This window comes from Melospiza melodia, chromosome Z (assembly GCF_035770615.1).
Source record: "Melospiza melodia melodia isolate bMelMel2 chromosome Z, bMelMel2.pri, whole genome shotgun sequence".
Lineage (NCBI taxonomy): Eukaryota > Metazoa > Chordata > Aves > Passeriformes > Passerellidae > Melospiza > Melospiza melodia.
This window is the reverse complement of record NC_086226.1, coordinates 58563348-58685243: the sequence shown is the minus strand read 5'-3', so window position 1 is coordinate 58685243 and position 121896 is coordinate 58563348. Positions and strand designations below refer to the sequence as shown.

The window sequence follows — 121896 nt, the reverse complement described above, 5'->3', positions numbered from 1 at the left end:
CTCCTGAACATTGTTTAGGGTCTGCTTCTGGTTAAAAATATAAGCATCTGCTCAAAAATTTGTAGGCACATTTGAGACCTTGATTTTATACTTCACTGATGTAATTTTAGGTGGAAGTTGCTCATTAATGATTAATAATCACTGATCTTGAATAGTAATATTTTCAACAGTATGATTTTCCAGAGAAATAATTTGCAAAACCAGATAATGCTCCCATTTCCTGGTGCAGCCCACCCTTAGCAATAATGTTGCCACGGAAACAGCAAAACTCTGATCCAGTGAAAGAACAGGAGTGAGGATGAAAGGGAGATGGGGGCAATTTATAGTTTTTTGGTTTTTTTTTTTTGGTTTTTTTTTAATAAATTAACTAGAATTCGTTAGAATAGTTTTGGTTTCAGGTTGTGTTATTTTTGGGAAAGGGGGTGTTCCTTGATTTTGGGTTGGTTGGTTGGTTGGTTGGTTGGTTGGTTGGTTGGTTGGTTGGTTGGTTGGTTTTTCTGTGATGGGAAGATGGCACCCTTTACCTACATGCCTTCAGGTTTTTTTGCATAGGACAGTAAGCTGAGATTGAACTCAGTATGGAAAAAAAACCTAAGCAATGTGAGCCCAGTCCATGCTTTGATTCCTGAAAAATGTTTTGAAGTAGAAGTATATAGTCCTGCCACTGAACAGGAAGTACAGTGCCTTTCAATAATTCTTGCCCCCCTTGAAAACACAGTAGGATGTAACTGGGCTCTGTGTGCAGGTAGATCAGAGAAACAGAGGAATACAGAATATGATATGTTAAGTATATACAAACAGAACATATAGAATTATTTGGCAATTTAGTTTTTAAAATTAAAAATTCTTATTTTTAATTAAAATTTAAAATTAAAATTCTTAATTCTTAAGAAGGTTAGATCATAATGCCTTTTAGCTTATCCTGATGTTATCTTGCTTTTCTTTTAACTACACCATCTAAGCTGGCTGCACATAAAGAAGGCTGAATTAGGCTGATTAATAAATAGATGGGTAAGAGATTTCTGATATAAGTCTATCTCGTGTTGTGCAAAGAATGCTGATATTTTCTTAATTATCCAATGAAGAAATGTCCCCACAGGATATTAGAAATCATTGTATTATAGAAATGCTATATTTTTATTTGAGGAATTGACCATTTTTTGATATTGAAGATTCACCAGGAACAATTACTAAAGCAGATCATTAACACTTGTGTCCATCATATTACAATGTAAGGAATAGCATCCTGTTTGCTGATGGCTTAATGTTACATCATACCAATAGTAATTGTTTAGGACTTGTCATAAGGAGGAATGTTAACTATGATGCTCTATGGCTATGTTTTGTGAAGTATTAAAACTCTTAGCAACATCTATATTTATGCTTGTCTGACAGTCAGTATTTCTTATAATTTTGCTAACCTAAATTCCATTTGGAGGGTTTTTTTGGTCCAAAAGTTAAGGTCTTTCTCATTTGTCCTAAATTCAGTTTAGCCTGCAAACAATGTTACTGCTACCGGGCGACAACTCTGAAAATGCAAATATTTCAGCAGAATTTCAACAGTTTCTAGCACTTATTTGTTGTAGAGTACATACTTGACCACAGCGTGTTACTGGAATGAGGTATTTTTGCCGACTCTGATCATATGTTTAATATTTCTTTGAATATGATCACTGAAAGTCAAATCTTTGCATTCTGTAAAGTTTTTTACTATAGGTTGGGGAACATAGTTGTGGTATTTCCTGTGTTTCCTCTTTATGGTGGTCGCATCATCCTATTTGGTTTGGCTTGTGCATTGGCAATATCTCCTACGTTTGCAGCAATTTAAAGCCATTTAAACCTCAGCAAAATGTACGTTCTCTAATCATGCCCCCAGCAAAATTTCTTTTCTTACCCTTTGTTGTTGATAAAAATTAGTATCTTCTGACATACAGGCTGCAGAGGTAGCTTGGATATAAAAGTAACAAGGTGGCAGCTAAGAATAAGCCCCTAAGAGCCACTTGGCGGAAGAAAAGGACATGAAACAAGAACTGAATTAAAGCTGAAAAAAACAACAGGAAAAAAGATCAGAAAAGAAAGAAGGGTCTAAGAGCCAAAATTACCAGTACTTTGTAAGAAATGCTGCATTTTGTCAGAGGCAGTGTACACCCCCTCCCTGTGTATCTATTTCTAGGGTTGCATACTATTTTTCATTTTTTGACATTGAATTTCCACTTGCCATTTTATTACTGGGTCGACAAAGGAGTAATTGTTCCATGGCCATTTATTAATCATGTTGTAGTGTCTGGCTCACAGGCCTGCAAAAAGAAAAAGGAAAAAAAAAAGGTTCATTTTCAACCTGGTTGAAATTCAACATGCTGACTTAGCACAGGTTGCTGAATAGAAGTAAGAAAAAACCAGTGCTCTGAATGTCTTGCTGTCTTGCAAGATAATAGCGACAACAAGCTTGTTTAAGGCAGGCATGTTAAAGTCAGTGTGCAAACTCCAGACACAATGCTGGAAATACAGAAGACATTATAAATGCTCTGGCAATAGCTAGAATGAGCTAGATCCTAATTTATATTGCAGTTTATGCCTATTACACAGTCTCCTAATTTCACTCATTATTTCCTGGAGCTGGATTTGAACCTGCTGCCTGCAGGGCAAAATTATGTACTGTTTCTAGTCCCTGGAACTATAAAAGGCACGGTTTTGAAATGTTCAGGTCTCCTACCCTAGGACTGGATTTGGAAGGGAGATAGTTTCCTGATCAGACACTGAAATAGGCACTGGATTTCAAGCACTGGGTAACTCAGTGGCTTCTACTCCTCTGCAGTGTCTAATGTCAGATTTACAGTAGTGCTCTGCATCCAATGGATGCCTTGCAAGCATTTCTCTGTCCACTGAAAGTTTCAAAATTAGACCTTTTGCTGGTGGTCTAGGAAGCTTTCATCCTCTAGCTTTCCCTTTGCCTACCATTCCCTGGAGTGATGATCATACTGTCTTTAAATATCTACTGTGCTAACAGGGTAAATAAGGGAGAAATAAGTATATGCAATTTTTTTTCAAGAAGAGCTTTGGGTTTGTTTTTGTGGTTATTTTTATGGGAGGGTTTGTTGATTGGGCGGGTTTTTTGTTTGGATTTTGTTTGTTTTTTGTTGTGGGGGTTTTTGTTTGTTTGTTTTGTTTTGTTTTTGTCAGAGGTCTCTGAAGACAAACCTGTAAAATCTGTGAATCTGCGGGTGAACAGAGAGCAATCGAATATCAAACGAAATGTGCACATTCATGTTCCTATGCTGGATGTAAATGAATTGGCTGAATGAACACAGTCGGGGAGAAACAGAGATCTGGCTCCGGTGTTTTCCTCACCTGCTACTCCTGTGGACACCCCAGGCATTTCTCTGGCAACACCCTGCCTTCCGCAGGGGCTTCACGACCCACTCCCATCTGCTGACACGCCGGCTTCATTTTCTGGCGTTGCAGCAAAAAAGGTGCCGCCTGTGCTGGAAATGGGATCTTCCACTATTTAGCAAGGCTTTGCTGAATGAGTCATCAAAGCCGGCTGGTATTGGCTGGGCTGGTGAGCACCCAAGGGATTGCCTGGCAGCGGCTGCGAGGCCTCGCTTCATTCACAGAAATGTGGGGATGCTAGCCAGCCCTTTCATTCACTCGCGCAGCATCTCATTCACATTTTGCAGTCCTGCTGGCCGCTTCTAATGAAGAGAGCCGTTCGGGAGCAGTAGGGTTTTCTGGGCAGTAGAGACACGTAAAAATAGGCTATCGTGTGTATATTTGCTGTTGCTGTGCTAGGAGGATGACGAGAGGAGTGAATGCTGTGAGGATGCTGTAGCAGGTTTGCAGCGTGGTGATGAAAGGCTCTTCTGCAGATCAGTAGAAAACTGCTTTACATTGACTAGGACATTGCCATTATTCATCACTGCTGGGATAAGAGGTGCTGACTTAATTCAGTATGTCATGAATATACTAATTAAATACCTGTATTTAAGCCAGCTGTTCCACTGTGTTTGCAGTTTGTACACTGCAGCCTTTAGTCGTGGGAGAAGGAAGGAATTCCATAGACTTTTTTCCTTTAAGATGTGCTGCAGTTAGTAATTTATTTTAAAAATTTGCACTATGCAACTTCTCTGGTCTGAATTTGTTTGTAATGCAGTGTGTTGTCCTACATAAAAAAAATGTTTCGCAAAGCAGATTAATTTATAGGAAAAAGCCATATGACTTGTGATGGGCATTGTATATCACAATGCTGTACACATTTGGATTTCTAAAGAAATTGCAGGAGGAATGAAATACCTGTTTTCTGCATGTTTTGCTACTTCTCCAGATCAAGTGTTTGTGACTGACATTAATTCTTAATAAAGGCTTTTTTTTTTTTTTTCCTCACTGCAGGGTGTCAGTTTGCTGCTACCTGGACGTTTTAATATTCTTTCAGGGTTTTTTCAGTTTTTCAGAATTGAACCAAACATTCCAGTGAATTGAAGACCCTCTTCATGTCTTTCTCCGGACTGAAAATCAGTTGTGAAAGAAAAAACGTCTATTAAGCCTGTTTTTGGACATCAGAAAAATACTTTTCTTCACACATAGGTACTTACGTAATTCCTGCATTAAAATAGAGTGCTCTTGTGAAGTAACAGGGAAGAAGGATTTATTTATCTGTTAAAATTTGAATACAGCAGTTTCTGTGAGGGACAGCATTGACAAAAAGGCACTGTTAGGCTGCTTTTGTAGAAAAAATGTATATATTCTTTAGTTCTGTTCATCTGTTCTGAAACCTTTAAGGTGTCTGTGTTCTGCTGCAGAGGCAGGAGAGGGGGATTATATGTATGCAAATATTATCCAGATATTTGCTGTCTAATTGTGATTTCTTTATAGATTCACAAATATGTGAGGTGGAAGAACATTTTAACAGATGAATAAAGTGTGGTGTTTCATAAAGGCTATTAATTCAGTTTTAAAGGTAATTGCCTTTGGTACTAAAAGGGTGGTGGGAGGGGATAGGAATTAAAGGTTGGGAGGAAGTATCTGTTTGAGAAGATAGGAAAAGGGAATTTGAGAATTGATTGGTGCTACTGTGCTGTAAGTGGGTGGATGTGGTTTTTTTTTTTCTTCTCTCTCCTTTTTTTTTGGCTACAGGAAGTGATTTGCAGTGTTCACAGCCTTTTGTTGAAAAGGGTCCTTCTCATTTGTGTGAGTCATGCTTTTGCTGTGAGCGAGTTGGCAGCTCTAAGCAGGACTGAGATCTCAGTCACAGAAAACTGTTACTTCACCCACCCTTAACAAGGAACCAAAAGAAATTTCTTAAATATATACAGTTTTTCATTTTTCCTTGTACTCTTTTTCTTTTTTACCCTAAACTCTTGTTAACCCTCCGTGCCGTTATGAATTGCTTGCTATGTTAGTGCAGGCATCTCCTGCATTGGCATCAGATTTGCCAGAACATATGCAGGAAAGCAGATAGAAGGGCATGCTTCAACGTACCAAGTATAACCGCTTCAGGAATGATTCTGTGACATCTGTTGATGATCTTATTCACAATTTGCCCATGAACAGCAAGGTCTCAGCAGTTGCTACAACTTCAGCTTCACCTTCGTACCTGGTCTCACCAGAGGTTCTCCGCAAGGACCAAGAAGATGGACCCAGCACCCTGTGTACCCTCATCCATAAAGTGTCCCACTTGAAACTCTCTAGCACGGGCAGCCTTTTGGGTATCAAAAACCTCTCCTCTGCAGTAAAGGAGCTTGCTGTCTCCAAATTGCAGGGAAGCTCGAGTGCTTCTAGTTCAGCAGCAGGGGCTTCAGACAACACATGTAACCTTCTCTCTGCCACTTCGTGTTCTCAGCAGGACGTGAGCAAGATGAGTATGGGGAAAAAAGCACGGTCAGAGGAAATGCACCTGGGAAGTGAAGATTGGAATCAAACTAGCAGTTTTGTCAATAAATCCTCTCGAGGATGGCTGCACTCGAGTGAGAAGATCCTGGGACCCGGTGTGACGTACATTGTGAAGGTTGGTCTGTTTTCTTCCATTCTCTGTTTTTATCAATGAAAAATTCTCTGTTGGTTTTGCTGACAGGATAGTCAGGCTGAAAGGATCTCTATTTGTATTTTTTTTTTTTTTTGGTGCATAATACATTAAATGTAAATGCAGGAAGGAAGGGTTGGGAAGCTGTGTTAATTTGTTACATTAAAGCAAACCTGCAAATATTGTTCTACAGCTGTATAAAAATCTTGTTCTTAAGATAAAAGCTGATTTGATCTGGGTTTTTTAGCCTTCTTCTGAATTTAGGTTTTCACTGTTATCTAGCATACTGTATATATCTTGGATACGTAGGCTTTCAATATGTCTGGTGCAATATACAGGAGGAAAGACAGACTCCTTGATGTGAGGAGAGCTGTTAATCATGCATGAATTTTTCAGTTTTAAGCACCTCTAAGGGCAAGTGTTTTTTTAAAGTGAAATGATATTTGAAATCTTAGAGCAGTAAGGCAGGGAGCTTATTCTGTTTCACAATTTGTTGTGGGTAGAGCAGGAAAATGCAGCTTGTTTTACATAATGAGCATTCAGCCACTTTAAGTGTTATTGCTCTTTTCAGTTCATTGATACAGCATGTCAAGAGCAGAGGATCTTAAGTTTATAGGGTAAACTTAATGTTTCTATATGCTTTGAAAATATTTTGAAACCACCTGTTAAAGTAGAGCCACCAAGATAAGTGTATGTGCAGTGCTTTTTGTAGTTAGGCAAGAGTCTGGTAACACCTTTCAGCATAGTGTGCAGAAAGTATGACATTATGTCCAGAAAAAATGACATTATTGTCCAGAATTCATTCTTCAGTTGCCATATTTCATTTGCCAAGAGGCTTTTGTATCTTAAGTGTTAAACTGCTTTGCAGCAGGCTATTAATATTACAGGTCTATTTTTAGTGTCATCTTTTTTTAGGTGTAAGAGTCACAGGTGACTTTATTTCAGGATGCTTTAAAACTGAGTGACACCCTTGTTACTTAACTCTCACTGCTTTTTCTCAAGTCTTATTATCAAAAGCAGAGTGCATTTTTAGCTGTTGAGAGACTAGGAAGCAGTTTTCATTTCTTTGTGTTAGTGGTGATAATAGATTTAGCAGGTGGTGGTAGATTGAGTAAGTTGGCCAATTCAGAGCACTATTGAAATTGTGCTGTCTTTTTTACCACTCTGAAATTTACTGGGACTACAAAGGAGTCAGTGCTACCTTTCAAGCCACAAACTGCTGTTCTGTTACTCTTCAAGAAATGTCTCAGTAAAAAAAACCCCACTGATGCTAGACATAGTGGTCTTGAGACTCTGATGTCCTTCTGCACAGAAATACTCTGGTTAACAAAAGGTCATTTACCATTTTCACATTAGCTCAGGCAACTCAAACATTTTAGTTTTTATTTTGCATAGGATAGTACAAGCCCAATAATAACTGTGTGTATACACTACTGCTGTTAGTTTTACCTGAAGTGATCATTATGAAAAAGAACACACACAGCATTGAATTTCTTAATCCATTCAGCAGTTTACCTTCTATATGCTAGAGGAAGCTGATATTTTTGAATTGAAAAGAGAATTAAAGTTATACAGAAGTAGACTAACATTTACAGTTAGTAATTTACCCATACCTAACTGAGATAGTAGAATGAATATTAATTAGTGCAATTGATGTTGGGTACATGAAAGTGTATTTATACACACTGTGTATATCACAATTTTCAAAATCAATCAAACAACTTACTTTTAGGTGTTTGTTAGTAGTTTATTAGTCATCAAAATATATGAAATTTAATTTATTCTTTCTGTTAAAAAAATAGGATTATTAACTTTATGGTTTCTGGCATAAGAATCACAGAACAGTTCTCTAAATGTAAAAACAAAGATTGAAAATAGATACCAAAATAAGTGGTTAATGAATGAATGAATGAAAATAAACTGGTCCTGATTAGTTCCTAATTTGCCTGCTTATTAACTATCTCAGTTTTCCTTGGCAACTGCAGCATTCATATGGATAAGAATAGAAGTGCAGTTCCCAAATCCTTAGACATTGTTTGCTACCAAGGCTTTTATCCAATCAGACCATCAAATCAATACACAGATAATGTATACTGAGGGGAAACATTCCTTGGATACCTCATGGCTATACTGACTGTCTGGGGGACTCGTACCATGTTTAATTAGTACCATATGCCTTTCAGAAAATTCCATATGCCATTTGTTAAATGAGAAAAAAATTTGATTTGTTGTTAACCAGCAAAGCCTTTTTTTTTTTGGGCAAATGTGCACCGGGTTACAATTTTCTCATTAATCCACATTTAAAGGAGAAAATTTGTCATGGGACAGAATTAGTTGTAACTACTGGGCAGTTTGATAGCTCACATTGGAATCTTCTGAAGCAAGAGACGCAAAATTCTTATGCGCAATATATGAAAAATCTGAAATTTCACTGCTGTTCCCACATTTTTGGATATTACTCATTTTAAAAATTGGGAGTGTAACTCTAATGCTTAAAAAGGCTGCAGGTTTGTGGTAAACTGTAGCTATATTCTGATCTCCGTGGTCTGCTGCAATGGAATTGTTTTCAACCATAAAAGTGCTGGTGCTTTCTCAGTCTTTTTCTCCCTGTGAATTTCCTGTTGCATTTTTATATGTTGTAACATAAAATGTTTCACAAAAGCAACCTCAAAAAGCATTTTAGCGATGAATTAGACAATGACCATAACCATACTGGGGATATAAAGTAGTCAGGTACTGATATCATACTTAATACTACTGCTGGACTGTTTAACAAATAATGAATTAATGGAAAAAAAAAAAGAAGGCAATAGTTTGCTGTGCTGGAAGTCTTTAAAGAGCCCAGTGTTTTCCCTATAGTGGGACTGATTACTGCAGGGAGAGATTATATGTCTTCATGTTGTCAGAAAAACAAAGACATAGAATAAAAACAGTGTAAAAAAACCTGAGTAATGCAACAACAGTTAAATGTTTCAATGTATTCTGTTGTTTCAAATTATAAATATCTACTTATGAGTATCACTGGCTAATATTATAGACGATTTGGAGTTTGTTTTATTTAAATGTGAGCACAAAAGTCAAGAGGCAAATGCATTTTTGTCTTCAGGTAACTTGTGGCTGGATTTTGTAACAAGTGTCAATGAGTTTAAAATACTGTTGTTCAGCAGTTCAAAACCAAATAAACCCAAAATACTGTAAAATTTTATATATCTATATGAAGTGTATCTGAAAAAGCCAGTAAGACTTAAAGCCAACACAGTAGTATAGAACAGACCTGAGTAAATCTAGTGTTAAAAACCAGAGAGAAATATAGTATCTAAGAGAGAGGAAGGAGGAACTATTTAATCCAAAAGAATCACTGCAAGTCAGGCAAATAATATTTCAATAAAAAGGACATTAAATTATTATTATATTTCAATATAAAGGACATTATTCTTATTATAGCAAAGTATTCAAAGAATATAATCCTAACTGATATTATTTCTTACATATTCTAACACTTTTCATTCTTTGTGAGTAAATAACAACAGTTTATATCTGATGTAGAAAACAGACATCATTGTGAAGCTGTTCAAACACATCACCAAGTAAAGGCTACAGTTCTGCAAGCATTCCTGCATGACACTGTTTACAGGAGCATTCTCATTGAAATAATTGAGGCTACCTTTCTACACTGGAAGTTAAGTGTGCTCAGGGATGAACTGGATTGCTGAGTCTCTTCAGTGGCTAACCCATACTGCAAAGCACAGCCTTAAATAGAGCTAACAGAGTGGAAACTGCATCATATGTCGCCTTCCCCTAGAATACTTCAGGGCTCTTTGGAAAAATGTTTCTCTTTTTATTTTTTTTTCCTTTCTGTTGTAGCCAGAATTGATTTGCTCTCACTAAAAAAAACCCCAAAAAACATTACAGCAAAGCTTTTTCATTTCTCTTTCTGGTTAAAATTATCTTCTTTAGAGAAAAAAAAATTGCAAGTTTGTTTCCTTTAACTTAATTTCAACTTTTGTCAATCAAATTGAGGTGATGCTGTTGGTTAATCACTGATCATTTGGCATGGCCTGACTAAAAACCGCAAACCATAGTCCTAGAGCATCCTGTTTGTAATAAGATTTATATGTTTAAGAAATGTGTTGTGTGTTTCAACCATATGGTAATAATAGAACACTGACTTTTTACTTCAGAGTCTGCTAGCCTCAACCCGGGTACACAAACAGTGCTAACAAAGACTAATGAAACTGGCTTATCGCTGTGGGTTTTAAAGCTGCATGCATGCAGATTAGGGGAGAGAGAAGTAAATGACAAATACAGCATTGGTTTAAGTAATTAATCTCTCCTATTTTACCATATTCCTGAGAGATCAGTTAGTATCCTTTCCATTTTCCTTCACTGTTATTCGAACTATGAAAGAAGGATGTTGATGCCTGTTGCTCTGCTGAAAACCTTTCTTTTGATCCTCATGGGCCTGAACTACTGTGGGTCTGTTGTACAGCCCAATAATAGGTAAAGAGCATTTCTCACAGAAATTACATCAGATTCTATGAGCAGAAATCAGAGAGTCTTTAATTATAATATTATTCTAATTACACAAATCAAGTACTATTACTGTACATTTGCACCCCATTTTTCTTTCTGCAGAAGGCAAAGCACATATTGATTTCAGAGTTGAAGGATTCAGCTGTCAACATGAATGTCTGTTCTCCAGTACATTCAGACGGTTTGCATGGAGTATTTTTGTTTAAAACAAAAATTATATTCTTACTAGTTATTTATCCTGCTAGTTATGTATGTCCTACAGTTTTAAAATCCCTAGATGAATTTAGCTGGTCAGTGTAGGAGGTAAAATTGCATTCAGGCAGAATTCCTTCTCTGTTTTTCCTTGGAAATTGGACTGTTTTTTTCTTTATTTGTCTTCCAACAATGTTTATAGTAAGAATATCATGTGCCCAATGTAAATATCTGCCATTACAAACACAAAGAGAAAACACAGATGAATCAAGATCTTCAGTGAAAACTCATGCCCTTCTGTGCTGCTGGAGACAAGGCATTCCTTTGTCCCAGTGACAGGGTGTTTTTCTCCCCTGGCCAAAGAGAAATCTTGTCTCCAGTAACCCAACTGGAGCTATACTTGTGCTGCAGCCTGGCTTCATTTTACAGCTGAAAGTTCAAGTGAATGCACAAAGTATCAATATTAAATTTTCTTGTTTACAGTGAGAAAAAGCTTGGATCTGCTTTGGTGTAGTGTCAGAGACAACCAGCCTTCCCAGCTACTTATGCTTTTTCAAGGTGATTTACTTCCCCATGTTTCATTTGTTATGAAACAAATTTCATAGAGGAAGAGGGGTTCAGTATTGCTTCTCTGCAATTCTGAATAGTCGTGTAATACTAATTTCATTTGAGCCTATATGTTTATGACAAAATGTAATGCAGCTCTACCTTTGTGAGCTGCAGGCAGGTCTGAGGCAGAGCCTGTCCATTTGAGTTGTGATGGGAATAATGATGGGACTCGGTGCAAGCACATTTCCAGTCATCCCTTGTTTTTCTGGAGGGATTAGGCGCAATTCAGCCAGGATAATCTGGAATGTTTATTTATTAAGTTAGATATTCTCCTTGGTTTTCAAATGAGTTTTCATAGGGCCAGCTGAGATTTCAGTCTCAAAAGGCTGAACCAGACAATCCAAGTCAGAGCTAAAAGTTCAAAGACTAAAAAATCTATGTCTGAAATTAGACAGAAATGGTAGTCAAAGCGATTAAAAAAAAATAGACAGGATATAGGGTGACACAAAGAAAAATGTGAGCAAGAGAGAAAAAGATGTCTAGAATTTTTTCCCCCCTACAGCACCATCACAGTGGATTTACTGCTACAGGTATTTTTTTAAATTTAGGGGTTTTTTTACCTCAGAATAGATCCTGAAATTAGAGACATAAGTTGAACAAATACCTTAAATAACAAGGACATGACCAAAAGAGAGAGATTTTATCTTAAGATGTTGTCTAAGCCTGCTCAGCACCATTTCCATCCTTTGGATATAATTGTTGTACTAAGATACCTTTATTTACATTTTTGGCTCTTACTAATTTAGGAATTGTACAAGGAAGAGAATGTCTCATGGGACAGCAACATCTTTCCTGGCTGACATTTGACACTTCTTACTTGTGATAAAGTGATTAAGAAGCATAATAAGAAACAGGATTGTCTCTTTTTTATGGATGAGTTGCTTTCATGAACCCCAGGACATTTTAGAAACACCTGTCACTTCCCAAAGAGTTGGAATGTTTCAGAAACGCTGCCTTTGTCACTGAATGTAGGGGCCATGTTTTGTGACCACATGTTGAACGCAGATGCTGTTCTTCTGCTAACATTTTTGATAGATTAATTGTGTGGAAAAGCTAAGCAGCAAGTGCTAAGTAACTGGAAACATTTTATGAACTCTCTCTTACAATGTATTTACTTCTGCCAAGGAAAGAAAAGATAGAAAACATGGAAAGGCAGGGCTGCTTGGTATTGGGCACCTACTGGGATCTGCAGGTGCCAGTTCTGAGCTGAGCTGGCCGTGGGAGTTTCAGGAGTGGTGGTAAAAAGGGGTCTCAAGCCCCTGCTTGGGGCCATTGGGGACCTGGTGTTGCCCCTGGCCTCCCAGAGCTGCTCTGCTTCTTCACTGCTTTTATGCTGCAAGGAAACCTTCCAGAGATCTTCACTATTTAAATCCAGCCTTGAAAATTTCTCCCCTTATCCCTATTTTCTGCACAGTGGGAGTTATCTTTAGGGCACTTTTTCTGAGAAAACAGAAAACTATAGCTTCAGCATAGGAGAGTTAAATATTGATAAAGACTCAGAAAAAAGAACTGGTTTAATTGCTGAACTCTTTTGATGAAGAGCAGAGGTACATATGGCACTCACATAAAAAGGAACTCCCTCTCCCTCCGTGCATGTTTTGGATTTTCAATTTAAACAGTGACAGGTCCTTCCTACATCACACCTCCAAATGCACAGTTTAGAAAGGAGAACAGTATATGCATTTCAGATACTTAACATGGGTTTGTGTTTGGCATACTGGAAAAGCACCTGTTAGATCTTTTGTCGTCTGAATCTGTGCTTTAATGATACTCCTCATCAAGAAGTTCAACTTGCTAATGATCCTCTTACTCTCTAATGACTGAGGAAGAGCAAGTTCATTAATAGCTAAATATATTTATAGCGTCCATATTTACAGTTTCAAATGTCTAATTATGATTTCCAGCTATTGAAGCATATTGTTTTGGCTGCAGAAGTTTTTGTGTGTTTGTGTTAAAGGAATTCTGATGCAGAACATAAGCTGCTGGAACTAATCTGCATGGTGCTTTGAAGGGAAGTATATCTTAGTGGATATTCAAGGTAGTAGCAAAACAGTCTGGAAAGTGTTCACTGAATTAAAGTATGCAGCTGTGAAAATGAAGCAATTCATCTGTGCTGCTGCAGTGCATACTCTAAGTGGTTCACACTGCAATAATTGCATTCACTGTTATTATGTACTTTTAAAATTAAATGTAAAAAGCGTAGAACTAAACCTTGTGGGTTTTTTCCTCAAATGTAGCTTTTTCTAAGGGAAATTTTTGTCCCATACAAAAAATTGAGCCTTAATATAGAATGTGTTTACATTTAAAATAATAGAATAAATCACTGTCCAGTGTGAGCTTCTGATTCTAACATTGCTGAGGTTTTGCATGCAAAAGCATTTATCTGTAAGGTAAGAAAATAAGAAATATTGTTCATGCAAAGCAACTGATATAGGATTTTTCTGAAATCTTGTGAAGGCTCTGTTCATTTAGCATCTCTACTGCATAAATATTTTTGGGCATGATGTTAACAATCTTATTTCATCCACCTGCAAGTAAGAAATAAGAAAAAAGTATTTTATTTGAAGGTGTTTTGTTTTCAACCCCATTTGAGATGGAGATGAGAAAATTGTCAGAAGGGAAATTTGTTTCTCGCTTATATCTTTCCCCTCTCAAGCAAGAAATGAGACCTCAGAGTTGACTTAAGAAATTGCTTTTTGAGATAAGATATCTTCTTCTTTTCCTAGCTAAATCTTTTGCCTTTTTTAAGAGAATCTGAGTCCTTACTGTTGAGTTGATTGTGAGATGCTGCCAGAATGCTTTCACAGGGTAAGACAATTCATAGAAAGGGTTGGCTATCATTTACCACTTAAGAATTGTTAGTCTGAATATATAGACACATATAATCTATTTTTGCTACAGAAACAAGTTAATGTACAAGAGGAAATAGGAAGGTGTTGGCCAGAGTTGGAGGTATTCTTGGGAGAACTGCGTTCTCATCCATTGTTGTAGAAGCAGACCACCTGTTTTCAAGAGGAGTGCAATTGACAGTCATATCCATCATCACTTCTACTAGTATGAAAGCTCTCTTGGTTTACTTGCCTCATGGAGGATTTTATTATGATAAATTTACACTGAGTGGTTGAGGCTTATCTTTAGTTGAACCCCAAAGAAGATTTTCTTTTCCATTTGCACTTAATCAATCCTTACCTAGAGTTTTCCATCTGGATTGGAACATGCATTCTTTAAGGAGGAAAAAACCTTTGCGGGAAATATTGATTCACTGCAAAGCTCTGTACATGATTACTTACCGATATAAAAATTACCAACTGCAAAAGTATGAAAGCACGGAAGAGAGCCTTTCTGTTTTTCATGGCAGCATATGTTTATGACACATTTTTGGTGCCGGATTCTGATAGTGTCTAAATATAGGGCCTTTTCCTCATTCAGAACAAGGCTGCCAGATCTTCTTTCATGCAGGATTGCTGCTTCCACAACCAGGTTTGCTGTTCTACACATAGCAGGAAGGCACAGGGCAGAGGTACAGATGGGGGGCTTTGGCATATCCTGCTAGAGCACAGTCACCAGGTGCCCCCAGAGACCTGCTTTTATGTCTGGAGGTATGTCTTGCCCCAAGGGGAGGGAAGGACAGGAGGCTGTGGCATGGCTGGGAGAGCATATTAGCTAAGCACCCATGTTAGCTAAGATTTTAATATGGTGTTACATGATACTTAAGCAGATGATTTAAAGGCAAATGTATTTATATTCCAAACTATTCAGAGTTTTCAGAGAAACTGAAATCTCTAGCAGCTTACTTAAAACTCTGTGACTAGTGCTTATGAAAATTTACTTCTCTCTGAATATCTAGCCTTGGTTCTGCCCACAGCTTTTTCTAATATTATAACTTACTCTACATTAGAAATGTCACAGAACAAATTTTCCATTCCATTCTTCTACTGAAAGTGCCTAGGTAAACTAGCATAAATGTGAATGGTTTTGTGCATGCAGGACCTCCTTTTAACCACACTGCTCTGTGTTAAGCTGATGGTAACCAGCATTTTCAAAGGCTGCCTCTTCTGCTCATCAAATGCTTTGTATTTTCAACAACACCTGAAGTGAGAGGGTGTCCCGCAGACTTCTGTGATGCCAGAGCTTGGGGGAGATGTTTGCCGTGATAATGGCAGGACAATGGTTCTCCACCTACCAGGAAAGGGTTTCCCTGACATTTGACTACACCCTCTTAGCAATGGGCAGCTCTTAAGGTAAAAAAGAAAATGAAGAAAGAAACAAACTCCCACAAAATAAAGAAGTGAAGCCCTGCAAAACAAGAAACAAACAAAAAAGCCCACAAACACAGAGAAAAAAGGGTTTTGCACATTGGACTGCAGTTCCTGCTAATCGTTCAGTCCAGAAAGATTTTCCAGATTCCCAGATCTATGTCCCAGTTGGGAAGCTGAGCCACATCCGTGGGTTAATGATGAGTATGATATTATAAGGTGCCTTTACATATACATTTTTTCAATATGGATGCAGTGCCTCTATATTTAAAAGATTTCAAGCGCTAGCTCAAGTAAATCATATAAATAATACACAACTACACTATGGTTTCCCTATGAAGTAAAGAAGCAAATGTATGTTTTGATAAGCTATCTTCCCTTTTTGTGGCCATGCCTTGCTGATTAGCAAAATTAAGTAATTTTGTGGTGCATGTCTCAGTCAAACTAGTAAGGTATTGAGGGTAATAAATGTTCTTGTAAAGCACAATTAAAAAACTAGAAAGCATTGTTTATTTTTCCCTAACTTAGTTAATTTTTTTAAAGGGAGCACTTTTTGATTACAGCTTAGACTTGTATTTTTTTTCTAGTTTCTAATAAATTTTTTTAAAAGAATTTTTGTGGATTTTTTTTTCTCTACTTCAGTGATTTAGAAAGTGGGTATTGTAAATTCAGTTAAACTATGAATTTAATCTAATATGATAGCAAAGGGATTGGAGGATAGAGTTTCATATTAATTTGCTGAAGAGAAAAATTCATTTTGTAAAATACTTATCAATCTTGCAGTCTCTGGCTATAGCATGGGCTACTTTTTGCTTGGGCTGCTTTTGTGGTTTTTTTTTTTCTTTTATTTTTTTTTTCCCTCTTCTCCTTTTCATACATCAGTATTGTTACAAAAAATCCTGTCTGTATCCACAGTTACATGTGGACAAACATACTATCTAGAAATCAAGTCATGGGCTGTTACTATTTTTGTACTATAGCCTGTTTGTTAGTGGGCATCTGGATTTGAATCTTAATATGATTTAGGGTAGATAGCAAACCTGAAAGTAATTTTTCAGTTTTGTGGTACATTGAGGAACTCCCAGTGCACATTTCACAAGCTCCTTTAGCTGTTAGTTGTGATACCTGAAATTCAAGGGAGCTATCATTTTGATGCATAAATAAATGTCTACTGCACTAGTAGCAATGGAACCTGAAATAAAAGCTATTATTTTTAAATAAGAGAGTCCTCAACCATAGTTAACTAGCACTAGTCAATTCATACTAACTACTTGTTTACTTCCATGGCATAATGTAATTCTGGACTCACTCTTTGGTGAATGAGAATAAAATGTAAAACAATAAAACCCTCAAAACCAAGCAAACCAATTCCCCCATCCTTTAAGAAATGGAAAGAAAGAAAATGTAGGCGTATGACTTGAGATACACATGAGAACCAGATGTGGCAAGTAAAAAGGTACTCACTTTTTCCCTTTTGCACATGCCAAGTAAAAGCAGAGCCCAAGCCCGTGGGTGAGAAAATTGCAGCGAATTGCCCAGCTTATTTTATTTCTATTTTTGAAACTTGGATCTCCATACAACACCCAGAACCTCAGGAATCAGAATCTAATTTTTGAGCCCCCAGGCTATTATCTGCAGCTGTGCAATGTTAGCGCATACTTTGGATACGTCAATATTTGAAGGCACAGGCTAATTTTTGTCTCGTAATACAATTGTATGTCTGTTTGCTGATGTAACCCTGTTATCTCTTACGTGACTTGTACAAGGTAGGTACAAGCTGCAAAGTAGTGAACCACTCAGACCTGATGGTGGTCATCTGGTTACACAGATTAAAATCAGTAAATCTCAATTTAGCAAGAATACCTATGCAGTTTTGATGAGCTAATGATACTCAGGTAGTTTGGATTCAGAGGTTAGGAATTCTTATTTTATTTGAGAGTAGGTGATTCTTATTTTGAGAGTAGGAATTCTTATTTTATTTGAGAGGGTAGATATGCTATGCACAAGGCAGACACTCATCTGCTAGACATGTATGTAGGTTGGACTGCTTCTGTGCTGTATGCAGCTACTTCCTGATGGAATAATAAAATAAGTCTTGCTACATTTTTATATAAGTATTTCTTGCTGTTGTTACTGCCACCTTCTCAGTCCAACAATGGAGAATTTCTTGTATTTTGAAGAGCTTGTTAGGAAGCACCAAACAAGGTTGTTCATATTTCTGGAGCAAGGGGTTTCTCTGACAGTGACTACTCTCTTTTCTTTCTTTTCTTTCTTTTCTTTCTTTTTTTCTCTTATTTTCTTTTTTTTTTTTTCTTTTTTTTTCTCTTGGCTCCAAGTACACAGATGCACTCAGCCAGCATTCGTGTCTGTTTCTGAGAAGTGTTGAGAGATCTCAATATCTTCTTTTACACAGGCTTCAGTTAAAAATTTTAGTTGCCATACAGGAATTTTCTGAAGAAGACAGGTACTTTAGGGAGTACAGAACAAGTCTTTGCATATGGGACAAACCAGAAATCTGAGACATATAGCCTTCTCTTACACTAACCTGCCAAAATTGTAACTAATAAGGATATTGGAACCACATGCAATGAGAGCTACATGGTACCACCGGTATGTGGCACTCTGCTTTCTGCAAGGTACTGTTTAGCATGCAAAGTGCTAGTTATGAATCTAAAACCTCTGAATGGGAAGGTATTCATTCATATGAAATATTTTTTTCCTTGGGACATAGTACCTTTCAGTGTACACAAGCTGGAAACTCATTCAAATATTGGAAAGCCAACAGAAAGCAGAATGTTTTCTGAGAAAGCTTGGAACTGGTAGTCCCAAATCCTCCTACTTCAAGGTGGGCTACTTCTCGATATATTTGGTTCCTGAGCAATGAGAAGGAGGATGATAGCAGGAGATCATAAATTTCACAGTGCACAGTAGCTGATTGGTTAGAATATACATTAAGTGCTGGGTGAAGAGGAGCTTTTTTTAGAAGTAGACTGTTTTATAACTATATTTTAAATGTTTCATGGAATGCCTAAAGCAAAAGATAGTGTTTCTTTTTAATCAGGGTATTTATTTGTTGAAATAAATGAATAATTTATTTCCTTGCTATCTTGGTTGTATGTCTTCTTTCTGTGGATCCTTGTCAGGTTGTACTTCAAATGGATATTTTTAGACAGCAGTGTTGGTCTTGGGGAATAATTGAAGCATAGCAGTAGGTGAGTTATATGTCCCTGTAGTTGGCCTTTGGACCTTTTGAATGTCAGTTTTTATAGTAATTTCGTTACTTGAAAACATGCCATGGTGATTAAGTGTTCGCATCTTTTCTCCCAGCAAATCAGTTGCCATCTTTGCATTGATCAGTCAGGAATACTGCAAGCCTTACTATGTTGTGTTCAGCTGTCTTTGTGATATACATAAAACAAGTACAGGGTAATTTTTCCATCTGACCTTCCTTCAGTCTGATCTTGTCTCTATTTTTGTTAATGCAGATCAGGTAGTGTGAATCAAAGGGGTCTGAATGCACGTCTTCTAAGTATGTTTATGGGTTTTTGTCTACTTATTCGTCTGTTTATTTTGACAGTGGCTTGTGTGCACATGTTTTTGTGTATTTATTTGCACGCCTGCATGTACTTGTCAAAATACCTTCCAGAGTTTGCTTCCAAAATGCTGGACCTGGTTCTCAAACTCGTGCAATTACTTTGTTTAAAAGACTTGAGGCAAATATAGGTAAGTGAAGGAACAAGTGCAATCCAAGGGTGTTTTATTATTCAGAGGTCTAAACTAACAGGTTGATGAAATAATGAACTTTCTTTAACAAAACATCGCAGTGGTACCTTTGAATAGTCATACCATTTATAGCATATTTAATTACAAAAGCATCTCATATGAAATAAATAATGGGGCAAAATTAATCTATTAAAGCATCCTGGACTAAAACAAAATGTCACAGAAAGAAAACAGGAAAATATTGATCATTGCTGTTTATTGGCATAAGTTAAATTATTCCAGCTGATTATCTCAAGTGCTGCTAAAGAATTTAATCTTCAAGAAAATGAAATCACCCTCTGAGATAATTAAAAATAACTTAATGGCTTAACTTCCTTCATCAGAGCATGAAAATGTAGTTGTATATGTTTTAAGTACCCAGGCAGAAGTATATGTAAAAAAAGTCATTTATTTGTAGTAAGATACAAGGATTGTCTAATTTTGCACTGATGGATGACCATTTGAGAGTATGATCTTAAGCTTGAAAGCTCCATGTTCCAGGATCTCTTTAGATGAGACAATTTTTCAAAAAAACATAGATTTGGAGATTTCTAAAATATTCTAGGAAATGGATCTTGAGATAACCCTTCTCAGAAACTGTGTGCTATAATAATGCAAGTTGAAACAATTTAATGTATAAGAGCCAGTTGATGTTCTAGCTAATTTTATTCAATGTTGTGATGATTTCATAGCATTTGATAGAAGTAAATTAAGTAATAGTGGATATGTGAAAACAAACTAGGTATTCCTTCAGCCTGTAAACATTTTATGACATACATGTTTGTATGGAAAATCTTAACTGAAATTCTACATATTACAGTTACTGATCCTGTCATTCTCTATTTAAAAGATTATCTATTCTGAAAAATAAAATTCCCAAACAGGAAAAATTGTGGCCTCACTTGATTTTTGCACCAGATTCATCCCAAATAGATTGTATTATGCTGTGAAGATAGAAAAACTGATATAAGAGCTGATATAAAAACACAATGCTACAATAGCATCATGATCATCCTTATCAGGCTCATGATGTAAAGACTCCTCCACAATTCCCCAGACTTTCAAAAGTCCAGTGTATGGCTAAGTACTTAACCTTCATGCAAAGATACATGGGTTATGCCTGTCATGAGGCAGTTTCTGCAAAGGCATCATCCAAGTATCTGACAAGAGCTTTAGCTCCAGTAGACTTTAGCATATGCAAGTTATGCCCACTTTTGGAAGCAAATCTAGAAGATTCACCCAAGTTTTTTCTCACTCCTAGTGATAGATGCTGTTGAATTTTAACATCTTTCATAACAGTACTCCCTTTTTTCCACAGAGATGCAGGGCAGAAATCTTGGTCAAAAGTCTGATGTTGTCTTAATATTAGCTGACCTTCATGTCATTCCTTTCTTGAATGACCCTGTTAAAGCCATTTCCCAGCATGGGTTATTAGTATATTGTATTAGCATTTTCCATCTTTTTACTACTATAATAAATGAAAATACTAAATCACATCTATCCCTGAAGTGTTTATTAAGAAATTTGGTTGCTGGTGTTCTTTTCAGCTTTCCCTGTTATAAGTTGCCTTTTCTGTTCTAATGAGACTTAGTTCTCTCCCTTTTAAATAACTTTGTCCTATTAACCAATACCAGATAAACGTCCTTTACCACACTTCCTTTCTCAATAACATTATTTTTTACTTTGATTGTACCTAAAGCGGACTGATTAAGATAGAAGAAGACAAAAAAAAAGCACAACAACACATAATAAATTATGTGTATTACAGTGACCCGGTTAAACACAAAACTACATGTTGAATGAAATGTGACACTTAAATAAAACAAAATGTTTATGGAACAAATCTGTGACATAGAACAGCATAATCACAACAACCTACTTTAGGCATAGGATAAATCAAATGGAAAAATAAAAATTGCACATTGCCTTTTAATGGTGAGTTGCACTTTTTCCCAGAACTCAAGCATAATTATAATACATTTTCCAACTGTTTCTTTTTCCTTACAGTACTTGGGCTGTATAGAAGTCTTACGGTCAATGAGATCTCTTGACTTCAATACTAGAATGCAGGTTGCAAGGTAAGATTTCGTACAACTATGTTTTGTAAAGTAACTTCTGAATTGTGTCCCCAGAGTGAAAAGGTCAGAAAGATAGCAAAACTTATGGATACCATAAGTCCATTTTAAAATTTTGCTTTTACATGTAAATCCCTTATAAGGTATTAATACAGTTTCAGCAGGACTTAAAAGCTATTTTCTCTGTGGATTTTTGATATGCCAGGAGCTACTTTAGAAAATTTTTGCCTGTTCATTATTCCAAGTAAGGCAGTTATCTGGGTACCAATTTAATGGCATTTACGCCAGTGAGAATTAGAATATGCTTAAAAACTATGATCTCAAGATTAATCTAGGGAGCTGGTTTGGAGCCCATGTTTATGGGTTTTATAGTAATTTCTTATGAAAAGTTTTCAGATTATAAACTATCTGCACACAGAATATAAAGAAAAATATATCACCACAATAATACCAGAGACAAAAAAAAAAAAAAAAGAATTATTTCTTTTTCAGACTGCATGTAAGAAACAATAAGCTTGTATTAGGTTCTTATGACAGTTCCTCTAAATGTGTCATGGTATTTTTGTAAGAGCAGTATATAAGTACAAGACTATAGAAGTAAAAATGCCCATAATTTTTTTTTCCTATGAAGAATATTTTCTGAGAACTACAAGAATGGTGTTTTGCAGGCATTTTCATTTGAAAAGCTGAGTCATTGATTTCAGAGGAATGTAGCATTGATGACTTCTAGTAACTGGAGACCACTTTTTCAAATTCTGGAATTGAAATTATAAAAGAAATCCTTTTCAAAGAAACACATATAAAGTGATATGGCTGGATACAGTGCTTGTATTTCCACCCTTTGAGGCATCTTACAGGTGACAATAAATAAATCTGTTATATATCATACCATAAACAGCAAATATTTCTTTTATTAAATGAGAAAAATAACTTGTTTTTAGGCTTGGATGCTAATCATATGGTCTATATGCATTGACTTTGAGTTACACCTGCATACAGCAGCTTTGAATTGGGTCATGTAAGTCCTCACAAAAAGTTAACCATTAATTTGTCAAGATACTGCACTGATGAGAGGCATAGAAGCCAAAGGACAGGTAAATGACAGAATCCTGTTTTTCAAACAATGAAATTTTACTGCTGTACTTTTAAAAATGTATAATGTATGTTTCTGATGTATTTCAGCAGTGACCTTTGAAAATTATTTCATATCTAAGCAGACTTGTAGTTCTAATGCAGGTGGTACATTTATGTTTACCACTTGGAAATTGAGTGATACTGGCTTGTGAAACAGTTGTGATAATTATTTGGCTTGTTTTCTATATCTGTTATCTATATCTTAATTTTTCTGTAGTTTCCTTCACTGTATGCCTTAATTGTCATAGTGTTGTACTTTTCTTACTTTCTAGCTTAAAGGCACTACTCTGACATGAATACATAAGCATATTTGGTGATCTGAAGCAATACGGTCTGTGTAAACAAAATATCTTTGCCTTGTAGTTCCTCCAATAAAAAAGTTTATTGGCTTCGTCTGTGAAACAAACTTGGAATTTTATTTTTTCTGTTGAAGTTATAGCATATATCACTACATGAAATAATTTTGTTATTTCACCTTCCTCTAATTATATCTAGAATATTTTTTTTTTCAAGCAGGAAGCCATATCTTTCTGGCTCACTTTTTATTTTACATTTATGGTTTTCTATTTATCATTAAACAATGAAGTCCCATCATTTTTGTAATGTAGTTCCTGATCTAAAATTTTTAGGCTTTCGAGTTGGGACCTAGGATTTTAATCTGCATTTCTTTAATTCATCTGGCTCTAGAAATCTCCTCATCATGTCCTGTGTTTTCAGTGCTCACATGCTTTGCTATGTAGCATTTCACATAAAAACCTCTTTTTTATGAAGAAAATATTAAGGAATTGCCAGAATTAACACATGCTAGTTAATTTTCTGGTGTGTTTTAAGAAACATAACATAGGCTTCAAGGTATGTACTGAATTAATAAGCCTGATGTTCTGATATTACAGGCACCAGTTCCCTCTTAAGAAGGCACCTGGTACCAAATCGTCTGCGCAGCCCTTTGATTGCAAATAAAATAAAAGCACCTGAAAGTTACATTTATGTCTACTACATCATACATATACTTTTAGGTATGTCCATTGCAGATTTCTCTGCAGCTTGCCATCAGTCAAAAAAGCCTGTCCTGGTAGCCTGATGGCTCCTGATGTGGTGTGGCCAAGGCTTAGGTCTGTAGTGTTAGCTGTGACTGCATCAGCCAAGGAGCCAGGGTCCATAGCTGAAGTAAAAGCTTCTCTGTGTAAACCCCTCTGTGCTATTTCCTCTCTCCAGAGAAACAGATGTCACAGCAGCTGTGGTCCCTTTCTGACCCACAACTTTATAAATTGATCCTACTGCATGTATCACACCTGTTGGATCTGTTATTTTTTCGAGACCTTTCAAAACCAGTTATAGAAGAAAGTGATCTGTCTTGGACTGATATGACTTCTGGCATTATGCAGTATTAAAAAAAGTAGAAAAAATTAATCAAGTTACTTGATTCATTGTGAAAGCCTGGATGCATTTCTTCCTAATAAGTAGGCATCATGTTTGACACATAGAAAGCACTTCTCCCTTTCTAGCACTGCATCACATGCCTGTCCCTGCCTCCTTTGTTAACCTTAGTTTTTCTCCATGTTGCAGAGCTTAAACACAGGAAGTCAGTTATTAGGAATCCTAAATTTGCCTGTTTTCTGCCTTCAAGTTATTGCATTTGTCACTTTATGTCTCTGTCAGCTTTGAGAATGAGTAAAACCCCAAAAGTTAAATAAGCAGCATCAGTTCTTAGAAGAAAAATATTGTGGGGCCCAGTAATGGGAGGGTAAGACATGTAGTCTCCTGCTCTGCTTGAAAACTCCTGGTGTTATTTGAGACAAACTGTTAGTCCCAGTCACAGACAACCCTGTGATTAAATGAATTAGTGCTTGAAAATGGCACTTAAATTGTTGAGTGAGCACTTAGAAATTACTTAAAAATTGGACTGAGATTTCCACTTATCTGGTGAATTAGAGGTAAGAAATTCATGTGAAAAGGTTGTGTAGATAATTGGAATGGCTTTGAAATCACAGCTGTTATAATGCATTAGGAAAGTATATACATCAGTGTGCATGCATGGACGTATCTGACAAATGAAGAACTTTGGCTTCAATTTCACGAACTGCATCAAAGCCCCAGAGTAAATACTTTGGTCAGCAGCCTTTCCTTCCTTATTACAGTCCTGTAAAATATTGACTTGTGCCATCTAATGCTGTCTTACCTATCCTATCCTGTAACTAGTATTAGTTTTGCCTTTTCATTTTTTGTACAATATAATGTTAAAACTTGCAGCAATACATTTATCTTCATGTGAGAGCATTGAGCAAACACATCACTTGGCATACTATTCATCAGATCTTAATAACTTTGGTGGCACCTTACTGCCCTAATTTTGAGTTGAAGGAAAAATGAGCAGTTATGTAAAATTTCTAACAACTTTTTGCCTTTATCATTACATATATTCTCAAGTCTCAAGATTCATTCTTTACAGGGGAAATAGAAGAACAAGAGTAGTATTAATCAGTTGTATTGTATTTATTATTTCCTTTAATGAATGTAATGTCATGTGAATCTTTGAGCAAATATGAGGGTGCGCCAGACAACGGTCAGTCATTACACATAATGATAAATGAAAGCCAGCTGAATTCACGTGTTGCATCTTTGATTACCCAGTGATAATTCTTGTAACACATGTGAAGTCAAGATGACTTTCTTGGGCAGCAAGACAAAAGCATTTAATTTTCAACGTAGTGGCGGAACAGCAGACAAGACTACTGAGCTAACCACGGGTGGCAAGTGGTTAAAGTTCATCTGAAACCTACCATCATCGTCATAGAAAGGGGCCACTCTTAAGCTTCTGTGGCCAGGCTCTTTATGCCTTCAGGCTTTTTGTAAAAAAAAATCTTACCAATCAGGTAAAATTCTTTTGCAATATGTGCAGTGTTTGCAGTTCATGTAATATGTTTGTTTGTTTATTGTTAAAGCTATTAAAGTAGAATAATGTGTCCTCACTTTTGTGTTGTGTGCATGAGTGACTTGTGCACTGGTTTGAATTAGATGTTGCATGCACTGTTTGTTGTACATTTGAGTCTGAACTACAAGGATGCATGTTCACTGGCATTTAATTAAACAAAATCCATTTATGGCATGCAGCATCATGAAGTCACACCTCCCCATGCTGAGTAAAATATTACATTGCATGTTGTTTTAATAGCAGTAGGTCAGAGGACGGAAATACCTCGCATCAGCAGTGGACCCAAATCCAAACTCTGATCTCAGTAACTACATTAACTCTGTTGGGATGAACAGCTTGAAAAATATTCCTCTCCAAATTTGAGGCTTGAACTTTATTCGTAAAATTATTAAACCAAATCCATTTATGCCAATATCCCTGGAGAAGAGATGGTAGAAATCCAAATGTTAGAGTTGTGTTTGAGTCCAATGCTAAACAATATGAAACAGTTTAGTTGATGTAGTGTTTCACCTGGATCTGTGTTGTTTGCAGAAATTGTCAGCAAGCATCACTGAAAGAAAGGGTAGAAGACATTGAAAAGCAAGAATGTGTCTCCTGTGATTCTTGAAGGCTGATAGGTAATCTGTTATCTGCAGTGAATTCTGCATTCAGTGTCTTCCTTAACATGCTGTCATGCTTAAAGGTGAGTGTGTTTTATCTCTGCCTTCTTCCACAAGAGCTCTGTCTGTGGGGTGGTGTTAGGAGACGGCAGGACACACAGACCATTTGCAGTTACAGGAAGAGGTGGGCAGAGCTACTTGGGAGTCAAAGCTGTGGGAAGCATGAGGTGCTGGCTGCTGCTTGGTTCACCAGGAAGCAGGAGTCTCAAAAGTGGATGGAGACATCCTTATAATTCATACAGCATACCTCTGAGTGGGACAATGACAGCTATAGTGCCTGATAGATCGAGAATAATTTACAATTGCTAGTTAAGTTGTTATTAGCACAGACATGTGGTAGAATATGTTTTTGTATGCCTAAGACTGGAATCTTTCCTTTTCAATGTGGTAGTATTTGGAAATTATTACCTAATATTTGGAATAATTTTACTAATACATGGGAATGCAAAGCCAGAATGAGAGCAATTAACTGAGCTCTCCCAGTCCATGTGCCTTTTTAAGAAAACAAAGAGGCTCTTGGAGAATGGGGAAGGTAGAAAGTTGGAATCCAAATACTCAGGGAAGCAGTTACAGATATCACTGTATCCTGAATTTTCAGAAAGATGGTGATTCCACATGGGTCTGCAGAAGCATGACCTGAAGCAGAGTGGTCTTAACACATTTTAAATGCAAATTACAGTACAAAGTTGACAACTGACAGAAATCTGGAAACCAAAACACTCTCAAGTTCTGCTAACAGCACCTGGCCGCTTGATTACACAAATAATTGGTGGCATGAGGAATTTGTCTGTTGTTCACATGATATGTCCAGTCACACCAGACAGTTCATCAACACTGAACAGTCCTTTTTGGCAAACACAGCCCAGATATTTATAAAGTGTCATCTGTCTTACACAGAGCTTTTGTAAGATACCTCTCCAAAGTCCTGCTTTGGACATGAAGTCAGGCATTAGAGAAAAATATTGTTAGACTAAATTTTTTCACTCTACTTCTGTGAAGTTTCCTGTGTCTGCCTTTGAAATACCTGCTAATATCTACTCTTTGAGAGAAAATACTTTAGTAAGTGAACTGAGGCTCAGCCCAGTTTGGAGATTACTATGATCCTGATTAAGCAACAGAAAACAATTTTAATTTCTCTCTCTATTTTTCTGACCAGGACTATGATAAGTAGCTAGAGACCAGGCTGAGTGGAAAAAAGCCTGAAGGCCATAAAAGATGCTAAGGGACTGAGTACCTTTACGTACCTTAAAGTACCTTTTTTTTACATGCTTTTGGTGTCATTGACTATATTCTTGACAGTTAGAGGGCTGTCTATAAGGAAGGTTTTGTAGCTGTACATTCAAAACCAAGGTTTCATGTACCCTTACTTTATGTTGATCAAAGCTCTGTAGGCATGCAGAGTTAAGAGATATAGTTAAGGTGTGCCAGTAGGATAACCAAGTTTCACTCTACATTTCTTAAATAAGACCATTGTTCAGAACTGTTGTGTTAGAAGAAATCATCAAGATCAGGTAGATTTCTATGTTCCTGATGAATGAGACTGGGTTTTCTGAAACTTACTTGCATGTTATGGAAGAAGGTATAAATTTTAAAGAAGTTGTGTCAAATATTCCTTAAAAAGTTAGGTCATCTGTAAATACTGAGAACAGAGCACTGAGCGTACCAATAGATAAAGAGTTTATTTGCCAGTGAAATCAAAAGAGTCCTTCAAACTGCATTGGTTTCTCTTAGGAGATTAATGGAAGTCTTACACTGAAGATGCAGGAGTATAATAGTAACTATCATTAGATAGATTGATACTACGTATCTAATGACATGTGGTATTCAAAGCCAACCACCTGAGTGTATAAATTTATTCAGTAAAGCAACAATTAAGTTGGCCAGCTTCCTTTCATTTTCTGCTTTTAGATTTTCTACATGTGAGAAAACTCCATGTGAAGAAACAGAATGGGTAGCTGACAAAAAGAAAAAGAAGAGTCGTCTCCATGCTCTACAAGTGGCACCAGCTTGCACAATACATCTGCTTGATGTTACCTTATTCCACAAAAGTTTTCTTCCAGGTTTTCCATGAAGACAGGCTTCACTTTGGTCAGGATGGTAACAAATGGCATCGTTTGGTCTCTGCTCCAGTTTCTGTGGGGATTTCCCCTCAGGGGTGCTGCTGCATGGTACTCTGGATGCGTGGCAGTAGGGGCATCTTCGCCACAGTTAGCCTCCCCTTTCTTTCCATACTGTTGATTCATTCTCCTTAGCTACTTCTTCAGCCTTGCATCCTCCAGACATGGTCAATCTGCTGTCAAACACTGGTTTAGTCTTTGGAGGTTGTCAATGTCCCCTATGCTACTTCAGACGGCGCATGCTCATTTTGCCTGTTTTGCAAACGAACAAAAAGTATTTCAATTATTAAACAGACTTCTAAAAATGTATTTTTGGTCTCTGTTTCTTTTTTTATTATTATTATTTTTCAGAAGCAAGTTATTTTAAAATTTACTACAGACTTTGTTTCTCCTCAGCAAATACTGGTACAGTATTTGGTAATGATTAAAATTGACAGGAACTTAGTACTGTTAAGAAATAACTGTGAACCTTCTGAACAGTTCTTCCATTTAAAAAGTCAGTCTTTTGCTGTCTGATTTTCAACCTGTGAAGTTCTAAACTTTTGAGGTGGGGAGAAGTAAACTTGGGAATTACAGGACACTAGAATATCTTTAAAATAGAGTATTAGTAGGTTTTAAATATTTTGAAACAAAACATTTCATACTAAAATTTAGTCACATTTTCTCATCTCATTATTTGAGATGGTTTTACTTTTTTCAAATATGCTGAGAAAATCTGTGTTTTTTCTATGTGTATGTAATTTCCTTGAAATTTGAGTTCCAGAATTCTGGGGTTTAATCAATTAAATAACATTAATTAAGAACAGGAACGGCACAAACAAAAAATGAAGAGTATTTTCATGTGATGATGTTTCATAGAGGAACACATTTAAACTTCCTGAGTGGACCACTTTGTATAACAGAATAAAATATCACTAAAGCTATGAACGACACCAGGTCATTAGCCTTATTAATGGAACTAAATGGCAATGTAAAATGTCCTCTTTCTCAGATGTCAAGCCACTTTAAAGCAGTATAGGTCAATCTCAGAAAATTAATATCAGTGATTTTTTAATGAATGCACTTGAATGCTGAAATTATATTCAAAATACGCAACATGTTTTGTGCCAAGAAAATGACTCCACCATATGACCATCTGCAAAGCAGAAAATACTCTTGGGCAGATTTGGAACTCAGCATGTGGTCCTTACTGCAGACAGCACAATAACTAATTTTACAAGAGATCAGCATAACTCTACACTGATTTTTATCTGAGCCTAGCTAATGAAGCAGGATGTGGCTTAGAAAGGTGTGATATCTGTCTATGTCAAATAATTTTCCTATTAGAAAGGAAACAAATGTAATCACATCCAGCTTTCCCAAACTGTGCAATATCTAGCCAGATTTATATGCAGATTTATACAGGACTTTTGGTTTTGCCTTCCTTAGGCAAGGGTTTCCATGCACAAGTCAGGTGATGGCATGCTCAGCCTGGTGGCAATACCTGTTCCTGGGCTTGATTTGTCTATCAGGTGTTTGTGCTGCCGAGGCATTTCCAAATTTGATTTGCTAAAAAAAATGGTTACATCTACCCCGTCCTTCCTAGCAGTGCAAGCTGAAAAGAAGTCTTCAGGCCATCCTTTCAACACCACTAGGCAATCTGGCTACCTGGTTGGAGAACTGTCACAGAATCATAGAATGGTTTGGGTTGGAGGGGACTGTAAAGACCATTCAGTTCCAATCCCCTTGCGTAGGCAGGGATACCTGTCACTGGATCGGGTTGCTCGCAGCCCCATGCAACCTGGTCCTAAACACTTCCAGGGCTGGGGCACCCACAGGTTCTCTGGAAAACCTGCTCCAGTGCATCACATCCTTCACAGTGGAGAATTTCCTCCTAATATCTTGTCTCAACCTACCTTTTCAGTTTGAAGCCATTCCCATCGTCTTGTCACTAAATGCTCTTGTAGAAAGTCTCTCTTCACCTTTCTTGTAGGCTCCCTTCAGCTGCTGGAAGACAGCTGTTAGTTCACCCTAAAGCCTTCACTTCTCAAGGCTGAGGAATCCCAATTCTCTCAGCCTCTTATCATAGAAAAGGTGCTGGATTCCTGTAAGTGTCTTGGTGGCCCTTGGATAAAATGCATATTTAGTGCAGTGACAGATGTTTAGTCGTCCTTATTCTTCTTATTTTCTTCAAATACTGCTTTTAGACTCCTTTACTCCCACACAGGAAAAGTACTGTGCCTTCTGTTGCAGGCATGCAAAGAGTTGCTGCCAGGACACTCTGACCTTGATTACACAGAATTGCTCTATGAATATGTTTTCTGAAGTTCCCAGCATTTTCACTAAAAGCATTGTTAACTTGAAGCCTGCAATTGCTTGAATAGATTTAGTATTCACAGAGGTTCAAAACCCAAAGACTCCCAGTCTTCCCATAGCCTTTGGGAACACTGAGTTCTGTAAAACCAAGATATTTTACCAAAAGGAAGACAGATAGCAGGAAACTGAATTGTGCTTTTTTTATGGAATGAGAGGACGTGTAGCCCGGTTGGGTTTTTTTTTTCTTTATGGGGGGGTTTTGGTTGGGTTGGGGTTTTTTTTGGTTGGTTGGTTGGTTTTCTTTGTTTATTAGAGGTTTTTTTAAAGTCTTCTCTGCTCTGCCAAGATAGGGCATGCAAGGAGTAGTCAAGGCTGCCTTGTGCAGCCTCGCCCTGGGTTTCAGCTTTTTCACCTAGTTATTTCCATTCCTATCTCAAGTGGCAGTCTTGATGAACAAGGTCCTTGAATCAGATGAATCTATTGAGTAACACAACTAATGTCTGGTTACCAGGAGCTGGCAGGAGAGGTACTGCTACAATACCCAACCCTGTCCTAGAAGAAAAACAAGGTTGCACACATTTTTTTGTTGGGTGCAGTGGCCTGAAAATCCCCTTGTCTTTCTCTAAGTTCTGTGCTGCCACTACAAAGAGAAGATGATGTGGGCAAATAGGAAGAGAAAGGAAATTATAGACTAATTTAATAACTAATCCCTCAAGCACATATCTCAGAAATCCAAGTCCTTTCTGTGAGAAGCAAAACCTACAAGGTATCTCAATGTACCAGCTGAACCACTGGAATAGACAAAGAGGTGACAAGTGTTTGTGATGTCTCTGTGAGAGCAGCTTGCAGTCAAAATGCCTGGGAAACTAAGACACACCTGGTGAAGCAAGAGGCACAGGTCTGAAAGGCTGAAGTGGGCTGGAGACTGCCACTGGCCTGAACTTCCCATTCTATTACCTCCAAAGGATTTGCTTCAGCAGAAGAGAGAGATGGGAAACCACAAGTTTTAGCTCAGTAGCCAGTGAGGATGACTCTGCAAAAGATGATGTCTGCTTGTTTTTCATGAGTAAAAAAAAAGCATTTTTAGTGAATTTTTCTTTTGAGAGGTGTATATTTACTTTTCCCTGGTTACATTTTCAGGAGTTATCCTTGTCTCAGTATTATGGTGATCACTGTCTGATGCTTGCTGTGCTTTGTTTCCAAGATGCATCAGACATGTTCTTTTAAACCAACTGCTTTTTACTTGCCCTGTAAGAAAATCTAGTCATTACTTTAACTAAAACACTTGTTTGGAGTAAAAAAATGTGATGAAGGTGGGAGCTAAATACAGGTGCTGAAACATGAAATGGTGTATTGTAGCTATAATGGTCTGAGTACATATGCAAGGCAAGGTTTGTAGTGGGAGGCAATTTTATTAGATAAACAGATGTAGGTGGAGGAAAAAAAGGCATAGAACAAGTTACTGAATAAACCACCTCTCCTCTAGACCTGAAGAAAAGATAGTGTGCTTGAAAGATTTTTTAACCATCTTTCACTATAAATCTCACACTTCAGAATGGCAGGACTGTAAACCTGCTTTAAGGTGTGTTCCATTCCCCCAACCACCCATCTCCCCAAACCAATAAAATGTGATTCTTCCAGGTGATTCCAACTTTGAACTGGGTCCAAGCTAAAAGCGCACAAGGCATGACTATAGATCAGTTACTGATTGCCCCCTGATATAATCTGTCGTGTTTGCTAAGCCATTACAAGTTGAATGCTGATGTATGTGTATGGCATTGTTCTCCTGACTCACTTGTTGATCCTGTGCAGAGTTGGTATAGACAGCACATGGCATAAAGTTAATATCAATTATGCCTTTATCTAGAGGATGTTTCAAAGGTTTTGATTATTTTGGCTGTTCTTTATCTTGTAGTTCATTGTTTCCCATTCTTTTGTTTTCTGGTTTGGTTGGTTGGTTTGCTTTTGAGTTTTGGGGGTTTTTGCTTAAAATATTTGTTATTTGCATGGTTTTGGCTCTAAATATAATCTGCTGTTAGTCTCAATACATATAAGAAATATTAAACAAGGTTGGGAATCACCTTTGCTCGCTTCTGTGAAACCATTCTGTTTTGCAGTGGGACGAGCCTATTAAAGTCTTGTACCTAGCGATCAGAGGGAAGGACTGTGTGTGTACAGGAGCAAATTCTAAACACTGACCAGATTAACCATTCAGATTGTAAATTGCTGAATACTGGAAGGAACTGTAAGATTTTTTTGGAGCGTATGGTTTCAAGAGCTTTTGTGATGTAGAGTAACTCTTCTATGAAAGGGTAAAGATTCAAATCCATGTTGGACATGCATTTCTTTCAGTCAGCCTGAGTGTGATGGGAAGAATGAAGCAATGTTAAAAAACTGAAATAAAATATTGTTTCAGTCAATTATATTCCCTGTAATATAAATGTAAGGCCACTAGTAAACTACTCAGACTGTATTAAAATAGTATAAATTAAAATGTACATCCCATGTACTGTATAGAATGTCCATATTACCAAGGGTACTGATACTGTCTAAATCCTGGTGGTTTTGCTCTGACTGGAAAAGTGCATAATATAGTAGTAAGAAAAATAATGCTTTCTAACTCTCACACTAAAAGACACTTTTTTTTTGAAGAAGGTGTTAACAAATGTACAAAAGTGAGACCGGAAGGATGGTATTATGAGCAATATTCTAATTTACAGTGAGAAAAGGTCTTTTTAGTAGTGTGAGGAAACATTCTCTTTTTTAGAGGAAAGCTAACTGACCTGCTAACTATCTTCACTTGTGCACAGAAATACAGTTGAAACTGTTCTCTCCAGTGCATTTCAAGCATAATGAAGAAACCCACACATTCTTTTGCCATAAAGCTTTTTTCTGTCTCTTCAGGGAAGCAATCAGTCGTGTTTGTGAAGCCATGCCTGGTGCCAAAAGAGCCTTCAAGAAACGAAAGGTATTTTTTTTTCTTGTAGTGCAGTTGACTGTATTTTCTCTGTACAGCACAGTGGAGACCAGGCACAGCAGGCAGGTGACTTTAAGGCAGCTTTGAGAATTGCAGTTGATTAATCATTTAGAGTATTGGCTGTTTTTACTCACTGTATGTTGTCACTTGCCCTTTTGGTCAGGATCTGCTTTTGTACGCATCTGGAAATATAAGTACATCTAGGATGAAGATTGTGCCTTTATGTTTCTTCCATAGAAACCTCCTCCTTTTACTTTCTTTCTTATGTAGATTGCAGGTGGAAGAGTTAAAACCAACAAATGGGATGCCTTTCAATAAAATGCATGAGTAAATTATGGAAATAGGTGCTGGAAGATACAGCAGAAGTCCAAAACATACATAGTTTTGAAAGTGACTAGATTTGTTCTTGAAAGATAGATATACTGATGACATTTAGAGTTTGGTTATCACTGATTTCTGTAAATGGAAAGAGCATATGAGGTGATCCTTTGTTCCCTCTGCTTTTTCCATAAACACCTGTGGCTGATGCTCAGTGCCAGTGCTGATGGTGAGTCCAGCGTGTACCTGACATCATTACTACCTTGCTCTTATTTTTATTTGTGTGCTGGGAGTTAGAATCTTCATACAGGAAGAGAAGGAAGCTTTGGCTCAGCTCCTGCACTGATGGCTCTCAACAGTCTCTTCTGGAGACCTGTGAGCAAAGCCGGGATGTGGTGCTATCTCCAAGGGAAGAAGCATAGAAAGGAGTTAATTATAGCCCTTGTGTGTGTTCTTGGGCAGAGGAGGAGAATGTGCAGGTGAAGGAAAAGGTCTGCCTGCTTCCCCAGCTGCTCCACCATCTAGGCAGAATCTCAGCAGAAAGGAATATCATGAAATGCCACTTGTTTGCAATAGAGAATCATACCCTGGTAAAATCAGTCATATGTGACATGTGTCACAGTGTGATTGGAAATTGTGTCAGAAATTAGGCTATAGTTTCACCTCCACCAAATTTATCTCATTGGCATTTCATGGTTCTCTGGCATTTCATTTTAAATTTGAAAGTAAAGACAAAAGTATCTTTCTTCTTGGAAAGCATAATGACACAAAATGCAGGTGAAAAAATAAGTTAAACAGAGTTCCAAGCAACTAGTGAGACACCTTGCTGTATTACAGATGTAAAAGTAATGTTGCTTAGAAGTTGTTGAAAAGAGCAACAGAATTTCAGATAAATATCAAAGACATGTGTCTTTTGCGGGTCTGCACATTCATCATGTTTCTCCCACTAGTGGCATATCAATTTGGTTAAGGTGACATGTACTTCCTGAAGCCACATTTTCACACTTTACCTGCACCAACACAGGGTTGGTAATCCTTAGGCATGACTCAGGAATCATGAAGGATTAAGGAAAGAGGAGATACAGAGATACTCAAAAGAGTTTGTTCAAAAGAGAATTTAATGAAGTACTAGCTCTGTAACATGACAGGGTTGAAATAGTGCAGCACATGTTACATAGGAGCAGTATATACATAGTGTATTTTTAATCAGTTAAACAGAAGGGAAAGAAGATTAAATTAAATATATGTAAAGTTTCAGGACTGCAGAAGCTCAAATGTATCCAGACTGCTAGGAACAAAACCATCTAAACTTGCAGGCAGCTTAGGACAAGTGCAAAAATAGTGGCAGAAGAGCACTGTCTCCAGTCATTTTGTGTTTATATACTAATGACCAGCACAAATATTCACCAGTGCCAGTAAAGCAAGTTAAAGGGCTTGGTCTGTGACTGCTGGGCAGCCTTGTTTTTTACAGGCTGTGGTTACTTGAATGTGGCTGCTCTCATGCAGCTATGTGGTTCCCCATAGCTCTCAAAGGTGAGAAGTTTATGAATTTTGCTTTGACAGCATAATTTCTATTGCTGCAAAACCTCCTAAGAGCTGGTGAAATGCCTATAAAAGTTATCAATACTATTACATCCCCTGTGTTACATTCGTATACTTATTCTCTGATAATGTTTAGATGCATATTTTACCCCAGCATAAAGAGGTTTTATTTGTCTATATCTGGCTTTAACCTACTCTTAAGTCTACAAGCAAAGTCATAGAGTGGTTAGGGGTTAGAAGGGACCTTTAGAGGTAATCCAGTCCATAATTCTCTGTATCCCATTTTGTGAGCCTTCCATCAATATCACTGGAGTCCCACTTTCCATGTGGCAAGGGGGTAGAACGTCCAGTAGATGTAGAGCAAACAGTAAATTTCAAGAGTTGAAGCTATTTTTATAGAACAAGCACATTTTTGTTTTAAGATACTGACTGAAGGCATTCATCTTCATCTGCTTACTTGGTCCCTTGGTGATGATGACACTGGTGCTGTCTCACAAAACCCCTATTTTTCCTTTTTGGTGAAGAGTATATGAAGAACTGTTTGGCTACTATCATTATTATTATTACTTATTATTATTATTATTAGTAGTAGTAGTGGTAGTAGAAGTAGTAGTAGTATAAATGAGAAATAATTTCCAGAGGAAGACAGCTGTTGCAAATTAATGATCTTTGAAAAGTCATAAACTTTTTAGAAGCTTTTAAGATCACCACTAACCCTGCATACAATGAAGGTCATTCAAAAAAAAAAAAATCAGAGAACAAAAATCTGCTTTTTCCCCCCCTCCTCACAGCCACCAAGCAAAGTCCTTTCTAGCATCTTGGGAAAGAGCAATCTTCAGTTTGCAGGAATGAGCATAATGTTGAATATCTCCACCAGCAGCTTAAATCTAATGAATCCAGATACAAAGCAGGTGAGTATAACTTCTGTATTAACTTGTGAGGCTTTTGATGAACAGCCTGCTGCACAATTATTTGCTGTCTGCCAAGTCCTTGGTTGCTCAAAATTATTCCTCAATAATGTCATAAAATGAATGAACTCAAAATATAATCATAGTGGAAGTCAGTTTATTTCACTATTCAACACAGCTTTGATAAATTATTTTCTTCTTGCCATGTTTCAGGCAGATTGGTTTTGCTCTTAAAAGACCTGTGATGTGAAATACCTTTATATGGTTGTGGGAGTTCTTATTGAATAAAATTACAAACTTTCAGAGTCATAAAAGGGGTGTGCTTGGAGCAACAACTAAAATACTGAATGTGTGTCCCCAATTTTGTTGTTTTCTTCCCATTTAGAGTCTTAAAGGGCAAACTGTTCCTGAGGTGCTGCCAAAAATACAGCCTCAGGGATTTTGCAGTGCAGTGAAAGGCCAGTCTTTTAGAGAGACAAGGCAGCCTTTTTAAAGTAGCTCATTTCTTCTTCTTCACTGTGCTGAAGGTACAGACAGACTTTGGGGAATCACTGCAGTGGTTTGTGAATCATGTATGAGATGAGAAAAATCCTTGCTCAGGGTATATATAAAAAGGAAGCAGACAGACATGCGTAGCCACTGCTGTGCTATTTGCTGTGAGCCACATATTGCATTAGGGCATGCAACTTTCTGCCCAGATACAGAGAGTAAAGAAGTAAAATTCCTACTGATGCCTTCGGGGCCTCAGGGTTAGAAAGTAAAAAAGAATATATATACCATTTATTAAAAAGCTTGCTGTTCATTACTATGTTTTCATTCGTATATCTTCATTCTTATCCTTATTTAGAAAGCATCACAATCCTCTGCAGTGAGCACTGAGACTGGGGGAGCAGGGCCGTGACTGGCTGCAGTAGTCTGTAGCCTTACTATGGAATATGAACAGCAGTGCTATTCATAAGGACAATTACTCCCCATCGGAAGCATAAGAATGTGATGTTAATTAGCTCTACCAAGGAAGTGCCAAACCCTGAAAGTCAGCTTGTCATCAGCCAATGCTAGGGCAGAAATGTAGTTAAACTCATTTATTTCAAAGAGTCATCCCCTACATGTTTTGCCTTTTCTCTGAATTGACAAAACTGTTCATCTTCCTCTTATATCATTCTTTTTGAGGAATAGTAGACTCTTCTGGATGCTGCAGGCCTGGGAAATGTCTGGTTTCTCAGAGATCCCTGGTCTGGCTGTGGCCTCCTCTTTTTCTTGTTTCTGCTAAGGATTTGATTTGCAGCTAAGCATGGCCCAGCAGCTTTACCCTTTGAAGCCCCACACAGGAGGATGGCTGCAACTTCTGTAATAGTGTCTTTTTCCCGTCAGATCTGAGAGGAAAGAAAAGACAAGCCAGGGTTGTTGGCCCTTGTGGTAGAAGGAAAGCAACTGCATGTACCCCTGCACAACAGTTCACAAAATGAACGTATTGAACAGGGATGAGCGGAACATGATTTTGTTTTGCTTATTTCTTTAAAATGAAGGTTGGCGTAGATTAAAAGGTTTCTGAGCTGTATGCCAACATTAGTGAATTGCTTTATTTTAAGCAATGCAAGGCATTGATAGTTTGCTGTATCTCTTTTCAGTATTTTGATATTGGTAGAGATGAGATGGGGAATACCCCAACTTCAAACTAAATTAGCTGTGCAATTAAAAAAAACGCCTGACTTGAACTAATGGTTTCAAGCACTTTTCAGCTTCCTTAAAATTTGGAAAAAATTAGTTTAGCGACAGTCAAATAATTTTTCTTTTACATGCTAAAATAGAAGATTAGGTTATTTGCACACGTCAAGATAGTGATAATATGAAATTGTGTAATGGAACTTCATACTTTAGTTCTATTGTTGGGATAATCTACATTCTCTATGCATTCTATGTACTACATATTCAATTTTTACTTCTTTCAGAGAAGGAAATCCTCACTGCTGAGTAGCAGAGCACTAATTTACAAGTGTACTCTTAAAAACTAACCACATCTTTGGAGGATGTTGTGGGACAAGCAGTGCTATTGAAAATGAAGTGCTCTTTACATGAAAGAAACACTACAAATAGTAGTCACCTCTCTCTGACTTGGTGAAGCAGCAAGATTCAGAGAAAGTTCTGTCAGATTTTTTTCTTTCCAAGGAAGGCAGTTGATAGTTCATGTCTTTAAGAAGCAGGTTCAGGAAAACAGCACAGAGGATAGTTTTCTAGCCTATTTTATTTTTTCCAGAATGGTTTGTTGTATGTGGCTCCCTCTCCAAAGTGAAGAACCAAGATCTTAATTCTTATTGTCAGATGCTCTGAGGCACTTAACAGTGGCCTGTCCCATCCCAGATGAATCCCTTGGCATGGCTTGTGTGACTCAAATATCAAGTGAAAATTTCTTTCAAATGACCTTTTCTTTCTTGGTTGTTACATTATTTCATTATTAAAAGATTTTGTACGTTGATTCTCAGAATAGCAGAGATGTTCTGCTTTTATTAGAGGTTCAGGACAAATTGTCTTTTCCCAGAGAAATATCATATTAGTTCAAATTGTACATAAGCAATTTGAATTTCAAATGCCCTGGAGTGTGCCTGTGAATTTGTCCACAATACTATGCTGCATCTAGATTCAAAATTCTGTTTGCATATTGTAAACATGTTGATGTTTGAAACATAAAATGACAGATTAGGTATTGGATGCAATGTTAGGAATCTTAGCTGGTGTAGAGGCTGGCATGGTTTCATTGATTTCACCAGAGTGGCATCAGCAGAAAAATGGTTTGATGAATCGGACCTTTTGTTTCATTCATCATTATCTGTAATAAAGAAAGTGAGTTTTAGCAGATTAAAATTTCTCCAAAGACACTTTCTGACAGGTCTGTATGATTTACTAGAGTTCTGAGTACATTTAGCAATCTTGCAGTATCCTGATATGTTTTAAAGAACACCGGAACAGAAACATTTATCCTTAAGTTTGTTTATATTATCATGCTGCTCTTTGAAGTCCCTGTAGGTAATTTTGATCTTGATTTTGGATTTTCACCAGCATACAAGCAAAAAACTGAAATCAGAATAGCAGACTGTAAGAAACCCATCTGACTCACACTTATTCTTTCTGATCCATACAGATCATAGCAAATCACCATATGCAATCCATCTCCTTTGCGTCTGGAGGTGATCCGGTAAGCATTTCTGTAAAGCCTTCTCCCACACAGAAACTGCTTTACGAGGGCCGTGTGATAAAATTTAAAGCACATCTTGCTAAAAGAAAAATACAACCCCAACTCAGCTCCTGTTTCTTCTTTCATAAATTTTTCTTGATTGTTGCCATCAAGCTCTGTTTGAGGGGAATGGTGACAAGCGTTCATGGATCCTCCCCTTTGGATGACTGTAACAAAAACTATCAAGGGGCTGTAAGCATTCGTATAGTAACTGATAAGCAGGGCTTTGTTTTTCAGAGTAATGTAGAATAGTTATATGGGCATTGTATGGATTTTTATCCTGTTATTTATCTTGTACTTTTTACAGTAGTAGAATATGTTGCAGCTATATTTATAGTATTTATAGTATTTGTAGTAATGTGTGCTTCCCTTTCTTTTTTTTTTTTTTTTTTTCTTCTCAAATGCAAGTGTGAATTGAGAAGACTGTGCTAAATTCTGCCTGCAGGTATATTTGCTACAGTCATGCAGGTTGAAGGCAGACTTTCAGGAAAAGCACAGATTTTTCTCTTCTGTTTTGCAAAGCTTTTAGATACACCTACAAATTTTATTAATTTAGATCAAAGGGCAGATTCCTGCTTATTGTGCTTTTCCTTATTTTTATAACTCGTTCATCCAAAGGTATATTAATAAACGGGCTTCAAAAGTATTTGTCATTCAGGAAGCAATGGGGGAAATATAAATTAGTGACAGACCTCTTACCTAAAAGGTTTGAAAGCTTTTAAACTTAGATTAATTGAATGGGTACTTTTTTCTCCATCATGTGATTATCTGTCATATATCAGTCATGTACTACAAGTAAGGCAATTTCTAGCCTGCTTTGTGAGTTAATTCTCTCAGTTAACTCTGCTAAGGTGAAGGTACTTGGTGCTTTCTCTGTTCATTGTGTTTTTGTCAGAAAGCATAAAGACAAATTCTAGTCTTAGTGTAGTTTCACTGAGCTCAGTACAATTGCAGAAGGGAAAAGGACACAATATCACAATAATTTGGGGAACAAAAAATGGATCAACAGCAGCTTGGAAACACAACAGATTGCAATGGATGCTGTAAATGAACAATTCCTGAAGTGGGCAGAGGAGTGATTAGCACAGTTCCCTGCCTCCATAAGAAGATTCTTTGCTACCCATCTGCCATCCCAAATGCTAGGTCCTGGAAACACCATTTCACACTGCCCACTGATGAAATGATTTAACAGGAAAGAGGAGAGGAACAGCAGTAGAGTTCTGGATTTGGAGTAAACAAGCTCTTCCAAATGTTTTAAAGAGATAAAAATCTCACTGAGTCAGTGAGCTACCAGAGAAATAAAATTGCATGGTGCAAGGGAGCCTACAAGGTACAGTGAAATTATGAATTTGTGTTCCCAGCAAGACTACTGTATGAATTCATTCTGGTATTGGGATGAAGAAAATAGGTATGAGTATCTAATGTTTTTCTACAAGCTTATCTCTGGTCTAGTAAGGAACAACTTTAACTCAAAAGTTTGTGCAAAAAGCAGCTAGTTCCTTTGTCCTGGGTGAATGTCGAAGATGACAAAATGCAAGTCTGTGATTTAGCTGTCAGATTTATTTACTCCTCAGAGAGCTATCTAGACATAACTTTCATCAGCCCTTAATGATTTCTACTTGGTAGTGGACTGCACCCCCAAACTGCATCTCCCAACCATAGCTGGCCTCCAGACCATCAATGTATCTCCTTATATGGCTTTTAAACAGGTTGGAGAAAGGCCATGGTGACCTAGGAAACTAGATATGTGCCCATGTTTATTCAGGAAGTGATTCCCTTATTTTGAAGTTATTTTGGAGTTTGGTTTACTAGGAGGTGAGACTATCACTTCTCTACCCTGTCAACCTTTCTGCTCTGGATATCTGCCTCCCATTTGTCATAGCAGTTAGCTTTACCACCTTCCTCCCACTCCCTTACCATTAATTATATTATTCAAAATATAACCCCTGGATAAGTGTTCCACAGCCCTGGAGAATGGCTTGAATATATACTTCTGCATTATTTCCCTTTGCAATGAGTCAGTTTCTGGCTGTGTCAGAATATGGGAGCTTAAAAACCTCTGTACCAAATCCTTTTATGTGCCATTTCAGAACGATTTTATTTCACTTCCAAGGCTGTGCTCTCAATCCACTTTAGCTCTATTCAGCCCCTCCTATGATACTCTAAACAATTTTTATCCATAGTAAAGTCAGGTGGCTGTTTCCAGGCTGCCAGAGAAGACATCTGTTTTTTGGAGATATCTGCTGAAATTTTGGAGTGGAGGATGCCATAAAGTCTAATGAGGCAGGTCTCTCAGAGGTCCCTGAAGGCAGTAATTTTTCAGTTTCAGCAATACCTCCAAATTTTAACACTGCAATGTAATGTCTTCAGGCTGAAAATTATAGCTCATTCATACCTGTTTTCAGTTCTTGAATGTCAAGGATCACTTTCCTGCATCAGCCAAGTCCTGTATAGTTTTTTGGATGAGGGTCTTCTAACTTAGCCACACTGAAATGTGCCTACCTTAGGTCCTTAATGGTTTGTCATAGTCAGCTTGAATCTCAGAGCTTTAAATGAAATAAGGAGTAGGTGTTTTCAGACTGTCACACCCACGCTAGCTATGAGATAGATCTATGATTTACTCAGGCATAAATGTATCCATTAGCTATGCCTGGAGTAGTAAATTAATTGATCTGTGGCCCATTTTCTAGTCTTTCTGGCCCTGAAATAAATAACACAGTGCAATTTGCACCCACACATTCACTCTCTTCCCTCATAGTGGTCTCTTGGAATTGATGCCAAGCATGTGCTGGTCCCTCAGAGAGTTTCAGGGCATGCTGTGAGAAACTAGTACAGTGAAACATGGGCTCTGTATTATTTGCTACTATAGACATAGTCACCTTTGTTTTCCCCTTACTTGTTGATATGCATCCTTATTTCCACTGTGGTCACTGCCCAGACACTGTGCCACAGGATGTGTAAGAAATTACGAGACAAAATGGTAGAGCTGTGCTTTTTCAACAGACCAGCCTCCCTGCTGCTGTGTCTGAGTGCCTTCCAACGATGCATTAACTGACATGGTCACACATCTGTCACCAGAGCCCATGACTGTGCTGCATTCTTTCCCTTGCTCCCTCCTTAGGAAGGAAATTATGTGGATATTCAGTACAGTGATTTGTTTTGGGTGGCTGGTGGTGGTAGTGTGCTTGCACTAGAAAAAGCTGTGCTGAAGAAGTCTATCTTTTAACTGAAGATTGATATTTGTTATTGTTAGATCTTGTCATAATTGGCAATGATTTTGGATCAGTCACCTGCAAAGGCTTTGGGTATGCAGTCAGCTGTAATGTATCCTGTATATCCCTTGGGTTTAGCCTACCTGACTCGCCAGGCATTGTCAGGGAATACCAGATCTAACCAGAACTTCCTGATTGCATCAAGGCAACATGGCATTTTTCAGATATATCAGCAGGCCTAAGTGTTTCCCGGAAACCCAGGCCTTTCTGTTTAATCTGCATAAGAATAGACGTCTGCACCATTTGTGCACAGGAGCATAGGAGTGGCTGGAGAGGAAGAAAAAAATTCCCACAGGAAGATGTCTGTGTGCTCTTGCCAGAAAATCCACCAGGCAACAGGTGTGGCAGGGAGCAGCCCAAGGACTGGGGAGGGCGTGCAGGGATCCTGCCTGTCAGAGCCAAGCAGTGGCTGAGTACCTCTGTGCCATTTGGCACTGTAGTCAGTAAAGGAAACACCTGCTTGTCACACACGAATAAATGCCAGTGCTCAGTATTTCTGAGGAGTAGCACTGTTACTGCCACAGAACCAGATGATTATTCATGTTATGAACCAAAATCTCTGGGTAGTTTGAAGATAAGGACTTGTAATTCTATTCCCTCCTAAATGAGGCCTGGGCAAAATCCTACTGAGTTTGTTTGATTGATAGAAGAGGTTTTAAAATTCTGCTGGATTGGATCACATTCTGTAAAAAAGAAAGTGGTAAAAGGAAATGAGTACCAAAACCCATAAACTTTTATATTTGATTTAAGTAATATGCATCTGTAGAGCAAAATATTCATTTGTGGCTCTGCCCAAAGGACTGTACATACTCTGGACTGTGATCTTTTGCTGTAATCAGTGCAAATATGCTTTTGCATTCATTGTAGATGTCTTAATTTTTTGACAGGATACTTCAGACTATATTGCATATGTAGCTAAGGATCCTGTTAATCGTAGAGGTAAGTTATAAATATCTATTTGGTGTCTGTATTTCCTTTGAGAAACACTACTTATTCATGGTTTAAGTCAGATAACCCCCTGCTCCTCCCCCTGAAAAACATGTATGTGGAATGTAGCCCAATCAAAGGATGATGGCCTTTGACAGCCATGGAAAGATTGTGTAGCAATAAGAAGCAACAATTTGTTTCTCAAGCTTGGAATAAATAGGTCTTGCCTCTAGTTCACACCCAAATAACACTTTGACTCTCTTCATCTCCTAAATCAAACACTTGCCTTACTTGGCTGTGTAAGCTTCTAGGCAACAGCCAAGTCTTACCTACACCCAATCGCTGTGCAAGAGCTAAGCAGTCTTCTGATTAAGTCAGCTGATGAGGCAGCTGTATCTGTTAGGTCTTCCCAGTACATGCCTAAGTCTTCCTGGCAGAATCAGATTCTTTATCAAATAACTAGCTTTACAGCCAGCTTGCTGTAATTCTCTTTCTCAGTAAAGTTTTGTTCAAGGTTGTATTTCTTTAGTAGCAATCAGTCATGGACTGGGCCCTGCTTGTTGATTGTGTTCACTGGGTCTTAATGCAACATACAAAGCATTTTGTAATGTACCTGAGAATCTGTTTACTATTCACAGATCATAGAGAGAGAAGAACAGACTATCTCCAAAAAAAGAGAAAAGACGTTAAGTATTTCCAATAGGAAGTACTTCTTCTTTCTGGAGAATTCAGACACTTTAACTCCAAAATGCTAATCCTGCAAATCCTCAACTGTCCACCTTACCATCAGCACAACTGACCCAGTAGCTCCCATATGCAGTCATCTTTAATGATACCTGTAGAATCTGCTGTGCCCATGTGCAGAGATGTCCAGACTTGAGGGTATTGGCTCATAAATAATACCTGCACCAAGCATATGAATATGCTGAACATAAGTGAAATACCTAGAGAACTTAAAGGGAATGGGAGGTAGGGAATAGTCCAGTTCTTTGCAATGCTTGTTCCATTACAATATCGTGTTGGAGAAGCTCCAGTGTCAGACTGTGGAATGCATGGTGCAGAGCTGCTCTCCAGCCCACCTGCTTTAGCAGGAGCTTTCCTCTAAATCCAAGCCTGATTTAGCTGTTCTGAGAGATCTCAGTCAGTGTAGGGACTAGCACTGTAGACCAGATATTTTCTCTGTAGGGTTTGGAGGAGCCCTGTGCTCTATCTTCTGTCATGTTCCTTCTGCACTATGCTCTTCCTGTACTATGTTCCTTCTATCTTACATCCTTAGCTTCCTGTTCCTTGTTGAGCTAGGCTATCCTAAACTGAGACATCATCTGAGCACCTGATATTGTTGTCCTCCTTTTGTTTATTCAGGTCAAGTAATTTCTTAGTTTTCTTTATAAAAAGATTGACTGTGTAGCATTCCAGCTGCAGTGCACATCCTCCATCCTCCAGATAATTTCTGTACCTCCTTCCTTCATTTTCCTGCAGCTCTTTTAAAAAGGTATATGATATCTGCATAACAGGGGCTGTCACTATAGCACAGAATGCACCTTCCTATTTTTTCTTCCTTTTGTCCTCTTCGTCAGGTGGTTCCTTCTAAGCCATTTTTGCTGCAGTGAAGCACTGTTACCTCTCGTGAAATTCTTTCATGCTGTGATCTTTAAGCCTTCAGCATTATGGCTTTCCTACGGGTGCTTTTCCCCACTCGTCTGTATACAGCAGTGCTTTGCAGATCAGTGACTTTGTATGTCACCTGTATTAAAACACATTCTTTAAAAGGGTCTAATTTTCCAAGGGACCTGAATTGCCCTCTTTTACCACCACTTGCCATTCTGTCATTTTTTGTGTTGTCTGCAAATTACTTTAAAAGGGGATTTGTCTTTACCTCTGTATTTGGTGAAAATGTTACTGCTGCTGTTACTGATGCTACCCTATCACCAATGCTGTAGTATAGCTTGCATATTAGACCCATTTCTTCATAAGGATGGAAAAGCTATCTTCGTGCTTTGCATTCTGGATCTAGCAAGCTCAAGGCTGTCTATTTTCTGCTGTAACATTCACAAGAAATCATCTCTGCATGAGCCAAACCTTCTCATCCTTTTACAAGAAGCGTATCTCCTACCTGCTGAAAGTCCATTCACGTATCCAAGGAAACAGGTTACTCATTATGTCACCTACTGAAACTACTTAATGACTCATGCTTCATTTCAGCTCCAGAAAGGTTTAGCAGTGAGCAATATCGCCTCCTTAAATTTGCACTCTAGTTATGGAGTGAAAACATTTTAGCTTTGTTTGGCCTAACTACTTTTGGACCACGTTTCCAGAGATAAATGTGCACCTTCCATGGGGGCTGACTGTTCAATGCCAATAGCAGTGTTGCAGAGGTCATAAAAAAACAAATGTCTCAGTGCTAGTCAGGGATGTCTGCCTCTGTCTTTGGACACATGGAGGTCCTGTTTTTGTCTGCTGAATCCACTTTCAACATGTAGCTAGGGGCAGTTTCCCTGGACGAGGCATTTCAGCTTGATGGCTGGCACAGCAGAAGCTCTAAGGTGAGAAGAGAACACCACTGTATCTGCTTGGCACTGTCACTGGTGCCATCTCATGCTGAATGAGGTGGTGGTGGTGGTGCTGCTGTTGCTGAGGAAGAGACAGCAGACATTCCATACTAGCAACTGCAGGTTTCTTGGCCCTTTTTCTGGCCTCTCCAGAAGTCTATCCAATATTTCAGCCTCTGAAAAACTAACATCTACACCTACTTCATCTCCCTGTATTACTTCAGCTAAATGTCACGACCAATCCTTATTTGTAGGACACTGGCATCCAATGCACTTGGTTCCAGTGAGCTGGACACTGGGCATGTACTAAAATGCAGTTTTTCAGCTGAGGAGCTTATATTCAGCTTATTAAAACAGTCAGGGATGAACAAATCAGTAGCTTTGAGCAAGAACACACTTTCCTGTGGCAGGACTTGGAAAAGAACCAGTTTGAAATCCAGTCCAGGCTCTAGCCAGTAGACAATATGCTTGTCCAATTCTGAGTATGAAAAATTAACTCACCTTGGCTTCTTTGGATATCACTGAGATGTTGTTCATTGAGATCTTTAGCTTCCACCTCTTAGCACCCATCTGTGTTCTCGCAGTGTTGAATTGCGGGAACTCCACAAGTTCACCTCTTAATGTTTTCACATATGATGAGACCTTCAAGCCATTCTCTAATTTAAAACCAGGACAGATATATCTGCTCAGACAGCCGATAAAGGCTTCTCAGTCTTTATAGGAAGAGAGTTTGTGTTGCTATCCTCCCCCTTTACTGCCACAGTGGGTTCAGAGAAGTTGCATATGGGGAAGTGCTGGAGCTAATCAGGTTGCTGGCTCTGCACTCCTCAGCAGCCCTGCAGTTTGCTGGGAGTGTCTCCATGCAAACAAACTGGAAAAGACTCTAACCTCTGTATTCCTGGAATAAAACCAGGGCTCATTATCTAGGAAGTATCTGCGGATACTGCTCCTCCCTCAGACTGTAATTTGGAAAAAGAGAGCAGCTTGTGAACTTGCAGTGATTAGACATAAAAGTCAAGTAATTAAACTGAGGAAAACAAAAAAAGCTTTTATTGTTATTACCATCTATTAATATTTGTGTAATTTCAATTTAAAGCTTAGAATTCTTACATAATCTATTGCATTCTGGTAATAACAAGTGAAATTTTATGAGTTTTTTTCCTGTTCGTGGGCTTGTTAAAATAGCAGAACAGATTAGGGACCTTGTCTCTTGCAGTTACACATCAGTCCAATTTTATGTAACCTTTAAAAAGTTGTGATTGCCTGAAATTCACTGTATCAGCTTTGGGGTTTATTGAAATGTGCACATCACTAATAGAGCAACTAACCTTAATAGTGTAGGTGTTTTGTCATAGGTCATTGCATCCCAGCATGACATAAACAGTGATTTGCATGTGTCAACCTTTTTCATTTAGCTTGTCATATACTGGAATGCTGTGATGGCCTGGCCCAGGATGTCATCAGCACCATAGGGCAAGCGTTCGAGCTTCGATTTAAGCAGTACTTGCAATGCCCCTCTAAGACACCTACTTTATCTGATAGGTGAGTGCAGTCACAGCAGGCAGGTAAAGGACCTTTAGCTTTCAATTTATTTGATAAAATGTGGACAATGTTGCTGGGCACAGACAGGACCTGAATTATTGTTTTTAAAAATTATTTACTGTATTTAAAAATTATTTCTGCTGTATTAGCGAAACAGTGTTACAGTGTTTACCTAATGAACATGGAAGAAGTACAATCAATTTAAGATGGGCTAAATATGGATTTCACAATGATGTTGAAATGATCGCGTGTTTTGTGCTGAAGTTAGTAGGCAGAGATGGATGGCCAAGAATGGTTGTTATTTGTGCCATTTCCTTATTACTGTCACAGCAGCTGTGTCAGTTTAGATTGAGTAGGTCAGACTGCTGGGATTCCAAAATGACTAATCACGTTCCAGTATTTCTCATATTAGGGTGATGTTTCTAGGAATGTGATGTATTGCAGGGAGGTTTGACTGCATTGATATCTGGAGGATACAAACTCTCCTTGTGTGTGTTCAAAAGACTGGGATATAGCTTTTTGTTTTCTTTAGAGACATGGATTGCTATGTGCTTACTAACATTATTAGAAACCCCAGTGAACTTTTGCCCTCTGTAATCTCTTATATCAGAGCAAAACTGGTTATATAGGGAATACACAATGCTACTATCCTAATCTGGAAACATGCATTTTATTCACATCTCTTGACTTTGTGAGGTTCTTGCATAATTACACTGGTGATAGAGCAGTCATAACTAAAGACAAAGATTTAGAGCCCAGTCAGTTGATCAAGTCATAGTATTACAAGTGCTATTTTAAGATTAGATAAAGTTGTTTGTTAATGCAGTTTATAATGGTCTTTAAAACCAAGTTAAAACACACTCTTCTCAGCATAAAGAATTTGGTACTTTGCAAAGGAGGTTTATGTCAGTTTGTCTAAAAAGAGAAGATCTGACACGTGATCCATCATTGCTTCCTGACTTAGAGTGGTGGCTGAGGAGTCCCGACAATATGCAGTAGTGATCCCCTGACAGGCAGTCTTAACCCGCTGAAAGTGTCTGAAAGTGCTTTACAAGTAAGAGGCAAAAGAAAGCACTCTCTTTCTTTTAGGATGCAGAGTTTTGAGGACCCATGGACGGAGGAAGATAACGAGGCAACAGAGCATCCCTATTACAACAACATCCCAAATAAAATACCTCCCCCTGGCGGATTCCTTGATGCCAGGCTCAAAACAAGGCTTCTCACGGCTGCAGACACAGCTCCGGTCAGTATAATTTCATTTCTACCCTCCTGCTGATTGATCCAAAATTTTTAAAAGACACGTGTTTTATAGTGGATACCTTTGGAGTGTCTGTAATTCACAGCCCTTCCTGTGTGGCCAGTTTCCATCTCAATGGCCATTGCAGATTGAGGGGGGCAACACATTAGGCAGGTTCAGAACAAATTAAAGGAGGTGAAATCCTCATGGTATTAAAAGATTAACTGGGTTCAAGGAACAGAAATCCACTGGGGGCTACTACATTTGCAGAAACCATGTCTGCTTCAGAGAGTATCAAATAGTGCACTTTAAGTGGGAATGATTTAATACAGAATCATTTAAACAATCTAGTGCAGCCATTACTAACAGTTCATTATGTTAATGACTTGGGAGTGATCAGTATTCAGCCAAGTTCCTAGGTAGGTTTTCCACTTCATGTTGAACTATGGTCAGCGTGAATATTTCTACCAGCACTCCTGTTGGAAGTTTGACTGCAGTATCAATGTAGACCCCTAAGAGGTGTTTTCAGATCCAGCATAACTTTGCTTAAATCCAGAGGGGTCCTGTCTGTAGCCAACCTGCTTCCCTCAGTCCCCAAGTCCCCTCGTCCCCTGGTACCAATGTGAATCTTTCAGCTTATGGTGTTGGGGCTCTCTCTGGTCCCACATGTGTTTGTGCGGAACACTTCTCCCAGTAACAGGTTGACTCACTACCTGAGTACAAACTAAAGAAATTATGCATCATTTGGTATCATAGGGGGTCACTAAAAGCAGAAACCAGGGAAGAACACCTGAAGGTCACTGGTAATATCTTACTCTTAAACAAATGCATTTGGAATATATATATATTCTGAAATTATGATGAATTGGAAAGGAAGAGTGAGGGTACACAAAATACATCCAAAGAAATTGGCAGAGCCACTTGTAATGTGTGCATTACAATTTTATTACTATTATTTGAATATTATTATTATTATTATTTAAAATTTTAATTTTAAAATACAATTATATTACAATAATTGCATTTTAAAGGCAATTTAAAAACTCCTTGCACATGTGTCCATTCTAGTCTGCATCAGGAATGGAAGGAGAGCAAATTTATTATCAGAGCCATCACTTAGGAGAAAAATTCAGTGAAGAATGGCATCACGGGCCTGTTAAACAAGGTGAGTTTTGCTACTTTTAGCTGTAATGCTGCAGGTGGTCTTGAAGGGCAAAGCATGTGAAAGTCTAGTGCCTCAAAGCCTTAAGGCAATGAACAAAACTTGGTTGATATGTTCCCTTTGTCTGAGTTTTAGTGTTGATACCAGTGAAAAGCATTTGATAATTACTTCTGGATAAATTCTTAAATGCAGATCTTCATGAAATATTTTCTTCTGTAGAGCAGTTAATGGATAGAATTACCCAGACTTTCAGCTTTCTAACTTTCTATATCTTAAAACCCATGTCTCCTGCATGATCTGTTCTGAAAATGTGACCCACTAGGGTATGCAAAATAGAATTTTTAAATGAAAAGCCTAAATGAAAAGTTTAATTCAAAATGTGGAGCAGTTTTCTCTACTCAACAAATAGCAAATAGTGTATAATGTTCCTTTTGTTGTCTTTCAATTTCAAGTAATTTCAAAACCCATATAAAGATTTCACCCCATCCAGCTTTATCTGATAACTTTACTGTGTTTCTAGGGACACTTTTGTTCAAAGGCCAGAATATATTCCCTATTGTTAATATGTACACATTTGAGGATTTTATACCTTCTCCCTCTCTCATGACTCTCCAACAGAATATAATTTTTGAAATTTACAATCTTTATTTTCAAAGATTTCCTTTACTTCTGGGAAATAGCCCCACCATACCCTCATTGAAACACAATTCTGAATCCATTAATTTCCACTTTCCTACTAGATCAAACAATTATTGACTTTATATCTCCTGATCCAGGAAATTTTAAACCTGTGGTGATGTGGTGCGATGATAATTAGTCAACACTGTTCTGTCGATTACACAAAAAAAGTCTTGACTTTTCTAGGATCTCTGGATATTTGTAGTATGCCAGAAGAGAAATCAGAAGTAGCACCAACTGGAGAGCTGCCAATATATGTAAACACCCAGCATATAAATAGAGAAGATCTATTGGCACTTCAGGCAGATGCTGAAAGTGCCTTCTGTGGAACAGCAGAGGATGCTCTAGCAAGCAGCCCAGGAAAGGATCTGTTTGACATGAGTGAGTTCCCTTCCTATTTGCTTCCTTTCTAATGACCAAATATGTTTATGCATCAGTTCTGTATTAAAAAAAAAAAAGAAAAAGAAAAAAAAAGTTTTCAAAATTTACTGTTCCTGGTGTAATTTTGGTGAATTTTAATATCCATTGTGGTTTCATATTGGACTGAACTAAAATGAGAGTGGCTGAAGACTTGGAGCTAGTCTGTATAACATCTGAGTTAAGGTTAGTTGCAGTCCATGTTGTCCTCGACATCACAGGCAATTATGTCAGAAGAAAATTAATCAGGAAGCTTGCCATATGAGAAAGTAAAGGAGGGTGATGTGAAGTAAAGTATGGATGGGTGGAAAATTGTCTTCAGCCAGTCCTGTGAGTATGTTGTGAGGAAGTCAATGCATATAGGAGAAGTTTTGTGCTGCAAGAAAGGTAGCATGGAAATTAAAGTACTGACTTACCTCTTACTCTGGATAGGCCTACTGTCCTATCTGTTCCAACTTTGAAGGCAGCTTTTCCTAGATCAGAATCATCACCACAGCTGCAAAACCACAGCTAAAGCATCAGACATAGTTTGGTAGTGGTGCTACTAATACACTTTGTTTTCAGCCTTGAGAAGATTCACAAGATTTACTATTTCTTCACATAAGGTGAAGAAATAGTAAAAACATTTGATGCACAGAAAAATTTCTTGGGTTTTTTTACTCTTCCTACTTCAAATAAATTGCTTATCCATGCTTTATTTAGTTCAGTTCACATAATTAAAAGGCAGTGAGGCAAAACAGTTGGTGCCTAAAAAATTATTTGTAAAATAAAGTATCTACATTTCTGTTATCTTAGTGTAGGAAAAAACTATTTTCCTGGCACATTTTTACTGCGATATGGCTCTATTTCCACAGCTCAGTGAGGTGTTCAAGTGAAAGAAAAGAGGAAGGAAGAAAGTGGAGAGAGTATCTATCTGTGAATATAGATCAGAAAGGAGAAAAATCTGCTGTTTGAAATCAGGGATGTTAGCTGTTATCAGCCATTAGAATATCAGAGAAAAGCAGTATTAGAAAATGTGCCAATTAGCCTTAAGATGGTGGTTTGTTGAGATAAACATATGTTGGACTCCATGCAGACTGTGGTATAGTGCAGACATTTGTAAACTACTGTTAATAGCTGGCTGAGATATCGATAAATGGTGACAGCACAATATTTTTCCTTTTTCTTTGAGCTAAACTAGCCTCTGTGGCCCCATGCAAACAGGGCTTTGTACTCCTTGCATCTGAACAATCTGTTCAGAGCTGGTGTATCACTTCACTGTGCTGCTCTCCAGATGTCCTTTTGTAAGCCTAGGGGCACAGAACAACATTTCTTTTTGATATGTACTGGTGGACCAGATGAAGGTCTTGCAATAGCAAATAGCTTCCAAGAGGTCAGTACAACATGTAACAAAGCACCCTATGCACCCTCTTTGCTATTTCTGTAAGATTGTTGGGATCCATAATGACACTTTTTCTACTCAACCCTAGAGCTGCACTGAGTTCACGACTTAGCTGAGGTTTAAAATATGCTTCCTCAAGGCTGGTTTTAACTAGGCAAATGGTGTTAAATGTGTTAACCTGTGTCTGTTTTGTGAAGTTCTCTTCCTGGATGGAGGCTAGGAGTAGACTGAGTGGTGAGGGTGAATGTTCCCTACTAGACATAGCCTTGGGCTGGAGACTCAGTAATGGATAATTTTTAAATGAATGACTTGTTTGAACAGAGACCAGATATGAGTATAATTACGTTAGGTACCCCTATTATGTAATTTATTTGAAATTAAACTGTCTGAAATACCTAGAAAGACTGAAGGAAAGATTTGCCTGCTACCAGATTGTATAAATACAGCTGTTGACAATAGCCACTAGTGAAATAAACCAGTACCTTTCAAAAAATCCTGCCAAGGTTCAGCCTGATTTTTATCAGTATCATTCTGTGCATAATATATATTTTAAACACATTACACTCCTCAGTCATAATATATTATATAAATCAGTAAGTCTATTAGTGTATCTTCCCTTATTATTTTCATAAACAGAACTGGTTGTAATGCAAAATAAATCCAGTTTAAAATGGCCAGAAAGTAACTATTTGGCTACGTGATTTACATCTTAATGATCCTGCTCTTGTTACTATTTTCATAACAAGGACCATTTGAAGATGCTCTCAAGAATCAAGCATCTGAGGCTATGTTGAAGAAATCCACCTCCACGGGATGCACCAGTCCTCCTTTATCCAGAGTAGCTGTCCGGACTGAAGCTGAGGAGCTGAGTGCAGAGCCATGGTATCAAGGAGAGATGAGCAGGAGAGAAGCAGAACAGCTATTAAAGAAATGTGGAGATTTCCTTGTGAGGAAGAGTACCACAAATCCTGGCTCCTATGTGCTGACAGGCATGCACAAAGGACAAGCCAAGCATCTTCTTTTGGTGGACCCAGAAGGAACTGTAAGCACTGACTTCTCACTAACAGATGAGGTTTCTGATTCTACTCATTTTCTCTAAATGCCTTTAATCTTCTCTACAGCTTATTCACACCTTGCCATAAGCACCACCTCATATCTGTGATATGCCATCACATCTCTAATTCTCTCCCTGATGCCTAGCAGAAGACCTAGCACATGATTTCTGCACATTGCAGGGAGCCTTAGGGACCTGATTCCCAAGCAAATTAACACTTCGACCACTGTTGCGGTCTTGGTCAAAAGTGCAGCTAAGCCTCTTCAGCATTCTTGCTAAAGGAAGGAGGTTTGGCTAGCCTCCTTGGCTTCTCTGTTACCTGGGATACGGACCAGGCCCTCTGTGTTTCTCTGCATGTATGCCCAGGAGAGAATTGGGGTAAACCTGTTCCATTTCTTTGCTGCAAATGGACTCCCTCAGCTGGTGAAGGGACCGTCCCCACAGCAGGATGGAGGGGGCAAGGGAGCTCTAGTTTTCTGTAGCTGTCCTGTCCTGCTTCTGCGGAGGCATAAACTCTTCAGAGAGATTGAAATCACTGTCATGAGCTTTATTCCTGGCTCCTGGTAGCTGCAAACAGGTAACTTCTTTTCCTGGTTACCTAAAGGACAACTTTAGGTAACCAGCCCCAAGGTAAGTGAGAAACTCCCATAAAGGAGTTGGCCTGTTGGCATCTGAGCTGAGAAAGCTGTGGCAGGATCACATCAGTCAGTCCTGCAGAGTCCCTGTTGCAGTGGTGAGGAGCATCCATGGTACTTGTTGCAATTAGTTACATCTGCCGCATGAGGCCAGTCAAAGAATGATTTTGCACTTTTGAGGTGCCAGTTGCCTAGTCCTGGGTTTGCTGGGTATACCAGCCCAGGTGAGTGGCTTAATGCCTTTTGAGGGGCAGCCTCCTTTGCTAAAATTTGCCAACAGTTTTGTGACTCGTGCAACAAGGTAGCCTAATTCTCTTTTCCTCATGAACCCACAAAGAGCTGTTACAGGCTACTGCATGGGGAACACTGCTGTGTGACCTGGCGAGTGCAGGAATGCTGTGTCCCACTCTGCTGCAGTGCCGACTGGCTTGGAATACTCAGGTCCTGTGATGGCTTCCAGGGCATTTTTTTCCTGTGCAGGTTGGAGAGGCTCCCCCATCTTTGCTGCTCTACCTCTAGTGCATCTCTAATTTGCTGACCTCCTTGGTTAGGGACCTGCTTGTTGTCTGCACCTATCCTTCCCACAGCCTGCTTGTACCATCATGGCCCAAATGGCTCTGAGACGCCTGGCTCAGGAGGCACTGTTCCAGAACACTGATTTCATGCAACTGTGGTTGCTTACAGACAGCTGTGCTGTCTGTACGATTTGTGGGATCTTGACACAGCTTCTGAGCAGCCCTATTTGCAACTTGTCAAAGTGGAGAATCATCAATAACATGCCAGTCTGCGGCCAGCCGCCACAGCGTGCCGGCGGCTTGCGTTTCATCTGCATGGTCTCAGCGGGATTGTGCTTGAAGACTGATTCACACAAAGGCTGCCTGAAAATTGTTTCACACACAGTACCCAGTGACACATAGCAGGTCTTAATGGTGTTTCTCAGAGCAGAGTTAACTGTCCAGTTGCTTCTGCTCTCATCCAGCTAACAGAAGAGTAATGTTTAAAATGGAGGATTGCAGGATTTTTCTACATTTAGTATTAGACCTCTGGTGATGGTAGAGTGTCTAACTTACGGTAAGAACATCTCAGAATACAGATAAGTAAAGTTAGTGCTTTTTTAAAGATATCTTTTCATTTTAAAATTATAGTTTAATTTTAGAGACAGTGACATTTCAAAGCAGAATGCTTCAGAAATTGGGAGAGCCTTTTGGTTTCCTTCAGTGATATAACTATGTGTAGACTGACCAGAAAGCATCATATACCATCAAAGTTATTTGTTTTCTTTTTTTTTTTTTTTTTTTTTTAATCCTGTGACATACTGTGTTAAAATTCTAGCAATTTTTACAGAACTTAATGTTGAAACTGAATTATTTCAGGAGAGGGGTCCACCACAGCATAAGATGACTTTTGAAAGTTTTAACACAAGTTTTTCTCTCTTCTTGAGAGTAGATCAAGGAAAATAGACAACATTTCATAGTCAGAGCAGTGCTCACAGGTGTTTGATTGAGGCAGTGTAGAGCCAGCCCTACACAAAGTTTTAGTGCAACATGCTTGCTTGAGGTGTACCTGTGCTCTGCTGTAGCAGTTGTATGCCTAACTCATTTGCAAAATAGGAACGAAATGTTTTGTGGACATGTGGCTAAATGATTAGAGATTGCTTTGTCATATAGATTTGGTTTTGGGTTCAGATAATTTTGACTGTTTTATCCTGCAATATCAGTTTCCTCCTGTCATGGGTGGAATATTGCATACCAGCAGGATGCTGCTACAGAGGGCTGGCATGTGGGTTGGAAAAATGATTTTTCCTGCCCTGAAGTGTTTCAGTTCTGAAGGCATGGGGATGTATGTGCAGCATAGGACAAACCCAAGCTAAGCACATATGGTGGATGGATCACTTTCTAGGAAGGGAATTTTTGAGTAGTGAAAGAAGAAAAGCACAAAAATGCTGAAGTGTACAAAGACGCTGTTTTCTGACATGTCTGGCATGATAGCTCTTTCTAATTAAAAAGGTACAAACATCTTAAAGAAGTAGGTAGTCCTTTGAAGAAGAAAAATCTGACTTACAGTGAAACAAAATCATGAAGAGATGTTTTCAAGCAGACCTATTCACAAAGAGTGATAAGAGTAGGCTGGTCCATGGAACTGCATGCAAAATATCTATTTGGTGAAAATAGGGGGAGTGAGAGAGAAAACAGAAGCCACACTGCATAAGCGCCAAATTTCCACCAATTCTGATGGAAGAGAGACCAGTTTCTAAAATATGATTTTGTAATTTTATTCTTTGATAATTTTAGTGTTAAGGAAAGTACCTTACTCTTTAATCTGTCTTCTTGCATCTTTTTTTGAAGGTTCGTACAAAAGATCGTGTCTTTGACAGCATAAGTCATCTCATCAACTATCACCTTGAGAATAATTTGCCTATAGTTTCTTCAGTGAGTGAACTCTGCCTGCAACAGCCTGCTGAAAGAAAACACTGACTCCAGATAACTCTTTTAGTTATTGCAACTTGCAAGCTATAACTCGTAGAAATTGCAGATTTGAAAGGAAAATGTACATTAAAAACCCCCCACATATTCACATACATTTCACAAGTATGTTTTATTTAAGTTTAAGAGGCCCCATTTCATATGGTCCACTTGAACATTTTCAATGTTTTATGTGACAGGAAATCACATCAGAAGCCTTTCTTAAAAATAATTTCAACAAAATTGTTCAGATTCTCTAATGTGAATGTTGATAGTGTATATACACATTATATATAAAAATACAGTATATATTTATATTTTTCCAGTCAGTCTGTTGACAGTATAAAACTATCTTCTGTGCCATGTGTTTTTACCAAAAGAAAAATAACAAGTGTGATTGTTCAGATAAAAAAATAATTTCAGCAGTCTCAATTTCTTGAGAAATTTAATATTACAAATCTTATTTCTGATTTTACCTAAGAAGCACAACTATGGGGATTACAGATGGATTATGCTAGTTAACCATGGAAGGAATCTGAATTCAGTAACTAGTATTCCAACTCAGAAATTTAGCATAAAATGTTTTTTAAAACCATTATTCACTGTCACTGATATCAAAAGGATTTTATCTTTCTGACGTCAAGTTTGAATTCTTATATGATGCTATTCAAACCATTTGTATCTTACTTTGACAATGATATGGTGTGATCTCTATGTGTACGAGGTGTGTGCTTAGATTTTTCTAATGATGTTGTAACAGTATACTGTAACTTCAATTTTTTAATTTCAGTGCTAAGGTTATTTATGAGTAGTTCTCTGCTTATGGTGAAGATCTAGGTGTCCTTGAATTAACAGTCTCAAACAAGATGTTGCATACTAATTAGACAAGTTCAAATAACTTGTGTTTAATAGGCTTAATATAAGATGTACATGACTGTTCAAAGACATATCTGAAAAATCTTTTCTTCATGTAAGCAGTGAAAACTCTCTGAACTCAGTGATCAGTTTTCCAAATGATGTCACTTGCATTTACTTGCCAAAGCATAACTTCATTTTGGCCTTCAGCAAGTGATAGGCATCGGAAATATACTGTTTTTCTCTAAATATCAAGTTTTAAAAATACACATACAATAAAGACACATTTCTGGCAGCAATGCCTTTGACTTTTGGTACTGGGAAATGCTTTAAGGGATGTTCGTACTGTTCACATTCAAACATTATATAAAGTTATTTTCCCATTCTATGAATCTTATTATGAGTCAAATTCAATAGACTCAGTTCCTGTAAATGCAATGCTTGTGCCAGAGTCAAGATTTAGCCTTCAGCAATCCAAGGTCTTCTCTAGCACCAGTCTCTCAAATCAAATCTTCAGACTTGATTCATAAAAACTCAGCAGGGTAAGTCTAGGTTAAGTACCTGCCTACCCCACAGTGTACTTAAAGTTACATTTGGTTCTAAGAATTTGCTGCATTTAAAAATTTGTCACACCATAATCAAACTGACGGAAGAATTAACTTAGAATCTATTCAGCAGGACTATCATGTTAAAATTCTGAAATAACTTTCTTGTATCTTCTGCTTTTAAATATGGTGAAGTTGCCACTTGAAAGTTTGATTTTGAGTAATCTGAAAACTGAAAATTATTGAGACACCTAAGATTAATCATGCACTTATGTCAAAATACACTTGATTCTGTAACTAGGACATCCAGAAGCCAAACAAAGACATTAGTGAACCAAATGCTTGTGATTAATTTTACTAAAGGTAGCTATTATTCGATATTTCTAGGTCTGAATAGTAGCTGAGAGCTAAGGAGAGCAATTAAATGCTGAATTCAACCCAGATCAGTATGGCACTGAGTTTAGTGGAATTCTTAAAATTTTGTTTTACTAGGCTGGGAGTGGCAAGGAAATAGGAACAGATCTTATATGCCAAAGTAGTATCCACCAAAATGACTTTGAGAGTCTCACAAAATGACTTTACTTGCCCATGTCTCACTATATTCCAGTTTACATTTTCTCAGCTGCCACTTCTTTTTTTCACATATAATGCTTGTTATTCCATGCTCTAACCTTCCTGTAGCCATGACCTGGAAAGTTTTCACTGTGATATCACTACCTATAAGAGAAGGTGTCTTTTTATCTTTGAATATTGCATATCATTTCAGTAAAAGTCTGTTGCATAACCCTCTTAGGTGTCTCCAAGAAGCCCACCTGCTTCCTATGTCCATTTTGGATTCCTAAATATCCTGCAAAAATGTCACAAGATTTGGGTATATGAATTTAAGGCACTAAATATACACCAAAATAGATATCTTAATTTTTTTTACTACTGTCCTAGCTGTAGCTTTAATAACTTAGCGGCCACTTAGCTGCATGTTTTAGAAATTAAAGCTGATGCCAAGGAGACACAAAATGAAACTGCTTGACAGAAATACTGAATTTCCCAGACTATATTTCACAAACCGTGCCTCCAGGGGAATGTGGCTATTTTGAGCTGCTCTGTCAGCACAGCCAGTTTGCCCAGCTCAGCACATCCTCTGGTGATGCAAAGGGTGCGCACATCGTGCCTGGATGCTCTGTGGCTGCACTGCGACAGTGCCTGCCCCCGCGGGGGGCTCAGCACATCCTGCCCGGCCACACAGGAGCACACAGAGGCTTTCCTACATCACTGGGAGCCACACAGGCTCACAGCTGTCCAGAAAGGAGGAGCATGTGTGCTGCTCAGTACTCTGTTTGTGGATGCAGCCATGTTTTTGTCTCTGTTGCTCTGGTAGATTTGCCTTTATCCTTTATGAAAAGGGCAAATAAAGTGTAAAGCTGTTTGGATAGCGGCTCCAAACCAGTTGTCATTAGGCCAACTGGTTTCACCAAGAACTAATCGAACCTGCTAGAGTGGCTGGGCTCACTTCTGTGAGGAGCCAACACTGCCACCAATTTAAGAGAAGTAAAGGTAGTAAGATAGATTTAAATGCTGAGAAGTTAGCTGAAAACATGACAACTGACAGCATAAAAATGTTCACCTTTGGTTTGGAATACCTCACCTTTTTTATTATTTTTTTATGCAATCTCAAGGACTAGATATTTGCTTGGGGTAATTCAGCACTTGACTTCAAGAAGTGGGATTTTACTGAATGAAAAACATTTCTAGACTCAATAGAAATCACTGAGATTGGGTGATATTATAGTATCTTTTGATGTTTTTCCAGTGAATAGCTGAGAAGTCAGAACTGGAACTCTAAATATCCTGCAAGACTGTCTACATTAGTTTTGAGTCCTATCTGATTAACAGTTTTGATTTCAGTTGTGTTGCAACTATAGGAATGAATGACAATGACTGAACAAAGAACACATATGTTAACCCATGATTTTGATTACTTTTTATTGTGGATCTAGACTAATTATTAAGCTAATAGAATTCATCCAATGTTGCTGGCCATGATAGATTGTACATCTAGGTACATTCGTGTTCCCAAACTATTCATTATTTCATGTGCTTCAGAAGCATTGAAACCTGAAAATATAGTCTGAAAACTGCATTACCTTCTGACAAATGGGAGTTTACTCAGAGTGAGAAATTGCAGCTTCCCTTTCCTTAATGCAAGTAGAGAATGTTCAAGCTAACCATATCTGGCTGGTCACCATATGAGAAGATGCAATTTCCATGGCTTAATGCCTGCCTTTTTGCCCAGTTATACAGTTGTTTCACTCCACTTCATTTCCTACAGGGTTCATAATGGTAGGTAACACTGGTTCTGCCAAAACCTGTCTGCCAGATATTCAATAAAAGCTTGAACAAAGGACATAGTCCTGGGACCAAGACTTCAGTGCAAAATGTGCAAATGGAAAAAAATGTTTAAGAGTCTGGTAAATGTCACCTGCCAGCACTAAGTTTTCTATAGCCTATATTCATATTTTTTCCACACTGTGGTATAATATACTCACATTTCTTATCACCATGGTCCCCAGGCATCATATGCAGTAAGATGAGGAGAATCAAAAAAAAAAAAATTATACTGTAGTGTGATTGCTGCTGGCACATCAATACCAGATACCAGATATAATGCATTAATAACCAATGCATTAATAACCAAATTGATGCATATTTAGACATTTGATAACCAGCAAAGTTTTTCACCTTCTAGAAAATTTGTAGTTATCAGAGGGATATTTGGAATTTGTGAATACTCTGAAAAAAGATTACAAATTCCACTTTCAAGACTTTGTTCTTGGCTTCCAAAGTTTGTCCAAAGTAAGTAGAACCAAGAATTTATATTAAGTAAACCATAATCCATATTTGCATAAATGAAGTCTAAGATGAAGTAAGAGACATACTTCCCTTTTTATCTGCCTACAGTTTCAAAATATGTCTGCATAAAGCCTAAATTCAGACACACCTTAGTGTGCTGTCAAAACCACTTTGACTTACATGGTCTCTTTTGCTCAAGCTGAGGTTTTCACTCTTCACACATTCATGTGTGTTCAAAGCTGTCAAATTAGTTGGTGAATTTCCACTTAGTGCTCTGTGATCAGCTGGACTTATTCTACTCACTCACATGCAGTGTCTGTGGACCTTGGTCATATCTGCATTGGATGCAGCTGCAATGAGGGCATGCCCATGGAAAAGATAACATGGACATACAATTTGCCTGCAGTTAAGCAGAGGCTTGGATAGAGAATGAAAAGCTGTCTTGGGAGAGAAAACTTCAGGGATAAGAAATGTGAAGCCTGGAAACATGAGCCAGTAGGCATTTACGCCACTAATGAGAATGGAGAGTTGATGCCAAATTATAAGCATGCTAATTGGTTGATAGAGTTAAAGCAGAACCTCTGGGGATACAAAGCCTACTGCTCATCTCTTATTGAGACATTTATGTTCACAAGCCCTGATCTGTTCCTCTGCACACTCCAAAGTAAACATCTCCTAAGACTTCCAGGGAGAAAATGCAGGGCTTTTTTTTTTTTTTTGTCTCAGTAATGGGGATAATATTTCAGAGCTACACATTTCTAGCAAAAGCAACATACAAAGAGAGAGTGTTTCAACCTTGATTGACAACACAACAGGTCATGAAAACCAAAAGAAGAAAGAAGGTAGAACTAGGTAACTCATTCTGCTATCCTACTGTGTAAGAGAGAGTGCAGATGACTCAGAAAACAAAGGTAGCCTCAGAATTTGAGATTAAGATGCAGAGTTACATTTTATGTAGCTATCATGAAGATCAAATAAAGTCCAGGTCAAATGGAAGCTTTTTCCAGCAGTCCTCCTGGTTCTTCCATGAGGAACAAGACATCAAACACACCCAGGCATACATTAATTCAAAATTACATGAAATTTTCTATTCAGTGAAGAATGTGAAGATTATAATTAGTATATATTTGTGTCCTTTTTTGTCTGGATTGCTGTGATAACTGCTTCTTAGTAAAGTCCTGCAGAGTTAAAACTTGAAAGAAGCTAGGTTTCTTCTTTTGAGGTAAATGTTTTCCTTTGCATTGTGTAGGCAGCAACAACAAAACTAAAAAGTGACTATTTTGCTGTAAAAAGAAGTTTTATTGTACAATTGTTATTTAATAATATTTATTACTTTTAGAAACATTTTTAACTGAGAATTGCAGGAAAAATAATGTATGTGGAAATATTGTGATAATTTATATTCCTAACCACTTTTGTGAATCTCAAGTCTTTGCCTCTCTGCTGACTGTGATATTTTAGCTATAGAGACAAATTTTGCCTCTGAGGAAGTCCTTGAGCAATGTAGTTTGGAATATAAGTGTCATGCAACTGTTTTCTGATTATTCAGTTTGTATATGTTTAACCAAAGTAATAAAACAGTGAGCACTATTACTAGATTGAAATGCATGTAAAGTGGGCTTGAGTCTATTCTCTTATGCTCAGGTTCCTTAATGAAGTTTATTTGCTGGGTTTGGGATTGGGCTTGGGAGCCCAATCTGTGTCTTGTGCCTCTCAGCCTGAAGGGAGGCACATTGTGGGGCAGAATGTGTGCCATTTCAAAAGGTTCACCTGGATACTGAATATTAGCAAGTCAATCAATTGCTCAACCCAGTAGAATCAGGGATGAAAAATTTCAGAGGGCCAAATGGCACATGAGGACCTGCACCTCAGCTACCGTGACCTTACACCACTACAGGAGCTACACATTCTTTGACAGAGACAACATACGTTTGTTTTCAACAAATACTACTTTTGCAAAAACACGCAAGTGTACACAGGCCCTCCTTCTGAGCCAGATGATGCCCTGTCCTGTAAAGGTAGCTTTCTTGCTTGGCTCACTGAAGAGGTGAGAATAGAAAATAGTCCACTCCATGATGTGTCCGCAGAGACTGGCTGCAAGGACAAGAGCAGCCCCTTTGTGTGCTGTGGGGAGGACAATGTTGTCTCCATGTCAGCAGGAAGCTTAGCTCTGCTGAGCTCTAACCCCAGTCCTCTTCCTCCACTGACCACGTCTTCTTGCAAAGGCCCTTCCTTCTCTTTTAACCACTTGGACAAAAGCTGTGCCTAAGCATGCCCTAGAAAGTCACACTGTATTGGAATAAGATCCCAATATTACCAGGTAGATTGTGCCTGGGCTCGTCTGACCCTTGCTGCTGGGCCAAAGGCGGCAACTGTGGTGTTTCACCTCAGAGACACTTTTGGCTGGCTGGATGCTGAAGCTGGGCACTGAAACAAACCCAGGCTTGTAGAAACTCAGTTTACCTCGGGTGGAAGGGCTTCAGGCGAAGGTGAAGAGGAAAAGGAGACGGATTCTGTCGAAGGGTTTATATCCAGAGTTTATTCCATGGTCACAGACATCTGAATCGTGGTAACAGCTCCAACAGAATACCGAGCACATGGTCCTGGCTGAATTTAAGCTCAGGGACAGGGGGAGGGGAAGGGGCAGGTGAGCACCAAGCAGGTGGGAGGAGGAGGGCCTCAGGGGACGATGACACCCAGACAGGCCAATGACCCCCAGGCCTGAAGAGCATCCTTTGAACTTGACCAACCACACACAATGGCCTTGCTGGAAAGCTAAACCAATTGACAGAACTCACTCAGCATGGGGGCGAGGGGGAAGGGGGAGGGGTATTGCCACACCTGGGAAGGGACTGGGAAGTAAAACAGGAAATAGGCTCACACTGCAACAACACTGCTCTTGGGGAAAAGAAATGCAGCTCTGAATGCACCAGGGGCACCTGCAAACTCTGCATGCCTCTGCACGGTGCCTCCAGCCTTCTTCAGGTCCTGGGGGGCCACAGGATAACAGCAGAAACCTCCAATCATTGCTGCTGTACCTGTCCCCCATGAGTCTGGCCACGAGAAGAGAGTTTCTCCAGGCCTAGGGTGGCCCAGGTTCCCCAGGTTCCAGGCTCCTGCTGGAAGTGTCCTTACTTGTGCTGGCAGGTGAAATGGCGCCTGCAGGTGAACACCAGAACATCTCCACTCGGAGCTGTCTACCCACTTTTAGGACCCAAGCTTTTTGGTGCCTGGCACTTTATGCACAGGTGTGTTTTCCATTTCTTTACTAGAGCAGTCGGAAACAAGCCTTGAAGGCAGCACAAAGCTTCACTACAGTCACTTCTTGCAAAATGTCTCTTTCCAGGGAGCAGCCACGCCTGGCATAACTGGAGCAGACTGCCCTCCAAGCAGATAGGCCAATGGACTGACCCTACTCCCAGAAAGCAGGGACAAAGACTTCCTCCAGCTCTGGGGATGGCAGATGCAGAGCCTGCCACCCTCAGCTCCATAGCATTCACAGAATCATGGAATATCCTGAGCTGGAAGGGATCCATCAGGATCGTAACATCCAACTCCTGGTGCTGCACAATACACCCCAGGAATCACACCTTGTGCCTGAGAGTCCAAATATTCCTTCAACTCTGTCAGGCTTGGTGCTGTGCCCCCTTCCCTCAGGAGCCTGTTCCAGCACAACCACACTCTGAGTGAAAAGCCTTTCCGTAATATCCAACCGAAACTTCCCCTGACTCAGCTTCGTGCTGCTTCCTCAAGGTCTGTCACTGGTCATGATAGTGAAGAGGTCCCCTCCCGTCATGAGGATGTTGTAGATCACAGTGAGGTCTTCTCTCAGTCTCCTCCAAGCTGAAAAGATAAGACTCAACTGCTCCTCACACAGCTTCCCCTCCAAATCCACATGGCCTCCTAGGGGACACTCTCCAATAGCTTAGCATCTTTTTTATATTGTAGTGCCCAAACCAGCCCCCTGCACATAAAGTGAGGCTGTCCCAGTGCAGAGCAGACCAGGACAATGCCCTCCCTTGCCCGGCTGGCCATGCTGTGCCTGATGCCCCACAGGACAGGGCACTGCTAATTCATGTTCAGCTTGCCATCAAGCAGGATCCTCAAGTCTGTTTCCTCACTGCTGCTCTCCAGTGCCTTATTCTCCAGCTTCCCATTCCCCACTCTACACACACAATCAGGGCTCAACCATCACAGGTGCAGAACCCAACACTTGCCCTTATTAAAGTTCTTGCAGTTGGTGATTGCCCTCAAATTTATTGAGGTGTCTCTGCAGGGCCTCTCTGCCCTTGAGGGAGATGGCAGCTTCCCCCAATGTAGTATCATCAGCTAACTTGGTTAGTATTCCATTAAGTACTTAATCTAAGTCATTTCTGGAGATGTTGAAGAGCAGAGGGTTGAAGATGGGACCCTGTGGAACCCCACCAGTGACAGGTCACACCAGTCTGATGTCACCCCATTGACTGCAGCCCTTTGTGCCTGACCCGTGAGCCAGCTGCTCACCCACGCCATGATGTGTTTATCCAGCTGTGTACATTTTGTCCAGGATCCTGAAAGAGATATTATGAAAAGCTTTGCTGTAACCCCAGAAAGTTACATCAGCTGGCTTCCCTTGATCAACAAAGTGGGCTACCTTGTCACAGAACAAAATCATGTTTGACAAGCAGGACCCTTCCCTCTCATGAAGATGTGCAGGCTGTGACTGATGAATGCTTTGTCTTCCAGGTTCTCAATACCTCTCAGAATAATCTTGACCATGATTTTACTGGGCACTGAAACAAAACTGACAGGCCTGTAGTTTTCAGGGTCCTTCTTCCTACCACTTTTGAAACTTGAGACAACATTCTCCACCTTTTAGTCAGGTGAGACCTCTCTGGATTCCCAAAACCCCATTAATATAATTGAGAGAGATTTTGCAATGACAATAGCTGTTTGAGGATTCTTGTATAAATCCCAGTCAGGTCCCATAGATTTGTAGGGATCCAGCTGGAGCACCTAGTCCCACACAACTTCAGGGTCAACTGGGAGTTGATAATTCTTGCAGTCATGGTCCTGGAAGCTCAGCGCACAGAGCCTCCCTTGGTCTGTTATCCATGTTGAAGACAGAAGCAAAGAATGCATTAAATACCTCTGCCTTGTCCATGCCCATTTGTGACGTGACAATCCTCACCCATAATGGGCTGATTTTATTTCTAAGATGCCTTTTCTCACGGATATTGAAGTACCTCTTTTTATTGTTCCCTACATTTCTGGCAGCTTCATCTCCAACTGAGATTTGACATCACAAATTTTCTCCCTACACTGGCAAACAGCATCTCTGTATTACTCCCAAGTCATCTGACCTTGCTTCCACTGGGCACTCATCTTCCATTTTAGTCCCATTTCCAAGAGAAGATCCCTGTTCAACCAAGCCAGCCTTCTGCCTCTGGAGTACTGCCTTCAGCCACAACACCCAGAGTTTAAATGAATGTTTTCCATAGAAGGCCAAAACCTTTCCAAAATTCTCTGAAAAATTACTGTTACTTGACACCTTATTTTAAAGGTTCGAGATTTTTTTTCCTAGAAGTTTTCAAAATGTTTCTGGTACCTAGTGATTTGAAAACATTCTCTAAGACTGTTGGCAATAAAAGACTCTTAGAAAGCAGATTGTAAAAACCTTTATTTTCTCCATGGGTGACTGGATTTGCATTTATTTAATAATCCATAATCAAAACAAATATGCCAATTCATTAAATAATATGAATTAAAGGCTTTGTAGCCTTTGCTCCATGTAAAACCAATTGGAAAGGAAAATCAAATTTGGTTTTCTCTATGCTCAAATCAGCCGTGGATGATAAAAGGTTAGATTCTGGCATGTGTTTGGAGGAATTTTCTAATATTTTAGGGTGAAAGAAGATATTCTCCATCTTTTTTCAGCTTCAAAGATATGTGATCTTCCTGGCTGTTTAAGGTCCACTGCTGTTAAACTCTTGACTTGTCCTAATTTAAATTCTGCTCTGAAATCTTCCACAATCTACGCCTTACCTAGTACTTCCCAATGGGATGGACTCACTGAAGATTGTATTGACAATAGCTTTTTTCTCCAATCATAAGTACTTTGTAAATGGTATTAGCAATGTTAAAATGAAGCCATGAATCTTAGAATCTTAGAAACCTGCTTCAAGTACAGCAGGCTAGTGAACTAACAAAATATCCCCACAGCTCCAAAATAAGAGAAGGAAATCAAAGTAGAATGAAAGGGTTTCGTACTAACAAGCAATCACATGGCCTTTAATGGTAGAGTTCTTTGCATTACTTGTACCTTGCATCAATACTGACAATAGCTAAGGCTAGAACGCAGATATTAAATATCACTTTTATTTACATCTTCTTGGACTTAGGCCATCAAAAATTTTTATTTTTCATCTATATAATAAGAATCATGTAACATCCTTGACATAAGGGTTGGTGTGGGTTCAGCAACCATGCTTTCTCAAACCAGTGTGTTCCTAAGGCCTATCTGCTCTACAATAGCAAGGAAGTTGCCATGTGCCACCACTCTGGCAACTAACACAAGTACACAAATATTTGAGCTTACAGTTTTAAAAGCCACAGCTTCAGGGGAGAACTTCCACACTACAGCCCAATAGCAATGTAAAATCTAAAAACCTAATCAAGCCATGGCAATGCAACGTCACCAGCTCTATTTTGGATAAAGCTACAGAGCCTGCAGCCTGTATCTACAATCCATATAGGTATATCATGCTTACCTTGGTTTAGCTTTTTCTTCTTCTCTAAGTGCACTGCTTCTCAACATTTTTTGGTAGAAATTATTTCATATTTACTACTCTCTTTCACAGTTATTTCATTCAAATACAATTCTTCTTTGTTCTTATACACTTTTCTACATTTACAGACTATTAATTTGTAAAAGATAATCACAATGCAAACCTCTACATTTTAAAAGTTTTTGCTACATACAATACTCAACTTATACACAGTACATATTTGAGAAGAGTCTAATGCTGCTGCTTTAAATGATTAAGACCAGAGTAAAGTTAAGGATGAGCTCTTTCAGGCTGTGTATTAAAAAAGCCTCAACTACTTCTGATTGTGCATAAGGCAAAGTGTATTTTGAGACACTAAACACAAATCTTTGAAAGAGCCCAATGAAGTTAGATGTATACATTCTTACTGAGACAATGGGAACTTGTCCCAGAATTTCCCATCAAATTCCACTGAAGCCTCCAGCCATAAAGTACAATTGATGGAAGTACCAAAGGCCACTTCCATGGGGACCTGAAACCAGATGTCTGTGAAGTCTTTACTGCTCCAGGACTCAGGAAACTGCTTTGATACTCAACATCAACCTGTCCTCAGGCTGGTAAGGCAGTGATGATCTATAAAGTTGTTGTAAGGTCTCTCTGAAATGGGCTCTCAAAAGGGGCTGAGGCTCCAGGTCTTCCAGACTAAAAAAACCTTCTTTCCAGATCCAAGGCAGGGGTCGGGTATAAACGGAGATATGCCCATCAGCATGACCCTGTGTACCGCATCTTCCCTCTTGCATCTGCAGAAGTGTCCAGAAATGGTAGAAGCATAGGATCCCACTGACAGAAAATGGGACATTGTCCCACTCGCAGAACTTCCAGGGTGAATTTCTAACACAACCCCACACTGTGGTAGGGCCTAGAAAGGAAAGAAGGAACTCCACAGGAACCCACTGTAGTTCACTGGTTTCTGAAATGATACGTCTCTCTTTCAGAACTGAAGGATCTCAGCTTAGGTAGTGCATTCACAATGTACACAGGTTTATATAGGTTGGACATACATTTTTAAATATATTGAAAATAGTAAGCAAAAATATATTCATTGAAACAGCACATACACTTGTTACACATGTATTGAGGGATCACATTTTATCTACTTTAAATAGCAAATATATATCCTCTCTCAACGGTTTACTACTGCTTACTTAAAATATGTTGTGAAATGCCACAGTGACAACTGCCATGTTGTCCTTCACTAAACACAAAAAGTTTGAATAACAACGGAAAAAATAAAAATACTGCATTGATATGACTTGTTAAAGTTTCTGACAGTTAATAGCTACTACTTCATTTTAAATATCCCCATTGAAACGCATCTATTTGTACTATTAGTCACACTGTATACTGCAATACAATGTTTAGCATGTTGTAAACTTTTACCAATCAATGACTTTTTAATAAGAAATTGTACAAATATACAGCTATTTATACCACATACTTATAAGGCCATTAACACAACAGCAAGATACACATAGAGAACTATAATCACCAACTTATGCAATGAATTCTTCTCCCAGCTGGCAATAACTGGGCTCATGTTACAATTGTCAGAAGTTTTTAGTTGAATACTGAAGTTTCTAACAGGTTTTAATGATGTCTTGCAAGACCACGAGGTGCCAAATGAAGCATTAGCATGCAATGCCATTGTGGCACTTGATGATCTTAGCTGTGCATGGACTCTGTCCTGACCGCTGGGTAGCATGAAAGGCTTTTTCTGAATCAGGTGTGTTACTGAATGAACACTCAAAGCAAATGATTGTTGATAAATAAGTTCTCAAAGTTAAATAAATGGTTAGTGTTTTCCCCTGTGACTGAAGTGCATGAATATTTAAACTACACCTGTAGTTTAAACCTAAAAACACAGAAAAGTACTTGTCTTGAGTAGTCCCTTACTTACAGAAGTTTCCATTGTGAAATGAAGATTCATTTTTCTCAGCAATACATGAGGGAATATTTATCGGTGGGAAATCTTCTTTTGGCTTCTGGGTATTGCTGCTGCTGGATTTACTTCGACTGTGATCTGGAGTGGGTTGAATAGGCAAAGATCTGGCCACCTTGGATTTCACCAGGCAGCCACACACAAGGCGAAAGAAAGCCCGACGCATCTCCTTACTGGCCAGGGTGTAGATGATGGGGTTCATTGCAGAATTGATGACTGCCAGAGCAATAAACCAGTGGGCTTTGTACAAGATGGAGCACTCCTTGACTCTGCAGGCCACATCGATGAGGAAGAGGATGAACAGTGGAGACCAGCACGCAATGAAGACACTAACAACGATCACAACAGTCCTAAGGAGTGCCATGGACCGCTCCGAGTTATTGTGGTTGGTGACATTACGACTGCTGGACTTTACCAGTATGTAGATGCGGGCATAGAGGATGACAATGGCGACCAAAATGGCTATGAAGATACTAATGCAGAACACAACATAATTTTTGGAGTACAGAGGCAAAATTGTTGAGCAATCTGGTAAATTGTTTATACAGTTCCAGCCGAGAATGGGGAGGGCACCCAAGGAAATTGAAATAAGCCAGCATGTACCAATGAGAAGGAACACCCTGTATTTTTTATTTGCATCATAAGGTCTCATTTTGATCATGGTCAAGTGCCGCTCAATAGCTATCGCTAGCAAGCTGAAAGTGGAAGCTCCCAGGGCAACAAACATGCTACCTTCCCTAATGAACCAGATTGTAGACGACAAGCTCAGAGTTTTCTTCCCAGACATAAGAATGTTTACTTTGTAAACAATCCCAGCTAAAAGATCACAGAGAGCTAGATTGCCAATAAAAAAGTACATGCGGTTGTGAAATTTATTGTTTTTCCATATGGCAATCAACACCATCAAGTTTTCCAGGACTATGAAACTACATAGGATCAGAAATGAAATAGTGGGCAGGTCTATTTTATCAGTTGCCTTTTCCCTTAAAATAAGCTTTCCTGTGTAATTATAATGCAGTACAATAAGAGAGTCCACCTCTTCATTTCCTTGAGGGCTGACAAGAGCATCAGGTGGCATGGTAACTGCTGCCATCATTTATTTCCTGATGGATTCTGGATTTTTTTTCTTGAGTATCACAAGAATATAGTTCCAATAATTTTCCACAAGAGGGAGATCAAGCCACGTTCCTCCCAGTGCTCCTCTGGGCAGGCGTTGTGTATCCTCACCTCCAGCACACCTCGCATATTAACTCGGGAGAGTGGCTCTCAAACCAGGCTCTGAAAATAAAATCAACAAATGGAATGTAAGTATCACTGCCTTCCCATGTCAGCCAGTGCTTAAGCTGCAGCATACACCCAGGAGCCAGGGGTGAGGGTCTGTCACTGATGGGGCACTAAGATCCAGCACTGCTGCACGCCTCTCTCAGCAGCTGCAGGTAAGTGCAGACACAGCCTGGGTGCAGAAATACAAGGGAAATGCCACTACAATGTCATAACTGTTCAAAGGTGTTTTCCCCATGCTGAAAAACACACAGAAGAGCCACGAGAAGGACTGGCAAACAGACCCAGCAAGCCATAGTGTGGACAGTAAGCGCTCACTGCCTCTGAAAAAGACCTAAGTGTACACTGCACTACCAAAAGACAACCCAAACATCACTGACTTCACATCAGTAGGGCAAATTCTATGCTTTTAAACCTTGTCTTGTTTGCCATGTAGACCCAAGGTAGGAAACATATTGAGAAAGCTGGTGTCAAGTCTTGATGCCAGTGTGCGTGTTGCCAGTGCTTAAAATAACTTCCCCCAGTTAATGGTATAAATTTCTGCTATTTACAATTGAGAAGATGCACTGAAAGCCAGTCATCCTAAAGCCAACCTCCCACTCAAATTAGCTGGATTTGTGCTACCTTTTTAAAAATAAACATGGCAAGTCATATTTTTATAAATGTTGTTTTTCTTTACAGTTAACTTTACTGTTTTTTTCCCTTTGCGTAGATATGCAGGACATATATTTAATATTCTTGGTTTTTTTAAAAAGTAAAAAATAGTTACACCAAATTTGACTTTCCCAGAAATTCTGATTTTCTTGGCTCACAATCAGTGCTCATGCCCCAAATATATGCACTGAGAAGGAGCAAATGGCCAATTTTTCACTTTTCTAAGAAAACAAGGATGGAGGTGAGGACAAAACTTGTTTCACGTGAACCAGATTTGTAAATTTTTTTTTTTTGGAAAGGTAAGAAAATAATTGTACTGGATGGGAGGACATTTCTCATGGGCCCAAAATGAAATAACTTAATTTAGGGAACTTTTTAAGAGCTGGAGCTCCTGACCATAGCTTTTATTTACTCAAGGGTCATGAACATTTTCCAAACACATTAAAGACATTTTCAAAGGACAGGTATGAAGGTAAGGAGGGATGGAAAAATATTATCTTTAAGGTCTCTTCCAACCCAATCCATTCTCAGATTTTATGATTCTGTATGTGGATTTCTTAAGATCAGAAACACTTTGAGCCACTGATGACCCAACAGACTGTTCTGGGCACTTGAGAAGTCAGAGATGCATTTTCAAGTGCCTTCTGACGATCAGGGGAGGAGCAAACCACATCCCAGATGAAAGTAAAGATATTTAAATGGTGACCCACACCCTATTTTCCCACCCTTCCTTTTCCTTGATTCCCTCCTTCAGAAAAAAAGTTATCTGATAAAACCCTACAGTGAACTGACTTGAATTCTTTAGTGTATTCAGGATGTTCTAAAATTACTTTCTGAGAAAATAATTTGGTGTTTTCCCACTGTTATTTCCCCATTTTAGTTCATAGATCTAAATTACTACAGTTGAAGAGGCCCACAGGAAAAGACATCCAAGAAACAGAGTTGCTGCTTGGTGTCTTTGTCCTTTTGTACCCTGAAGATGACAGCAATCACCTTATTTCTTTCCCAGGAGCTGAACTGGGTCCTTGAGCTGTTAAATTCTTTTCTGAAGCATGGTAACAGTTATTCTCAACAGCTTTTCTCAACAGAAAAACTTCACCTCAGCTAAGGTTCAGTGTAATTGTAATTCAGTTACAATCTGTGCACTGTTAACACATTAACTGTCACAGTCTTTCATTGTATTGGCTTATAACAAAATCCCACTGTGTCCATATGAATTGCAAGTGCTTTCCACTGTAAAATAAACAATTACATTTGACTAGAAAAGTATTTGTTAATAATACTTCCACCAGCAATACTCACTAGACTGGCTGATGACTGCCTGAGAGAATAATATTCCTATCATTTAGGAACCACATGCAACAAAATAAATATTTCTTTAAGACATTTTCAAGTGACTTGTCACACTCATCAATCAAAGTGCAAATACATTTCTTTCTGTGAAGAAAATTATATGCCAGACATAGGAGTTTATCAGCCACAATTCAGCAGATGCAAAGTGTCATGACTGTACTAAAGGTAATGGCACTATACCAGTTCCCCTGGCTGAAAGCAAGGATGATGCACTCAATCAGCAGAAATTGTACAGCCTCGGCCACTGTTAGTAATTACTTCTCTTAAAATTGCTATAGCAAACTTACTATCACAAAATTAAATCTTTGACAAGCTAGTAAGAAGACGACGAAAGTTGTAACATTTTTATTTGCCAGGACTCTCGCTGACGCTCACAGAGTACCACACACAAGACGTTTGAAAGTTAATATAAATAAGGTAATAAATTAGAACTTATTTCCAAGTAATATCATTCAGCCATATATTCTTTTGTTTACCTCCTGCCTTGTAGCCAGTAATTCAGAAAGAACAGTCTTTCTTTAACAATTAGAAAAATTAATGCTGGGTATGCATTATAATAACAAGAAAGTTACAAGGCAGGTTCAGGATAACATGTGTCACTGCTTTGTAACAGCTCAACGATTTACTCCTCGAAACAAGTTTGCCCTAGTCACATACTAGCTGCAAAGTATGGACCTCAGCTTAAAATATTTAAAAAACAACTTGAAGAACCTGTCTGTGGCATGTTGCTTGCCCAGCACTGCCATGGTTAGGTACCTCAGCATCCCAGACTCTTGAAACCACTGGAAATGAGTTTTATTTCCTCTGAAGCAAACCAGAGAACCCCTATTTCTACACCAGCAGGTACCACTAGAAGGTTAAACCTCTTAGCAGTGCAGGGGCAATCTGGCTGTACTTCCTCATGGATGTGCTGGCTAAACCAGTGACTGCTAAATTACCAAATTAAGGCAGTGGTACATGCTCAGGACAATTCAGTTGCCTTCTCCAGCTATTTGGCTGACCTTTGTTGTCCCAGCTCTGAGGATGGAGAGAGCACCTGGGGTCCAAGCTGTGAGCACCAAGACATCCTCCCTTCTGTGCAATCTCCTCACCCACTGGCACACTTTGGAGTTTAACCACTGGAGGGAGGTTAATGCGGACTCCTGCAGAGGTCAAGGATCCTGGCAGGGTCAAGCACCCTTTCCAATTAGAGCAGGGGCTCTTTACCATGGATCACGTCACTGGTGGATAGGGTCCCTCTGCCCAACACCCCAAGAAAGAAGCAATGCTGTGTGGAAGGCCACAACCTCTTGACTTGCTCTATGGCAAGACACGGCTCCTCTATCTTCTCCAACGGAACCCCAAAGTGGTGCATGCAGAAAGTCAGGGTCATAGCTCTCACTGGCTCCCCTGGCCTGCAGATTTTCTCTGGGAACACATAATTCCCAGTGCCAGAAGGCAACAGGGAACCTGTGTTAGTCCTTCAGCAACCACCTCCCTGCCATACATCTCAACTCTCCCTTTCCAGTGGGCTCTTAGGTCACGAGTCCTGCAGGGAGCTGAGGGCTTTTGCCCTCTCACAAGTCACTGGGCACTTTATATCTAGAAGAAATAAGAAATTTCTGTATTCAAAAGGTGAACCAAACTGCTCTCAATTGTCCTGAAGTCAAAGCAACAAATGAGAATAAAGTGAGCACAGAACTTGACCTTCTGCTACATACTTTTGCCTGCAGAAGAACATATGATACCACGCATTCAGTAGACTTGTAATTTGGAATCATATTTTCCTGTTTTCCAAACAGCCACAAACAGACTTGACCAAAGAAACCTGATGCCCTTTTACCACCACCGCCACCACCCGCACTGCAGTTCTCCCTCTGCTTCCATGTACAACACCACATTTTGGTCAAAAGAGAGAATTTTAAAAACAGCAAAGGGAAAGACAAAAATGCAAATCTGAAGTGAAACCCTTTTATATTTTATGTATCTGTAAAGCTTTTCCAAATGAAAAGTGAACACATGTAGTTTATCAGGCACCCTTACCCTGGTAGTCTCATTAACAGAAAGAGCAGTTCATTTCAATACACATTTCCACTGAAATTAAGCCGTGCTAGATGCAGATGAAGTTTAGACAATAAACATCTGCTACAGAAAAATGTCTTAGAGTACTCAAACAAACTTGCAGAAGATTTTTTCTTAAGTAAATGTGCTGGCAGTTTACAGCCTCAGGAAAACAAATAGTTACTTTTCTTCGTTCTGGCTTTTAGACATCAGTTTGAATTTTGTAACACCGAGTAGCACACATGTACACCTCAGAGGGGAGCTCCCGGATGGATTAATTCGTGGTCGTTTAAAGGGAAGGCATTTTAACCTCCTTCTCCGTCCCCCAGCGCTCCCGACCCATTCCCCCACTCCAAACTTCAGTAACTGTTCTCAAATTTCCATTAGCGCTGCGCCCTGAGCCTTCTGGGCTGACAAACGTCTTGTTTAGGTTACCCGACGTGTCCGCCCCGCGACGGTCTCACACAGCTCTCTCACATCGCTCTACCCACGGGGCGTGGGGCTCGCTAGACCCGGCGTTCCCACGCGGCTCGATGCCGCTCCGTGCCAGCCGCACACCCCGAGCGGCGGCTTCCCGCTCCGACAGCCGCACCGCACCGCATCCCGCCCGGGGCAGAGGGGCCGGGGCGGGCAGGGCGCGGACCTCCGGTACCTGCTGCGTCCCCGCGTCCCTCGGCGCTCCAAGGCCGCCGCATCCGACCTCGCCGCCTGCGCGGCGCCGCTCGGGCCCCGGGGCTGCGCTGGGCAGGACCGGGCCGGGCCGGGCGGGGCTGGGATGGCCCCGGCCCTGCCCCGCCGCCGCCGCCAATCCCCGCCGCCGCCGCCGCCTCGCCCGGGCACCCCCGACCGACCGACCGACCGACCGACCTCCCGACCGCCCCTCCGGGCTCTTCCCGGTGCCCGCGTCCGCCTGCCCTGGCCCCTGCCTCAGGCACGCTGCTCCCGCGCCGCCGGACACGCTCCGCTCCCCGCTCCGGCGGCCCCTGCCTGCCCCCGCCCGCCCGTCCCGTCCCGTCCCGTCCCGTCCCGTCTCACCACGCCTCACCCCGCCCCTTGGCCGCTCGCCGTGCCCGGGGCAGCAGCGCCCCGGGGCTGGGTGCTGCCGGCGGGGCACGGCCGCGGGGGTACCAGCGCGGTTAATGCTTAAACGGCGTTTTGGGCAGCCGGCGAGAAAATGCGAGGAGGCAGAGCCCACCGCCGAGTATTTATAACGCCCAGAAGAATGCGAGGTGGAGGGTTACTCGGGTTTGGCGGCTAGAATGTTCAAGTAAGGTTGTACGTATTCCACCTCTTCTCTGTTTCGCTGTGTCCAGTAATGCGACCTTCAGAGAGCTTGAGAGGCACAGGGTAAAGCATTCAGAAATTCTCGGTAAAAGTACTTCTTCGGGTTTGACCCAGAACTGCCGATTACAGCATGCTCCTGGAAAGGTACCTCTTGACAGAGTTATTGACTGAATAATAGCAGCCCAAGGACAGCGATAGGCACGTGGATTATGCCAGTGACAGGAGCAGCACTTTGAAAAAGAAGTTGGAACCTGGATCCCACAAGTGTCTTATTAAAATGTACTTGTAAGATGCTTGTGGGTACAGCAAATCTTTCTGTCAGAAGTGTGTATGATAAGCTGGCAAACAAAGGCACTACAGCAACCTTGCTAAGCAGAGGCAGACGTGTAGGGCTGCCTATCGTCTCACAGCAGTCAGTGTTTTCCTTGGGAGCCTCCTGTCTGGACCTGAGCATCATCATACTTGGAGTCATGCCATGGGCCCGGCTGTTGGGTTGCCTGCACTGCTGTTCTGCAGGGAGGAAAAGTCGTGGAGGACTTTTCCTCCAGGAAAGCAGAACTAGGCTTTTTATAGCCAGAAGTTCAAACTGATAGAGCAAATGGTTGCTCCTGCGACTGCCTTTTATCCCCTTAAGAGGAGTAATAGAACTTTTCTGGTTTAGGACTTTGGTAGGAAATAAGAACTAGACTGAACAAAATGGTGGTAAAATTGCTTCCAGGCTGATGGACCTAATGGATATGTCGCCACTTAGCTATGGATAGGACTATAGTGTAATCTGTAGTGGTCTTATCCTTATCTCCTGTCCTCCTGTTTTGTGTGCTGTGTGAAAGCTGCTCTCTTCTGCAGAACAGGAGTGGAAAACTCTTTCCATGTCCCGTAAAGGTACACACCACTTTCTGCCAAAGGGGAGCTCAGGCCTGTGAATTTCTACTCTCTCATTGCTCCGCAAAGCCTTGTTCTACAGATTCCCTAAAAATCACCCTAGGAGCTCTGTAGTCCTCTTGGCAGCCACTTGCTACACACCAGCAAGATCTGTTCATATATAGTGGATGTAAGTAGCCCCTATCCTGGCTCTGTGTTCTGCTGTTATTCCTTGTTATTGTCCCCTCTCTCCTTATTTTTCCTTTATTACCTTTTGGTTACTTAGAGAGGGGAGCCAGAAGACATACTCACTCTTACCAAGCTGTCATGGATGAGGGGACAAGCTACTGCGATCACAAATATTTTTTAGCAATAGTTCCAGGAGGTGGCAAACTGTGCCCTGAGCTGTCCTGCTGTAGTGGTTTTAAATTTTCAGTTGGCAATTTAAACAACTCCAGCAACTCCAGCAACCCACAGGAGTGGCTAGCAACAAGGCCCTACTACAGTACAAGGGAAGTGGTGTATGATGTTATTTCTGACTGAGACTTCTGATGGTGTCTGATGTGGTGCTGCCTGAAACCACCTTGGCAGCAAAGCACGGTGAGCAGCGCAGTCCCACCAAGTGACAGCAGCAACGTCATGCCCCATGTTTCCTATCCGTCATGGAAAACTGCCTAAACACAGCTGTGCTGCAGGGGTGTCTGGTTCATCAGCAGGCATCTCGCAGGTGCCTCTTGACCCCTGTGGTTGCAGTGGCTGCTGATGTCAATGAAGGAGGTAGGTGGCAGGATACTGAAGGGCAAGCTGGAGGAGCTACCCGGAAACCAAGGGCGGTAGAAAGTCCCTGTTCAGAGGCTGCGGGGGATTTGCCTGGTGTGACATCTCAGGCCAAAGCAAATGTTGGCAAAAACCTTCTGAGAGCTCAGCCTCTTTGGCAATAGCTGATACAACCCACTGGTCCAATTCCAAATGTCATGCAACAGCCAGTGAGGCACCCATGGAGAGCTTTCCACGGCGATCTTAACCTTAAAACAAATTACTTTTTGTGGGGTAGAGAGATTAATGACTAAGAAAGAGAAGGCCAGGAGCAGTGATGAATTTTCGTAGCAACAGGAGGTTAACAGCTCAGTTTTCTGAGGATGAGAAATCCTTTCTTCCCTGTAAATTCCTGAGTGATTGGGCAAACAGGATGAATAATGGGAAAGTACTATTTACTGATCTTATTGGGAGTATTCAACAGTGAAACTAAAACTGAGAACGAGATATTTCCGTAACCTGGAGGTCCTGAGTGACCTACTGATAAAATGCAGTATTCATTTCCATGCTGCTAAGTGAAACACAGAAAACTAACTCTAGTAATAGATGTACAAATTCGTGTGGAGTGTTTATACTCAGAAGAGAGGTCTTTGTAGATTGTCCTTAAAAAGCAACTGACATTCATTAACTATCAAAGGGAAGCTGAATTCTAAGAATGAATAAGAAAGGAAAGAAGAACAAAATGGAAAACATGGTTGAGCCCTTCTGTGATCTTGACACCTCGAGTACCCTGAGTGTCTATGGTTACTTCATCTCTTGTTCTGTAAAACACAAAAAGGCAAAAAAGGCAATGGGATATTTAGAAAAGTTATCTGTACAGGGAAAATTAACTCTAGTTAATCAATGGTCAAAAAAAAAAAGATGGAAAAATGCAAGATGGGATACTTTAAAACACAAGGACACAAATTTCTATCAATGTACTGTTGAGTTGTGGAAACCAATCAACATGAGAGAAAAAGTGGTTAAACAATCTGATGAAACTACTTGGAGTAAAGGGCTGCTAATAGCTGTTAAGTACAATGAGAAGGTGGTGCAGGGCACAGTGGTTTGGAGTCACAAGCAGGGGCACTATTTGTCCTGCACAATTCTAGCTCCAAAGTTGCCATGGGCCGAATCCTGTCTGTGCTCTTTTCTTCTGTGTTGCAATTAAGTGTGATCTTGACTTAGGGGCAAGTCATGGCACATTTAAAAGCATGTCTGTTGCCCATTTTAGTGGGTATTGAATGAAGGAGGTGTTTCTGTAACATGGCAGAGAAAGAGTCAGCAGAGGGACTCGGAGAAAGAAGGCTCAGTGAGTGCCATGGGTTCAGCAACTATCCTAGTGAAGTTATCTGAGCGATTCTGGGCCTCTCATCACACTGTGACAGCCAGTGGATTTGCTTTTCTGTCATGGGTTTTACGTGGAGAATAACTGGTTAAAGAAAGGGTAATTTTTTTCCAAATGCATTATTTGGTCCAGTGAATATAGTGCATGATGAGTGCCATTGATATGGATGGCTTTTCAATACATGCTTTAAAGTCAGAAAAGTTATTAAAGTCACTTCTACTTACAGATAGATAAAATACATAAACGTGCAATAAAATCTGAAGTTACTCTCAGATGAAAGATATTGTGCTTTCTCTACAGACAAAACAGATAAAGTTTCAAGATTAATATTGACCTTCCCATGTAGTAGTTACTGTTAAGTCCTTGAAGAATCTCTTTTTTCTGTTAACTGTTTAGGGCATGATAAAATCTTTGTAATATCTGTTTGTCAAGATAGTGCAAAATTTTATTAATGTGCTAGCTATAATTTCTTCATACTGACATTCATCCAATGCTTTACAGGTCTGTCATTGATTTACTTGCCTGGAGTTCTTGAAGTAGTGCTTCGTCATTTGGAAAATCAATAACTTATTTTGAATGTTTTGGTATGAAAGCTAAAGAGCAGCAAGGCAATTTTAAAATTACAAATCAAAGCAGTATGATATTCATCTGATTCTATGATAGCCTATTTTAGCTGTTTACTTTTCTACAGCTGCTGAACTATCACCTTTATATTAACAGATGTATTATGCATTATTCCATCTAGAAGATGAAGTGGTGCAACATATTTTTGTAACACCATTTTTCTTCTTATTTCTGTGACTCTAATTGTGTTAACCCAGTATTAAATGTAGGACTGTTTAAATTAGAAATCATTGAAAGATAAGTGTGATTAATTAATATTTCAATTAAATATAAAAAATAAAACCAAAATGGGAGAACATTTATTTGGAGTGCTTTTAAAGCATAATCTGCAGGGATTTAAATACACTTGGATATTACATCCAAGAAGAAATCTGTCAATAATTCTAAAATATAAGCAGAGGATATTTTGGAAACTTCAAAAAACTAAGAATTTTCTCACATTCTTGTGCACTACCATGGCATATGTGTAAGTAAATATATTCTTATAGGACATATTTCAGTTGCAAGTTTTATATTAACTACAGGGATCATGTGCATAGCTAAGATGAACTCCGCCTCTGCAACTGACACCTTTCTCTAGGGATAAAGGGGCAGATGCTCAGAGCATGGCCAGATATTTATTGGTATTGTTAATGTTCAGACTGACTCAGCTCCACGTACATCACTGTGCAGACAGCACATGTTAAAGGAAAGATAGCTGTTATCATAGCACTTCCAGCCAGACATGATGTAAAAAGTGAAATACAGAAAAAAAAGGAGAAATTAGTTCAGTTGAACAGCTCCTTGGGTTTCCCCATCTGCATTCTGCAGCTCAACACTCTAGACATGAAGACATGAAGGTGCCTACATCACTGAAGGCTCGTCTCTCCTTTCTTTTCTTCACGTTATTCCTGTCCTTTCCCAGCTGTTGCCATATCCTCCTGTACAGGGAGCCTCAGGGTGCCAGAGGGAGATGTCCAGGGTGACCTGGTCCAGCTCATGTGAATGCCACTGCTGCAGCATCACTCATCACACACAGGTCCTGCAGAGCTCCTCCATGAGACCCAGTCCTGGTGCTGGGCATTCCTGCCCCCTGTGAAGGGCTGGCAGAGCGTGGCTGAGGCATGGTGCCCCCTGCCAAATCCATGGGCCTAGCTGTACACACACCGTCCCTGGAGGACTGCTGCACTTCCCTAACACAGCATCACATGGTGGGAATGTGTGCATGTCCTTTGGAGCACACTGACTCTTCTTTTTCATCCTTTTTTAAAGTGAAACCAAAAGGGTGGGCTGAAAGAATGGAAAACCTCAACTCTCAGCAAAAGTGGCAAAAAAGTGTGAAGAGAAAAATAATGAACTGTAGATCATCCAATTGAACTCCTCTAAGCTAGCCAAGGACTGCAGTATGACTAAAAATCAGAATAAATTTGAGGGTTTTGAATAGAATTTGCAGTAAAGAACCAAATTGTAGTTAATAGAAATGTTAAGCCAGCAGAGGCTAAACATATTAAAGGAAGATGCAGATAGAATCATGTGATGGTTTGGGTTGGAAGGGACCTTAAATAATTCCACCTCCACTGCCACAGGTAGGCACATCTTCCAGGGGACAGGTGCATCCAGCCTGGCCTTGAACACTTCTGGAGATGGGGCATCCACAATTTCTCTGGGCAACTTTTGCGAGTCTCTCACCTCCAAGTAAAGAGTTTCTTCCTGATATGCACAGTCTTTCAGTTTAAAGTCATTTCCCCTTGTCCTATCACTTCATGCCCTTGTAAAAAGCCCCTATCCAGCTTTCTTGTTGATGTAATGTAGTCACATAATGGAAGGCTGCAATTAGGTCACCCTGAAGTCTTCTCCAGGTTGAACAATCCCAAGTCTTGCAGTCTGTCCTTGTAGGAGAGGGCCTGATCCTGGCCTCAGATCATCTTCATGGCCTTCCTCTGGATTCTCTCCAACAGTTCCACATCTTTCTTTCCTTGCGGACCCCAGAGCTGGATGCAGGTTCCAGGTGGGCTCTCCCCAGAGCAGAGCAGAGAGGCAGAATCCCCTCCCTCTCCTGCTGCCCACGCTGCTCTGGATGCAGCCCAGGATACAATTGGCTTTCTGGGCTGCAAGTATGCAGTGCTGAGGAATATTGAGCTTCTTTTTCACCTACACACTTAAGCCCTTCTTGGAAGGATGCAGCTGTTTTGGAATCTTGAAGGCCTGGGACAGGCCAAAAAAAAAGAAAAAGGCTAGGAAAAAAACAACAGCTGGATTCTTGGGACATCTTGCTGAAAATGGACCTCTTTTGGGACAGCAAAAAGGCACAAAGCAGGAAGGTTTTCCCCTGAGTTTGTACGGATACAATGCTTTTGTAATGCTGGAAGATTGTACTTCATTTCACTGTGATGCTTGATGTGATGTATTTAACTCTTGTAATAGTGGGGCATGAGTTTCTTGTCCTGCTGGGATAAGTTGAAACTTATTCCTGTCTATAAGAGAGATAGTCTATAGCTTGGTCTTGTTTCTTTAAACCGCAGGCCGCCGTGTTGCACTCAGGCCTGCAAAGCGCTGTGGGTTCAAGTGGGTTTCACATCAGCCTTGCTGTCTCCTCTGAAGGGCATGCTATACCCCAGACAGGTATGATAGGCTCTGATTATAAGATCTTTTGTGTCTGGGAGCCTGGAGAAGGGGCTACCTCACATGGCCAGGCCCTCACCTATGGCTGTGAGAAGGGGGCAGTGGAAGGGCTGGTCATGGGGTCATGGCCACCCTTGGTACAGACAGGGAAACAGCAGGAGATGGGGCTGAGATATGCCCCTCCAGTGAGCAGTGCCCCCAGGCCCCTGACAATGAATCACTTCTGCTGAACCTATGAGGCTTTGTGAGTTAGAATTCTGAGGTATGCCATGCTTTAAAATGGTGTGGCTGTGCCATATCAAGTTTATTCAGTTAATGAGTTACCTTTCGTTTCAATGTCTCCAAATTCCCTCAAAGCCTATTCTGGAAAATGCAATTCAAGTTGTGTTTGAGGCTCATTCATATTGTGCAGGGACTGAATGGGCAAATGACATCTTCACTACCACCAGCTTGGACAAGTCACTGCTGACAAGACACATCAGGAACCAAGGAGGAGACTCACAGTGGGACATATGGAAGTAAGCTGTGGAAACATAATGTGTATTCCCTCAGCAGTGGAAAGAAATACATATCTAGACTAGACCTAAGTTGTCCAGGTAATACAGTGATGGAAAGAAGGAGGCCTTTAGGTGCCTCTATGTCTGCAGAGCATTGTAGCATATCTGTCTGCAGGCAGCCTGGGTTAAGGCTACTTACACCACCCCTAAAACTGGCTTGGGAAGAGCAGAAACTCCCTCATAAGCCAGTTTATCTATTCCACAGGGGCCATGTGACACAGCCACAGAGGAAGAGCACTTCAAACAGAAGACACTGTTTGTATTAGTAGCATACTAGGCTAAAATCTGGTCTTCTTGTCTATCTACTCTGAGTGTAAAAGCATTTCATTCTAGGAACTGGAATTCTAGTTGTCTCTGCCATGGGAAATTTACATGCTGGAAAGAAAAGAGAAGTGGAGGTGGGTAGGAAAAGAATTAACATTTTAAAAGAGATAATAGACCTGATTTTGAAAGCCACTGAGAAATTCTTAGAAATTACTGGAGCTAAGAGGGTCTGACAGTGCTCAGAAATGTTAAAAATCTGGCATATGTATTGACTTTACAATAATGACTCAACATTATCAACATTATTATAAAAGTAGAAAACAAGCACTGTTCAGAAAAGAGCCCTAGACCAGTCACAGCAGCCCCTTAATGTTCTTATGTCTTGCTCTCTTCGACATCTGTTTCGCTTTACACAGGAGATAAATTCCTCCCATACCACATAGCATTCCTTAAGAAGTGTTATTACTTGCTGAAACAAGAAGTTCCCCAGAAGCACTGCATGCCACTGCTGTCAATCAGTCTTTAAGAGCTTTTAGGAGCTAATGGATGGCGTGTTTGTTGCTGTTTCATGGAACACGATGGCTGAAGTGTCACAGTAAGGGTCTGTGTAAATAGTGCCCAGATGGCAATATGGCCTGCAGGCCAGGCTGAAGGTTGTGTCACTGAACGGAATAGGAGGATTGCCGGTGGAAGAAGACCTGAAAATGAATGAGCCTGCCAGATGATTTCACACATATCCACATGATGCCGTCCATACCTGCGCATAAAATAGTGGCAAGTTGTTTTAAAGTTCGGGATTTGTTCCTCTTGAGAGTGTCAGTGTGGTGTGAGGCGGTGCTGTGTGGCAACATCACCCACACTGCTACCCAGACACTGGCAGCCTTACTGCTCCTCTGGCATGGGACCCTGCTCTGTCACTGGGTCTGACAAGTAATGCATATTCTTGGTGACATTCTTGGTGACCCCCTACTGCCTCGTAGTACTTAATACTAGTACCATACCAACTACTTAGTACTGTCTGTGGGAATCTCTGGGTTGTAACTCAGGCTCATGCCCTTACTGCATGCTATACATTTAGGTTGTTTATTTTATTAAGTTCTTATACACTGAGCCATTTCCTGCATGGCAGTACAGAAATAAGATGAAATATTGGCCTTTTTATGCCAACACAACACAAAGATCCCTACTGATATTAAATGTCCTCCTATTTCTTAAGTTCCTCTTTATTAATATCTTCTTATTCGTGTTATCTTACACTTTACCTTTTTATATGCATTACCTTTTTCAGAATGTCAGGTTCTCCAGCTACTGAATTTTTTTTCACTATTCAATTTCCCATACTAAGTTTTCTTATATTCCTACATATTTCTATAACTCTAATTTCTTCTCCTAGGCTTGAAAGCTCTAACACGAATCTTCTTTTGCCAATATTCAAACCCTCTGTGCCTTCTGCCTGCTTCTTTCATATGTCTTTTCTGCTCATTGCTACTCTTTTAAAAGTCTTCTAAGGACAGAAAAATTTAAAACATCAGTCATAACAAAAATTAGTTTCTTGTTGGTTTAGTGCTACAGCTCACATGTCCCCAGAAGCATGTCTGCTGGAGCAAGAACAACTTGCTTAAGGGTGATGGTGTCTTTCAAACCTTGTCTCCGAAGTTTGTGGCAGAGCTGAATGTAAATAGGTGTGGAACTAGATGCAGTTCATGGGGCACCTGATATCTGAGGTGGTGGATCTATTGCCTGATGAGAAACATTGCTGATAATAATTTTTCCCACCTCCAGAGAAGAGTAGGAATGTGTGTCTCCCAGGCATGTTATTTTTTGGGATGTTTTTGGAATAGTGTTATTTATGCCCCACCCATTGGCAAGCCTGGGAAGAAAAGGCATAATCAAAGCCTTATTTAGCTTAAATACAGAGCTCTCTGGTTCTGGAACACAAGTCCTTCATTTGCATCTGTGCGGATGGTCATGTAGCATGTATGGACACAGAATGGCTACCAGTGGCATCCTTCCAGTTGTTACTGGGTAGCTGTGCATGCACTGGGGAGGGCAATGAAAAGGGAGCTAAATACCCTCACTGAAGCAGGACCATCATTGCTGTGAGTTGCTGTAGCTTTTTAGAAAAATTTTAGACAAATTCTTCACCTACCCCACTGGGATAGGCACCATAGGAAGTGGAACAGCACGGGAAACAGAATGACCCCAAGGTGGAGGACTGCTTACACATTTATACCTCCTGAGCTGAAAGCCTCAGGAGCTCAGGTTAGGCAGGGAAGACCCGAAAGCAGAATCCGTAGTTCAACATGAAATTAAATTCAAAATCTGTCATATTTCTCTGTATTTTCTTCAATGCTCTTTCTGTTTTCCTTGGAATTGTGTAAACGCCTGTAAATATGATGCTTTCACTTTGTACAGAGAATAGTCTTCTAAAGAAAATAGAGTAAGTTGTACATAGGAGAAAATTTTACACAATGAGATAAAGATGTAAGAAGCTGTTTACACCTCATTCTGTTTGATGAGCACTGTTTGATGTTTGTGGTATTAATTATTTTTAGAAATACAGATATACACTTATAAGAATCTTTTCTTTTACTATTCACTTGACAAAAATCAATTTCTGCATCAAATTACTACTACTATATCAATTTTCTGTCTATCTTGATATTTGAGTATTCATTTTCAATAGCTAATGAATAAGCTGTCATTGCAAAAAAATCGAGGGGTTTGATGTTACAGTACTCCCAAGGCCTGTGGGACCTGGACCAGCACAAATTTGTAGTCATAGACCAGTGTGTCTAGGAGTGGATGTCAACACACACAGTTGTCATTTGGGCTGGGCACATATCAAAAGTGTTGTTCTACTAAGACCACATCAGGGATTTGCAACATGATATTTTGTCTAACAGCAACATGGTCTTTTGGTCTGCACCAGCACAGACTCTCTGTACTAGACACAAAGAGAGAGAGCAGTAAATGAATGACTTTATTCTGTTCTCATTTAAAGCACCTTACCACTATTAATTTTGATGGAAATGATATGTGCCCATGCTCACTTACATGGCACCTAGCGGACAGTGGCTGTGTAGCTAATCCTTGTGTCTGTTTCAATCACCTTTTATTTGTAAATGCTGGTTTTTATAAATTTTTTTTCTTATAGGTCATTGTCTCATGCTGCCTCCAGACAGAGCTGCCTTTGTGCTGCAAGACAAAGAAGTAACACAGGACAGTGGCTGTGGAGCAAAATAATTTGCAGCATTCCTGTTTATCTTCAGACTTTGGAGATTTGTATAAGGAATTAATTCTGTGGGGTTTGCACTTTTAAATCAATGTACAATTTTCAGTTAATTTCCACAGTCACTTTATGAAACAGCAAATGCAATGTTCTGAATATCACCTATTAATTTGATTGTGGTCCAGAAATTATGCATTCCAGCTCTGAATTTCTGGTCAAAACTCCAGCCTGAAAACACTGAAACTGATAAATATTTTCCTGTTGACTGGGCCCCACGCTATCTGACTTCAGCACCTAATGCTTTGAAACCTACTTATGCAGAAATTATATGTTGCTAGTGGTGTTACCTGGATGTCCTATGAATCAGGATTTTGTGGTGCAGTGAAAGATGTAAAGACTGAGAAAGGTCTGACACTTTTGTGATACCTTCCTTTGACACATACCAGATTTCCAAGGACTCTGGGAAAGTAGAAACACCACTGGAAGGGTATTTTGCCCTGAGAATTCTCATACATAATGTATACAACAATTTATGGATGAGCTTTGGAAACAAAATTTGCATTATTTTCAGTACTGTTTGGTGATTTCAAAATCTGCTTTGTATTTATGCGAATTCAAGCGTTGATTTTGTAGCCTCAGTGAAAATAGCTATGTTACTGAATTTCTGTGTGTACATCTCATTCCTTTTGCATCCCTCTCTTGGTTTTCTTTCAATGTGTTTAATCAGTGGGTTGCCTTCAGAAGAATTTGAAAACACCAGCTGCTGTGTCACTAGAAAGTAGTTGTGTGTTCCCTTGGAGTAGTTTCACGAGATGTCCATAAGCAGAAGTTTTCTATGTGAGCAATTTGTAATTCTGCTTTTAGGGTTCTGAACAGAACTGGATCTTTGTATAATTTTTTTCATTTTAAAATTATTTATGTTGGGGTTTTTGCTGATATTGTCTTCCTCAGCCATTTAAATAGAAGAAATGAAAAAATATGTTGCTTGTTTTGGAATTGAATCTGACAGACCTTGTGTCTCTTGCTTTAAGAAGATTTTTGAGCAGTTTTGAGCATATTTTTGCAGTCCTCAAGAGATATGCATAAGATAAGAATGTGGATTGTAATAACAGATACCAGAGGTGTATGAGGTGAGACTGCTACCTACCACTATAAGCTCTGAAGACACCCAATATTTAATTTTTGAGAATTTCTGTGATCTGTATTTGCTGTCCTGCCCTAACTAATGGTCATACTGACAGTGACTGATATTTTTCCAGGCTTGTTTGGTGAGTTTTCTGTTGAACCTTCGTTATTGTCCTATCACTTAAGGCTCCCTAATATATGGCCAGCTTAAACTAGTGTGGCTTAAAATAGTTGTTTGATATGGATTCTTCCTGTTACAAGATTGGAGAATTTGGCATGATTCCCTAGCACAGAAAGAAAAGAAATGACGCAGTGTCTTAATAGTTGTTGTGGAATGTGACATGATTCCAGGTATAGCCATGTGGCCACTAGTTAGAGATAAGAGAGTTGAGAAGCTTTCCTCACAAATGTTATGCTCTGTGTCACATGAGGCTGCAAAGGTAAAGCATCTGCCTGTACTTTATACAAGACTCTATTCCTTCTCTTCCTCTTCCCCAGGAGAGCTGGATAAGTACCTCACTAATTTTATTTCATCAAATACTGTAGCCTCAGCAGTATCCTCTTCAAGTGCCTTCTTGCAGCAGTGAAGATGCCCCCCCACAGCAAATGAGGACCGGCGTATTTGTGTAGATTAAATCTGCTTCAGAGAGGGGGAAGGGATGTGCCGACCCACTCAGCTGACTATTTTTAGCTGTCATGAATAATCACAGGATGCAAGGGAAAGCATATCTCAAGAGATCACCCACAAAAGGAGTGAATTAATAGCAGAAGTGCTATAAATATACACAGGGTGCATGACTTGAGTGAGAGTGGCTACTTTAAGGGATGAACTGTGGAGAATTGCAGGAGGGGGATGTGTGTGGGACAAAGCAACAGGGGTTTTCATGAGCATATTGTCTCAGAAATAAACTCAGACGGACTTATTGGTAGAAAATGCCTCTTCAAGGGTGTGGGGGCTTTTGCTCCCTTTTCTATAGCATATATTCTTAACTATTGTGTTCTGCTTTTTCTTGACTTTTGTGTTGCTTACCTTTTCCACTATCTGTGGATTATCTTCTTTATCACAGTCATTCATTAATCTTTTCTGTCTTCAATTAAGAAAGCAGCACAAAGGCAAATGGATTATTTCGGCTCCTTCAGTATTAGTCTGATATGAGTGGCCTGACAAAGGAGCTTGAAACCAAAGAGAAAGTTCTCCCAGGCTTTTCCCAGAGTTGTTGCACATTCTGAAGAAATGCTTCTGTGTTTGATTGAAAAGAAGAAGCATCTGTGGCAGAATGAAGCCAAAGACCTGACAAAGAGGTCTCAGTGAACAGGAACAGATAGATTTCTGGGCGTCAAAGGCCATGTTACTGGTGATGTGCAAGACTTCTTCCAGCGTTGCCATGACATACAGCTTCACAGGAGCCCAGCTGCCTGTGAAGTAAGGTGCACTCATTGTTCAGAAATGCACCATCTCTGGTTAAAATTAGTTATGAACCTGGTCACTGTGAGTAGTCAGCACCATGGTTCTGTGCAGCTCGGGGTATGTATTGCTCCTTTTCTGTGTAAGAGTTCTATTCTTTCACTCCAGGGCCCTAAGAGATTTTTACAGTGGGAATTGCTGAGTAGTGCATCCTAGGATATTGATACAAAACATATGGGTACTCTTTGCTAGGAAACACTTCTTTATATACCGAAGAAATTATTACTTCTTCCTATTTTCAAGTGTGTTTGATTGCCTTGAAAAATGTCCTAATATTTATGTTTTATTTATGTTTTTGTTATGTTTATGTCCCAGTGTTAGGACGTCCTAAATGGTGTTACGACACCAGGAACTTTGAAATATCTGAACTGCTTTTTTGTTTGCAAGTGGAAGACTTGTGCTCAGAAACATCTATGGCATTGAAATTCTTTCATTCCTTCTAGGGCAATGGACTTGCATTTAATTTGTGCAGCTTATGAGTCATTTTACTGAGCACTCAGGTGAGGAAAAGGACCTAGTAATTCCCACCTGAATAGTGCAGAAATAAATGTGATTTTGCAAGATGGACAGGTGTCCCTGCTTGTCTTTGTGCTGTTCAGAAATATCTGCCTACTGAGACTGCTGCTTGTCATAGTTTGCAAAACATATTTTTATACAGAACACCTCAGACTGACCAGGCAACAAAGTCCAAATAAGCCTTAGCTATAAAGTTTGTTTAAATTGTTGCTTGTCTACTGTGAATCAGAAGTGGTTCCTGTTTAATTGTTAATCTGAGAACAAAATTAGCTGATGTTTTACAAACTAATTCTTTATTCACTCAAGGTATTTTGTAAATTGTGTTGAACAGTGGAAAGGTGACAAAGTGTTTGTATTTGTGACGTATTTTGTTTTCTCTTTGTGATTTCCTACATGAGGGTTAGGTTGCTGTTGTGTCTAAAATAAAAGCACAGGCAGTTCCACTGGGTCTTTTTAGTTTTATTTAAAATATTGCCAGGGTGTTAGTATGCAAGGTGTCTGAGGTGCTATGGCAGAAGTTTTCATTACAATGTGATGCAAAAAATTGATTTACCTCAGCTCTCATAGTGCAGCTTTTGAACAAATAACATCAAACTACCACAATCAAGGTTAAACATCTAATGCATCTTTGACAATTACAAGAAATGCTGCAAAAATAACTATGATTAAGAGCAGCACAATTGGTGGCTTGGCACGGTGCCCTTGCAGGGAGCACGGTATGCCACTGTGGGAGAGGGAAGATTTTTGCTTCTTGGGTTCATTGCATCCTGTTGGGATTGTGGAGGGGAAGTGCTGAAGGATAACCCTGAGATTTTTGGGGTGGAATAACATGCCAGCAACGTTGCTAGGGCACCTTTCTTGGTCACCTTGAGAGGCTGCAGTCAGGACTGAAGGGGCTGCCAGCCCAGCCCTCCATGCCTCATTGCACTGGGAGAGCCAGAGGCATCTTCACAGTCCAACAGGTATCAAATCTGACAGCATAACCCCACATAAAGGGTGTAATAGGCAAAAGGCAATCAGCCAAGCAAATCTGTGTTAAAGCTCACTTTCAGGTTCCCTGCTTTGTACCAATATCTCTTTAATTCACAGAGGCAGCCTGTGAGAGGAGCCTGTGTGGACATGCAATTTTACCATGTTGCTCATTGCTGTGATCCTTGGCACAGGAAGAAGTCTTGTCTGAAAAAGAATGTATGCTCATTTTTCTTTACTGGGAGCTGTTTGATCACCAATTTTAAACAGCTTAAAGCACAAAAGGAGGTAAAAATCAGCAGTCATGAGGTTGTGAGGAGAAAGTGCAACATATTTTTTCAGTTTCTTTGACATGCAAGTTTTCAGGTTGTGAAACATCTTAGTTATATTTTTGAGAAATAAATTTTGCCCTTGCAGTGGTTGTGCAGAGTATGATTATTTTGGAGCCAGACTTTAAAAAGACAATCTGAGGTGCCAGCTGGTAATAAATTTCAGGCAGAATGCAATTAAAACTGAGTCTCTTGATTCCTGGCAATCTGTCTGAAATGAATATTTAAGAAATTTGATTTCAACATGAACCACAGTTGTTGCAGGCTCACCCATTGTCCTGTAGTCAACTCCTGTCACAGACAGCTTGGAGTAGCTCTCAAAAGGTCTTCAAGTCAGAGAAGATAGTGGAAGGAGTACTGAGAAGGAGTAAAAATTCCTAATATTGCATAAATACTTTGCTTTGTGGCTAGAAAGCAAATATTTAACAGGAAACCCCAATAGCTCTGTTCATGGAGTCATGGCGAGAAGAATTTGCTTTCATAGTCTGGTAAGCTGGCCTGGCTGACACATAAATGAAGCCCCCAGGAGGCTTCCTTTCTTCTGTTTTGGGATTTCCACTGGGAAAAATTGCAATTAGTGTGATCTAAAGCAGCTACACATGCAAGTGAAGCCTTCCAGCCCTGGGAGTGCAGTGAAGCTGTGATGTCTGGGCACATCTCTAGAATGTATTTGCACTAGCATGAGGCCACACCTATCTCATTGTCCTGTTTTCAGCTAGGATAGAGTTAATTTCTGCTCAGCAGCTGTTACAGTGCTGTGTTTTGTATTCAGAACAGGAACCATGTTGATAACACTCTGATGTTTTGGGTTTTGCCAAGTTGTGTTTATCCTGAGTCAAGGACTTTTTTCTTCTCTCATGCTCTGCCAGTGAGGTGGGATGCAAAAGCCTTTGAGGGAGCATGGCTGGGACAGGTGACCTGAACTGACCAAAGGGATGTTCCACATCACAGGACATCCTGGCAATATATAAAATGGGGAGACTTACAGGGAAGGGAAGGGTCTGTCTGAATTCAGGGTGGCAGGGGGATTTGAATTGGTCAGCTGGTGGTGAGCAATTGCATTTTGCACCACTTGTTTCCTTTTTATTGTCACTAATGTCATCATTTACCATTGGTATTTAATTTTACTTATTTTTCATCATTAAACTGTTCTTATATTACTCTGTAAGTTTTACTTTCTCCTTCCCTTCCACCACATGGGGGGTGAGTAGAGAGTATGTTTGAGTGAGCAGCTGCATGGTGCTTTCTTTTCCATTTGGGATTAAACCACAACCATCCTTTGGGATGCACAGTGTTGAACACAAAGTGTTGAGGTAATAACAGATCTGACCAGAGCATGTTAAACGAAAATTGTTAGAAACGTCCATTGTATTGGTTTAGCAGATGTTAGTTACAATGCAGACATATTTCCTCTCATATTATTTAGTCTCTCTTATACTGCTAATACCTTACTTGCAGTTTGTGTTCTCTGTGGTATTTCACAGGGCTTATTCTGTGACAATGTCTCTCCTCAAACACCAGTCTGGTGTCTGTATTCAGTATTGCAGACAGCTCTATATTTTGGGAGTCATCTAGTGAGAGTGATTAATAACGACATATTTGGTTTTTTCTTCTCAGAGGAAAAACCTTTTGCTTTCCTTGTCCTCCAGGCTGATTACAGTAGTTGAGAATTTTAAAGATCTTGAATATCCTTTGACTACCCTTGAAACCAACCTGGTCCTTTTGTTAGGAGCCAGCATGTTATTGCATATGGTTCAGGTCTTGTTTAAAGTGAGACAAGTAATTCAAAATATTACCCAGAGATCTGTGCAAAGGTTGTATAGTTTGAAGCGGCAAGGAGTGTGGGATTGTTTGAGCAAGTACTTGGGGCAGTGGACACTTCCAATGTGTTTGTACCTTACCCATGAACAAATTCAGAATCCAGAAAAACTAGTAAAGTGTTTCTTTAAAAAGAGTGCTGGCTTTCCAGAGAGGACCCAAATCACTGCAAAGTGTTGGGGCCTGGCCAGCCTTATTGAGCCACGTTCAACCCTGCTCAGCGGCCTCAGGAGGGTCTCTGAACCTGACAATGAGATGACAGCAGGGCCTGCCGCTGGTCCCACCACGGTGACAGACCCTGGACAGGAGCTGGCACCGAAACCGCTGAAACTGAACCAACCGGTGCTGCTGGCAGCGCGGCCTGCAGAGACACAGAAAATACACGAAAGTCACCTGGGAAAAAAGCTCTAGCGAAAACAGCCAAGGATGACAGGGAGAGCAAAGAGGAGGAAGAAGCGAAACCATCACAAGGGAGATTTTCAGGGCCATCATCAAGGCTATCACTGGAGCTGGAAGAGGAGACAGAAGAGACAACCACATCTCAGCCCCTATCTCTGAGCGAGCTACAGGAGCCAAGCAAAGATTTCAGCCATCACCCATGTGAGCATTTTACTGCCTGGCTACTCCAGTGCTGGGACAACGGAGACAGTAATGGCGAGCTAGAGGGTAAGGAAGCCAGGCAGCTGGGATCACTTGCTAAGGAATCAGGCATTGACAAAAAAAAAAAGGAAAAAAGACACAAGCCCTTAGTTGCCGAAGGAGACTTTTATCAAGTGTGAGGGAAAGATATTCCTGTAAAGATGATGTGCCATGTAACTCAGGCAAATGGACTACAATAAAGATAGGTATTCAATAACTGAGGGAAATGAAATAGGGGGAAATTTTGACCCAGAAAATGTGCAGCTCCCCATGGATCCAGATGAACTTTTCTGTCTGTGAACTTTGTGGAGGGAATTTGTACCGAGTGCACCAGCAGTACATGCTGACCCCTCGGCAACAATTTTTTGGAAAGGTGATGTACCACCAGCAGTCAGTGACTTGATTTGGCAATTCTGGGCATATGAAGAGAGTATTTCTTTCTCCATCATTGCGGCTGTGGGGAAACTGATGGATAAACTGACCGATAAACTGGCTCATGAGTTCCAGCAATTCAGAGAGAATATGTCCTGCTCCCCACATATACAGGCCCATATTTCAACAACTGACAGAAGGTGTTCTTTTGTACAAGAGAGAGAACAGAGAAGGACACACCACAGGGTGCCCTGTAGCTTTACCTTTTGGACCATGGAGAGGATAAGAGGAAGTAGGATGGACCACATACCTTGATCCTAGATGCACAGGTGCAGGAATTGCAGGGAAAAACAGATGGGTTTTTATCCAGGAAAGTTTCTGCTCTGTCCAGTGGACAGTTTTTCAAGAAGAAGGGAAGCTTTTGAGACTTAGAAAAATTGAGGCATATTGCTCTTGCAGAGCAGAAACCTAACCAAGCTAAGCCAAACAACCAAAAAAAAACCCCAAACACCATAATTAAATTGTTAGCATGGGACATCTATTATCCTCCTACCTATTTTGTAGAAAGTACAAGGAGGTTTTATGAAAATATAATGAATAGGTAATAAAACAACAATTGTCCTGTGGCTTAACTATTCTTGGTCACTTGACATGGAGATACTATATCACTTGATAAAGTGGAGCTATCTAGCACATTCTAGTAGTATCTTGGAAAAGCAAAGCCATAGAAACTTTCTGCCATATCTAATCTAGTTCCTACTTCTAGTTTTAGTATTTTGTCTAACTGATTTGGCACAGCATCAAGTCACTTCTAATTCTCCTTGAATAATCATGTGTTTGTCAAATGCTTATGGGGAATAGCACAGACAGATGCAAACTAATGATTAGATTTTGATTTCTGATTTTCTGAAGAATCAAATCTTGTACTTTTGGCCATGATTTCACAGAAACTCCAGATAGGTTAGGCCAGAATGTCTGACTAGAGAAACAAGGCTCATCTTTCATCATGATGCTGTTTCTAAGAGCAAGACTGAAGTAAAACTCTTTGGCTACTTGCAATACTCATCGAGTCATTTGGGCAAATTTTCATCTCAAGGCTCTTTGAGCTCATGCAATTTGCAACCATATGGCAGGACTGTAAAGGTCATCTTGTATGAAAAGAGGTTCCAGCATTTTCATCTTGTGGAGGAATAAATATAGATCTGTAAACTACATCTGCATCCTTCTGCAGATTCTTAGGAGCTGCCAAGTACATAAATATAAATCCAGTACTTCTCTTCACATAATTCTTAGCCCTGTTGTGTCAGAAAAGACCCTGAAAACTCATTGCTGAATTTGTACCCCAGCACAGCAGGCACTTAGCTAAGGTGTTTGTCTGGGAGGACAGCCTTTATGGAAGGACACAGGCACACAGACAGATGTATGTTCACAGTCCAGTCCCAAGACCTGGTCAACAAGCTTCCCTGTAGGGCTTCTCTCTCTATCAGCCACGGCAGGACAATCTCAGTTGAAGATGCATCTACGTTAGGTACCCCAGTTAATTGTAAAACATTAGCTGGGTCAAAATACCGCTTCTTTTTTCCCTTGGCCTAAAAATGTGCAAAATATATTTCTCTGAGGTATTGAAAATCCTAACCTAAATCACAAAAAATACAAGCTCTAGTTGTGCTGCTTGGCAGTGGCTTCCTCTCCTGCTTCTCACGGAAGACCCCTTCATCTGGCAGTAGAGCAGGAGATTTTTAGAAATGGGCTGGTTGCAAAGCAAATACAGGTTGCCAGGACACAGCTACCCTTCTGAGATTTGCAAACATATAGTTTCATGTACCTCTGTCCTCTTGGCATATAGCCTCATTCAGTTTTCAAAGACAAAGTTAAAGTTCTCTGATCTCTCAAGAAGGAGAGAATATGTGTATATAATTTTAGGTAAAGTATATTATGGGAACATTGCAGTTCAAATAGTAATGCTTTGTATAGACAGGAAGTTTTCAGTTCATATAAAGTTTAATAGAAATCCAAACAACTTTAATTCTTTCTTGTAGGTATATTTAATAGTGTCCATAAAATAATGCTTAGTTACTGATTTTAATGGCTTTTTCCTATTAAAAAAGAAAAAGTGCAGTGAGTCATATTGGAAGAGAGAAAAGGCAAGGTTGATCCAAAATATTCTGAAATAAATATAAGGCATAACTCTTAGTCATTAGCAACTAATTTTTTTCTTGAGTGATTCAACATCCCCAGAACTACTGTGACTACATAAACCACTGCTCTGAAACTGGTCCCTCTGGAGTGATCTTCCTTCATTGATGGAGTTCTTTTTCTAGAGAGGAGAAGAGAATAGATGGATGCCAGGGTTATTTACAAGCAGTCTAATCTCCCTAACAGCTCTCACAAACCATTCATCTAGTTCAGAATATGAAGGATACTCAATTATTCAATGAAAAGGTTAAGCTTGTGGTAATTATGCATAGTCAGTAATGAAATGTAATTCCCGGGGGTATTTTTTTAAAAGGATGCAGGCTGACAGATGTTTACCACATCCTTTCTGGCAGTGTTTTCTGAGGTTTTACTTTGCGACACTGTTTGTGCTTATTTTCAAAATGCAGTTCGTTCTCTTTAATGCTTTACTGAAGTTGTAACTGGGTGACAGTGAAGTAAGTCAGCCACAAAAATCTGTGTGCATCCAAGCCAAGGCAATGCTACTCCTACCATTATTGTGTAAGTATGAATATTCTGCTGCATAAGAAGAGTCAGGGAACAGCCCAACTAACTGCTGGCTCCACACTTTCATCCTTCTTTACATCTATCCATCTCTTGCTTTCAATATAACCCTTTTCTTGTTAAGTATTTTGTACATAGCCATAAATCATGATACATATATAGGAACTTGTGACTGTACTGCTGGTGGCACATTTGGCTGTGGTACTTGGATGTGAGCTGGCTTTTTTCTTCAGTAATTCTGAAGGTTTGTTTTGTTAATAAAATCTTATTGACAAAGCAGTGGGACTCTAAAATGATAAATAGGTTTGCTGAAGACATCCTCTACCTTTAACCAAAGCTATTTCTATCAATATCTTGCCTTGAGTATTGATACTTTGATGAATAAATGCTAACATATCATACTATGCCCACATAAGAGGCCACACAGAGACCTCTGCGTGAGGCCTTTCTGCAGTTCACTGCAGGACTGAGCTTCATGCACACCACCATGGCATTGAGGTCTCTGCTGGGGAGAAGCCCAATGTCCCACTGCCCTCATTGCCAGGGGCAGGGGACACAAAGAAAACTCACTCAGAGTGTTGGAGCACTCTCCGACAAGAGCAAAAATGATTTGCAAAGCTTGATCCTTTGAGCAGCGCTGTTTCAATTATTTGCATCCAGAGGCCACACCTGTGCTCTTTTCTCCAGGCTGCAGGGCAGTATCAAGCAGATCCAAATTAATGTTTAGGTGACTGAGGGCATTAACACCACAGTGGAAATCAACTGAGTAGAAAAAGAAGGTGGCAAAGAGTTATTTTAAATGCAAATGTTTTCCAGAGACAGTGCCCAGAGACCTTTCTGCTTCACAGTTTCCCTCTGAATCAGAAGGCCATCATTTGGGTGGGAGGTGGCTTTCCCCAGATGTGCCCGAGGTTTTTTGAATAGAGGTCATGGATAAAGAAAGGTTTTTAGCCAGAAGCAATGGGGTTAAAATTAATACCTTTACTGAAATATGGATCATCCACTGATAGGAAGGACAGATTTAAAGAAGAATCCAGCACCAGTTTGCATAACAGTTAAATGTTCCCTGTAACCGATTAGGCTCTTCAAAGATATGGAGAATAACAGTGTGCAATCAGTAAGTTTTAAATTCAGGTAAGTGCTTCATCGGCAGAGAGTTGAAGGTCTTTTGAAGCTGATATGAACAATAGATACATATAATTATGCTTTTATTGTTTCTTACTGATCTTTAACACTTTTGTAACTGTTGTCTGTATCTTGACTGTGTATTTTTCACTTTACCTATGGTAATGCTTGTTTCTATGTGCTGGGGCTACCTGTCTTCTTTCCGGTGCACCTATATTTTTTTATTTTTCCCTAAAACCAATTACAGCATTCTTTCATTAGCCGCACAGAAGCTGTCAATGGATAGATGCCTGTGCTGCAAGCATTTTGGAGTAACTACTGTTATCTGGAATTACCATGACTACAACAAGACACTGGGCAGTGGGGCTAAAGCCTAAGGGCTCCACAATTCTGAAAATATAACTCTACTTTCTCTGTCTGCTCTCCTGAGATTTCATTGACTGAGAGCAAATCTGCAATATTGTGTCTGATTGCCAGTGCACGCACGGCCAGAGTCTGGAGTTAGAGGGAATGGATGTAAGATCTCTTAATGTTCACAGAAATCTGCAAAGAAGAAAAGAGAAACATTTGTAATGAATTCAAGGTAATCCCTGGACTGTGGGTTTGGAATGTTGGGTGGTTTAAGAGATTATTTAGAGTGCCTTCTTTTAAGTAACACTAAAGTGACTTAAGTAAATGTTGTGGAAGGACAAACGTACTATGTGTGATTGGTTTTCTATTCTCCCATTGTGTCCTCATTATCTCTTGATATTTATGTTGCAGTAATGCCCATACCCTCCATGCAAACTGAAGATGGCACTGCAATAGGAAATAACAAGGACCGAACCTTTGGCCTGAAAGATTGGTGAACCAGTTTTTGTTTGCTTTTTTCCATCTTATATAAAGCATTTTTTGGGAGCTCAGATGACAAATGCTGGAGGGCAGACTGTTTCTAGTCAAAGGTGCATTGTGCCTCAGCCATGGGGCAGGCAAGGAAGGCCAGAATACAAGTATAACTAGGACTTCCTAAAGATCTACTGCCAATATACATGGCCAGATATTGTAATAAGCATATAATGAGCACATACATAGGAGAAGAGATAAACCAAGAGAGGTATTTAAATGCATGTTATTGTTTAGGTTTTTTTCCATGAAAACTATGAAATATTAAATTGGACTCTATTTTACAATAAGGCTGAGGTCAGAGGAATTATGCTCTTGCAGAACAGCAGGATGTGATTCACAGGCAAAGGAAGAAATCTCTAGAAATTGAGTAGTATGGAAATGAGAAAGAGAAAGATGAGCTATGTGTCTGAAATTCACCATGATCTTAGTCTCTCTTTAATTGATTACATGCCTTGCCAGCATCTCAGTTCTGGGGAAGCATACAAATGGATGTTTTCATATAACCAGTGCTGCTGCATGAGTGGTTAAAACAGCCTTGCAGTTACAGCAGTTAAAAGCACCATCATAATGCATCAAAGATGAGAGTGGTTTTCTGAGTGGACCCTGACCTAAACATGAAGTTGATATCTTCCTTTAGCTTGCAGCGCATTGGAAAGAAGCAGGATTCCCTGTAACAGATATTGCAAGCTGGCAGTGGAAGGCTTACTGAAATAAGCAAGGAAGAGATTTGAGTGTAAAAAAAATTAATCCAAAGTTTATTAAAAGAGTGGAATGTTGCATCATTACATATCAAAATGTGTAAAGATAGAGAACAACATGCTAGAGAACAAAGCAGTGCTCAGGTGGAAACTCTATTTGCAGTTCATGCACACTAGCTGCACCTTCACAGATATAATAATCCTGTGTCGTGACTCAGATGCCAGATTTGAAAGTCTGAGGATCAAATTTGAGGTATTACTAATAAAATGTTAGCACAAACTCTTGCCCAGAGGTTTAAGAAAACTAAATTAAACTACTTGCTGCCTAGGTAATTAATTTTCCCCATTTACAAAGGCCTCAGCTACTTTAGCAGAGTCTTTTTTCTCCAGCTATTTAATTTCCTTCTAAAAACTTCCTATAGCACCAAATCCCTTTCTCTATTAAGTCCTCTGAAGACTTCTAAATGTATTTTATTTTTGTTTGGTCGGTTTTCTTTTTCTTTTCAGGCCTCAAGGCAAGGAGCTTTTCCCCAGACGGAGAACCACTAATGCAGGGCACATGTGCACATCTGCGGGTGGCCCAGGTTTCCAAACATGGCTGCTGTAAACTTCCCACTGCTCCTGATGTACCTCCATGCTTTTCCTTTCTTAGAAGTGCATCCTGATCCAGCTCAGAAGCTCCTGGAAAATAAACAAGCTTTGGGTCTGGCTGTTGGTTCCTTTCAGCTGTGTCTTTCTCTCTGCCAGATGTGGACAGAGGGCCTCTCCTACAGGGCAAGCTGGTGGGGAGAGGAGGAGGGCGTGAAAGAATGAGCTCTTTTCTCTTTTAGCCCCATGTAGGTATTTTTTTTTTTTGGCTGCATATTTACAGAGGTTTACAGAGTCTGAAATATTTTAAAAGTTTTAAAAATTTTTGAACATTTCCTCTTCTTTTGATTAAGCAATGTATGCATATCATGTAAGTTCAGAATGCAAAGTCACATGAGCCGGGATTTTCAGGCACAGATAAGGAGACTTCAGACAAAGCATCCGTGCACAGCCCGGAGTAGCAGAAGCTTCCATCCAGTCGCTTTGGCTCAGATTAAATCTTTACAAAACAAACTTTGCAAACACGCATGCAACCACAGCCTTACTACCAGTTTGGCTACAAATCTCTTCTATTCCCGGGAGCATTAGCAGAGGAAGTTTCCCTGGGACCAACTGACGAAGCAGCGCTGCAAAGCTAAGTGCAAGAAAAGCAGAGGTGGTAGGGTGGAAATACAGGGGTATGTCTCAACTTTTAAAAGAAAACAGACAATGAGGACCTCCAGGATTGCTACTTTTAAGAGAGCCTGGGAGAGTTGGATTTTGTTTAAAAACATGTGAAATTTAAAAAAGGGGTTTCTTTGGTTGGAGCCCCATTATGCCAGACCAGAAATGGCTGGGATGCCAGTTATTTTATGTCTGCCTGAGGCAAATCAGTTACTGTATCTAATTTTGCTGTATCTATGCTAAGTGTAGTGACCACAGCATTCCAAGGGCTGTCCAACTTTTCCTTGTATTCAGATTTCATCAGTGGGGCGGCAATAGGGAATACAGTAAATATATAGATATATACTTAAGTTTCAGCTTTCTTAGCAATAGCTTAGCTATAGAATTGACACGCAAAAAACCCCAGACCCAAGCAGTGGAGCCATGCGTTAAAAGCATGTGATTTATTTATGTCACTGAAACTATCAAGAGAATTGGGACAGAGAGGTTAAAAAGTCCAGGCTGGTGTTTCTTAAAAAACCAGGGACACATCCATCCATATTTCAAGATAAAGGGGTAAAGGCTGCCTGGGGGAGAAAGGTTCTTTTCAAGATGCTGACATGTTGGATGATGCTGTGCTGCAGGGAGGTAACTGTAACATAGTGACTTCTCCACGGATATTTACTCTGACTTCAAGTCAGTGAGGATGTTACTGTCATTGTCTCCTTTAAATGTGAGCCTGGGGGCATTTTAATGCTACCAGCCTGTGCAATTGTACTGAAGTTTCCCCTGCTAATACTGCTTGGTTTTGGTAAAAGTCTCAGCCCAATCAGTAATGTCACAGTTTTAACCCGTATGGTTACTTGGAATTCAATCAAACTCCATGTGAAATGTTAAAAAATGTCAGGAAAAGAGAAGCAGTACAACATCACAAATGCTTTGCAAATGCTTTTCAAACCCCACAGTTATTCTGGGCCTGACTCATGATTTCTGTATGTCTGGTTAGCTATAGCTCATCTTTATTTACTGCTTTCGCTAATCTGTGAATGTACACTGGGATACATCTGGGCCATCTGGCTAACATCATGGTGTGAAGAGTACCCACGACTATATAATTTTGTGGGTCTGTGCTCCTTAGTGTCCTCCCTAGACTCTGTGAGCTCAGCATTTTGCATGGACATCCAGAGCACTTCACAAGGGCCAAAATAAAAATAAGGACTATGATATTTCCCAATGATGCATTGTCTTGCTGTGAGCATCTGGGATAGAACGGATTTGTGTGCACCTGGTTGCACTTGCGCAGCCTGGGGCCATTTTTTCAAAATCTCCATGGCATCAGGGAGACTCTTATTTCCTTGCCTGTCAGTATTCTCCCCTGCTGACCCAGGCTCAGTATCTTCCCTGGGGCAAGAGCTCTCTGGTGGCTTTCTCCTCCCCACCACAGTAGTTCATGTGGCAAGTAAACTTGGCTGACACTTCAGAAGCCAACATGTCTGTAAAAACGCAGGCACTCCTTCTGGGGCAGCTGCACCAGGAAGGCAGCTGAAGATGGGAATCAGGCACTGACTTCATCCTGCCTGCACACCATTGTGGTGCCAGTCTATTCTTCTCTTATGTAGACTACAAAGCATTTCAGTTTCCCCTGGGTAAAATGTCACTACTCAAACATTAGCTATAGTCTCCTGGAAGGTTGTTTCTGGAAAACAAAAGAAGCTCCTTTATAAACACTAGCATCTGCTGACCCCAGGAGTCAGGTCCATCCACAGAGCAGATACTGCCCCCAGTCCCAAGAGCAGAGGGATAAGTGTCCCACAGCAGCTGGGTGTGAGGACCACACCATGCTGTCCCACACAGTGCTGAGGATGGGGTCTTCCATTGAAATGCCTGATATTCCAAGAAGAAGCAAGGTAGAAATAAAGCAGCATGCTCTGTGCCATGTTTCACGCAGCAGCCTGCCTTGGCTGCTGCTCGTGCTGGCTGCGAACACATGCAGTGGGCATGGCCTGGGCTGTGTAACAATGATAAAAGCAGAGGCAGCTCCTGGATCTTTGGGTGGCATCAGACTCGTGTAGGAGCCACAGCAGGGCAAGATGTCTGCTTTTCTGGGACTGGAGAAGAAAATGTCTCAGGACTGCAAACTGTGTTTTCAGAGGGAGTCAAGCTACAATGTAGGTGTGTCAATAATGTATTGAAAGGCTAGGTTCAAATCTATCTAATTATTAAAGGAAACAATTTCTCTTGGTGATTGAGTACCTTAACAGATAGTCATGTGCTTTGGGGATACTTTGGTGTGGGTTCCAGAAATAAAGGTGTAATTTCACAAGACAGGCAATGGAAAGAGGCAGAGAGCTCTGAAGACCTCTAGTGTGTATTGAGATCAGGAAGAGATATGAAGAGGTCTTACCCTTTGGATCTAGGCTGAGTGAGGAGAGAGTGGGTTCCCTCATGCCTACAACAGCAGCCCCTAGGTGGGTTCAACAAAGCAGTTGGTGGCAGAGCCCCAGTGTCTTCAGCATCCAGTATTTTCTGCTCCAAAGAGGTTACTGTCTAACACAGGCATTAACTAGGTATGTTTTATTTATTTTATACAAGTCTCTCAGAATTCATTTTTCTGTCCTTCATAAAGAATTATGCTTTAATTTCTGACCCTGAGTACAGGTTATTACGTGGTGGGGTTTTTTTTCTCTAATGTTCCTTGTGATTCCTGCTGAGGAAAGCTTTTGCTTTGGAGGCACGTAATTGTGCATTGCAAACCCCAGTTGTCCCAAGAAGACACACAGATCAGCCACCTGGCTCAGTGGAAACATCAAGAATAAAAGTAAGATGTGTCTAGGGACTTGTGGGAGCTGGAGAGAGGCCAATTGCAGGCAGAGGGACTGTGTGAACTTGAACATTAACCCACGTTCTTATTTTATTTTTTTCTTTCTTCAGCTGGTTTTAAGGAAATGGGGGCTGAGGCTTCAAAATACAACAGAAGATGCACTTTGTTCTGAAATAGAAGGGTCTTGAGAATAACTGAGTAGGTTGAATGTATTATGAAGTGCTAAGTTTTTTTGTTTACTGTATTTCAGGGAGCTATTAGAAAGAACAAAATATGCAATTCCAAGCAAGACGAAAGTTGAATAAAAAGCTGTTTATAAATTCAGATGGTCTGGGCAGAAAGGACTGGACAGGGCATTTTGAAGAGAGAAGGAGTGAAAGATGTACAAAGTTTCAAAGACAGGAAAAAATTTTCAAGGTTTCTGGAAAAGCACAAGTTTGGCACTACATAACAGAGGGCTTTTGGGTCATATTTCTCTGAAGGGAGCAGAAAGCCATCCACTGGAAAGCTGTTCCTGGATGTTGGGTCCCCTGTGTGTCCTGGAAAACATGACCTTGTTTATTCATGTAAAGAGAGTGATTTTTTAGTGCTTGAAAAATCCTGTGTCCTTTCACCGAATATTCTTTATTATTGAAATAAGCTCTAAACCTCCAAGTGCTGAACTAGTCAGAAAAGTCAAGGAAAGTAACATTGATGTTTCACAGTTATCATACTGCATTTAAGAGGGGGAAAACCCCCCTAGAATTATTGAATGTGTGACAGTAGGGAAAAAAAGCATGTGCAGCATGTTGGACACCTCCTCTCCCTCTTCGCCTATTTGGATGCTGATGTCCTGTGCCAATGTAGTGTGCAGATCCTGCCACAACCATGACCTGAGTCCAGGCTGCCAGTTTTGCTGTGACAAGGCAAAGTTAACTAAGACAGACACGCTGTGCAATGAGGATTATTGGCTGAGGGGTGCTGACAGAGGAGGCAGTCACTGGTTACACCAGTTTGCTACTTCTCTCTGTTCTCCTGGGAAATTTGGAAACCAAATTTCCCTACTTACCTTACTGCTCAAATTGCACCATTTCCCAAGGCAGGGTTTATCTGTGCGTGCCTGGCTGGCTGCTGGCAATGGTTTACTCAATCGTTGCTGACTTGGATAATTCCAGCCTTGGGTCAGGGAAATCAGTTCATAACCACGTTCAAACGGTTCATACCTTTTTCCAGATCTTGCTGTCTCTCTGTTAGCCTCAGCAGCCTAGCACTTTAAGAAAGACCTTGATTTTAATCATTCCATTTTAAATTCAGGTTCACTTTAGCGTCTGGTACAATTTCTTCATGGCAGATCTTCTCTCATTTAGGCAAGTGAAAATTTGTGAGTCTCCAGTTCCACATAAAGAGGAATGAGTTAACTTGGCTCCTCTGATACACTTTTTTCCTAAAACTCTATTCTACTTTCTTCATATCCACGTACTTCCACATTATTCTATTTCATTTGCTATTTCCTTTACTCACTTTAACTTTCTCTGTCATGCAGTCTCATTTGAAAGGCTTTCTTGTGCAAGACCTGTGTGACGCAGGCAGGATTCTTGCGCAGGTTCCATTAATGTATATTTTAAAATGTCCATCTGAGACACGAAATGCTGCATTTATTTTTCATGACATCTAAGAAGGGAGAAAATATCATGAGGCAGAGCAATGGTCGATGTGCTAACTCATGGCAGAGATAAGATATATAAAGTGTTTGATAGTGCTGATCCTTAGTGCTTGAGCCTGTGTATTGGTCTCTGTAGGAAAGATGGGGAAAGGTGGGATAAAAAAAGTCTCATTACTTTAAAACAATTGCAAACCATTTTCAGAAAGGCATAGCCACAAGATCTGTGTGAGGTTTTTGCCTGTTGGAAGCCGTTGTGAGAATTTCTCATTCTTGGATCTTGGAGTGAGAGTTTAATGCAGAAAATTGCTTCCTCCTACACAGTAATAAAAACACAGTAAGGATTTTACAAAGGAAAAATGAATGCTGTTCACAAAAGAGGGCTTGACTGTCCAGTTCTCTTCACTTTATGCAGTTGTCCAGAGTGCTGCAAAAATTATGTAGCATTGTTCTTACTGGCCTTGATGTATGCAAGATCAGCGCTGGTGAACTTAGCATGCAATGATCCAGAATAATATCAGAGGAGTACACAGGTATTTGCCGGTTTGTAAACAAGGCTGGTAGTTTAGTCTTCACATGGTGTCTAGACAGCAGCAATTAGTAGTAATTAGTAAGTACATCTGCTGTCTGCTTAGTCCACTGCAGCTCACGTGCTGTGGAAGTAAGGGATCAAAGAGTTTTACTGCAACATCAATTCCCCATAAAATAGGGTCTCGCATTAGATTCCCTTATGTTGAGTGTCTGCTTTGCTCTGATGATCTGGTTTAGAGTTTTTGAGGTGCTTGTTTCCCTGCTCAGGGGCCACCTTGCCAGATGAAAATGATGAACCAATAGTAAACGCTTAATCTTGTAGTAATAATAATAAACAAAAAACAAAACAAAACAAACATCTTGAACTGGATCCCTGTCATGTAAATAAAATTCTGCTTCTAGGTAAGACTAAATTCAGTAGGTCAGAGCTTCACAAAGCATACTCCAAGGTACAAATTCATGCCTCTGCTAGGTATTTGAATTGGCTTTTACTGGGCTTGGCTTATTAGAAGGCAGCTTTTGTCATGCCTTCTTGCCACCATGTAGATGCTAACTGTGCCCCTGCCTTGTCTCAAGGCAGAGGAAGGTGGCAATATTGCAATAGGCTCTGTGTCAGAAACAGAGCTATTAAACACTCTCTGCTATGGCTATTGTTGATTCCCTGACACCTGAGAACAGCCCAATGTGACTCTCCAGGTGGAAAACCACTGCTAAACAGTTGAGGAAAATGCTGTTGTCTACTGTTCATGTGAAGAGAGGAGTGTAAACAGAAATTATTATTGGTTGGGTTTGTTGGTTTTTCCACTACTTGCTTTCAGATGTCTGTGTGCCACACAGGCACTGCTGCTGGTGGCTCACATACTTGTGATAGCATCTACTTGTAATATGGCTGCTGCCAACTACACCAAGTAGTTGCAAGATTAAATCAGCCTTAGTCACAAAGCCTGTCAGCTGTGCCACATGTGGTGATCAGCATCACAACGGTGGAAGGGAAGTGGTTGAGAGCCTCAGAAACCTTCTGCATTTTACTTTGACACTCCTCTCTCTTCATTTCTCTCCCCTAAGACAAGAGCTTGTGTTTCAGGGAGCTCCTAGAATACCTGCCTATTGTCAGCCCTAGCAAGTAATGTTTCTTTTGTGTATAAGAGGGGGAAGAGCTGAGAATGTTTTAAAACCCAATAATTTTATGGTCAGTAATTGTATTTATTCACAAAAAAAACAGGACCTCTCTAATCAGGGAAAGCACCTTGTTTGCTAGGCTACACCATGTGGTTTCTCATGCTTTCCTAATGAATGAGGAAGAGCAGAGTATGGCTGTCCCAGGATTTCCCCAAGACTGATGCCTTGGATATACTGTAGGATGAGGAGCTGTAGCTGTAGACTTTATCTCTCTGTGTTCCTGACATATTGCAGCTCTTTGATGATGACCATTTAGTGGAATTTTAGCAAAGACTTCTGCTAGCTCTGTCTTCTCTCTGACAAATTACTGTGACCTAAGAAATGTTTGCAGGGTTTAGGAAAATGATTCCTCTTGAACCAAGGACTGAGTGTCTCCTTGCAGGAAATGTCATCTCATTAGCAGATTTCTCTGGAAAATCCAGAAAGCTGTAGTGCTAAGTATAAGACCGCTTCTTGAAAACAGACAGAGGAACAAGAAAAAGAAGACTGGGTAAGACTTTGCCTAACAATAAAGGTCTGGTTTGTTGCTAATGTTTGGGTCAGTCGGTCTAATTGGCCTCAGGGAGTATGTTTCTGAACCAGCTGCAGTGCATAATGTAAATCAATATTTTAACATCACAGTTAAAGGAGCTCTATTGCATTAAATCTGCAACAAATATCAGATCCAAATTGTTATACACCTTTGGGGATTCACAAAGTGTCCAGAATGGATTTTCTATTCTTCAGATAAACATGAAGCCAAATCTGTGACTGTTTTGTTGCTCTTATAAGAAGAGAGCTAACCCACAATAGATTGATGAGTCCCATTAAAAGAAAAAACAAAACAAAACAAAACAAAAAACCCAAACAAACAAAAACCACACCAGATTTTTGTATTGTACACAAGCTGCGGTTTCCTAACTGATTTCATGACTAGGCTAATTCAGGTTGTAGAGTAGTAATGCAGTCTCAAACTGAGACATGGGTCATGTGAAGCTGTCAAAGTTTCCGAGTCTGACAGAGATTAAAACCCACTCACTCTGATCTTTGTTGCAATATGAATATCTAAAGACATTTTTGCATCCCAGAGTATTACCAGAAAGCAAAAACCTCTGACAGATAAATGAATATATTTCCCCAGTCGAGGAGGAAGAGACAGTCTTCAGAAGCATGTTCTCTGGGCTTTATACTTTTCCTCTGGTTTATGTATCTGATGTAGAAAAAGTACTGTGTGATGAAGCTAAGTTTATTTTCATTTACTTGCTAAACATGAGAAAAGTTTGTGTTTTTAAGGATGACAAAGCTATGTGAGATGAATTTCCAATATAAAATGGGAATTTTACTTAAATGAAAGTCAATTTTACCCAAGACTTGAAAGTTCAGATGCAAAAAACCCTTGGAATCATCAATATCATTTAAAGAAGTGAATGCTACAGAGAAGTACTTGATCTAAACTAATGACTGCAAGTTTTTACCAGCTACTGCTCAGAAAATTTCTATAAAACCCATAAGTAAATTCTGCACAAAATTACTTGTTCAAGTGGTAAACATAAACAAAATTTTTTAAATTAAAAGGAAAAGGGCATTCTTCAATATTTTGTCCAATAACAGAGTAGCACTGGAGACACAAGCATCTACAGGCTGGAAAATACATGGAGTGGGAGCATTATTTTGAGATGTGTGAAATGTTCTGTATAATTATTTTAATATTCATCACTGTCTTTGTGGCTAATGAGGGATGATGACCCTCAATATCTCATTAAATTTAACCTTACTAGAGAATTTTGCTTTAAAAAACAATTTGGCAGATTCCTCATTTTCTTACCATCTTATTCTCCTTTTTTTCAAAGACATTATTTATCTACTCAAAGGCCTCTAACTCCTTCTGTGGAACTGGCATACTTGTAACTGGCATACTTGTAATCTCTGCTAAGCTGATGAAAGCATTTCTATCATTCTTCCTTGATACTTAAAGAAAGTTAATTCCACTTCTGCTTTTTTTTTTCCCTTACTCTAAATAGTGGGGATGCAGTTCTTTGCTTCTCCTGATCTGGTCGATTTAGAGACAGCTGAAGCTGTGGACACAATGCTTTGATGCAGAGCTTCAGTGGCTGAAAATACCCTGCCTTTGTCTCAGTCAATAAACACATAATGATTTTAGATGTTAACAAGACAAGCTTTGCTCTGGTCTCCTGCAGAGAGGTATTCTTGGGGTTCCTTTATGGGTAGATGTGGATGATAATTCTTCATTCTGTATACTCGTGTTCTACATTTCCTTCCAAGAAGAATTGGCCCCACATTGACCTTATCATCTGTAGTCCAGTACTCTCCTCTCCCATCACTTCCAGCATCTCTCTATTTTCTGTCTCATGTTTTAGATTCTCGACATGATGCAAAATAAGTGACTGGTCCAAAAGGTGTTTCGTGGCTTCCACCCTTGTGAGGACCAACCATGGGCTGAAGCTTGCAGCTCATCAGATGCAGGTGTAGCTGGAGGTGGTATTCCCTTCCCCCAGTGGCCATTGCATGGCCAGAGCCACCCCATCTCCTGAGTGGCTTTAAGTGGTCACAACTGCTTTTGCAAAGAATTTTTGTCTTCTTATAGCTGATAAAAAAATCTCAGTCTGTTAATGAGAAACTTAGGTTTTCCCTGTACTCCTTTCATAGTTTAGCTTTATGAGGCTTTTCTTTGTTGGACTCAGGGGGTTCTGAATCTTATCGTTCCATAAAAGAGCTGTAACTGTTTTTACAGCATGTATAAGTTAGCACTTCAATGTGCAGACACTGAAGTTTGTAGTATCTATAAATTATATTTCCCATGAGCATCACCGTTGCTGCAAGGCTGAAAAGGGAGATGTATAGCAACATTAATTTCTTGATAAGGCCCCACTTATGGGCTGTGAAATATTCACATAGTGAAGGTTGGTATTTGATTTATACCATCTGACATCACAGTCCATATTGCTCCAGGAATATGGAAGTAAGGACAGTGGTTTTCTTTTTTAGAAAGCTGGGATAAAAATCCCTATGTGCATAGAAATTCCAAGGCCAACCTTTCCCTCAAATTTGATGTACATAGCAGAAATACAGCCCCACACGATCTGGGGCTAACTTAAAGGGGTGGTGATCTGATGCCAGTTCACAATTCCTATTTAGCAGTCCTAGAAAATTTAGGAAGAGATTCCTAGAAATCTGGAATTGGTACAGTTCAGATTGCTTAAGAAGATTAAGTCCTTAGCTGACATCAAGGAGGATCACCTGCTGTAAGGAGGCTGTAAACTGTTACAACTGCACTGTCCTCTTTATCTGGTCTCTGTCTGTGCAGCTGTTTTTTAAAATGTAGATGCTGCAAAAGTCTGGGATCCAGACTTTTTTTCATGGGCTCAGGATTGATTGCTTCATTTATAAAAGAAAGTAAATAGAACAAAAAATTAGTGTCCTCTTGAGGCAAGGGGGAACCTCCAAATATTCCTATCCATCCATGGAAACACTGTTTTATGACTTCTTGCTTTCTCAGTTACTTACCCATCCCAGCACCTCCTCCAGCCCAAAGTGATACACAAGAAACAGGACAAGGGAGTGATATACTGTTGTTGCTGCCCACTCTGATACCAAGTGTCTTATCAAATTATTCTCCTGTGTGAGCTTTGTTTTAGGGAGATTGCAGCCCCCTGCTCTGCCCTTTCTCAGGTCCACTACTATGAAAGTGGGAAACAGTGACTCTTGGTTAGTACCCTCTCCACTTAATCATTTCACTGCCCCCCATTAAGCTGAAAATAAAAATTGAATTATTTTTATCTTGTTCTTTTTTTTCCCCTAGGCTTTAGGTACTTGCTACTACTTTTTCAGGTTTTTAACCTTATTTTGAAAAACTTTCAGAGACTAGCAATTCCCATTTCCACGCAGGGTCTATAGTTTCTATAGACTAGCTTTAACAAAAATATCCCAGTTAAAAAAATGTTGAGGATTTTATTCAGTGTTTAAAGAATGGGATGCAGTTTCCCAGATTTTCAGTTCAGTTCAGTTCAGATTTTCTTACTTAAATGAAAGAAATTAACCTTGGTTCAATTTGGTGATGTGCAATTGGTGTTATTTAAATTAAATTACTCCAGAACTGCTTTGTTTCTGTATTGCACACTTCTCCTGTTGCAAAAAGCCTGCTCCAAAAGCACCACGGTTATTTTTATCTAACTTACATAACTTACACATAACTTACATGACTCTTAATTAATGAATATTTGTGAAATATTTCCAAATATCTCTGGATATCAGACTCGGTAGAAGCATGACATATTGAAAGATTGACTTTTTAATGAAGTTACTCAAATGACTGTTGAAATGAGGATGCGACTATGGAGGCAGAAGCCCAGTGAAATAATTTTTCTATACGACCTATGCTTTTCCTGTTGCATGGAAATGCTGTGAAAATCCTGATAATGAATGCCTCTTTGCAAAAAAAAAAAAAAACCTTATGTGAACACAACAGTAACTGGACATCTGAGAAAGGTCACAGAAAAGTGATTAAAACTTCAAGGTCAACACAAAGGAAAACAAATGCAAAGTTTAACCCAGGACTTCAGTGATGAGTAGGAGTGCATCCATCTTAGAACAAAGTGCTGCTGCTGTTTCCTCTGTGGCCTTTTCTTCTTGTTGTCATGACTGCATTAGCTGCCTTTTTATTGAAGTGTTTATATTCCAAATACAAACACTGCAGTTCTCATCTAGCATTCATTTCTGTGAGTCAGGACCAAACATTTACGCCTCTTTATAACCCTTTGGTGAGTTTTGACTCAAGCCCAATGTGCTTAATACATCTATATCTCTTCCTGATGTATACCTTTATGAGCACTGATAGTTATCTTATGCTCACTAAGAGTTTCCCTGAAAGCATAACTTCCTCTGTGAGTTGGAAATTACTAAGAGCAGAATGACTTTGCATCTGAGAAATTAAAATATATCCTTAATGCATCTGAGCAGGATCCTGGATAGGTAAAATGTTCTGTATGTGATGGATGGATTTTTAATCTACCTTCTCTGTCTATTTTGCGGGCACCTTATCCAACAGGGATGCTGCTGAGCAAACTGGCTTTCATCCACCAAACCACTTAAGCTCATGCTCATCCTGGGACATGTGAATCTTTCCACTGAGATTTCTGAATAACAAGGGAGCATTGCTCTTTGGAACCACCAGTCCTGAAACCCTCAAGAGAAGAACACAGGACCAGTTCTGGAAAAACAATTAAAAGTAATATTCCATCTTGTTACTTCAGTATTCAGTACTGAAGAACTTATCTCACTAGTTCCTGCTGAAGTCAGCAGGATTTTAGGGAGCTGTTCCAGGGCAGCCCAGCACCCCAAGGAGTTAGGAATGGGGAGGAATTAAATATTCGTTACTGAGTGGAAGCTGCAGGTGTCAGTGTAAATGGTCCCAAATACACCCTACCCTCAAAACCACGGTTTCCAGAAAGGACAGTCATTGCTCCTTGAATCAGCTGCCCTGGGCTCTGCCTCGGATAAAAAGCCCCATTACAAAGCATGTAGTGTACCTCATTCCAAAACACTCATTCAGGCAAAACTGCCATGGGACTGAGGGAAGCTTTCTCCACATGGAGTGGCAAGCTCAGGAGCAAGCTCTTGGTAGCTGTAGCAAGGACTCTGCCATAAGGAGGGAAAGGATACTGTCATACTCCTCATGTTTCTGCTCAGTCCCATTTCCTCCATGCTTGGTTAACAAAGGTGCATTTTGTTATGCTGAATTAATGATGTCCTGGCTTTGCCTGAGCAGCATTAAAGAGCTGCCATCTCCAATGCCCCAGTAACCACTCGTGGCTCTGTTTGTTCATAGAGCACCTGTGCTGACAAGGACCATTTATCAAAATTAGTTTGGGAAGCAGCTGCACCTAAGCATTTTCATGTAAGCAACAGTCTCCGGAGACTGGGCAACAAATGAGGCAGAAGGAAGAGTGGAAACCCAGGAAGATGACCAGAGCCCACCTTGACTTGCAATGATTTAGTCAGCAAGTGCTTTGCCATATTCTGGAAGGCTGTAGAACAAAAGCAATTTCATTTTTCCCTGAGGCTCTGAAAAACTGGAAGGAAGAAATAAAGGTGTGTCTTGGAAAACAGCTTTTAAAATGCTGAGGAAAATGCTTTAAGTAAAAAGCTTGTACCTGGGGGACTCTATTTGCAGGTGGGTCATAGTGTTCTGTAACATTGCAGCAAGTCAGACAATGAGAATTTTTTACCAAATAGACAGTAACACTGTCTTATGAACAGGAATTTTACTCAGCTGAAAACTATGGTTTTAAAGGGGTGGTTTTAATTTTACTGATCTACGAGGAAAATATATTTTCCGAATAAAATTATCAGTAAAATACATTATGTCAATATAATCTAAAACTTGATGATGCTCACCATCAGAAAGATTACCTCTGGTCCAGGCTCTCAAGGTCCTCCTGAGATTATTACTCGCAGTTTTTCTTCCATTATGATCTCAGCCAATTTTGTTGATGTTTCTCCTTGATCCATGGGATCATTTTCTACTCCAGTCTGACCAGATCTTACCATTGGTAACCTTTTTGTGATTTTGAAACTTAATACTCTGTTGTCTTTTCCATTAAATTCATCTTACTAACTCTGACAGCAAAACAAGCGGGATCTCAGTTGATAAGCTTAGTGGTAGTCACAGCACAGAAGTAGGATGAATCATACCAACTGATGCTTCTCTCATAATCTCTGAACAATACTCAGTGCTGTTTCTTTTTTTTTTTTTTAAGGGGGGTAAGGTAGGAGGGAACCCCCCATCTTGTGCTGGCCTGTGTGATGGGGTCAAGAACAAGGACGGGAGAGGTCCTGACATCTCTTTTGCTATGGTGCTGGGAATGGATTTGTTCTCAGGGTTGCAGCTTGACAGGAAGAGACAGGGAAAATCTGGTATCCTGACAAAACTTCAGGAAAAAAATAACATCCTTATTTTTTGTCACAGTGCCAAGATGGCCCCTGTGCTCTGGGACAATCAAGCCAAGCTGGACATCTGGTGAAGGGATTCAATTGATGGAATGAGGATGACTACATCAGAGTTAGTCACCCCAGGCCTGCTGTGGAGTCCACAGGGAGAAATGGGTACTTCCAAGGGCGTGATTTGCCTTATTCTAAAGTTATCCAAACCTATATTAAGTGAATTATGCTCCAGATATCCCCATGTTTCTCTGCTGAACCAGTTAGCTCATTCTGTTTTCCTGACACCGAAAAGAAATGTAACATCTATTATAAATCTCTACTGTAACCATTCAAAACTTACTTCTTGCCTTCCCCTATGGTCAGAAAAGAGCAGTAGGTCACCATATTCTCAACAACAAAGCTTTATGTACCAGAAACTCTTATCATGTCCCTGTGTCTTCTACATGAAATAAATGGTTTTTTCCCCTCAACATTTCCTTGCAGGATATCTTTCTTCATTTCTTATCACTTCCACTGTTTTGACTGGACTTTCTCCAGCTTGCCTTCAACATTTAATATATTCTATAATGATTCAGTAACTCAAGCTAAATAATATCTCCTGTTTTTCACACCATAGCCTCTAATTCAGTTATCTCATTTTTTTCTCATACTATAAATACTGCATCTTTATCTATACTGAGTCCCATAATAGATTTGAGATATACCTATATCTGGTCTTTCCTCCTCAATGCATGTTCGTACCAAACTTTGAACATGAAGACATACAGAAAAACTCAGTTTTTCCTTCCAGTGCTTGGCAGAGTTGCAGTGCTGACACTGCCAGCCCAGCAAAGAGGAGGAAAATTAAGATTAGCAGCAGTGACTTTGACTTCAAATGCCTTCCAGGGAACTGGCTGCATTTAGGTTTGAATTTACATCTCAGCAGTAGACAGATTTACATCTCGACCATTAGATCTCTGTGAGAAACTTCTACTCCCTGTGCATCTGTGATTTTTCTAGTTCTTAGTTAATGAATACACATAGATTTAATACTAGTGGTAATGACAACACAGGGATAGGATAATGAGAAGCAGGAAGCTGTTTCACACAGTTTCCGTGAATGAAAAAATGTATGTGGGTGTTCATAGTACTCAGATGGAGCAGAAAACTATGGAGCTCAATAAAAATAGATGCTGTTGCATTATCCCTCCTAAAAAAACCCTTCTGAGAACAAATGCTAGCTAGAAATTCCCTTAAAAAAATCCAGCCATGGATTTTTTCAAAACAAATTTTTTTAATGTTATTTTTGTCTTCTGTTCCACATAGCCATGCTGTTGATTTAAATGGACCAAGGCTCTGAATATGCTTTAGATATGCAGACAGACAGAAGGGTGACCCATGTGCCGCACATTACTTTCCAACCTTTCTGTGTGCGGCTACAAAGGGGAGAAAAGCATTTATTAAATTCTGTAAAATTTTCCTGAATTATGAGTAGTTCTTCAATTTATTTTAAAATGAGGTTCTATTTTTTTAATTGAACATGGGTAATTTTTTTTGGTGATCTAATTTTAGTGTTTGTTCTTGAGTGCTGCTCACCTGCCCAAATCCAGTCGTGTTTTTAGCTGTCACTGCTCGGAATAAGTTCACTCTGTGGACTAGTGCAGCATATGGCACCAAAATTCAATGCAAGAAAAAAGTTAGCTTTTAATTTTTGTGTCTGTGGCCCTTAAAGAATACACGTGCTGTGAGAAACATTAGCAAGAACTTGTATAGGCAAGGCTGAAACATCAAAAGCGGCAGTCAGATGGTGCCCAGGCCTTTCTGGACTTGTCTCAGCTCCCGCTATTTAATGTAAATGAGGTAATTTCACTTATGCAGATAGTGGTGGGATCCTACTTCACATCTTAGTCTTCCTTCAGGGAGTCAAAAGCAGCCAAATATTTTGAGGAACGCAGTTCCCTGAAGGCAACCACTAACTGTGATGGTGTGGCACTTACCGAGCAGTCGCTCACATGTGCAGGCCTGGGCTAAGTAATCCTTTCTGTCTTTGTAAGCAACAGAGCGCAGCCAGCAAAAGGCAATGAGGAGAAGTGTTGTACTTGAGAAACAAGCTCTCTCCTGCTCACTGGGCAAAGAGAAAGGACATCTACAAAGAGAGGACTCCAAACCAAAAAAATAAGTAAAATTGAACCAAGTTAAACTGAAATGCCTGCAGCAACAAAGCACTATTCCCTTTTCCACTCCCCAGCAACAGCAGCAAATAAACAAATATAGCTGGAAGCAGAGACACGCAGAACAAATGCTTTGCTCTAGATTTCTCCTTGCCAACGTGGTGCTCAAAGGACAGTGCCCAGCCTTTAAATCTGTGTTCTCACTGATCCTTTTTACATCACTTTTTCCATTCAGTCTGTTCCTTATTCATTGTTCTCAAGACCCAAGGCATGTCTTTTCTTCCCAAGTAAGTGATTCATATTCTCTTTTCTCTCCTATGTCCTTGCTTTACGTCTTCCTGGTGCTGACAACTTGTACTGTGATCTCTTCACACAGCTGACATTTAATAGGGAGTCAGGTTTCCCTATGGTGCCCAAGTAGACATTTTCAGGGTGTCAGATGGAACCAATATAGTTAAAGAATAACAGAAAAGTTTGAGGATTATTTATATTTTTATGGCCTTTAGCCATGTCTCCATATGTTTCAACATCTGTTGTTTAGCAGACATTAAATGCTGCTTGAGCAGTGAGATAAGTTCATGGGTTATATTTGTACTTTAACCAAAGGGTGATGTGCTTTTATATGTATTTTAGAATTCATGGGTGCACTTAGTCAATAACAAATCATGTTGGACCATCTGCTATTTAAAAGCTCTACAACTTCTTACAGTGAGGTTTTTATCAGTCTTAGCATGTTATTTAGAAGAAAAAAAAAATCACCTGCCTAAAGAGACAGCTTCTTCAGTAAAGATTCCTGAAGCTTTCCTTAAGTGCTTGTTTAGAGCAAGGGACATATGGTTACCATCATAACAGCAATCAATGATTGCTGACTAGTAGGGCAGTGGTGAGATGAGCTACTAAAATTTACTAAAAGAGCCCAGCTTCCTAAGGCTTTTTTCCACCCGGTAAAGGTGAAACTATTCAATCATTTCTGGACTATTGAATTTGTATATCTAACACAATTGTGTTTCACAAATGAATCACAAGATCTCAGATCCAGGCACCTCTTGTGAAGTACGCTATGTAAGCATAATTTCAGAACAAAAATTTACAAGGATTTATAAATACACAACATCATGTTGATAAATGCCCAAATGAGCACTGAATTTAACCAACCTTAATAACAGCTGCTGTTGATAGCTGGTAGTCATCCTTAATTAGTATAACCTCCTATGATGATTGTCACCAAATTTTCAGAAAAATATTCATCTCCGTGAAGTTTCTAAAAATTACACAACAGAATTGATTCTGACACAATTTTAACATCCCTTTTTAAAAGTCTGTCTGCAATTTTTAAAATGTCTGTGTTTCTGTATCTTTTCTCTAATTTCTCTTTACAACTGGAAATATTCCTCCTGTGAAAAAGGTGAAATAAACTTCTTTTTCACCTTAAAGAAGCATGACTTCTCTAAGAGAAACTCCAGAAAAGGTAGGGAAAGGATTTATTTTTCTTTTTCAGAGTACCATTTTCCACATTGTAGGCATACTTGCATACCTCTTGGAGAGTGCACTGAAGGTATGCTTCAATGGCAGGAGTATTGTCTAAAAAGAATATTTGCCACTTTTTCCTCCTGTTCTTATGCTTTTTAAACCTGTAAACCTTTAGAAAAAGGTCGCTCTTGTTCCCTGTTTGTTCTTTATCTGTCTATGCAAGAAGCAGGAATAAAGCCAATGGTTAGACCTGATTACTTACATGCATGTAGGTGCACAATCTGAGTAGCTTGTGCTGCTCTGGGCAGCTGGGATTCCTTCTGTACTTGTCCATGCATAACCTCTAATCACAGCCTAACTTTAAAAGACATCTGATTGCATCAACCAAAATAAAATGTTCTTTCCAGAAGCCTAACTGACTGCATTTTTTTTCTTTGCCTTTATATAATATACAAATATATATATATAATTGAAAATACAAACACAGTGTTTAATATAACTTTGGAAAATTAACAGCTTTTATTTACAGCAACCACCCCTTACTCTTTCTTTTTGCCTGAAAAATAAGATATTTACAGATTTTCAAATCAGGACAGAAGCTGGAAACTGTGTGTGAGGTATTTGGTAAAAATAGTTCTGTATTTCCCCAAGATGTAGAGAAACCTCCAGGAAATCAAACAGGCAAGCATAAGCAGAAAAGCTGTGCAGCCTGCAAAGAGAGAGATTTTGGGATGAAAACCTGGCACAATGAATTCTGAAGCACTGCAAACTTATTGCCACAGCTGCTGTAGATTCATTAGAAAACTGACGGCGTGTATGTGTTAGGAGAACTGCAAGGCCATGGCTACTGAGCCCCTGAGGGGGCGGGCAATGGCCTGTCCAGAGCACTTGAGCAACAGCCGAGTTTTCCTTACAGTGGAGTTGATTTCCCCTCTTCCTGTAGGGGCTTCTGATGATGGAGGTGTTTGGTCCAGTGAGGCTGGCAGCTTCACGGGGATGACTCCTAGCCGAGGGGGTTTGCAGTGGCTACAGCGGAGCAGCCTCAGCACCGCCAGAACCCTGCTCACCAGCCTTCCTCCACAGAGCCGGGGCCCAGAGGCAGCCGCGGCAGCCAGGACACCTCTGCATTGCGAGGCACCGCTCACAAATACTGCAGGAGGTGTGCTGCCAGGAGAGGTTTTCCCCCCACAGCCCATTGGCCGAAGAAGTGACTCCCTACACATTTGTGGGTGTAGGGAGGACTTTTATCTTTCTGAATAACTGCCTATGCCTCATCTTCACACCGCACCTTGAGGTTTTGTAGAAAATCATACTTGTATCACAAGCCCCGCACATCACCTATTAATTAGAATGGCTAGAGGGATTTTCACATTTTTCTGAAATTTAAGGAAATGCAATAAATAATAATTTGCAATATAATTTTGTGTTTTCAAAAACAGTAAAGATGGATGAATGGGCAACTACAAAATAATTTTTGAACTTGACAGGGGTTGGGATGGCAATCTGCTCTATCATAGGACTTACCTCCCTATTTTTTCCAGCTGAATTTTTTCTAAATAAATCACATTGCTATGCCTCAAATGTTTTGATGCAAGATGGCATCCCTCCTAGCTAAGCAGTCTTTTAAAGCAAGGCCAGCTGTTGCTTCTGGGTTTTTTTGTGTTTGTGGCATTTTTGCTACCTTCATTGAGGACAGAATCAAACTCTTTAGGACATCTTTGCAAGATTTAAAGCTGAAGCTAATGAATAACTCTCTGATGTCAAGCAGAGTTTGAAAGGCACTGTAAACTGTCAGAAGGGATATTTGACATCCAGTGATTAGCAGATTGCATTTTGAACAGTAGATTCTGTAATGCTAGCTGTTAAGATGATATATGAGATTGAAGAATACAAATGTAGTATAAAATTCAAGAACTGTTGCTATTATTTATCAGATTCCCTACATAAATATACTTTTGTGCTACATTATATAAACATAAATATAAATTTTGACTGATTTTAGAGTCCAAAAAATTGATCTTATTCTTGAAAGATTTTTGCAATCACTGGAAACATATTTTTAAGTATTTAGAACAAAGCTTGCCTAGTTATTAATTGGGAGTATGGAAATCTGACAATTGGCCTTGATCTTCTGTAACATGTGTGTACCTTCTTTAAAACATTTGAACAGATAACTTCCAGGTAATCAGCATTAATACAAGATTCTGAAAAAGAAAAACCACGGGCTTGGGTTCCTGTCTTCTATTTCGTTAAATGCTTGTCTTGTTTTAAACAAGCTCATTATAAGATATAATTGTATTTTAGGTGAGATAAATTATCTAATACTTAGACATAAAGAGTCTCAGTGTCCGACTTTCCAATAAAAAGATTTACTTTTTTTCATTCATCAGTTGTCAGCTCTCAAAAGGACTGAACTCACCTTGTCTAAATATTTTGGAAATTATTAATATCCTACAATTTAGGATTCATTTTAATTTTACAGCTCTGATCATTCAGTATCTCACCATTGAGAGTCTGTTAAATCAAAAATCAACATTTAACTCATTTTTGGACTTTGCTTTACTAATTCTTTTGGAGGAATGAGCTTAAAATGAAATGAGAATTTTGTTTTCTGCCAAATTATCCTTACAGGTGCCAGAACATGAAGGCGTTCTGAAGTGGTTTGGATAATGAAAGGAAGGAAGGGGCTTGGCAGGGAAGGGCTATGTGAAAAGGTTTTCAGTGTAAAGGTCCAGGAAAAGGAATAAGCACTAAGAACTTGATATGGTGGCTTAAGGAAGACTTAGAGAAAGATTCTGGAAGTCTGGAGAATGTCAGAGGACAGTTGGCTTAAGGACCAGGAAGAGCTGGGGTAAGGACCAGCCAATTCACAGATGTTTCAGACATATTTCAGCTAAGTTGAGGTGAAGAAAACTCCACACTTTGGTAACAGCCTCTACAATGACACTGCTTGGTAAGAGCGTCTCAGGACAATAGTTCTTGCTAGTAGTGCAGGGGTGTTTCAGCACAAAAATACACATTCAGTGCAAACCACCGGGACCTACCTCATGCTGGTTGGTATTGTGCTTGTAGGTTATGAAGGCTGCTCACTTCTCATTACCTTGCTTCTCCAGAGACTGTGTGCATCCAAGGCCATTAAAACCCAATAGAGGCCTAAATCTTCTATGAGAAATGCATCACCACTGAAACAAAGATCAACATAACAAAAGCACAATGTTTGAAGTCCTGCAGATCCATTGAGGCAATATTTAATTTTTAGTCAGATGTCACTGTAATGTCACTGTAAGTACAAGTTATTTATATATATATATATATATATATATATATATATACACACACACACACACACATATATATATATATACATATATATACACACACATATATATATATATTGTGAGAAACAACAATTTTCCCAGAAGGCAACACACTGGAGAGCTCACCATTATGATGAAGAGAATTGCCTAAGAGGCAGAGGATTTTTTGTCCTCTAGTAACCACACAGCTTATTTCTGTGTTGGTGAGAACTGGGACATACAGTTTCTTGTATGGCTTGAGTTGAAAATGAATTTGTCACGATTTAGGTATCAGCTGATATGTATGACTTACAATTTAGGAATGCATGCTTTACTAACGCCTTATGAAAGACTGGAAGAAATGACAATATTTAGAATATTGATATTGAAATATGTAGAACTTTCACAAGGAAACTAAACAAATACACTTCACTGTCACCCTAATTAAGTGAGAAAGAATACTTTCCTGTTTTGAATAACTTATTCCCATGAATGCAGGATGTGCTGAAGTGCAAACCCTTTGGTAACAGAGTCCAGCAAATGCTAGAACCTGTGTTTAATTGTTTCCCTGGTAAGCGATGGCATCTATGCAGCTTTGATTGATTTGTGTTTACCAGCCATCTCAGGGTATTTAAATATAAAATATGAATCACCGTTTTTCTGACTTGGCTTGCAAATTTTGACAATTTACAGCAGTTTGCATATGCCTTCCAGATGCTGCATTTCTATCAGCGAAAACAAGGCCAGAGCTTGAGACAGTAAAAAGACTCATCTTGATTTCCACAGTCTTTGAATGATTCTCTTTGAGACCATGGATATATGTTAGGAGCAGACAGAGACCACCAGCCATAGCAATGTATCTTTTATCACAGAAAACCTCCCACCAAGAAACTTTATGATTCTCTTAGTCAAGCTAAGAGTAGGGTTTTATTGTTTTGTATTCTTCATGCCAGATAAATTTTAAAAATTCAGTAATTCAGTTTGGCGTTTCTCTGCTAATGAGACTGGCATGCATGGCATGGGACTTACAACCCCCTTCCATATTGATAGGTCTGCCCCCACTCCATCGAGAAGAATTTTTACATAGATGAAAACAAATCCTGAGAGTTTTCAGTTACCAGACATTATGTTGAAAATATCTACTTCTGCCAAACACTATAAGGGTACCAGTAAAGAAAACTTGCATTATTTTGGAGGAGAAACTACAAGAGAAATGAGGCAGGAAG

General features: G+C 39.7%; 2 protein-coding genes and 1 long non-coding RNA gene across 21 annotated transcripts in view; 2 read left to right on the top strand and 1 right to left on the bottom strand.

Annotated features, from left to right (window-relative positions):
- Positions 1–3151: 3151 nt before the first annotated feature.
- Positions 3152–62725, top strand: SHC3 (SHC adaptor protein 3). Of its 12 annotated transcripts, XM_063180644.1 has the most exons (15): positions 3152–3931; positions 4387–4581; positions 4870–4954; positions 5840–6001; positions 21376–21446; positions 33485–33548; positions 36209–36328; positions 39462–39515; positions 43714–43765; positions 47718–47844; positions 48934–49087; positions 50150–50246; positions 51108–51302; positions 53466–53791; positions 56754–62725. In XM_063180644.1, the coding sequence occupies exons 3-15, from the start codon at positions 4907–4909 to the stop codon at positions 56880–56882; spliced, it is 1599 nt and encodes a 532-aa protein (XP_063036714.1). In that variant the 5' UTR covers positions 3152–3931; positions 4387–4581; positions 4870–4906; the 3' UTR covers positions 56883–62725. The 12 variants fall into 12 exon arrangements, 8 of the variants coding, with proteins under 8 accessions (XP_063036714.1, XP_063036715.1, XP_063036716.1 ...); XM_063180645.1 differs by lacking the exon at positions 4870–4954; XM_063180646.1 differs by lacking the exon at positions 4870–4954 and having other exon boundaries at positions 5837–6001.
- Positions 62726–66758: 4033 nt separating this feature from the next.
- On the bottom strand, positions 66759–76499 carry S1PR3 (sphingosine-1-phosphate receptor 3). 8 transcript variants are annotated; one of them, XM_063180345.1, is made up of 2 exons: positions 76479–76499; positions 66759–71140 (listed from the first exon to the last, which is right to left on the bottom strand). In XM_063180345.1, exon 2 carries the CDS (start codon positions 70956–70958, stop codon positions 69813–69815), a length of 1146 nt encoding a protein of 381 aa, XP_063036415.1. In that variant the 5' UTR covers positions 70959–71140; positions 76479–76499; the 3' UTR covers positions 66759–69812. The 8 variants fall into 8 exon arrangements, with proteins under 8 accessions (XP_063036415.1, XP_063036416.1, XP_063036411.1 ...); XM_063180346.1 differs by lacking the exon at positions 76479–76499 and adding an exon at positions 76432–76451; XM_063180341.1 differs by lacking the exon at positions 76479–76499 and adding an exon at positions 76236–76293.
- Positions 76500–116171: 39672 nt separating this feature from the next.
- Positions 116172–121896, top strand: part of LOC134432176 (uncharacterized) — a 15820-nt gene continuing 10095 nt past the window's right edge. Inside the window, exon 1 of the long non-coding RNA XR_010031249.1 lies at positions 116172–116191. This is a non-coding gene — a long non-coding RNA (uncharacterized LOC134432176). The remainder of the gene's footprint in view (positions 116192–121896) is intronic.

Bases quoted from the DNA above. Each gene is read 5' to 3' on its own strand.
- S1PR3 (XM_063180345.1), bottom strand. From the start codon at position 70,958: ATGATGGCAGCAGTTACCATGCCACCTGATGCTCTTGTCAGCCCTCAA.
- SHC3 (XM_063180640.1), top strand. From the start codon at position 5,462: ATGCTTCAACGTACCAAGTATAACCGCTTCAGGAATGATTCTGTGACA. The intron at 36,329-39,461 runs GTGAGTATAACT...TGATCCATACAG, and splicing joins TGAATCCAGATACAAAGCAG to ATCATAGCAAATCACCATAT. The intron at 47,845-48,933 runs GTGAGTGCAGTC...TCTTTCTTTTAG, and splicing joins ACACCTACTTTATCTGATAG to GATGCAGAGTTTTGAGGACC.